At 41.5% G+C, this 144,179-nt stretch overlaps 1 protein-coding gene across 1 annotated transcript; it reads left to right on the top strand.

The window, feature by feature from the left end:
* The first annotated feature begins 97,982 nt into the window (after nt 1-97,982).
* Nucleotides 97,983-99,660, top strand: LOC148026417 (uncharacterized). Its single transcript, XM_087690300.1, has one exon. It carries the CDS (start codon nt 97,984-97,986, stop codon nt 99,658-99,660), a length of 1,677 nt encoding a protein of 558 aa, XP_087546426.1. The 5' UTR covers nt 97,983.
* The last annotated feature ends 44,519 nt before the right edge of the window (nt 99,661-144,179 follow it).

The following is a 144,179-nucleotide window of genomic DNA, read 5'->3' as shown; positions in this document are numbered from 1 at the left end:
ATGAATTTGACACTCTTAGGATCCAACTTAGTACGCTTGTCTTTGGGCACATGGAAAAATGTCTCACATCCAAAGACATGTAGATGTGCATAAGACGGAGGTTTCCCAATCCATACCTCCTCTGCAACCTGGAAATCCAAACCACTAGAAGGTGATTTATTTATGACATGCACAGCTGTACTGACTGCCTCAGCCCAAAAGCTCTGTGGTAAGCCTACATGGGTAAGCATACTGTGTACACGCTCCTTGATGGTTCTATTCATCCACTCAGCCAAACCATTTTGGGGTGGGGTATAGGGGACGATCAACTGGTGCTTAATAACCCTCTCGTCACATAGTTGCTCAAAAGCATGTGACACATATTCTCCCCTATTGTTAGTCTTAGGGCATTTGAGCCTATGCCTAGTTTGGTTTTCAACAAATGCAAGCCACCTCTGAAATACAGCCAATACATTTGAATTAAGCTTAATGAGATAAGCCCAGACTTTACACAAAAAATCATCAATGAACATCACAAAATACTTGGCACCACCCATAGATTGACAGAGCATGGGTCCATAGACATCCAAATGTACCAATGCCAGGGGCTCACTCATGCGTGTCCTACTAGACTTCTTATCTGTATTTTTAGTTTATCTACCATAAAGACAATGTTCACATGAATCAAAACATGCGTAGTCAAGGGGTGGTAAGTACTACAAACCAGAAAACATTTTCATCCCCTTCAAGGACATATAGCCTAAACGGGCATGCCAAAGAGATACATGTGGGATGGAACCCATTGACAAAACATGGTCAATAGAGGACCCATCATCTACAAGAGGATAGAGACTGCCAGCTTTGGCACCTCTAACAAGCACAAGTCTGCCACACAGGTGATCTTCCAGGCAGAATCCCCAAATGAAACATGAAACCCAGCATCATCAAGCTGCCTTATAGACATGAGACTGCGTGTAAGTGCAAGTACATGATGTACATCCTGTAACAGAAAAGTACTACCAGTAGAGAACTGCAACCGCACATCCCCAATGCCAACAATAGCAAGTAACCTATCATCACCCAAGGGAACTAAACCAGAGACAGTGCAGTAGAGAATCCACGTCTGACTGTGCAGTTAGGGACTCAAAGGCATCTATTAGAAGGCTTAAATTTACAATCCAAGACCCCGAAGATGAAGACATAATACCACCTGCTTATCTTAGGGTCAAACTCACCGCAAAAAGAGAGCATAGTGTTGATGCTCTCATTGATGAAGGAGCAGATTTCAATATCTTGACTTACAAAGCATGGACTCTACTAGGTCAACTAGAGCTCAAACCGACTGATGCAACTCTTAATCCTTTTGGGGAACACCCACAAGCACTTCTAGGGAAGTGCAGAATCCTTGTAACTATTGAGACAGAAAGTTTGCCACTCCTATTCTATGTTCCTCCCAATAGCAAGAATTGTGGAAAGGAAATCCTCCTAGGAAGGTCCTTAAAAAAGGCAACGAAGTGTGAAGCTGATTATATAGCATAGAGGATACACCTAACACTACCAGATGTGAGGATAATCACGACTTTTAGCAAGGGTGACCTCACCAAACCTTGAGGGAAGGGCAAGGAGCATTCTAACATACCAAGAAAGCCTGGTAATGAGAGCAAGGACTTGTTGGAAGAGTTAATACAAGCACAGGTCCAACAACGAGAACCAGTGAGTGAGGCCATGCCGGAAACAAGAAGGTCAAGAGATAATGCCAAGGGCGGCCTTTGGACTTATAAATATCATAGAAGACCCAAAAGAAGCCCAAGCCTTATAGACGAAGGCATCGATGGAGAGTCAACATAATGCCGCGATGGATATCCAAAGCGTTGCTATGTGCTCAAGGGTTTTATGCAGGCAACCGATGGATTTGGGTACCAAAATCCCCTGTTAAACCTCCTTTGTCGACTGAAGGCTAGGACGTATCAAGAGCAAAGAAGCGTAGGAGAAGATCTAAACGAAAAACCGTCCCAAGTCAAAAACAGTGGAGTGACCGAGCCCCTCATGGTCGAAATCAAGAAACCAAACATGGCCTATCAAAAAGTGGATCCCTAGTCTAGCGTACTTAGCAAGCAGATATCAGAGGTAACCGTCAAGCGTGCACAAGGTCCACTAGTGCCCAGGGAGCCGTTGACTTCCCAAGAGGATAATGAGCACCACAGGCACAACATTGCTCAGGATGAGGCTGATTGCTCAACAAAGCTAATGACAGAATCATATAGCAATCACGAGCAAATTCTCCAGTCAGTGCCAAGCCCACCTAGGAGTCCCAAATCTCCTACATCCTCTTCACCTAAATGGATACGGGAAGCACGGCAGTAGTAGCCTCGTGCCGTTGCTCAACCTAAACAAGTGAATGTGCAAAGGGCAACAAAAGGCACGACCACTTCTGATCTGCCTACGGACTTGACACCGCAGTCTACCAATGGTAGCCAGTCCACTGAACTAGCCACCACTACTTCCAATCAGGGACCACAATAGTCACAATCTTTAGACATGACAACACCCCTTGTGGAACGTGTCCTTAGTGGTTTACCTGTGGAGGAGGTGTCGCAACCAACTTCCTTGACAACTCCAGCACTTTCAAAGTGCCTAAAGCCTAGGCTAGAGGAGTTAAACTCAAGGGAGTTGGCTGAAGAGCTAGACTCTTCGAAAAGGGAGGTAGTTGTGCTCTCACAACCTAGCAAGGCTATTCAGCAGGCCACGGCCATGTCCCATAGGGACACACTAGAGAAAGAGAATGCTGAGGCCCAACCAAGCACATCAACGGTTGACCTAGCCCAGGGTCCTAAGTCGTTGAGAGATGCACCTTCACTGACCAGGAAAAAGAGGAGAAAACAATGAAGATAACAGCAATCATAGGTGGTTGTGGACCCCAAGAATGTTGAGACCAAGAGCACTGGAGAGCTAGGGAATAAAGGGTCAAGTCCATCCACCAGTGAATCCATTGATGTCTCTCCTAATAGCAGTGAAACCTCAGACACATCTGTGTGCTCTGAAAAATCAAAGCAGCTCTTGCCATCAACAGTTGCTTTCAACACTCAATCCATCGACAATAGAACTCACATCGACCAATCAAGAGTGGATACAATACTGTCACGATGGGATGACGAATTCACACCAGTCACACCCAAGGAGAACCATGACGCAATAACGAAGCCTCAAGAGAAACATGGAAACCCCAAGAGCATGAGCAATCCTAGCATTGACCAATCTTGCTCATATAGGCATGAACCCCCAGCTATGCTAAAACTCCTAGAACCTTGCATGAGATGGCCACCAAGCAAGCCCTCGTTGAACATAGAAGTATCACAGAATGCTTAGCTAAGTTGGATGCTAAGCTCAACGTGTTCGCACGAGTCTACATCCTTGCTGACGTGGGCACAATCCCTAAGGAGCAGCTCAGAGATTACTTGCCCTTTCCTCTATCCTGGGAAGAGCAATAACATCTTAACGAGCACTACGACAAGCTCCTGCATGAACGCATGCGACTCATCTCTGACGAGGAAGCCGACGAACTACGCTTAACTGTCATGTTCAATGATGTGCCCTGCCAACCAAATCTCTTAGAGATAGAGCAACTAAAGCGACTAACAAAGGGCCGAAGTCAATTTGAACAGCGTTGGTGTGAGAACCGCATTGCAATGGCCAAACTAGGGGCTCAGATCATGACAGTCTTTGAGGAATAATTGGCCAAATGGTGGTCCCAAAGAGACCCAACCTATGTGGCACCAACTTCCCTCCGAGTGCTGACTACTAACTTGGTCGATTGGGACCTATTCTTTAGTGTATGCCAAAAATTAGTAAGCTAGACTCACAAGACTGTCAACTAGAGCTCCAAAAGCAAAAAAGGGCTGAGCAAGCTAGATGACGGGCCGAGATAAACAGAAGATGCCCTCCGCGACGGAGTGGCCCAATACCTTTGCAAGGGCACCCTAGCTCAATGCATAGTCCGTTAGGGGGAGGAAGCTCTAGTTCTCCCCCCCAGTCAGTCCCTCCACTTTGAGTGGAGCTATAGTTCCGATTGCTTGAACCCTTATAGTGAACTCGGTTGTTACCATGGCGGCACAACTTATTGCTATACCTATTAGAATGGCAGATTTGCTAGCTTTGGGATTCCCTTTACCTATCTTTAATGGGTTAGCGGAAGAAGATGTGGAACTACACATAAACAAATTCTAGAAGTTGATGTTTAATTGTCGCATCCAAGATGAAGGACATTTAATGGCGTTCTTTAACATGACTCTCAAAGGAAGAGCTGTCATATGGTACCACAGCCTAGAAGCTGTAACCATAACCACTATTGATTTATTTTTCAAAGCCTTCTAAAGGGAGTTTGCCCTTGAAAGGAGTGGTCAATATTGGCTACGTGTACTAAATTTGACATGTTAAGAGCCACATGAGGATATCCGAGCATATGCCAAGAAGTTAAAAGAGGTATTTCTCAAATTGTGAGCCTCTATTCCTATCCCACTAGCTACCCAACTGTATTCAAGTACAATTGAGTAGTGTCACTTTGCCGGATGTAGATACTTCTATTAGACAAGCACAAGAAGTAGAATCTCGACTAGAAGCGGCCTATGCCTCTCGAACTAATCTTAATATGGGTCTAGTTTCCAGAAATAATTTGGCATTGACCAATGGCAATGGAAGTCAAGGGATAGCTATGATTAACCCGAATGTGAGAGGAAGCATGGTCCAAAATGTGCATTTATTGTTAGCTCCTCCCAATGTGACTATGCCTATGTCTAGTCAGATGGCTCCACCAAATGTTGGAGGTCAAGCATCTAACCCCAATGTTGTTCATGTGAGTTAGCAACAACCAATTCCCAATCAAATTGTTAGGCCAATGGAATGAATAATAGACGATCATGGCTATGATTCAAGTGCATCGAATGTCCTTAGCGAATTTAAGGATATGATGAAGCACTACATTGACATGATTTCCAAACAATATTGGCAAATAGCTATTGATGTTAATTTTCTTAAAAAACAAAAGAATCTGATAAGAAGTTGATGCCCTGAAGAGGGTGCACCCTCAAGATTTAGTTGCAAATGGTGTGGTGGCCAGCACTACCCTCGAAATTGTCCAAATGTCAAATGTGATATTTGTGGGAAGTCCAACCATTTGGTTGCCACCTGTTGGAGCAAGATTAGCTCTCTCCAACAAGGTAGTAGACAACCAGGTCATGTTAACCATCATATGCAAGGGAACAACCTTCAATGAGATGATGGGCCGAAACAAATACTTCAAAGTGGTAAGGCTACTATAGAGGAGCTACCTAGTGGCAGTGGAGTTAGCCTTATTGAGGTTATACGGGTTAATGGCACTGAAGCTTCTAATCTGCGGGCCATTGCAAGAGGTCAAAAGGGTAGAAAAGGAGACAAAGGTAATGTGAAACCTGTCTCGATGGAAGCCCTAAGCAAGACGACAAAGGGATGCAAGTCCTTAAACTCAACATGAAAGGGGGACCTTTAAAACCCATAGAGAGTAAGGCTAATGCCAAGAAGGATAAAGATTTACCAAGGAGAAAGGAAAAAGCGAAGAAGGAAGCACCAAAGCCAGTTCAACGAATCGAAAGAGAGAATGGTCTAGCGACGAGAGAAGAGAGCTCTAGTGAATTATCATGAATTTGATTTTGCAAGCTCTCTTTGTGAAGTTAAACCAGATGTAAATCTCTTGCAAATGATTAAGCTGTCTCTAGGAGTACGCAAGGAATTTAAAAAGATCCTGCGTACTAGGTATATCGTGGAACCTTTGGGTATAGTGCGAGTAGGAGATGACTGGTGGGAGAATGCTGAAATACATTGCCCAAGGGTTGCAGCATATGTTGATGGAATACTAGAGGATCATGCTATTGTAAATACAGGATCATCTGTTAAAATCATGAGTTCATAATTGATGGAGAGGCTGGGTCTAGCAATCCAAAAAGACACCTCCACAATTCTTCGAATGGTTAATAATAGTTTAAGACAACCTGCAAGTTTTATTACGAAAGTCCTTATGACCGTGGAAAGTGTGGATTGCACTGTGGACTTTAGGGTTACTAGGTTCGTAGGACGGCCAAAGCTATTAAGTATTGTCAAGAAGGCCATGGATCTTGCGATCTGACTGTCATTGGATGATGCTGAAGTAGTGAAGGATGTAAATCAGGCTGTGAGAGTGCCTCAGTGGCAAAGAAAAAGTGTTAGCTGCCTCTTGTCTATGAGATACGTGCCTCAAAATCACGGTTTCTATACGTAAGTAAGCTGTTCTTTTCTTTTATGGAAAATGATTGAAGAAAGTGCTTGATTTTGTTTGTTCTTTATTTCCCATGTTGCATTCTCTCTAAAATATGAATGAAAATCAGAAAATATGATGGTATAATAATTTTTCGCAAAACACGTAAAACCCGCAACTTGCGATTTTCATTAAAAAAATGAAATTTGGGGTTTTTGTTGAGTGGTTTGGGGTCATATGGGATAGAAATGGATATTGAAATGATGCTCAATGTCCTTGATCAGTAAGAACTCATATTTTTGAAATATCTCATTTTTATGAAGAAATAAATGGAGAAAAATAGGAAAAGTAAGGGAATTTTAGTTTCTTCACCTAGAAAATTACAGAAAAATACAATTCATGTTCTTTAGCATATAGTAAGGATGGAGCATGAGGATCAAGCCTCATTCAAGCCTTGTTTTTATGTTAGAGTGTGTTTTTTTTATTTTTATACGAAAAAGTACATTAAAATGAACCTAACACCTACCCAACAAATGCAAAACCTAAATGGTAGGGGAAAAGGGTTTGTGAAAGTGGTTAGTTGCTGAAAATAATTCAAATTTTGATCTATTCATGTATACATAACATATGGGATGGACTATCAGTTGAATTAAGGAGACTACTAGAACGAAGAAATTCGGTGCTAGTCTCTATCAATGCGGCACGTATGATTAGCTTGAAAATCATTGAAGGGTTGTTTTTGCACTTCACCTAGCTAGTTTCTAATGATAAAATGCTTGAGCACAATGGTTTTCCACACTTGCATTAAGCATTACATGGTATCAAACTTGGATGCACTGCAATGTTTTTCCAAACATTGACCTACGTGGAGTGTGTAAGAGCTATAGGGTAGACGAATGGTTTCTTGGGGCAAGCTTGGTAAGGAAATATCAAATCTCCTGGATCATTCAAAGTATACAAGAGTGGAGACTGTTCGTATGTTCTTTATGTTAGAGCAGCACATGGAGGGGCCAATCCTCTTAGTGTAGGAGAGCTGCAGCCAGTGGGGCCATGCAATTTAGCCAACAAAGGGATTGCTCCCTATGTTTGTGCTACATGGTATGTTATACCAAGATATGTGGGATCTCCCTCTGAGGAGTAAGGAAGAGAAATATTTAGACTACATCCTATTACAAACGCAATCTCTTTACTAGCAATTAGGGTAGTGTGCCCCTTACACACTCCTAGTCACGAGGCTGTGTGGGGTTGTCTTGTGAGTGTTATAGAGGCCCGATAGCCAATGTCAGGCTTGTTTATGTTCCTGACATAAACAACCTCAAACTTCATCAATCATTACTCCATGCTTCTGTAATAAAGCATAAATGCTTAGCATAAATGCCTTAGTATAGGGTAAGTATAAAAGGTGGAGGTGTAACATGTGTAGCATTTCTTTTGCCATTTACAAACATTTCTTGTGTGAGGTCTCAACCTCCCACCATCTAAGAGGATGAATACTCTTGGCTACCATAGCTTGGGGTGCATACATTACTGTAGCCTTTCATCAATTGATTCTCAACCAATATTGGTAATACCGTTTCTTGCCAAGCTACCTTGGCTATGGATTCTTGGCATTTTATGTCAATTTCTTGTATTTTTAGTTTAAAAGCTTGCTGTGGAATTCAGCTTTATTACGTTGGTATCTGAGCCTTGCTTTGATCCATGAGCAAGGTCAATTTCATGTCACTATCCAGTTTCTGACATTAAAGACAAGGAACTACAGTTAAAGATTTAGTTACAAGGTTTGGTTGCACCATAACTGTGACTAAATAGGTTCTTCTTCAGCAAACCATGGTTATTTTGAAGCATTTTATCAAGATCCAGGGCAAAATGGTGGAGATCTTTCAAGTTTAGCAGTTCGTGACCATTTGGCAGGGTATTTTGGAGGTCCTTGGTTCAAAAATGGGCTACATGGAATTGGAAGAGACTAAAAGTTTCACTACTTTTTGAAGAGACAAGGTCTTCTCTCTCTTCCAAAGCTTCCATTGAGCTTCCACCTCAAACTCCCATGGCCTTTCACTCATATCTCCTTCCACGTCTATCAGGGACCTAAAGCACCACTTGGATGAGTTTCTTGGAGTCTTTAGCTACATGTCTTATACCATTTTGATAGGGTTTAATGCCACATATGATGCTGTCCAGACAGAGCATTTTGCATTGAATTTCAACATTTCTTACTCCACAAAATCAAGTTGAAGCTCATCCCTTGAGCTATGGAGTCTTTCACTCAATCATTTGGAGCATTATCTTGAAGATCTTGGCCTCAAACATCTTCTTCTTCACTCACATTTGAGTTCTTGAAGCTTACATGAAACCCTAGCTATGGAGCTTGTGGACAGCATGAAGACTCTTTCAAATTCTTGAAGAATTAGCTTCTTGTTGATACCTTTTAGCTTCCAAAGGTCAAAGGCAAGCATCTACAATTGATATTAAAGCATTTTGAAGAGATTTGAAGCATTCTTCTTCTCTTTATGAAGGGGAAAACAGGGCAGTCATGTATCTCATGAAATTTTTGGTCAAATGAAGCTTGATTCATGGGGCTTTTGATCTTTCTTGCTTCTTGAAGCTTCCCTACACTTCAAGGACCCGACATTGAGAAGGCTTTTGTCAAGATTGGAGAAAATCGTCTTCTCAAATTTGGGGAAAAACAGGGCAGCCACTCAATTCTTCAAAATTTTTTGTCTTACAAGGCTCAAATCATGGGGCTTTGGTATTCTTCAGCTTCAAGAAAGTCTCATTAAATCTACTACATCAAAGGAGGGCCAACATTAGAGCAATCTATCAAGAATTGAAGGCATATTCTCTTCATGAAGGCAAGAAGGTCTTGAATTCTCATAAATTCTTGATTCTAATCAAGAATTGAGGCTTCTTCAAGGTTCTTGGATTATCTACAACCCTTTCTTGAAGACATTCAATCAATGATGGCATTCCCATAATCAATTGGAGCTTCTTGATTGCTTGGAGTTGGAGCAAGCATTATGAAGTTAATCTTCTCTTGAAATTGAGCCTATACCTTTCAATTTGGATCAATTTGATGGTGGATTTTATAGAGTATTGACCAATTATGATTCATTACCATTCTTCAACAACAATCAAGAGGTAATTCTTGTTCCCTACTCTTAATTTTCCCTATTAATCCACTTGTTCAAGTTTTCCAATTGCTAAAAGGAAAGAAATTAAGAGTAAATCATTGATGTCATGATCATATAGTACCTTACCTAGGGTTGATTGATGTTGTTTACTGATTTCCAGCTTTGTCCATTCATAAATTGATGCCCAAATGATTGCATAGATTGATTCATTACTCCTTGCTTGTTGATTGATCAACCCATATTACAAATTCATGCAAATTCCTTTCATTGATGCTTAAAATTTGCTTAATCTCTAACTTTGGGGTTTTTGTGATTCAATCCATTGAGAATATCCAATAAATTGTAAAAGGTGAGCATAGTAAATTAGCGAGTCACTGATTACTATTGGTAAGCCCTTCTCATCCTCAGTTTTCATACATTTTACCTTCCAATTCTTGCATACCATGAAATGACAAAATCGTGATTTAGCCATGCATTGCATTTCTTGATTTTTAGAACACTAGCTCTTCCATGTATATTCCGACTGAGAAAAAAGGTCGAAGCTGGACGAGATAGCAAGACAAAAGAGATAGCTCTTCCATGTATATTCCGATTGAGGAAAAAGGTCGAAGCCGTACGAGATAGCAAGACAAAAGAGAGGTGACCCTCCCATGCTATTTAAGACTCCGTAGGGGTGCACAACCTAGCCCGGAAGGAACTTTGCACACCTTCAAGAGTTTCAGAGCCCATGTAGGTGCCTTTCCTACCATTTTATCACTCACCATAGGTGGTGGACCATGGAAGACCACTTGGGAAAGAGTGGATGAAGATTTGAAGACTTGGGGTATTGAACAAGGCAGTTTGTGACATCCTTGGACATATGTACAAGTCTTTTCACACAGATACCTATTAGTTGCAAGGTTTTAGGTTCCTTAAATCCTATCACAAGTCTACTAATTTCTTGGAAGGTCTACAAGTACTATAGGATTCGTTTCAGGGTCAAACAGGGTCCCCACAAGGTGTTAATAGGTTGCAGGAATTCTCTGGATAGGTATACAATTCTTATTATAGAAAATGTTTTCCTAATCCAAACTAAAATCTTGATAGCTCCATTCAAAGAGGAATCCTAAGCTCCGATTTGAATAAAAAAATTTGTTGATACGACATTGGGAGAAAAAGTTATGGTCAATTTACTGACAAGGGGTCTAGTGGACTGCACCTAAACAGGCTGTCTGGAATACACTGTTTGAGTTCAATCGACCTATATACACTATTTCAAGTTGAGATATTATTAAATTTGGTATATTCCCATATAATAAGATTTCCATAGAGCTATTAAGAATTGGGATTGGTGCCATATTCAGAGAGAAACAAGTGGTTTAGTGATAAACTATCTACTATTACAGCAATGTTTCCTAATGGCTAGGAATAAGAAGAAAGACCCTATTACCGAGGCATTGAATGATGGTGTCAAAGACTTCCAAGAGGATCAAAATCACACAACTGAAGCCCATAATGTTGATCAAGTAGATGAAGAATTAAGTATTGGTATTTCTCATAGCACACATCAAAGACAGCAGGACATACATGAAGAGCATGCAAGGAATGATTATCTCCTACTATCAAAAGAGCTAGCAGATGTCAATAAAGGCCTTTCTAAGGATTTGAAGGCTTTGAATGAAGGTTTAACCCATATGAATCAAGGTTTGTTGCAAGGGATGGCTCAAGTACACCAAGAAATCTCTGAATTGTAGCAAAGCAATAAATTCTTATTCCAAGAGCTCATCTGAGCCATAAAGGAAATCGGAAGCAAACCACAAAGTGATCCTCAAAATATTGAAGACTCCCATGCAATTCCCTTTGTTGGTAATCCTTCCCATCCAAACAAAGAAAAGTCTCGGCCAGTAATGCACACCTTTGAAAAGGGAGAGCCATCTAGTGTCAAGGGCAACCATCATCCTTCACAAATTCATGGTATTCATATCCCAAGGCCTCAGTTTAGTAGTCCAAAGGATAATCATAGACTAGAAGGGAAACATGACAACACTCGATGGGACAGTGATTATCATGGATGTGACCCCTTCTACAAGAATTTTTATTATCAGCCCTGAAATGCACAAAAAGGAAATGCAGTCAACAATCAAGTTCATGAAGGTAGAAGGCATGATGAGCAAAGATCAGCCCATGACATCCCAAAACAAGAGTGTGTTTCAAATGGACAACCCTCATCTCATGGTTTTGGGCCACCTACTTTTAGACAAAATTCATGGAATAAAGATTCATGGAGACAACAATCTCATGGGCAGCCATCTTACAATGAAATAGAATATAAAGAGAAGATCAATAACACTAATTTCAAAGGAGATAATGCATCACCTTCAGAATGGGAGGAGTGGATTAATAAGCTTGATTTATACTTCACCCTTTACCCTAGAAGTGAAGAGGCCAAAATTTATTTCGCGGCTCTTCATCTTGAAGGTTATGCCCATACTTGGTGGCATTACATGCAAAAGATTGGGCAAATTTTTTACTCTTGGAAGGAGTTCAAGCAAGCGATGATTGATATCTTTGTGTCTCCTTTGGAAAAAGAAAGACTTCAAAGGGTAATCATGATTCTCATGTTTCCTTGTATACCATCTCACATGATGCATGGACCAGTTGCAAAGGGAAAAATACACTTAGACTCAAAGGTTTCATTAATGGCAAGGTTGCACATATTCTAGTGGATACGGGCAGCACTCATAGCTTCGTCAACACCAAATCTTTGAATGGGCTGAAGTTGCTACCCATTGATATGGATTCTTCCTTGTGGATACAAATTACCAATGGTGCATATGAGTCTAGTAAAGAAGTGTGTCCATGTACCTCAATTGAGTTATCGCCCTCTTGCACAATAAAAGTGGATTTGATCACTTTGGATATGGGGCCTATTGACATTGTCATTGGTTGTAATTGGCTGAAAACACTTGGCAATTTTACCTTGTACTTGGAACAAATGCTAATGGAATTTAATTGGCAAGGACAGCACATAGAGTTGAAAGGCATAGGCCACAAACAAATAGAACACATTTCCATGAAGAAGTTGCGAAAAGAAATCAATGCAAAATCATGCATCTTCACTCTTTTGCTTGCGAAAGTAGATGAAGGTCAATCAACAAATCAGCCATCTTCTCCTTCAAAGGAAAGGGATCCAAGATTAGAAGATTTATTGGAGGAGTACAAGGATTTATTTCAACCACCATCATTCTTACCTCCAAAGCAAGAGGTTGACCATCCTATTGACTTTTTGCCCAATTTAAAACCCATCAACAAACCTCCCTATCGCTTGTCCAAGTTTGAAAGGGAAGAAGTAGAACGTCAAGTCAAGGAATTGCTGCAAATGGGTTTAATTCAACAAAGTCAATCACCATTTTCCTTTCCTGCGCCCTTAGTCAAAAAGAAGGATGGATCATTTCGCATGTGTATTGATTATCAAGATTTGAAAAAGTCAATGGTTAAGAAGAGGTATCCTATTCCCCGAATTGATGATCTTCTGGATGAGCTTAAAGATGCAAAGGTCTTCATCAAAATAGATATTCGATCGGGTTATCATAAAATCCAAATGAAGAAAAGAGATGAGTTCAAAATAGCCTTTAGAACTGAAAGAGGTTTATATCACTTCACCATTTGGACTTTCCAATGCACATGCTACTTTCCAAGCCCTTATGAATAAAATATTCCAGCCCTTCTTGTTCAAAATAGTTCTTGTTTTCTTTGATGATATCCTAATGTATAGTAAATCCAAGGATAAGCATTTGAAGCATATGAGAGAGGTCTTTGACACTTTACAAAGACACACACTCTTTGCCAAGATAACGAAGTGTTCTTTCATGGAAGATAAAGTTGAATACTTAGGTCATGTTGTGGGAGAACAAGGAATTAAAGTGGGCCCATAAGGTAAAATGTGTCAAAGAATGTCCTACTCCTACGAATGCAACCTTTTTGAGAGGATTCCTTCGATTGTCATCCTTCTATAGAAGGTTCATCAAGAATTATGCTCATGTGGCGGCTCCATTGATGGATAGGCTCAAAAAGGAAGCTTTCTTTTGGGGCTCCATCACCGATCAAAGTTTCAGTGAGCTGAAATCTCTTCTAATTTCAGCACCCATCCTTGTATGTCCAGATTTCTCAAAGGAATTTATCATATGTGTGGATGCTAGTGGAAGAGGAATTGGGACTGTTTTATGTCAAGATCATGGAGTCATAGCTTATGAGAGACAAAATCTTGATGACAAGGAGCGTCAGTTACATGTTTATGAGCAAGAGATGTTAGCAATATTACATGCTATCAAAAAGTGGCATCATTACATTTATGGCAGCCATTTCAAGATCAAAAGCGATCATCGTGCGCTTAAATATTTTCTTTCACAACCAAATTTATCTCCCAAGCAACAAAGATGGTTAGCTACTCTTCAAGGATATGACTTCGAAATATCTTATATGGCTGGAAAAGACAATGTGGTGGCAGATGCCTTATCAAGAATGTGGGCATGTTCCATTTCTGCCATTTCAACCGTGCATAAGGATTGGATCCATGATATCCAAGAGGAGTATTTGCTTGATGAGCGAGCATAAAAGATAATGAATGAATTTTAGCAAGGCAAAGGAGAAGAGTATCCAAATTTCAAATGGCACAATGGTCTTTTATGGTATCGTGGTAGAATATTCTTGACACCACAATCTTCTTTCAAAGACCGTATCTTGCATGAGATGCACTCTTCACCCTTAGCAGGACACCATGGGTTGTTCAAAACATTTGACAATATCCATAAGAGTTTCTATTGGAAGGGATTTTGGAGGGATGTTAAGGATTATGTTATGCAATGTCTTCCGTGTCAACAAAATTAAGATTCCTCTCTTCTACTCGGTGGATTACTTCAGCCACTTCCTATTCCTCAATGCAAGTGGACTGATATTACAATGGATTTTATTGTGGGCTTACCTACAACAAAGCATGGGTGGAATAGTATTTATGTGGTGGTGGACCGGTTGACTAAATCAGCTCATTTTATCCCTACCAGGCTCAATTTACAGCAAAGCAAGTGGCTAAACAATTCACGGAATGTGTTTTTAAGCTTTATGGTATGTCGCTGAAGATAGTATCTGATCATGATACTAAGTTCATGGGAAGATTTTGGAGGAGTTTATTCACTTCTATGGGAACAATTTTGACTCCTAGCACGGCATATCATCCCCAAACCGATGGCCAAACGGAGCATGTCAATAAATGGTTGGAAGTCTATCTTCATCATTTTTGCCATGACACTCAAGCTTTGTGGGATCATTGGTTACATCTTGCTGAATTCGATTATAATACTCATCATATGAGCATGGCATGTCACCATTTGAAGCACTTTATGGATACAAAGTACAAATACCTTCATACCTTTTTCATGAAGACATGAATCCACAAGCCAAGGCTGAAGTTGAAAAAATGGAAGCTCTTTTGCATCAATGCAAGGAAAACATTTGAAAGGCACAAGATGTTATGAAGGCTTATGCTGATGAAAAGCGGAGACCTTTGGAGTTTGAAGAAGGGGATTGGGTATTCCTCAAAGTGCCTAAATCTAGGTATGCTTCTCTCAAAGGTGGTCATAATAAGTTGGCTCATCGTTACTATGGGCCTTATCAAATCCTCAAGCGAGTTGGTGAGCTTGCACACAAGCTTGATTTGCCTTCTTCAACAAGGATCTATTCTACCTTCCATGTTTCCCAACTTAAGAGATATGTGGGTCCATCCATAAAGGTTTTAGAGGAGTTACCTCCCATGGATGAAGATGGTCTTATCATTTATGAGCCTGAAAAGGTTATTAGAAAAAGAGAAAAGATTTTAAGGAACCATTCACTATTGGAGTACCTTATTAAATGGAGAGGTTTTCCCATGGAGGAGTCTACTTGGAAACAATCATCATACCTTGATTCTTTTCCATGGATTTTGCAGGAAGCAGAGTAATATCTAAACAGGACAGTTTGCTGTATTAAATTTTTGTCATAAAAATAATTTCTCTATGGTCATCAAAATTGGATTTTATGGCATGGCTGGATACTAGGGATTGTCCTCTGCATTTCTATAGCTCAACCATGATGATTGGACATTACTTATTCAAGTTATGGCCATTCTTGTGCAACAACCTGTTTTGGACAGTTTCCAGTAGTATATTCAAATTTCATACCTCTACTTCATTGATATATGAGATCTTCTTCAGCTTGGAGTTTCATTCAGCATGGATTCATCAATTACAAGCTATTCTTGTAATCTTTTTTTATCAATTGTCCCAATTCCATCTTTGAGAACATAGCTCTTTTAGGTCGGGATGCCTTGTAATAAAGCATAAATGCTTAGCATAAATGCCTTAGTCTAGGGTAAGTATAAAAGGTGGAGGTGTAACATGTGTGGCATCTCTGTTTCCATTTACAAACATTTCTTGTTTGATGTCTCAACCGCCCACCATCTAAGAGAGTGAATACTCTTGGCCACCATAGCTTGGGGTGCATACCTTGCTGCAGTCTTTCATCAATTGATTCTAAACCAATATTGGTAATACCATTTCTTGCCAAGCTACCTTGGCTATGGCTTCCTGGAATTTTATGTCAATTTCTTGTATTTTTAGTTTTAAAGCTTGATGTGGAATTTAGCTTTACTACAGCTTCATACAGAAGATAAATAGAACAAAATAGAAGCTAAAAAGAAGTTACCAGAACCTATCAAAACATCATAGAGCCTCATATCTCTATTGAAAAACATCATGAGCTTCCAAAACATAATCAATATCATCCAAAACACTCTCAAAAACTTCCAAAACTACTAAAAATCATTCAAAATCCATCAAAAAGTAACTATTCAAGGTCCCTCAAAAACAACAAAAATCAACCAAAAAACGAGTCATTTTAGCATTCAACATATTTCCACACTTAATAAGGGAGCATCCTTGCGACCTAGGAAAAAGGGAATACAAGTTCATCAAAGAGCTATTCATTAACATCTTTAATAAATGACCCAACCATGACCCTAACTTATAACATGTATCTAATAAAGAATACAATGAAAGGAAAACCGTTTATCCATTAACATATCTTATAACCAACAGCAAATCATGACAAATTTGTAAATGATATAAGAGGTTCTACATCTTCGCTTCTCAAGCTTTCCATCCACCATCACCATCACTACAAATCTTGAAAAATATAGCTCTTGAACAAATCCAATATTCAACCACCACTAACTCATCACGTATAGAAATTAACACAACACAAACACTAAACAACCATCTAAATGGCACCTCCAAAGGAGAGATATATCATTATGAATCATGAAAGATACATCCAGAGGTATTAGTGAAGATGATCCCTCTTAAAGGCTTGATGATTACGAAAACGATCCATGGATAAGGATTCATCTATAAAAGTTTTTGGAGGATTCTCAAAAAATCGAAGGCAACACATCCTTTCTGGCAAGACAATGTATTTGTTAGGTAGACAAAGGGCATGAAAATACAGTACATCTAGTTGTTGGGAGTCAATGTTCACATTGACATTCATGCATAACTTTGGAATGACCTTTGGATCATTATGTGAATGCCTATGCATATATGTTAGGTACCAAGCAAAGTGAGCCATCAATCTCACTGAAGGATCTGTAGATTGTGAATATTGTTGAGCAAAATGGAGATAATTTTGATACGCTTGACTGAAAATCATCCACTCTCCTGGAATTAATGGCCAATTAATCTGTAGTCCAATAAGAGAATCAGTTGAGCTCCATCCTCTTCGTAGACTAGAAATCTTCTGATCAAACCTTGCATATCCACTAACCAACTAAGGGGGCTAAGAAATAGAAGTGGTAGAAGATGGAAGAGGAATGGGTAAAAAGAGGATGAAGAGATGGGTAGGAAAAATCATAAAATGAGGAATGAGCTAAAGAGGGATTAGCTGAGAATTTAGGTGAATCGGTTAAGAAAGGTGTTAATTGATAGGCATGAAAAGTAGAAGGAATATGTATAGATGGTGAAGGACAAGACGGAGAAGGGGAAACAATACAATCTTCAAAGAAAGAACAATAAGTAAAAATTAGAATTTAAGGGGCACCTTGAGGTTGAAAAAGGAGAGGTAAAATGGCTGTTGAGTTGGATTTATAAAGGAAAAAATAAGCATCATATCGATGGGCCATCTGTTGATAATAAGATAAGCTAGGAACGGATGGACCTAAAGTAGATTGTCAATGGTAAGAATCAAAGAAAGATGAATCAAAGGGATGTTGTTTGGAAAGATAGGCTAAAGGATCCATCCTCAGTTGGTTAATGTTCTGCACATAAATAGAGACTTTATTCTATCTTTGGTCTAGGATCACAGAATCAACTGTTATATGCCATGAAGTGTTAGGGTAATTGGCCACTTTGGAGGAATAACACTGAAACATTTCATCTATTAGCAACTCCAAATGTTTGACGTACAAGGCAGCTTGTAAGACCACATCCCCAACATACCAAGCTAGATCTTCATCATTTGGAATCAACAGATCACCTCTCAAATACATATAAGACATTAGCATTGTATTTGAAGTCATAGAGTCTTCAAAAACCAGTCAAAACTACATCAATCAATAAGTCAGAAGACTAGGCTTCACTCCATCCATCCTCTGGAAGACGTAGATCCATCATTGAGGGGTTAATATAGACGACTAACTTTTGTTAGCTACAGTGCACAAAGAATGAGTGATTTGGAGGAACATACTCTTGGAACTGCTCAAATGAAGGCCATAATAAGTCTATCCTGAGCTAAAGCCTTTCCACTTTAGCCTATAACAAAGGGCATAATGTGGCTTGTCATTGAAGAACTGCCAAGTCCGTAGCAGGGGACAAAGAAAGAATTGGATATACAATAGGACTCTGTGAAGAATAATGTGACTGAACCAACTGATCGTTAAGTTGTTGAATTTTGATGTTGCTCTGTTCTAGCATGGTATTTGCTAATTTAAGCTCCTCTTTCTAGGTAGCTATCAAAGGTTGAAGCTCTTGAGATTTCTTCAACAATCTATCCCTCTCCTCAGTCACATTAACCACTTGGGTTTTAGTGTCAGCCAACTAAGTGTGCAAACTAGAAATCATTTTCTAAGCATCAATGATCTTAGTTTGCTACTCCATCTGAGTACAAAGATAAAAAAAGCATTCATGAGCAGAAGTTAGCTTCTCATTTTCTTTATTTAGCTATTCTTTGTTCCGTTGAAATTTTTCATAGCAAGAGGAATAGAGCTACTGGATATAGGCAGTCACCGAGATCTCAATAGATCTCTGGATGTCTTGACATAGGAAGGAAATTGCATCTCTAGCTACTAAGTGTTGTACTGAAGAAATGGAAATCTCCAGAGTACCATTACGATGTGCTATGAAAAGATTCGGTGTTGTGAGAAAAGCTAGTAGTTTGATTGCTAGATTGAATAGGAATGGAGATTGGAGGAACTGGGGCTGATTCAGCCACTCGTTTAAGGTGCTTCCTTTGAACTACCATAGGGGGGATAGGATCAAGATCCTCAATGATAGCATTAGTTTGTTCAGTAGTAGGAGGAGGAGCTTCTGGTGGATCAACTATCAAGGTAGAAACTTTGTTTCGGAGGGGCAGCATATACCAAGAAGGCAGAAAGATAGGAACCAAATGTAACATTAGTTACATTACCCCTTGTGTCTTTGACAAAGTGTTGATCCATCTTTGACAAAAATTAGGAACTCCAATCAATAGTTATGCCTTTCAACACCATTTTGGAAGCTGTAAACAACTCCTTTGAAAGGTAATTAGAGGGTGTCTTGATAGACATAAACCTGTCCTGAAGAAATTGGCATAGTTGCCTCTACACAAGATTAGAGATCATGGAGACACTTATGTCGGGAGGTAGTGAAAACCTTCTTAGGGACCACCACATCTTGTGTTTGCTTCTGCAAAGCTTAAGGATATCCTCATTCGAGAATAATTGTTGAGCTGTAGGTAAAGAGTCTCCTTGATAGGGTAAAGATAGAGCCTTGCCCCAGCTTTTAGGAGTTAGTTGGATAATTGTTCCTCTTAAGGGCCATACCTCTTACTATAAGAGGCTAGAAACTGATTACAAGTATTAGTATTCTCCAGAATAAGTGGCAATGAAAGTGCTACAAACTTGGCTAAATCCGCCTTGCTGATAAGATCTGAATCTAGTAATAAAAAATAATCACGAGACACAACAGAACGTACTGAATTGGAGGAGCAGTACAAGGCACCATTCACATGGATTATACACACATCACCACACACACAGACAATCACAATGAATGCTTGTAAAACAATAAGATATGAATCTAAATGAACTGACACAAACTTGACCAATTAACTAACCACCCTAGGCAATCCACATCCTAGAAAAAATTTGGCATGACCTCTACACATGTGTGACCGAAAGCTTCATGGGATGCAATATAATCAGGTACCTTGAATCCCTGTATTAGGTAGAAAAGAAAAATAACAAGACATACCGTATCTGTGACATGTCCATATTGTTGAGATGGCAAGCTCAACACGTGCGGACATTGATGATGGACTGCCTGGGTAGATGGGTCCGCGCGTCTACACTTAGCATGTTGGTGGTCATTATGATACTCACATGGCCACTAACTTATCACTTATTATATTTAGTTTGTTACACCTACCTACAGCTGGCAAAGATATAGTACCAATCAATTGCTATAGTCTATTATGCACTATTTGACTTAGTAGGCCACTTTCTTTTATGTTGTATCTTATCTATACTTTGTGTGCATTGTATAGTGTGTGGAAGAATAAGTAGAAATCAGCAAGAAAACGTTTTTGGCCTCCATCTCTCTTCTTGTGTTCTTGATTGAGCTTCCTCTTGTGTATACAGTGTGTATTCGGCACAACAGCTCAAGCAAGTCCCCCCACCACATGATTCTTGACATGGTATCAAAGCCTCGCCACCACTGAGAGAGGTTGATTTGGAAGGCTAAAGTGAAGGAGAAAAATCAAGGTTTGAGTAAGCAAGCAACATGTAAGGAGCTCTCCCATTCATCCACTCTCTCTATTGAATAGTGCCTGTGAAGGTACCAGAAGTAGGGTGGAGTGAAAATCTCAGATTGCTATGAGATTTGGTATGCAAGCAAAGCATTGCATATTTTGTAGATTGGCCTTTTAGGGCTCTCCGCAGTTCGTTTTGGCATTTGAGGCCGTTTCAGGCCTTGTTTTAGAGCTGCAAGGTTGCTGATATCAGTTTCAAGGTACACTGTGATTTCGATTGTATTGACTGAAAGTGGATGCACAGGTTACAAATTTTGAATCTATAATTTTTGAGGTGTTTTTCAGGAAGAAAACATAAGGTTCATTTGCAAATAGATTGTAGATTACATGTACTATTGAGCAATTAGTGAAAAAGGTTGCTTGGTGTATTGCTATGCACTAGTTGTGAAAGGCTGCAGAAGACTAGCTTGCTATGTTGTATCATTTTTTGTGATAATGGCAAAGAACATTGGAAATCTCATTATTGAGAAGCTCGAAAAGAACAACTACCCTTCATGGAAGTTCGGTGTGACGAACTTCCTCATTGGAAAGGGCCTTTATGAGTTTATTTTAGGTGAAGAAAAGGAGCCAGAGCTGGGTATCCCTCCGACTGTAGATGAATTAAAAGCATGGAAAGAATGGAATATGTGGAAGCTCTCGCTCAACCACCAAGACCCACGGACCACTTATTGTTTCAAGCATTCCAAGCCGAGCACTAATGGCTACCTCTCACATAGCCGACGCGCCATCCATATATATGGGTATAGTGAGCTTACCTCCATGCCGAGTTACCTCCTCTCTCGCGCACTCCGGTAGCTCCACGATCCAAGTGCAAGCTTCAAGCAAGCTCCATCCCCAAGCTCCACACTCCAAGATCTATTGCCGTAAGCAAGAGAAGAGAAGAGAAGAGAAGAGAAGAGAAGAAGAGAGGAGAAGATGGAGAGCTTCTCCTCCCCAGTCCCTCACCCTCACACACTCACTCCCTCACACTCTCACATTCCCTCTCTCAAGCACAAGCTCAAGCAAGCAAGAACAAGAAAAAGAAGAAGAAGAGGAGAGCTACTTTTGGCCACACATAAGAATGAGCTTCTCATTCACTTTTCAACTTTATATACAAAACCCTAAATCCCTTTTGGGCGGTCATCCCCTTTTCCCCTTTTTTACATGGCCGGCCATAGCCTACAGCCATAGCCTAGGCCCTTTTTCCCATTGTCCTTCTATCTTCCTAGCTTCCTTTCCACCGCCTGTCTACATTTACAAATTGCAGGGTGAGAGCCCGACGCTCTTTTACAAGATTTCAAGGTGCGCATTTTTATTTTAAAATGCACATTTCCCCTTTTGGATTTGCCTTGAACTTTTAAGGTTGCCCTTGCGCTTTTGGCCTTTTCTCCTATTCTTTCTTCAGTCGGGCTACCTTTTTTCTGCCTTTGTCCTGTGTCTTTTTTATTTCCTTTTTCTTTCTTCGTGTTGGGGTTAACATTACCCCCGTCCTAGACGAGTGCCAATCCCATGGCACTCACCGTCGTAGGTAGCATGCGGAGCTTGCACTGAAGACGTGGGTGGAAGGGACTATTGTGGCTTGCCTTGGAGGAGTTTTGATGTTGGTGCGGATGAAGGTCATTGGTGGCACTTTGCTGTTCTGATTGGCTAGTGATATGACTGTTGTAGGTGGCGATAGGGCTACTCTTTGTTGGGAATGGTCACTCATAGCTGGCACAGGTGTTGGTGTTCTTGGGATGCTCATGGTGGATTCTGCTCGTAAGGATTTTTTGGTGGTCTTGCATGATGAAGTAAAGGACAAGAGTTCAGAGTTGAGTGTTGATGTAGAGGTGACGACGCTTTCGTTGGAGTCTTTAATACCTGCAATTGGAAAACCTCTCATGTGGTCTCTCCCTAAGGGGTAGTGCTACTCTTCTTATCATGCATAAGACATATTTTGATTAGCTTGGGAGACAGGTCGAACTCTAAGCAAGCCTGGAGTATTGTCCTGCACTTGAGGAGACCCAAACCGTGTATATACTTTGGTGCAGATATTATGTGAGTGCTTGTGCATATTTAGGTATTACTTAGTTAGAGGACTGTCGGCCTGGTTCCTTGTATAGCAATGGGTTAGTGAAGCAAGGGGCTAAGTTGATGGAAAAATTTGTCGATGAAGATGGGGAGTACACTTGAATATTGCTTGAGACATCATTATGGTCTTGTCAAGGCAATGTAGCATAATTGAGCTTCTTGATGTCTTAGCTTTTGGTAGCTAGTGGCTACTTGTAGTACTTGAAAAGTATGGTGTACTTTTCCATTGTCTCTCATGCCTTGCTTACCACTATTGATTGTAATGGCATTGAGATGGAGTGCAAAAGAATTGTGCAGGTGGTTCAGGGTGACAGGTCTAACCGAGGCGAGCTCCCTAGGTATGTCCTGCCCTTAATGTGCCCTGAACAATTGTGGGGGATGTACAAAGGGCTAGGGGATTAGGGACGGAGCCAGCCGACCAAGGTCACTGGACGTACCTAATTTGAGGACCCCTAGGTGCGGTGCTGTGATCGTGTGTGCTTTTTTTTTTCTTTTTTTTCCTTTTCTTTTCTTTTCTTTTCTTTCTTTCTTTATTTCTTTCTCTTTTTTTTGTTGGAAAAAAATGAATACAATAAATTCCATACATTGAGGCTATTAGCCTTTCATTTGGATTGAGAAATGTTGGGATCCAAAGGCTATGAAGAATGGATATTACAGAGATGATTGTGTCACCAGCCTTGATGCTAGAGGAATGTTGTTGAGATGAAGAGATACACTTGAGATTTTGCAAACCTCTTCGCATATAAGACATTGAACAATTGAGGCAGCACTTGGAGTGAGCTGTGCATGGACAAGGGTAGAGCATCTTGCGAATTGAATCCTGGATGATGAAGAGACGTTCGCCCTTGTTGAGAGTGTGGCTCCTGCTCAAACATAGAGTTGGGGCCAAGAAGGAGAAGGTAATCGATGATTATGCTTTGGCCATGCTCAATTGCAATATGTGCTTTCTGCAGAGGTGTCCTTGGGTTCTCATCCAGTGGCATTTCTGTCATGGCTTTTGTTTCTTAGTATTCCTGTCACTTCCTCCATAATGGTTCTTTGTGGGGTTGGTGGTCTTGTGGTGACTTGGATATTAAACGCTTCTAGACCTTGACCTATGTCATTCTACATATCCACTTGTCACTTCGTGAGAGTATATGCTAACTTGCATTAAGTACATCGAAACAATTTTAAGAAATAATTTTTCAAAATGCTATGATGCCTATCCTATTACTTGTTAAGATCGCATACATTAACGGTAGGTGAAGGAAGTTATGGCATGATGACTTGTCAAGCTACTTGTACATCATAGGGGCTTAGTCAATAGGTACTAAGCGGGGTAAGTCCATTTGGCTAGCCGATTGGGCCGGTGCTGTGTGGGGCTCCCGTGAGGTTGGGCAGGAAACATGTTGGCTGGGACATGAATGGTGTAGTCCACGGCCGCGACCATTTCCAAAATGTCTTTAAACAGTTCGTTAAATTCTTCCATGTCTTGGGCCGCCTTTTCTCTTTGTTGGCACTTGGAGCCTGAGCATATGTTGGGGGTTTGTGCAACTGGCGTTGCCACCTGCTGTGCGTTTCTTTGAGTCTCGATTCTCTTGGCCCAGGGATTCTTCGGCCTTCTTTCGGGTCGGTGTTGCTTAGGTCCTTGCTTCTTTGCATATTTCTTGAGAGTGGGTACATAGCGTATCGAGGGAGGGACGTGTGCCGCGTGCTCCCATTGTTTGCAAAGAGCGTCTCTGCACGCCAGATGTCCGTGGTTCTCCATGCGTTCCTTCTGGAAGCATGACTAGAAGAGAAGGCACGGAACGTGTTGTACTCGTTGTAATGGTGTCCCTCTGGCCTCTAACTACGAGTAGTTCTTGACTCACGCCAAGTTACATCGGTTGGTGGTCCTACATTTGGAGGGCTCATCCTCGAAAGGATAGGCCCAGAAGGGAAAAGTGTGTAGAGAGGGACTGCGCCCTGCTTACATCGTGAGGGACTTTGGTCACGGTTTTCCATGGTGGCAATGCAGGTGCATGCCCTTTGCCCAAAGGCGGACATGATTTGGTGAAAGGGGGATCGGCCTAGCGTAGCCTGTTGGCCCCAATTCTTATGTATGCGCTTGGGTTTTTATTGCTTGTGTGTGTTGATGATGTTTATACAGGGTTACAAAAGTCATTGTTTATTTATATACATATCCATGAGTCCATGTCACTTTATGAGGATAAAAACCAATTGTAGAACTCGGGATTGTACTAGAGTGTGGAACATGCATCCAGCACTCATGGCAGCTTACTCAGTAAAAATAGATATTTTGCCACATCGAGCAGTAGGGACCCTTGTCCGAGTCTACTGGCAACATGTAACTCCTCAGTGAGAACCTTATCAAGCAGAGGGTTTTCTTGTCCGAGTCTATTGGCAACATGTAACTCCTCCTCAGTGAGAACCTTATCAAGCAGAGGGTTTTCTTGGCTTGGTTCAGCCAAGTCCTTGCCCTGAATGAAAACTGCCACTTGTAGGCAGGTCCCAAACACACCTTTTGGAAGGGGCATCCATGACCAAAGAAATATTATTATGAGTAATTATTGAGTATTGTAGTAAGAAGATGATGTACTATTGAGAGAGAGAGAGAGAGAGAGAGAGAGAGAGAGAGAAAGAAAGAAAGAAAGTTATATTAACGTCTTCTAAAGACCAAAACTGGCTTATGAGACAAACTGTGATACAACTGATGAGGTCCAGCTATCCAAAATAAAAGTGCTGAATGAAAAGCTAAAAACTGAAAACTGAAAATACGGTGCTGTGAGTGTGATAAGTGTCGTGTATATGTATGTGCGTATGTAGCTCTGGTACTCCAGATAATGGCTACAAAAGGGGAACAAATGTCGGCTGTGATAAGGGAACAATTGTTGGCTATGATAAAGTGGTGCGATGTGTATATGTAACAGATGCAGGGAGATATACTATCATGTGATGTAGTAGCAGTCGTCGAAGTTGCTAATAGCAGGTGATCCCTCCTGGATGCAGGATGTGGTACATCGGCGGTGGAGAAAGAGCAAACTGGAGATCCGAGATCCAATGTGTCGACTGTCGTCGGATCTCAGTCTGCTGTCGATGTAGATCAAGAATCCTCCGGATCTCCTGTCGGTGTGGCTGTGGGGTCCGAAACCCACGGATCCTTGTGCGAGTGATGGGACCTAAAATGGACCGGCACTGGCTATGGCACTAGCCGGACCTCATGCCTCAGATAACCCCACCACACGGCCTCGCAGGCCAGGAGTGTCTAAAACTCACTTTGCACTAAATGCTTAAGACGATTTTGCGTTTGTATCCAATATGTAGTCCAACATTCACCTTCCCTTCTCCTTAGAGGGAGATCCTATAACAATTAGGCATAATGCCTCATAATACATACATAGGGAAGCACCTCTCGGCTGATTGCCGCGGCTCCACTGCGACTCTCCTATACCTCAGGGATTGGCCCCAAGATGCATCTCTCCAACATATAAAACATAATGCACAAACTCCACTCTTTCATAATTCAATGTTCTAGGAGATTTTGATTTGCCTCAAAAAACTTTCCCCAACGGAAGTATCCGTCTAAACCTATAGCTTAGGTTTCCTTCTTTTATCAGAGGCCACGTGATCTCTGAAACTTGGGCACTTGAGCCTAGGCCTTCATCTTGTGGTGGGCTCAAAGCACCCAACTCGTCATGTCTACATTATTGTTCTATTAACATGTGTGTTGCTAGCGCAATGTCCTCTTCAATTATTCCTCTTTTTCAGCTACTTTCCTCCTTCTTTCTTCTTTGGCTCTTCTTGACACTTCTTTCAATCTGTCTGACTCTTCTTTTTATTTTTTCTTCCTTTCTTCCTCGTCTTTCTTAGACTCTTTTTGAGCCTTTTTCAGATCTGCTTTCTCCTTTCTTCTTCTTGCTTCTCCTATGTGGCCTTCTTCTTTGATTTCTTAGCCCCTCCATGGCTAGATTGGGTTTCTTGTTCCTCCTCTTTGTCACTTACAGTTCTTTCACTAGATCACTCTCGTTCATGGTGGGGAGATGACTCATTCGGCGTTTCATCGACTCCTTCTTCTTCTTCATTTTGTACCTTTTTCACTGCCTCTTGGATAACAGCAGTCAATACACCATTGTATCCAATGAATGAGGCTTTTGATTATGGTTTCTTTCTTTCTGCTCCTGCCTTTGACGCTAGGGATTCCCCACCAGTTGGTTTTCTCCCTAGGGCTAGTGCCTTGGTTGATTGGTCGATCGCCTTTCTCACATACCCAATCCAATCAACCTCATCCAATGAATGGGCTTTCAAGCTCTCCAACATGGGAACGTTGATTCTAAGCATAAGAAAATTATACCTTTGGCTAAAGAATAAGGAGTGAAGGACTTTTGCCTAAATCCTTACTTCTGGATCCGGGATGTCTTGGATGTTGATGCCATCATTGGTCAGAACTTGGTCCTTCTTCATGTTCAACATGGCATAGACATCCCTTTTGGGCCGCCTTTCCACTTTGTGGGTGCTCTAGACCTAGTGCCTTCTCCACCAAGGCTTTACTCAACTGGACTTGCACCTGCTTGGCTCCTTCTCCTCTTCCAAAAACTTTCACAGTGCAACATTCTTTGTGGGATTGTAAGTTCTCAAGAACTCTATGCACTTAATGTGGTCAGTCTCCTGCCCAGATTTCTCAACATATTTAGCAAGATTGAACTGTTCCACAACTCTTTTGGCAGCCTCCTCCTTGGCCACGACTTCTTCAATGTTGTGGATAGTTCTAAACTTTAGCTGGTTGTAGGTATGACTCTTGAGGAAGATGCGGTACTACGATTTCTTCTTCCGTGAATGGAAGATGATGAGCCCGATCCTACTGTGCTGCCATTTTGAGTTCGTGCCATGATACCATAGTTCACCATTAGTACCCTTAAGATAATTTCTTGCCAAAAGTTAAGCAGGAATTGATTATGCTTTTATGGAAAGAATAAAATGCTTAAGTAAAAAAAGAGAATTTTCCTTCAAGTAGTCCTTTCATTCCAAAAAATTTATGACACTTTTCCTCAATCACAAGTTGATGTTCATCCATTCTTTTCCTCTTTTGGACATTGTTTGAGGCTTTTTTCCTTACATGTTTCATTCACATTACATATTTGACTCACCTTACCCCCCCCTTTGGAATTGAGAAGAATCCTTCCTAGGATTAAGAGCTTAGAGGTCAATGGCATTCAACACATGCTCTCTGTGTTTTACTTTTGCATGAGCCAAGCATAGAAGTTCGAATTGTATTCCAAATTAGCATAGCGGTCCATGTCGAAAGGACGAATGCCTACTTGAGTGATGTAGGTGAGAACATCCACGAGGATGTCCTCAGAGTCTATTCAACTAGCAATGTGTAACTCTCCTCAGTCAAAATTCAATCTAAATATAGGTGGGTCAGGAGGCGCTCTTCTAGGGGTCAGTTATACAAATGGTGGTCAACACCCTACAGGAGGTTGGAGTCATGATTTGTAGTCTTCTATCTCCCATTGAAGTTGGAGATCATACCATTTCCTCAAGAAAGAGGAGTCGTTGTTAGCAAGCCGTTTCAATCCCTCCATTTCCTAGTCGGTGGCAAGGATTGTACTCTTGTTATAAGACGTAATGAGGTGTTTTTTTGTGCGTGTTCTTGGGATATCTCCGTGGCAATTATTTCCTTGACTGCCTGGGGAGCCTTAACAAATATGAATTCTGATTCCTCCCATGAGCAAGGCAGCATACGTACCTCCGTTGCTAAAGGCTCGTCCAAAAGACCTAAGTCTAGCCTCTCCTAGCTTTTAACAAGTGTTGTAAAGGTGGCATTTAAGCATCTTAGGCAATCAACCAAGTCATTTCCCTTATTTTTAGCAAAGTTCGCGGCCAAGATTAGAATTGATCTCCACTCAAGAAGGTCTAAGGCCTGTAGGTGGTTGGGGTTTGATGGAACTAGAGTTGATGGTTGTGCCTTTGGTTGTTCTTGATGGCGCGGTTGAGTCATTAATATACTCGGATTGGATTGTGATGTGGATGTTGCACTACTAGACACTGGTGTGGTTTTAGGGACACTAGTAGGACTAGGTTGAGGCAGTGTGTGAGTAGCAAGTTGTGGCTTTGGTTGATAGAATTGTTTAGTTTGTAAGATAACTTATGCGTCTGAGGCTCTATGGGCTTTGCAGCCTAAGTTGTTTGTGGCATTGGGGCATTTTTTGTCATGTGGCTTTGTGTGGTCAAGGTTGCGGGTGGCATTTGAGAAGTGCCCTTCGCTATCTTGGTTTTAGTACCCATATCTAGGCATTACCCTCATAATAGCCTTGCACTTGCAACAATAGGATCTTGGGGACCCATTGCTACTTGATTATTTGTCGATGCCTATAGTTCCTTCTTTAGCTCTTAGGTTTCGAATACGAGTTCCTAGCCTTGCGAGGTCGTGATTGTGTGCTTTTAGGTGGCGGCCCTTGATGTTTAGGCATCCATTTGAACTGTGGTGCATGGGTCTTAGCTTTGATTTCAGCAATTTGTTGGCTTTGAGGTTTGGCCAGTTGTTGACGAGTTACAACCCCCCTCCTTAGGCTTGGTGGTGGGTTGCTCTACCAGTGGATTTGCAGGCTTTGATGGAGTCATGCTACCCTCGTGAAAGCCGTGAATATATGTGCATCATCGATAGTAGCTAGATGAATGTGTTGTGATTGGTAGTCCACATTACAAAGTGTCTGCTTTTTAAACATACGTCCTAACAGTGATCTCGTACCCGCATCCTTCGCATTCGGCAACACATAAAAGATCATTGGTATGCTTTCAGACTCAATAGAGACTGCAACCTTGCACTTTCCCAAAAGTGCATATGGTCAATCCCCAAATATTCTAAGTTTGGCTTTAGTGGGATGTGATTGTAGTCTGCCAATTTGAATCCAATGATCATGAGTCAAGATATTAAGGCCAGCTCCCTCATTAATCAATGCATCAAATTTATGTGTATTTTGGGCAATAATAGTCATGAGCAAGTAAGTCGGAGCTACGACTTCCTCATCTTCATCTTTAATTTCCATGATAGTGGCCACTTGTACATTGAAATGGGACTCTAGCATTGGAGGCAAATGTAGTGGGTGCATGGGCAGGTAGTACTTTTTTATGCGATTGCCATTGAAAAAGCCTATGCCCTCACCCTCTAGGGTTTCTAGTTCCACATTACCGGTTCGGATGATAGTGTGAACTCTAAAAGGTCCTAGCCCTCTAAACTTCATCTTCTTTTTATGACCTTTGACTGTGTGTACAACAATACTAAGTCTCCCTGTTTTAAATCTCGCTGCTTGACATGCTTTTCAAACCCACTCTTTTCTCGATCCTTTTCACAAATCAGTGCACGGGTGGCTAGAAGTTGAGTCTCTAATAAGCGTTCTAGCTTGATTAGGTGCTCCATCCATGCCTCCCTTTTGTCTCATCTCTCTTGATGAAGAGCTACTCTCAAGATCGAGACAAAGAGCTCAACAGGTAGAATTGCTTCAATTTTGTATGTCAACCTGAAGGGAGTCTGTTCTACAATTGTTTTATAGGTTGTCCGATGGGCCCATAAGGCTGCCATTAGGTTGTTATCCCAGTCCTGCGCACGGAGCAGAGATTACTTTGGTCAAGATGTTCACTAAGATTTTATTAGTAGAATCGGCCTGGCCATTCGCGTGAGGGTAGTATGGCGAGGATTTTCGATGGATGATCAGGAAGGTGGACAAGAGGTGAGCAATCACTTCATTGATGAAGTACGTGCCTTTTGATCACTAACTAGTTCAATGGAGCAGCTGAATCATGAGATCACGTGCTCCCATAGGAACTTAGCTGTGGTCCTAGCATCATTTTTCTTCAAGCCTCATTCTTCCCTCCATTTCGTGAGATAATCGGTGTGGTAACAATGATGTACTTGGCGTGCGAGTATTGTGCTGCATGACTAATAGGTCCAATGAAGTTAATCCCCCACTTCTCGAATGGTTGTCTTGCAATGATTGGACTTAACTCAATTTTGTCCTTTTGCGAATAGGTACCTTGGTTCGTTGGCACTCGTCCCAATGCTTGACAAATCGTATTGTGTCTCAAAAAAGAGTAGGCCACCACATTTGAGACTACACCACCTTGCGGGCTGTCATGTCTTTGCTAAAATGTTCTCATGCAATCTCGTTGTGTGCCTCTATAAGTACGTCATGCATTTCTTGCTCACACACACAGCTTTGTAGCAACCCATCTTGCCCTAGCCTATAAGTTGGCTTGTTATCAATTGATAGGGTTGTATTTTAAGGATGAGTCACCTAAGTCGGGATTTTTCAATGGGTCTTTTAGACACTCCGTGCTCAAGCACTTGGACTATACTGCCCAGCATGGCATTAAGTCAGCTCTAAACAAATCTCTCTCGTGCTAGATAGGTTAAACAAATGCGCATCTGGTAATTTTTCTGCAATGCCCCCTTCCATAGCAGCTTCTCCAGTGGATATGCGAGACATTTGATCAGTCATATAATGTTGCTTTCCTTTTTGTACAACCATAGAGAAGTGGAATTCTAAAAGTAAAAGTAGCCATCAAGCAATACGTCCTGTAATGCAAGGTATATTAACTAGATAAAGCAAGGCTTGATGGTGGTCAACAAAGAATGTAAAAGACGTAGCCAAAAGATAATGCTAAAATTTCTTTATAGTGAAAGGGAGCGACGAATCGAAGGTTGGACTTGAGAGCTATGGCGAGAGAACAAGAGCAAGAAAGAGAGAGATAAGAAATGGAAACTCCAATAGTCACAATGTGTGACTGGGACTTCCTTTATTCAAACTATCTCTAAAAGAATAAAGAATAAAGTGATGGTGACGGGTGCCCGCCACCTGCAGTGTGCAGTGGTGGTGACTGTCAGTGTAGTAATACACGGGCGGCTAGGCAGAGGCACCTTTACCCCCAACAACCTCCCACTTAAAGGCGAATCTGTCCCAGTGAAGAGTGAAAAGAAAAGGAAAAAGACAGTACAACATGTACACATGTACAACAAGATGAGGAAAGACATCATCTCATCCCACGCCCATCAACCTCCTGAGGAAGGCAAAGCGCTCTGTAGAGAGGCTTTTTGTGAGCAGATCTGCAGGATTCTGGTCAATTGAGATATTGACAAGATCAACAGACTTGTCCTCAATGACTCCACGTATGAAGTGATACCTCACCTCAATGTGTTTCGTCTTCGCATGGAAGTCCGGATTATTGACTAACTGAATAGCACTGATAGAATCTGAATGCAGTGTAGGGATAGCATCAATATCAAGGTCAGCAACTAAACGACCCAACCAAATGGCCTCCTTGCAAGCCTCAGTGGTTGCAACATATTCGGCCTCTGTGTAGTAGAAAGGGCCGTGCATTTCTTCACCCTGGACATCCAAGAAAAAGCATCTCCAGCATAGGTGAATACATAGCCGGAAGTGGACTTCCTACTATCTGCATGTCTTGTATAATCAGAGTCACTGTACCCCACGACTCCTGTATCCTAGCTACCATAGCATATGCACATATCTGTAGTGCCCTTCAGGTACTTCATGATACCCTTCACGGCATCCCAATGCTTCTTTCAAGGTGTAGCCATATAGTGTGCCACAACACCAGCTGCAAAGGCAATATCTGGACTAGTGGCTATCATGGCATACATAAGACTGCCCACTGCGGATGCATACGGAATCTTGGCCATCTCGGCCCTTTGCTCATCTGTCTGTGGACAATTAGCCTGTGATACCTTCACATAAGAAGGCAATGGACAGCCAATAGGCTTTACGTCCTGCATGCGGAAGTGCTCAAGGACTTTATGAATGTACTCCCTCTGTGACAAGTAAAGGAGTCCCTGATGCCTGTCGCGTCTAATGCACATACCAAGTATGTGAGCGGCCTGTCTCAGATCTTTCATCTCAAATCTCTTCTTGAGCTGAGCCTTAAGAGCATCTAGCTCATCATGAGCTTTCCCTACTATCAGCATATCATCCACATAGAGTACCAAAATCAATAAAGAACCATCACGGGCTTTCTTCGTGTAAAGACACGGATCCATAGCACTCCTGCTATAGCCCTGTGATTGCATAAAGGCATCAAAATTATGATACCACTCCCTAGGTGCCTGTTTCAATCCATAAAGACTTTTCTTCAATTTGCACACTAGGTGCTACCTGCCAAGTTCTGCAAAGCCCTTAGGTTGCTCCATATAAATCTCATCATGCAAGTCCCCATGTAAGAAAGCCATCTTGACATCCATCTGGTATAAATCCAAGTCAAGCTGAGCAACCAAAGCTAAGACTAAGCACAGGGTGGTCATCTTAACCACAAGAGAAAAGACATTGTCAAAGTCCACACCATGCTCCTTCTTAAAACCCTTTGCTACCAATCTAGCATTGTATGCCGGCTTGGGGTGTCCAAGGGTACTTTTTAGCTTGTACACCCACTTGCATGGCAAATCCTTCTTGCCTATAGGCAAGGAAACCAAATCCCAAGTGTCAATCCTATGCAGGGAGTCTATCTCTGACTGCATAGCCCTCTCCCAGGAGTGATTGTCACCCCTGCGCATAGCCTCATCATAAGTGAAAGGCTTTCTTGCATCTGTAACGAAGACATAATGCATCGAGGGCTAAAATCTATCAGATGGATGTCTGTCTCTAGTAGACCATCTCACGGTAGGCTCTGCTGCCTACCCAACTGCCTGTCCAATACCCTAACCATGAGCATCTGCTGCAGTTGTAGGCTATCCAGCTGGCTGTGCGAGAGCTCTCGGCTCCTCCTGAAATATGACCCTGTGGATCTCAACAACTCTCTCAGGCTACCTATGCATTTTGTCTTCATGGAAGACTACATCATGACTATGGATGACTTTCTGCGCCTACGGATCCCAGAGATGATAACCCATCTCGCCTGCATCCCCATAACCAAGGAAAATGCATTTGACACTCTTGGGATCCAGCTTACTTCTCTTGTTCCTCGGCACATGGCAAAATGCCTCACATCCAAAGACACGAAGATGCACATAAGAGAGAGGTTTTCCAGTCCATACCTCCTCTGCAACTTGGAAATCCAAACCACTAGAGGGTGATTTGTTTATGATATGCACACTTGTACTAACTGCCTCAGCCCAAAAGCTCTGTGGTAGGCCTACATGGCTAAGCATACTGCGTGCACACTCCTGGATGGTTCTATTCATCCGCTCAGCCAAACCATTATGGGGGGGTGTAGGGGGCGGTCGACTGACGCTTAATACCCCTCTCATCACATAACTGCTCAAAAACACGTGAGACATACTTACCCCCATTATCTGTCATTAGGCATTTTAGCCTATACCCAGACTGGTTCTCAACCAATGTAAGCCATCTCTCTGAAACACAGCCAAGACATCGAATTTCAGCTTAATGGGATAAGCCCAAACTTTTTGTGAAAAATCATCTATGAACATAACAAAATGCTTTACACCACCCATAGACTGACAAGGCATGGGCCCACAGACATCTGAATGTACCAATGCCAAGGGCTCACTCATGCGTGGCCTACCAGACTTCTTATGCGTAGACCTAGTCTGCCAGCCATAAAGACAATGCTCACATGAATCAAAACATGCATAATCAAGGGGCGGTAAGTACTGCAAACTAGAAAGCATTTTCATTCCCTTAAAAGACATATAATGAACCTGTTCTTCCTCAAAGACATTATAGTGAACCTGTTCTGTGAGAGATAATACAATAGTGGACTTGCATAACTCATCAAGCTCAAGCCATTTCTCATTTGGCATAGTTGCAAGCGGATGCCCGCTTAACCTCAAAGGTTTGATCTGTGATTTCTGCACCAACACCTTTCAAATTTGGCTCTTCCAATAAGAGTATTTCGTACCATCAAGCTTAGTGATGTTGAAAATAGCATGATCAGTGGGGACGAACTCGCCATAATGCAGGCTGGAAGACTGTAGATAGTTCAAAACTGCTTGCTGTTTACTGCTGAAAATGACAAAAAAATCACCAAAATCGAGGAAAAATGGCGAAGAAAGTGGAACCAAAGCTACTGCCCACCAAGTACTAGTGAAAGTACATCATTTCAGAGTGTTTCACCATGAAAAATCCATGTCAATCCATACAGATATGCTTGTTGTAATAAATTTCAGATTTCAGTAAGAGAGCTAACAGTGCCAAAATCAGATCCCAAGGCAATCAGATACTGCCAAGGCCAAAGCCAGCATCATGCGGGCATAGCATAAGGATATGACAATCGATAAGAATGAATCCAGCACCCAAGTATGTCATACAAACATTTGCCAGTGAGTAGGCACACCCCCCAAGCAACGGGGCAAAGTGTTCTTGCCACTACCAAAACTTGACTTAAGTAGGTGTCAGTTCACAGAGATACAGATCCAAAACTAAGACTTAGCTCATAAGCATACAATGAACCAAGACATATGATGTATCATCCCAAAAGGTAAGAAGTCCCAAAGTCTCAAGTGTGTGTAACTGCTCAATAGCATGTAATGGCTCAATGCATAAAAGTACCACCTGCTCAATGTCTAATAAGCATTCAAGAATGCTCCCACTAGCACAAAAGCCGTATGTAAAGCTCAAGAGCTCAAGCCAAGGCAAGACACAGTGCCAATGACATAAGTCCAAGATAATACATCAATAGTACATCCCGAACATGTAGGTGGTAGAGCATCCATATGTAGCATCCATAAGCATGTAAGACATCAAGTACATCCCATGATACAACTCTGGAAAGCCAATAAATAGCTCGAGCAAGCTCCAAGAATCCAAGGTCAAGACAAAGCTCCAGTAGAAATAGGCTCCAAACAATGTAACTAGCATGTAGTAATGGCATAGGCTAAGCATGTCAAGACCGGTCAAACATAAGCAACATAGATGCCATAAGTACATCCAAGACGGAGCATCCAAATGCTTTGCAAGCGAGCTCAAGCTCAACCAACGATCCCAAATCAAAACCAACCTCTATGTCGAGCCCCAAGTGTCAATACATCACCATATATGTCCGAAACATAGCCCGAGAAGCATAGACATAAGTATATATGAGTAAAATGACTTCAGCCCAATTGTGTAAAGTAGTGATTTACTATTCAAAACTAAGAATTTCAGCACCAAAATTAGGGTTTCCAAACAATAGGCATACATTCTGCTAACATTCGGGCATCAAACGGGACCAACCGGGCATCAAATGACAATGCCAAACAAGCTCTAGCATCAAATGTCAATGTAACACTGTCATAAATTGCCTATGGACTGTTATGACATTCCCAAAACAGTGTTAAATCAGTCCAAATGCTATGCCAACACATCAACCATCAAAATCAAGCATCAAAGCATGTTCATATGCCCGAAATGGAGCCTTTCCAAGTGCCAATGGAGGGGGAGAGTTGTTGTTGTGACTGTCAATGCTGAAGACACATATGGGAGGGCTGCGTGATTTTGCCAACTGTAAATGCTGGTCCTGGGGTTGCAAAAAATAGTGGCCAAGCTTCGGAGGGGTCCGATTAAAGCCAAGGAAGGCCTCAAACAAACTCCAGCAAGTCTTGTTCAAAGGCAAGTGAGATATGAAGCAAGGGAGCTAGCTTCAATGGTGGCTTCCCCAATCTTGTTCTGTGAGACATGAGAACTAAAGTAAACCATGAAGAAAATGATCAAATACGTTTGATGTAATCCCCTGAAGGTAACCAACAATGTCGGGAAGGTGCTCGGGAAGCCGGGGAGTGATGGGCACTCGAAGGAGTCGGATATGGCTCCTGCCGGGAAGGAGACCCAATGCGAGTGGGGAGTCGATGGGAAGCTAACAGTGCCACAAACCAAGATCAAGAGTTGACAAGCCGAGCTTTGATACCAGTTGAAAGGGAGTGATGGATCGAAGGTTGGACTCGAGAGCTATGGCGGGAAAGCAAGAGTAAGAAAGAGAGAGACAAGAAATGGGAACTCCAACAGTCACAATGTGTGACCGGGCCTTTCTTTATTCAAGCTTTCACTAAAAGAATAAAGAATAAAGTGACGTTGATGGGCGCCCACCACCTGTAGTGTGCAGTGGTGGTGACTATCAGTGTAGTAATACACGAGCGACTAGGCAGAGGCGCCTTTACTCCCAACATACAGCAAACACCATGGCTAAACCCTCTCTCTCTATCTTCGATTAGCTCATTTTTGTATCCATGAGTTGTTTGCTAGCAAAGCTCATTGGATAGTCTAGATTGTGTTCACCAGGCTGGCACAACACAACTCCCACAGTAAACTTGGAAGAGTCAATGAGAGCGTGGAAGGTTATGGTCCAATCAGGGGCTCGTAGGATTAGTGCCGTGGTTAGAGTCTTCTTCAATTCCTCGTATGTGTGCTAGCATTCCTCGGTCCATTCCTCAGTCCATTCAAATATTATCAGCAACTTGTATAGAGGTCTAGCAATCAATGCATAGTTTAGCACAAATCTCTAATAATACCCCATATGGCCTAAGAAGCACTAAACTCCCTTGTAATCAGATGGTGGTGGTAGATTGACAATAACCCTGACTTTCAAAAGTCTATGGCAATGCCGTTCTTTGACACCACGTGCCCTAGGATGCATCCATGTTTTACCCAAAACTAGCACTTCAAGGGGTTCAACAAGATACAATAGACATCATTCAAAGATCGGTCTAGGTGTTCCTTCCACAATTAGAGTGAACACGCAAATCATCAACAATGAATAATAACTCTTTTCTAAGCATGTCTTTGAGTATGGCACACAGGAGCCTTTGGAATGTGGCTGGTGCATTTGTCAACGTAAAGGGCATGACTATGGAGGCAAAGATCCCCCACTCACTAGTGAATGCAGTCTTGTGCCTATTGTCAGGATGCACTTGCACCTGATTGTACTTTGAGAAGCCGTCTAGAAAAGTGCAAGCCTCTTTACTAGCTACTCGCTCGAGCATATGCTCAGTGTACGACAATGGATAATTGTCTCTCTTGGTAGCAACATTGACTTTCTTGTAGTTGACACACACTCTGATCTTTCCATTTTTCTTCAATATGATCACTATGGGTGAGACCCAGTCCATGTGCTCAATCTTGTAAATGAATCTTTCTCTCAATAGTTTATCGATTTGTTCTCTAACAACATGAGCGTGCTTGGGATTCATAGGATACATCAAGGGAACAAACAAAGACATCTATATACTCTCGTAAGAGAGCAATGAGACTGGCTTCCTCCTCCTCGGTCAAGTCATTGGCTATAAAGATAGGTTGAGGCATCTCCCCTTCCTTAGCTAGATTAACCTCCTTAAAATTGGCCCTTCTATTGGTTCACTCGCTTGCCATTGTCGTTTGGCTCCTATCAAGATCACTATCCTATCGCCTTTCCTAAACTTTGGGAATCGTTTTGGGAGGTCTTGTGGCTTTCTTTTCTCCTTAGCTTTTGCAATTTCTTAAGTTGTCTTTCGTTTTTCCTTCAACCTTTGGGGCCTTAGGTGGACTAGTAAGTCTCCTTTGGTGCATCTAGTCTTACGCAGTCGAGAGGTATTTTAGGATCACTATCTAAGCTTACTTTCGACTCAAAATCAAACTCTCTGCCTTCGCTAAAAGAGGGGGTCTCTCTTGGTGGACATAGCTCAGAGGGTGAATCTGTCCTGAATAATGGTGCGGCACTCAGTTGGATCAGGCCTACTTGCTCATAGCCAATTGCTCCTATATGCTCCAACCATGTGCGATCACAATCCATGCGCATGATTCCTCTCTTGATTCTAAAAGTGTTTTTCTTTTGAGGTTTGGAGTCTACCCATATTTTCTCGATTACATGTCTCTCAGTGTCATATTCTATTGTATCGATCTCTCCTTTACTCTCATCTCATTGAAGGAGTAGTAGTCCTCGTATTCATTGTTAGAACTATCCTCATCTGACTACTTATCATCTCCTAAGTCTTGATAGGGCATTTCCTTTTCATTGGTGACTAAGGCCCAATTATACATTAAGTTCAAGTTGTGTACCCTAGTCCACCACCACTTAGGTTCATCCAAGAGATCCTTGAGTGGCTTGAGATTGACTGTTGGGTTGGTAGCTAGCTTTTTTATTAGATGCTCTAAGATCTCAAGGAGTTCTCGCTTGTTTTTTGGTATGTAGAATATAATAAGGTCGATTTGTCTATGCGAGCTCCTAGCCATCATGTAGACAGGTACTCAGGGTGTGTCACTAGGCTTACCAATTGCCTTAGTGGCTTGCTCGTACTCCTCGTTATCCGAGAATGGCAAATTGATCATGGCTAGCATGTGCATCCAATCTCGCTAATCCTCAGGACAAGGGATATACTTAGTGAGAGCGTCCCATATGATTTTCTAACTTACGCATCACCCTTCAACATGGTTGAGATGGCATCTAAGTCGACTAGCGTAGTCTTCCAAGTATCCATCTCTACCCTTACTACTTTTGTTTTATTGCCTAGGAAGATCAGACCATTGCCCCAGTCTTCTATGACTTGTGTGCATTGCGCATCCAAGGTCAGTCTAACAGGATTTCATAGTCCACTTCTTTCATATGAAGTCTACGGAGAACTAGACTCCCGCGATCTTCAATGGCCAATTCTTTAATACTCCAAATGTCTTTACTTTCATTCTATTAGCCAATGTGATATTAAATCTAGCATTTTCAATAAGCGGGTAACCCCAAGTCTGGTGGAGCCCCACAAAAAGGACACCAAGGAAATAGGGTTTCTACTGCAAGGAAATCTATCTTGTATCATCAACCACCATCTTTTTCATCTTTTATATGATTTCAACAAAGAAAACAACACCAAGAACAAGAAATCTTCACGCAGCTTCATATAAACAATTCTCCCACTACTTTAACTTTAACAAAATCCATCATTCTCTTCATATTCTTCATAGAATTCATTGATAGACATAAAAAACACAAAACAATACTCCACTTTGAATGGAAAAATATAACATATGATTCATCTTCAAAGATATCATGGCTTTCTCTCACAATCTCTCATAAATAGATACATTATTTTGCATTCAATTGGCTATCTTCCTCTCTCTCTCTCTCTCTCTCTCTCTCTCTCTCTCTCTCTCTCTCTCTCTCTCTCTCAAGAAATCAATAGTACATCTCCTTACTAAAATACTCAATAATTACTCATAATAATCCTTCTTTGGTCGTTGATGCCCCTTTCAAAAGGTGTGTCTAATATGAAAGCTCACCAAAGCCACTGCAGTGACTCTTCATAGCTTATCATTGTCACTTCACTCCAATCTTCTTTTGAGTCTTCAACAGTTGCTTCTTCCACTTCCTTGAGCTCTTTTGAAATTACATTCACCTATTTCCAAGGCTAGAAAATTTTTCCAAAGTCTCACATACATTCCAGGAACACTTACAGAGGTATACAAAACATAATAGAACATGAACACAGGCTCTACAGAAACTCAACAGAGGGTTACAGAAGGCCAACAGAAAACATCAAAACCACATAGCTCATACTAAAATCATTCCAAACTATCAAAAATCATTCAATGATCTTTCAAACAACCTCAAACTTCATCAATCATTACTCTATGCTTCATATAGAAGATAAACAGAACAAAATAGAAGCTATCAGAACCAATCGGAACCTCAACAGAACCTATCAAAACATCACATAGCCTCATATCTCTACTGGAAAATATCATAAGCTTACAAAACATAATCAACCTCATCCAAAACACTCTTAAACGCTTCAAAGCTCCTAAACATCATTCAAAATCCATCAAAAATCAACTATTCAGCCCTCAAAAACCTGTATCTAATAAAAAATATTACAAAAGGAAAACCCTTTATCCAATAACATGTCTTATAAACATAAGCAAATCATGACAAATTCGTAAAGGATATAAGAGGTGATGCATATTCACTTCTTAAGCTTTCCATCCACCATCACCATCATTGAAAATCTCTGAAAATATATCTCTCAAACGAATCCAATATTCAGCCACCACTAACTCATCACATATAGAAATTAACACAACACAAACACAAAACAACCATCTGAATGGCACCTCCAAAAGAGAGATATATCATTATGAATCATGAAAGATACATCCAGAGATATCAATGAAGATGATCCCTCTTGAAGGCTTGATGATTATGAAAACGATCCATGGATAAGGATTCATCTACAAAAGTTTTTGGAGGATTCTAGAAAAATTGAAGACAACACATCCTTTCTAGCAAGACAAGGTATCTGCTAGGTAGACAAAGGGTATGAAAATATAGTACATCCAATTATTGGGAATCAATGTTCACATTGACATTCATGCATAAATTTGGAATGGCCTTTGGATCATTATGTGAATGCCTATGCATATATGCTAGGTACCAAGCAAAGTGAACCGTCAATCTCACTGAAGGATCTGTAGATTGTGAATATTATTGAGCAAAAAGGAGATAATTTTGATACGCTTGACTGGCAGTCATTCACTCCCTTGGAATTAATGGATAATTAATCTGCAGTCTTGTAAGAGAATCAGTTAAGCTCCATCCTCTTTGTCTAGGAATCTTCTGATCAAACCCTGCATATCCACTAACCAACTGAGGGGACTAAGAAATAGAAGTGGTAGGAGATGGAAAAGGAATGGGTAAAAGAGGATGAAGATATGGGTAGGAAAATTTATAAAATGAGGAATGAGATAAAGAGGGATTAGCTGAGAATTTAGGCGAATCGATTAAGAAATGTGTTAATTGATAGGCAGGAAAAGTAGAAGGAATATGTATAGATGGTGAAGGACAAGATGGAGAAGGGAAAAAGACATGATTCAATGAAAGAAAAATAAGTAAAAAACAAAATTTAAGGGGCACCCTGAGGTTGAAAAAGGAGAGGTAAAATTATTGTTGAGTTGGACTTATAAAGGGAAAAATAAGCATCATATCGATGGGCCATTTGTTGATAATAAGATAAGCTAGGACCAGATGGACCTAAAGTAGATCATCGATGGTAAGCATCAAAGAAAGATGAATCAAATGGATGTTGTTTGGAAAGATAGGCTAAAAGATCCACCCTCTGTTGGTTAATGTTCTGCACATGAATAGAGGCTTTATTCTGTCTTTGGTTCAAGATCACAAAATCAATCATTGTATGCCATGAAGTGTCAGGGCAATCATCCACTTTGAAGAAATAACACTGAAACATTTCATCTATTAGCAACTCCAAATGTTTGACGTATAAGGCAACTTGTAAGACTCCATCCCCAACATAGCAAGCTAGATCTTCATCATTTGGAATCAACAGATCACCTCATAAATACATATAAGATATCAGCATTGTATCCGAAGTCACAAAGTCTTCAAAAACCATTTGGACTACTTCAGTCTCAATAAGTCAAAATACCAAGCTCCACTCCATCCATCCTCTAGAAGAGCTAGATCCATCGTTGAGAGCTTAATATAGAAGGCTAACTTTTGTAGCTAATAGTGCACAAAGAATGAGTGATCTGGAGGAACATACTCCCAGAATTGCTCAAATGAAGACCATAATAAGTCCATCCTGGATTGAAGCCTTTTCACTTTACCAAGGAACAAAGGGCATAATGTGGCTTGTCACTCGTTGAAGAATTGCCGAGTCTGTAGGGGACAAAGAAGGAATTGGAAGTACAATAGGACTCTATGAAGAAGAACATGACTGAACCAACTGATCGTTAAGTTGCTGAATTTTGATGCTGCTCTATTCTAGGGTGGTATTTGCTAATTTAATCTCCTTTGTCTAGGTAGCTATCAAAGCTTTAAGCTCTTGAGATCCCTTCAATAATCTATCCCTCTCCTCATTCACATTAATCACTCTGTAAAAGCACAGGTTCCCCATTCTGTTGTGAAGGTCATTTTGGATTGATCTTCTTCTGCAAGTTAGACTTAATTGTATCTGTTGAATCCATCCAAGAGGGAATAGAGCTCATGGCCTGCCACCACTGTGTCCAATAGTTGGTCTGTGAAAGGGATAGGGAAACGATCCTTCTTCATCTTGGAATTTAGCTTTCGAAAGTCCACACATATTTACAGTCTTCTGTTCTTCTTGGGTATTGCCACAATGGGTGAAACCCATTCACTATTAGCCACTAGATAAATAAACTCAACTTCAAGGAGGTTTAATAATTCGGCCTTCACTAGGGCAGAATAATTCGGGCTTCACTAGATTAGAGATCCTCAATGGAATTGGATGCGCTAGAGGGGCCTTCTAGAGTGCGACTTCATCAAGTGATGAATCAAGAGAGGAGTCTACTAAGGAAGATGTTCACCAGGTAACTGTAAATGAGCCTATAGAAGATCAATATTGAATCAAATATATGAATTTGATAGAAATAGACCTTGGTTCGCGTAGGATCTCTACTCAACATGGAAGAAAGGAAGGACTATGTGTCCTTAATCCAAGAATTCCATGATATATTCACCTAGAGTTATGATAAATTGAGGGATATTCCCCCCAATTTAGCCATGCATACTATTTTTCTAAAAGAGAAAAGTCGACCTCTCAGTGCAAAAAGTGAGGTGCATCCCTTTTGAGTTAAGGCATGGGTTATTCGAAGAGTTATAAAAATTACGTGAGGCTAGCTTGATATTTCCCATACAACACACAGAGTGGTGTACATTGGTGGTTATTTTAGGAAGAATAATAATAATTAAATCCCACTTTGTGTTGATTTCAGAGAGCTCACAAACAAGTAGTTAAGGATTATTATCCATTTCCATTAATTGATTAAATCTTAAATCAACTAGGAATTAGGGATATATACTCCTTTTTGGATTGTTTTTCTAGCTATAATCAAATAGCCATCAATCACAGAGGAGGATAAGTTAAGACGGTGTTTATAATTATGTTTGAAGCCTTTACATATCATGTTATAGCCCTCGAATTATGTAATGAATTGGGTTCTTGGCAACGCACGATCGAAAAAACCTTTGATGGCATTTTCCTAGAAGAGCTAAAAGTTTTTAGTGATGATTTGGGGCAACTACCACTAGGGATAGATAGTTCATAATTTTGAGAAAATGATTTGAGCTCTACAAGTAGTTTTGCATTGCTCTAAATCAAAGGAAATGTGCATTTTGGAGTGCCCTATGGATTACTATTGGACTATGTAGTTAGCTCAACCGGAATGATGACTGGTCCAGAAAATATAAAGTCATTGTTATTATGAGTCCATTGCAAAACCCTAAGGAAGTGCATAGTTTCCTATTTTCAATCGGATATTACTGATGATTCATTAATGCACTAGCTAAAAGGAAATTATCATTGATAAATTTATTATCATTCAACTTTTTTTTTTGGAGTGATACATGCAAAATATCTTTCAAGGATGTAAATCAAGAATTGGCTAAATCGCTAGTCTTGACAGCATCTAAAAGAGGTAAGATGTTCTATGTGTTTTCAGTAGCCATAATGTATAGTATCAACTATTTCTTAGCTCAAATATGGGATGAGAAATGGTACCATCTCATTGTGTTGACCACTCGCACAAATTGGGTGTGTCCAAAATTAATTACACATATATGAAAAAATTGTGCCTCAGGATAATCTTTGCCACAAATAAATTTAGACACTATATGTTGTACAAGAAGAAGGTAGTATTTTATACAAAGGTAGAAGGGTTGAGATTATTATTGAACAAGTTGCAATTTCTCAATTTCCTAGAAAAGTGGTTAATCACTTTGTAAGAATTCAATTACTAGATTTTAAGAGTAAACCATCAAGGTTACAAGACATTGTAGAATGTTTTACAGACTTTAGGGAGCCAATTGGCTAAAGTTAACAATCTTGAGGGTTTGTTTAAAATAGACACAACCTCCATTCCATCCTAGTGTGCTATGATAATGCATTATTTATCCACAAGAGAGATTGGAGCCTCTTTATCTAAGGCCAAGAAAAGGAAAACTAAACGCCAAACCTTAAAGTTTGACTTAATTGCATGAACTCTATATTGGCAAAGGGTAGATGATATTTATCATCGATGTACTATACCTGATGAAGTTCCTTTCATCTTGGAAGAGTGTCATGACTCCTCTTGTGGAGGGCACTTTGCTGCATAGAAAGCCTTAAGAGCCCAATATTGATGGCCATCCATCTTCCAAGATGCATTTGCATGTGTAAAGAGATGCAATATTTGTTAGAGACATGATAGTGAAGAGAATTGAAAGTACCCATTGACTCCTATTATTGCTTTATTACCATTCGGAAAGTGGGGCATTGACTTTGTAGATCCAATTATTCCATCGTCCTCTACACAAAAGAGGTATATCATAGTAGCGAGATGGACTATTTTACAAAATGGTTAAAAGCATGAGCGACGAGGAAGAATGATGCAAATGAGACTAATAGCTTTCTTCATGAATAGATAATCCATCGGTTTGGTCTGTCAAAAGAGTTAGAGTTGGATTGTGGAACTCATTTCTTGAGTCAGGTGATCGAAAGATTGACTAAGGACTGATGGATTAAACCATAGATGATTTTAAGAGCTAATTTATACTTTCATGGTATAGAATATGTGGCAAAACTTGTATTTTAGACTTTCAAAAGTGTGGCAATTTGTTCTCTAAACCAAAGATATTCTATAATCACTTGGTTATTTTACTTCTATCTTATCTTCTATCTTGCTCATTCTTAAAAACCCCCACGGTTTGTGGTTAAACACACTACCCTTGATAGTGTGGGAGCCAAACTCTATGAAGAGGAGCTTGATGTTCATGTTACAACTAGCTGTCAAGATTGTGGGAGAGAAGGAAGGAGTCTCACTTGAAGCTTTCTTGCTTGCACAATGGGGGAATACACACAAGGGTGGACGCTGAAAACAGTTTTCCTCTTCTTAGTTGTGTAAGCCAAAAGAACTCTTGTAAAAAGAAATAGAAGAACCCTATAAATGGGTCTCAAACCAAACTCAACTAACTAAGGTGGCATACTAACTGAGCCACGAACTAGAGTAGATAAGGATAGCTGTCATGTAGCTATTATTCATGGGCGGTGTACCAACCGCGTCTACAACTGACAAGTCGGTGACATAAATACACAACGGTCACCCTGGCGTATCACAAGTGGAGCTCGATATCTCAACACTCCCCCGCGAGCTCAATCCCAATTCCTGCACACCAAGCAGGTCTCTGAACTTGCGCAGCTTCTCTGTGCCCAATGCCTTCGTGAATATGTCAGCTACCTGATCCTCTGTGCTGACATAAACTAGATCAATAAGACCTAGTAAAACCCTCTCCCGCACATAGTGATAATGCACCTCAATGTGCTTTGTTCTAGCATGATAGACTGGGTTATTTTCCAAGTGTATACTACTCATGTTGTCACAATAAATGACAACTGGCCCATCTGTAGGCTCATGCATATCATAAAGTAGCTTATGCAACCAAGCTACCTCACATGCAGCCATTGCTACACCCCTGTACTTAGCCTCTGTGCTCGACAAGGCAACTGTAGGCTGTTTCTTGCTGCTCCAAGTGACTGCAGCACTCCCAAAAGAGAACACATATCCACTGGTAGATCGTCTATCATAGATACTACCAGCCCAATCAGCATCAGTGTATCCATGCAACTGTATCTGAACCCCAGTCTCATAAAATAGTCCATACTGCAATGTGGACTTCACATACCTGAGTATGCGTCTAGCCGCATCTAAATGTGGTTTCCTTGGAGCCTGCATAAACTGACTTACCAATCCAACAGCATAGCTCAAATCTGGCCTGGTAATAGTCATATAAATCAAACTTCCTACTATGCATCTGTACATAGTACGGTCTTCTAGAAGCTCACCTGCATCTGTGCTCAGCTTCCCATTCTGCTCCAAAGGAACTGAATTAGGCTTACAGCCTGTCATCCCATATTTGGACAGCATGTCCAATCCATACTGCCTCTGCAAGAGCTGTATCCCACTTGGTGATCTAATCACCTCAATGCCCAACAAAATAACGCAGCTCTCCCAAATTCTTCATCTCAAACTTCTGCTTCAATAGCATTTTCACATGAAGAATATCTTCATCACTGTCACCTGTCATAATCAAATCATCAACATAAATGACAAGTAGCATAATACCTTTCTCTGTATTTCTCACATAAAGTGAGAAATCTGCCTTGGAAATCTGAAAGCCAATAGTGACAAGATACTGTCCTATCTTGTCAGACCATGCTCTAGGTGCTTGCTTCAAGCCATACAAGGCTTTCTTCAACCTGCAAACAAACTCAGGATGAATAGCATGCACATAACCTGGTGGATGCTCCATATAGACCTCTTCTTGCAAATCACCATGCAAGAAGGCATTCTTTACATCCATATGATGTAAAGACCATCCCTTTGATGCAGCCATAGCAATGACTGCTCTTACGGTTGCCATCCTTGCAACCGGACTGAATGTTTCTTCATAATCAATGCCATATGTTTGTGCATACCCCTGTCAAGATTGTGGGAGAGAAGGAAGGAGTCTCACTTGTAGCTTTCTTGCTTGCACAATGGGAGAATACACACAGAGGTGGAGGCTGAAAACAGTTTTCCTCTTCTTAGTTGTATAAGCAAAAAATAACTCTCATACAAAGAAATAGAAGAACCCTATATATGGGTCTGAAACCAAAGACAACTAACTAAGGTGGCATACTAACTGAGCCACGAACTAGAGTAGATAAGGATAGCTGTCGTCTAGCTATTATTCATGGGCGGTGTACCAACCGCATCTGCAACTGACAAGTCGATGACATAAATGCACAACGGTCACCCTGGCATATCGGGAGTGGAGCTCGATCTCTCAACACTCCCCCTCGAGCTCAATCCTAGTTCCTGCACACCAAGCAGGTCTCTAAACTTGCGTAGCTTCTCTGCACCCAATGCCTTCATAAATATGTCAGCTATCTGATCCTCTCTGCTGACATAAACTAGATCAATAAGACCTAGTAAAACCCTCTCTCGCACATAGTGATAATGCACCTCAATGTGCTTTGTTCTAGTATGATAGACTGGGTTATTTGCCAAGTGTATACTACTCATGTTGTCACAATAAATGACAACTAGCCCATCTGAAGGCTGATGCATATCATAAAGTAGCTTATGCAACCAAGCTACCTCACATGCAGCCATTGCTGCACCCCTGTACTCGGCCTCTGTGCTCGACAAGGCAACTGTAGGCTGTTTCTTGCTGCTCCAAGTGACTGCAACACTCCCAAAAGAGAACAGATATCCACTGGTAGATCGTCTATCAGAAATACTACCAACCCAATCAGCATCAGTGTATCCATGCAACTGTATCTGAACCCCAGTCTCATAAAATAGTCCATACTGCAATGTGGACTTTACATACCTGAGTATGCGTCTAGCCGCATCCAAATGTGGTTTCCTTGGAGCCTGCATAAACTGACTTACCAATCCAACAACATAGCTCAAATCTGGCCTGGTAATAGTCATATAAATCAAACTTCCTACTATGCATCTGTACATAGCAGGGTCTTCTAGAAGCTCACCTGCATCTGTGCTCAGCTTCACATTCTACTCCAAAGGAACTGAAATACGCTTACAGCCTGTCATCCCATATTTGGACAGCATGTCCAATCCATACTGCCTCTGCCAAGAGCCGTATCCCACTTGGTGATCTAATCACCTCAATGCCCAAGAAATAACGCAGCTTTCCCAAATCCTTCATCTCAAACTTCTGCTTCAATAGCATTTTCACATGAAGGATATCTTCATCACTATCACCTGTCATAATCAAATCATCAACATAAATGACAAGTAGCATAATACCTTTCTCTGTTTTTCTCACGTAAAGTGAGAAATCTGCCTTGGAAATCTGAAAGCCAATAGTGACAAGATACTGTCCTATCTTGTCAGACCATGCTCTAGGTGCTTGCTTCAAGCCATACAAGGCTTTCTTCAACCTGCAAAAAAACTCAGGATGAACAGCATGCACATAACCAGGTGGCTGCTCCATATAGATCTCTTCTTGCAAATCACCATGCAAGAAGGCATTCTTTACACCCATCTGATGTAAAGACCATCCCTTTGATGCAGCCATAGCAATGACTACTCTTACGGTTGCCATCCTTGCAACCAGACTGAATGTTTCTTCATAATCAATGCCATATGTTTGTGCATACCCCTTGACTACTAATCTTGCCTTGTATCTGTTCACAAAACCATCTGCATTGTGCTTCACCTTATAAACCCACATACAACCAATTGCATTCTTATCTTTAGGCAAAGGTACCAATTCCCATGTAGCATTTGCTTTCAAGGCATCCATTTCTTCATCCATGGCTTTCTCCCATTTTTCTTTTTCCATGGCTTGCTCAAAAGAAGTGGGTTCTGGTTCGTGTATCACTTTGACCATATAGGCATAGTGAATGACTGTAAATCCATTATATTTCAGCCTATCCATAGGATACCTAGCTCTGGTAGACTTGCACAAAGTAGGTTCACTCCCAGGTGCCCTCCAAACATCCCTGGTCTTCCTTACTCCAGGTGTAACAATAGAAGGAATACCCAACTCATCATCAATGCTCTGTTCTGAGCCACTGGATTCACCATCCGCATAAGAGTGATCTGCATTCACATCAAACATGGGATGATCTACCTTCTCTTTTCCTTTTCGTGAAACCTGCATACCACTATCTGCATTGCTTTGAGGAGATTCTCCTGATCTCAATCTAGCTGTCCATGGCGAAGAATGTGAACCACTGCTAGAGGACACTCCAGGTCCACTAATATTTTGTGACTGCTGCTGTGAATTCTATGCAGCATTACCATTTTGTACATCTACATCATCATTCACATTTACTGGTTTATACCAGCTACTCATCTCATCAAAAACAACATCTCTGCTCACTGTAAACTTATGAGTAGAAGGGTTATAGCATCTATACCCTTTCTGCAGAGAGTAACCAATAAAGATGCACTTCTCAGCTTTTGGATCCAACTTGGATCTCAACTCATCTGGCACATGAACATAGGCAATGCAACCAAAAATTTTCAAAAGAGAAATATTTAGTTTCCTACCAGTATACCTCTCCTCTGGAGTCATTCCATGTATTGCTGTAGTGGGAGTCCTGTTCATTATGTAGACTGCTGTAGCAACTGATTCAGCCCAATCTGGCAAGTCTTTTTTGTTGAGCATGGCACGAGATACCTCTCCAATATGCCTATTTTTCCTTTCTGCAATTCCATTTTGTTGTGGGGTATGACTGCATGAATATTGCTACTTTATGCCATGCTCCTGCAGAAACCTTGCAAACTCATTTGAGAGGTAGTCTCCCCCTCCATCTGACCTTAGGCATTTTATTTCCAGGTCTGTTTCTTTTTCAAACATAGCTTTAAGAGTTTTGAAATGCCCAAACACTTCACTTTTCTTTTTCATAAAATACACCCAAACTTTTCTACTATAGTCATCAATAAAAGTGAAAAAATAATGATAGCCTCCAATATATGCAGTTTTAGTAGTCCACACATCAGAGTGGATTAATTCCAATGGCTTCTTACTCTCTTGAACATGTCTAGAAAATGGTTTCCTTGCCTGTTTTCCAAATTGACAGGCTTCACATACCTTATGCATTTCTGCAACCTTGAATTTAGGCAATCTTGCAACAATATTTTGGGCTTGCATTGATTTAAGTCGCTCTACGTTAATATGACCAATGCATTTATGCCACATATCAATATCTGCAACTACTTTGGTCCCATGTGCAAACATTGCTGTACTCAATTCAGGCATGTTTGCATCCAACATAAACATTCTGCCTTTCTTATTTCCTTTTGCTATCAAGCGACCTTTATTTTTCATATCCTCAACAAAGCATCCATGAGAATTAAATCTGACCTGCAAGCCCTGCTCAACCATTTGACTAACAGAAACCGGGTTCTTGGTGATATATTCGGGACATAAAATACATCCGACAGGTATTTCTTTTTCTCATCCTGCATAGACAAATGAATTTTTCCAATCTGCACAATAGGATGTGCAGTATCATCACCAGTGTCCACAAATCTTGGTTTTTCTATTTTCCTTGCATCCTGCATCCATTCTGCATGACCTGTCATGTGGTTTGATGCACCTGAGTCAACATACCACACATCGTTGCTTTCTTCTGCACTTGTCACAGAATTGGTCATGTGCTACACCATAAACAAATGCTCATTTCTGTCATCACCCTGTCTACTAGAAGATGCATAATTCCCTTGTCGCAATTTTCCATTCATGATGTCATTCTGCTTTTTATAGCAGTCTTTAGCCATATGACCCATTTTACCACAGTAGTAGCATTCAACATTACTGTTTGCATTTTGGCCTCTTTGCCATCCACCACGACCTCTTTGGCTCCCCCTGCCTCTAGAGTTACCACGTCCTCCTCCATAGGACTGGTTTTCTTGAGTTTGCTGCATATTCTGATTTCTACCATGGCCTCCAAATCGGCCTCCTCTACCTCTGCCTCTACCTCTTCCAGCATTTGAGTAGAAGACAGCTTCTTTTGAAGTTCCTCCTGAAGAAGATGCACCACCATTTCTCTGCTCCTCAGAAATTAGAAGAGCAATCAACTCCTCAAAATCAAGAAATCTTTCATGGATGGAAATCGATGTTCGGAACTGTGCATAATTCTTTCCTAGACCATTCAAGGTCACAAAAACTAAATCATCATCTTCCACTGGCGACCCAATGGAAGTGCAATCTTCTTCGCCTTCATGTGGTAGTCATTGATGCTCATACTTTCTCTTTGCACATTGTGCAATTCTTGCTTGAGCTGCATTTTCGTGGCTTGTGTATTTGTGCTATACATTTTTGACAGAGTATCCCATGCCTCCTTTGGCGTACTTGCATCCTGAATATGCACAATCATAGAGTCTAAAATATTGATAGAAAACCAGTATATAACTTTTCTGGCTCTCTCATGCCATCCTTTAAATGCCTGCATTTCCTGTTGATTGGGAACATCAGGAAGAACTGGTTCTTCTTCATTTCCTGCAACGAATTCCCAATATCCTTTTCCCATAAAGAAATTCGTCATTCTAAACTTCCATGCTTGGAAGTTGTTCTTGTCAAGCTTTTCAGTGACAATCTGTGAAAGAGAATCAGACGCCATTATAGAACACTTTAAAAAATTCTATCACTGCAAAAAACACAGCTTCAGCCTCACAAGGGCAAATATGCAGAACTGACGAAAGTGGTATTTGACCACACAGTCACTTCCTAGTGACAATTGTGCATCAACAGGCAACAAGGATGATTCTGTTACTCCCAATGTCTCTGCGCACAGGCGTATGATGCAATTTCTATGGTAACTTTTCACCGACCTGTAGAACAGTGGTCACACAACAAAAACAAGGCATTTTCTTGAGTGCGTGTGGAAAACTTCCGTCTCCAAAATAGGCCTCGAATAAAAAAAACAAGGCGTCTCAATCTTGCTACACCGCGAAGGGCGTCTCAATCTGAGACACTGCACTCTTGCACTTTCCGGCTGTGCTACCTGCAAAGACTTGCTCCCAAACTCGAAAAATGAAAGCAACACTGGTCCTTTTACTAGAACATCGCAAATTTGGTTTGCTTTCTTGAGGTCCTTACCATGAACCAGGCTCTGATACCATGTCACGATTGTGGGAGAGAAGGAAGGATTCTCACTTGTAGCTTTCTTGCTTGCACAATGGGGAAATACACACACAGGTGGAGGCTGAAAACAGTTTTCCTCTTCTTAGTTATGTAAGCCAAAAGAACTCAAGTACAGAGAAATAGAAGAACCCTATATATGGGTCTCAAACCAAACTCAACTAACTAAGGTGGCATACTAACTGAGCCATGAACTAGAGTAGATAAGGATAGCTGTCATCTAGCTATTATTCATGGGCGGTGTACCAACCGCATCTGTAGCTAAGAAGTCGGTGACATAAATGCACAACGGTCACCCTGGCATATCACGAGTGGAGCTCGATATCTCAATAGTCTTGAGATGCTTACCCTATGCCATTACTACATGCTAGTTACATTGTTTGGAGCCTATTGCTATTGGAGCTCAGTCTTGGCTTGACCTTGGATTCCCGGATCTTACTTGAGCTATTTATTGGCTTGCCAAAGTTGTATCTTGGGATGTAATTGATATCTTATATGCTTATGGATGCTACATATGGATGCTCTACTGCCTACATGTCCGGGATGTATCATTGATGCTTGATATTGGACACTTGTCATTGGTGCTTGTACATGCTTTGTTCAAGCTTTGTTGCTTGATATTTATGGCTTTTGTGCCAGTGGGAGCGTCTTTGGATGCTTGACAGCCATTGAGCAGGCAGTCAATGCTCTTTGAGCTTTTGACACTATTTGGGATCTTTTACCCTTCAAGATGATGCATGGTTCATATGTCTTGGTTCCTCTAGTGCTTATGAGCTGACTCTTTGCTTTCGGTCCCTCTCTTTGCCATATGTTTGTGCATACCCCTTGACTACTAATCTTGCCTTGTATCTGTTCACAGAACCATCTGCATTGTGCTTCACCTTATAAACCCACTTACAGCCAATTGCATTCTTACCTTTAAACAAAGGTACCAATTCCCATGTAGCATTTTCTCCCAAGGCATCCATTTCTTCATCCATGGCTTTCTCCCATTTTTCTTTTCCCATGGCTTGCTCAAAAGAAGTGGGTTCTGGTTCTTGTATCACTTTGACCATATATGCATAGTGAATGGCTGTAAATCCATCATATTTCAGCCTATCCACAGGATACCTAGCTCTCGTAGACCTGCGCAAAGTAGGTTCACTCTCAGGTGCTCTCAAAACATCCCTGGTCTTCCTTAATCCAGGTGTAACAATAGAAGGAATACCCAACTCATCATCAATGCTCTGTTCTGAGCCACTGGATTCACCATCCGCATAAGAGTGACCTGCATTCACATCAAACATGGACTGATCAATCTTCTCTTTTCCTTTTCGTGATACCTGCATACCACTATCTGCATTGCTTTGAGAAGATTCTCCTGATCTCAATCTGCCTGTCCATGGCGAAGAATGTGAACCACTGCTAGAGGACGCTCCAGGTCCACTAATATTTTGTGACTGCTGCTGTGAATTCTGTGCAGCATTACCATTTTGTGCATCTACATCATCAATCACATTTACTGGTTTATACCAGCTACTCATCTCATCAAAAACAACATCTCTACTCACTGTAAACTTACGAGTAGAAGGGTTATAGCATCTATACCCTTTTTGCTGCAGAGAGTAACCAATAAAGATGCACTTCTCAGCTTTTGGATCCAACTTGGATCTCAACTCATCTGGCACATGTACATAGGCAATGCAACCAAAAATTTTCAAATGAGAAATATCTGGTTTCCTACCAGTATACCTCTCCTCTAGAGTCATTCCATGTATTGCTGCAGTGGGAGTCCTGTTCATTATGTAGACTGCTGTAGCAATTGCTTCAGCCCAATAAAAATCTGGCAAGTCTTTTTCATTGAGCATGGCACGAGATATCTCTCCAATATGCCTGTTTTTCCTTTCTGCAATTCCATTTTGTTGTGGTGTATGACTGCATGAATATTGCTGCTTTATGCCATGCTCCTGTAGGAACCTTGCAAACTCATTTGAGAGGTACTCTCCCCCTCCATCTGACCTTAGGCATTTTATCTGCATGCCTGTTTCTTTTTCAACCATCGCTTTAAGAGTTTTGAAATGCCCAAAAACTTCACTTTTCTTTTTCATAAAATACACCCAAACTTTTCTGCTATAGTCATCAATAAAACTGACAAAATAATGACAGCCTCCAAGAGATGCAGCTTTAGTTGTCCACACATCAGAGTTGATTAATTCCAATGGCTTCTTACTCTCTTGAACATGTCTAGGAAATGGTTTCCTTGCCTGTTTTCCAAACTGACAGGCTTCACATACCTTATGCATTTCTGCAACCTTGAATTTTGGAAAACTTGTAACAATATTTTGGGCTTGCATTGATTTAAGTCGATGTACATTAACATGACCAATGCGTTTATGCCAGATATCAATATCTGCAACTACACCGGTCCCATGTGCAAACATTGCTGCACTCAATTCAGACATGTCTGCATCCAATGTAAACATTCTGCCCTTCTTCTTTCCTTTTGCTATCAAGCGACCTTTATTTTTCATATCCTCAACAAAGCATCCATGAGGATTAAATCTGACCTGCAAGCCCTGCTCAACCATTTGACCAACATAAACCAGATTCTTGGTGATATTCGGGACATGAAATACATCGGACAGGTATTTCTTTTTCCCATCCTACATAGACAAGGGAGTTTTTCCAATCTGCACAATAGGATGTGCAGTATCATCACCAATCTCCACAAATCCTGGTTTTTCCATTTTCCTTGCATCCTCCATCCATTCTGCATGACCTATCATGTGGTTTGATGCACCTGAGTCAACATACCATACATCATTGCTTTCTTCTGCACTTGTCACAGAATTGTTCATGTGCTGCACCATAAACAAGTGCTCATTTCTGTCATCACCCTGTCTACTAGAAGATGCATAATTCCCTTGTTGCAGTTTTCCATTCATGATGTCATTCTGCTTTTTATAGCAGTCTTTAGCCATATGACCCATTTTACCACAGTAGTAGCATTCAACATTACTGTTTGCATTTTGGCCTCTTTGCCATCCACCACGACCTCTTTGGCTCCCCCTGCCTCTAGAGTTACCACGTCCTCCTCCATAGGACTGGTTTTCTTGAGTTTGCTGCGTATTCTGATTTCTACCACGGCCTCCAAATCGGCCTCCTCTACCTCTGCCTCTACCTCTTCCAGCATTTGAGTAGAAGACAGCTTCTTTTGAAGTTCCTCCTGAAGAAGATGCACCACCATTTCTCTGCTCCTCAGAAATTAGAAGAGCAATCAACTCCTCAAAATCAGGAAATCCTTCACGAACTGAAATGGATGTCTGAAACTGTGCATAATCCTTTCCTAGACCATTCAAGGTCACGGAAACTAAATCATCATCTTCCACTGGCGACCCAATGGAAGCAAGTGCATCTGCAATCTTCTTCACCTTCATGTGGTAGTCATTGATGCTCATATTTTCTCTTTGCACATTATGCAACTCTTGCTTGAGCTGCATTTTCCTCGCTTGCGTATTTGTGCTATACATTTTTGACAGAGTATCCCATGCCTCCTTTGGTGTACTTGCATCCTGAATATGCACAATCATAGAGTCTGAAATGCTGATAGACAGCCAGTACATAACTTTCCTGGCTCTCTCATGCCATGCTTTGAATGCCTGCATTTGCTGTTGATTGGGAACATCAGGAAGAACTGGTTCTTCTTCATTTCCTGCAACAAATTCCCAATATCCTTTTCCCATAAGGAAATTCGTCATTCTAAACTTCCATGCCTGGAAGTTGTTCTTGTCAAGCTTTTCAGTGACAATCTATGAAAGAGAATCAGACGCCATTACAGAATACTGCAAAAAATTCTGTCACTGCAAAAAACACAGCTTCACCCTCACAAGGGCAAATCTGCAAAATTGGCGAAAGTGGTATTTGACCACACAGTCACTTCCTAGTGATGATTTTGCATAAACAAGAACCAAGGATGATTCTGAAACTCCCAATGTCTCTACGCACAAGCATACGATGCAATTTCTACAGTAACTTTTCACCGACCTGTAGAACAGTGGTCACACAGCATAAAATAGGGTCTTTTCCTGAGTGCGTGCAGAAAACTTTTGCCTCCAAAACAGGCCCCGAAATGGCCTCAAATAAAAAAAACAAGGTCGGCAAGGGCTAACGCCCTATCCCGCAGCATATACTGCCCTCTTGCTTCACCGCGAAGGGCGTCTCAACCTGAGACAATGCACTCCTACACTTTCCGGCTGTGCTACCTGCAGAGATCTGCTCCCAAAACAGAAAATGAAAGCAACACTGCTCCTCTTACCAGAACACCGCGAGCTTGGCTTGCTTTCTTGAGCTCCTTACCACGAACAAGGCTCTGATACCATGTCAAGATTGTGGGAGATAAGGAAGGAGTCTCACTTGAAGCTTTCTTGCTTGCACAATGGGGGAATACACACAAGGGTGGAGGCTGAAAACAGTTTTCCTCTTCTTAGTTGTGTAAGACAAAAGAACTCTTGTACAAAGAAATAGAAGAACCCTATAAATGGGTCTCAAACCAAACTCAACTAACTAAGGTGGCATACTAACTGAGCCACGAACTAGAGTAGATAAGGATAGCTGTCATGTAGCTATTATTCATGGGCGGTGTACCAACCGCGTCTACAACTGACAAGTCGGTGACATAAATACACAACGGTCACCCTGGCGTATCACGAGTGGAGCTCGATATCTCAACACTAGCTAGGCAACATCTCTAGGTGCTAAAGACCTTGTGTTTACCATTCTATAGTGTAAGGTAACCTATTTCTGCCACCTTCCTTGCTGCATTTTGAGCTAGACTGCAATACACACCTATGTTTGATCCAATGGACCCTTCATACTCATTGGACGGTGCCTATGCTGTCAAAGGGATTTATGGCTTTGGTATGAAAGTGTATTGGCCGTTGTGTTTTGAGTATGTCAGTGGTCTACATATGGGATTGTGAAAGACAAGTTCTAGAAGACACTGCAATAGATTGCCCATACCAAAATTGACAAATGTTGATCATGCTATATTGGGGAAGGACTCAAGTAAGTCAAGAACTAGAGTTTTCATGCATGAGATTGGAATTAAGTGGACAAGGGAGACTTAACTAAGTCTCAATAGCCTAACTTTAGAGAAAAAAACAAGGAGTTTTATCTGAAACGCAGTAGTGTATTCAAAAGAAAAAAAAAGGACAGTACCATTGTGGGAGGAGCATGTAGTCCTAGATGTCTTGGGGAGAACCCTTTTGCGAATTGAACCTACTATGATCAATATCATACATTTCTATCATCTCATGTACATGCTGAAGACATGTTTTGCTCACCCATATGTTGAACATGTAAAAATTACACGGTGCAGCGAACAGAATCTGAGAAAGAGATAGAGATAGAGAGTACACAACAGATAAGAGAGCAACAGATAAGAGGAGAATTAGAAAATTTATTTAGCTCCAAAAAATTGATACAGAGATGGCTCTATCCACCCTTACGCTTCCACAGTGAAGCTTAGATGGTGATCTAGACAAAAGATAGGTGAAGAGCTTAAGGCTAGCTGGAACAACTTTGACTAGTTGAAAGATAGATGATCGATGGCTGTGAAGGGGTTTAGCTTTTATAGCCCGTGAAGGTGGTTAGGTCGGCATGACCGACCTACCATATGAGCCTCCACTAGTTGGCCAGGGAATATTCTAGGGAAAATTCCCTTTACTGTCAGGCCCGGGGCACTACCAGGGGCCCCTTTTAAGTCCCTTACCCCGCAACTTGATGCAATGTACCTCGAGTTGCTACCAACTTAACTACTTAGTCGTCCAACCCAAAGATTAGACCCACAATGGTTACCTTTTTACCATCCGGTCACATAGACCTCATCTGATATACAATCAGGACTCAACCAATGTCCAAGCTCACATTTGGCTTCTCCTCATAATGGGGGCCTTACAACTTTGAGCACCATGGATCATTGGTGGCACCTTATGAGGGTGGGGCATTGAGCATATCTAACAGAACATACGTATATACTTCGTGATTAAGAAAATAAAACAAAAAGAAATCTAGAAGCTTTGAGCTGGGATAGCTCATATTTCATATAAAGGGTAAACATAGACATTACATACAGATCGCAGATACTCCTAGAGATTGCATAGAGGCTTCAAAGTGAGAGCTTGTGATAGTTTACTGTTGTCTAAACTAGGTGTATAGTAGAGTATATATACTGTCCATAGGGTTTTCTAGATTGATTTATGGTCTTCAAAGACTCATTGAATAATACTAATGCTCTATGGTTGATAGATGATTTCCATAACCAAAGTACATGCTTTGGAGTGATTTTTGGGAAGAATGTGTATGTTTTAATGTTGTTGTAATGAATTTTTCTAAAAAGGATGAAATGGATTTTGAAGGTCCATAATGGGTTGATAGAGATATTGATGTTTTTTAATGGATAATAGCACTTCTGGGTAATGATATCCATCATTTACTACAGGGGTTTTGTTATATGCATGGTAGTACTCCCAGAGATTTCATAGAGGCTTCAAAGTGAGAGATTATGATAGTTTATTATTGTCTAAACTATGTATACAGTGGGGTATCCATTGTCCATAGGGTTTTCCAGATTGATTTATGGTGTTCAAAGACTCCCATTGAATGCTATTGGTGCTCTATGGTTGATAGATGATTGCCATAACCAAAGTACATGCTTTGGAGTGATTTTTGGGTAGCATACGTATGTTTTAATGCTGTTGTAATAAATCTGTTTGAAAGGGATAAAATGGATTTTGAAGGCCCATAATGGGTCAACAGACATATTGATGCTTTCTCATGGATGATAGCACTTTCGAGTGATGACACCCAACATTTACTATAGGGATTTTGTTATATGCATGGATATATGAGGCATATGTCATTGATTTTGGAGTAGAGATATTGATGAAAGTTAGAGTATATCTAAGTCATAGTCTCAGAGTGTGTTATGGGCTAGCATCCCAAGTGTCTTCATGCCTAGGATTTGGGCATATTATATGGATGTAATGACATTGTGTTGTTGAGCTACATGTGATACAAGATCTTTGGATTGTGCCTTGATTATTGTCTTTGGATTCATCTAATATTTATATTCTCTTTCTTTCATCCTATTCTAGGACTCAAAATCTCTATACCCTCTATATTTTAGCCCTGCGATAGACCTTTAACCTTACACACTCCGACAACGCTATCTAGAGTGACCTCAAACTAGGCTCAACAAACTTGTGTTTGTACAAGAAAACCATCTTCTTATGCCATGTTTTCAGACCAAGGGTCTCCTCCTACAGCCTAGCAAAACAACAACCTTCTAGGAAATAGGTTCAACACTCCAACCAATTTTGTGTTGTGTTTTTGCACTTGGCTAGTAGGCTTTTCACTAGGCACCACCTTAGCAGTTTGGGCAGCACACTTTGTGGGTGACCTATTTTTTTAGATAGATGGATTATCTTTATTTTTACATTTCACATTGGGTTAGTCTTTCCAGACCTAGGCAGCACCTCAGTAGTTTGGGCAGCCTCTCTATCATGCTAGCAATAGGACAAATTTGCATTTATTGCAAGGACTCCATTTCGAGGCACTCCTAGTTCTTGACCAACCCAGTGACATTTATAGGTTGAAGACTTGTTTCCCTCTGCATTTACTGCTCCATCTCTCTGCTTAGCATTGTATGTTTCTTTTGGCATGGGATACTCCCCATCTACCTTGCCCAAGTCAGCTTTCTTTTGTGTCATGGCCCGAAGGACTCAGATTACTCCGAGGATGCCTCTTATTGGTTGCTTTCACTCCAGTGGCAGCATCTTATTTACTTTCTTTCAAGTACTTAATTAAAGGACATAAATGGCCGATGTGTATGCTTTGGGATTGTGTGGCTCGAGATGATTCAGACCGACCACCATCCTATCGCTTTTTCCTGCTATATTCTTCAGGGGCTTCCAATCCCTGATTGGCATTTATGGCATCTTCTGAGCAAGTGCCAATCCTACCCTCTCTACCCGCATCCGACAAGTTGGATGGTATGAACTTGTGAGAGTGCGCAACACAAAGAGGAAAGTGATCATGGAGAGGAGGAGACAAAGAGAGAATGCAAAAGAGAGAAAGAACAATGTGACTACAATGGTTGAAGGTACAAGGCTACAACAATCAGCCCCAGCCCCAACACACATCTATGGGACAAGCTTCTCTCAAATGAGAGTCTTCAGGCTACGAGAAGTAAGAAGACTAGTGTAGAACACATCATATGTCAATGTTGTAGCTTCAAATCGAGAGATAATTGATGCCCAAATTTCTATATCCAAAAGAGAGATGCCAATATCTTCCCAACCTCTGTGGTGGTGCTGATACATCTAACATGCATGAGCACAAAACTTGCAAAACTCAAAAAGAGAAAGAAGCAAGCTCTGGCATTCAACCGATCCCATACAGGTGTTGAATCTACGGACACACCATCATGGGGATTTACAGTAGGTTGGGATACTGACAAAGACAATGCAAATAATGTCAAGGGTAAATAGATCATAGAATATACAAGAGAGACATTGATACAGGTTACAAAAGATATCACCATTCATGATGCAAAGAAATATGGCCTAAGCAAATTAAGTGGATTAATGACGTGGATCTTTGATATTGACATATTCCATGTGATATAAAAGTTATTTAAAATCAAAGGGGTTGTCTTGCATGTATGTATACCTTATTGGTCGATTATCTAGTGGATGCTTAACCCAGGAGGGCGATATAGGAGACTACGATGGACAGGCAGGGCTGAACTAAAGATGTTTAAAATTATTTTAATTGGGAGAGGATTATTGGTGACTGATGCATCTAGAATGGCCTTTTATACCTTGGGAAGGGACCTACAAAGTTTGGTTGGCATCTGAGTTCACATGTAGGAGATAAAAAATCGAAAAGGTCGATGTTTGGCTGTGGGACTGCATGCAGTAATGAACAATTACAGGTTGCGCATAAAATTTTAGGGGCTAAAATCTTCACAATTTGGTCCAAGTGTCTTAGAAAATTTGTGTATTGATAGTGGGGCTACATTTTTTCTTTTTAAAGCTTGGTAATCCGAGTTATGGTTCAAGAGATATGAGTAGTTTTCTGCAGGGTGGTCCTATTGGACAATTTTTTGGACAGGATAATATTGAATCAGATGGATGTAAAGTATTGCATGTGACATATGATTTGACAGAGATGTTTGAGATTGAGATGAGGGTACCAAGGATAGGAAAGAGGATCATGATATGCAGGCATTCAACTGATCCCATATAGCTGTTTAATCTATGGCCACACCATCATAGGGATTTACAGTAGGTTGGGATACTGAGAAAGACAATGCAGATAATGTCAAGGGTAAATAGATCATAGAAGATACAAGAGAGACATTGATACTGGTTACAGAGGATATCATCATTGGGGATGCAAAGAAATATGGCCTAAGAAAATTAAGTGGATTAATGACACGGATATTTGATATTGACATATTTCATGTGATATACAAGTTATTTAAAGTCAAAGGGGATGTCTTCCATGTATGTATACCTTATTGGTCGACTATCCAATGGATGTGTAACCTAGGAGGGCAATATGGCTATAGGAAACTACAATGGACAGGCATGGCTGAATTGAAGATGTTTAAAACTGTTTTAATTGGGAGAGGATTATTGGTGACCAATGCATCTGGAATGGCATCTTATACCTTGGGAAGGGCCCTACAAAGTTTAGTTGACATCTGAGTTCATATGTAGGAGATACAGAGTTGGGAAGGTCGATGTTTGGCTGGGACTACATGCTGTAATGAACAATTGCACATTGCGTAGAAAATTTTAGCGGCTGAAATCTTCACAATTTGGTCCAGGTGTCCTCAGAAAAGTTATAGATTGCCAATGGGCTACATTTTTTCTTTTTAAAGCTTAGTAATCTGAGTTATGGTTCAAGAGATATGAGCAGGTTTCTGCAAGATGGTCCTATAGGACAGTTTTTTGGACATGATAAGATTGAATTTGATGGATGTAAAGTATTGCATGTGACATGCTTTGACAGAGATGCTTGAGACTGAGATGAGGGTACCAAGGATAGAAAAGAGGATCAGGATATGTAGGTATTCAACCGATCCCATACAGCTGTTGAATCTGCAGCCACACCATCATGGGGATTTACAATAGGTTGGGATATTGACAAAGACAATGCAAATAATGTCAAGGGTAAATAGATCATAGAAAATACAAGAGAGACATTGATACTGGTTACAGAGGATATCACCATTCGGGATGCAAAGAAATACGACCTAAGAAATTAAGTGGATTAATGACATGGATATTTGATATGGACATATTTCATGTGATATACAAGTTATTTAAAGTCAAAGGGGATTTCTTCCATGTATGTATACCTTATTGGTCGACTATACAGTGGATGTTTAAGCCAGGAGGGTGATATGGCTATAGGAGACTGCAATGGACAGGCAGGGCTGAATTGAAGATGTTTAAAACTATTTTAATTGGGAGAGGATTATTGGTGACCAATGCATCTGGAATGACCTCTTATACCTTGGGAAGGGTCCTACAAAGTTTAGTTGACATCTGAGTTCATATGTAGGAGATACAGAGTCGGGAAGGTCGATGTTTGGCTAGGATTGCATGCTGTAATGAACAATTGCAAGTTGCATAGAAAATTTTAGGGGATGAAATCTTCACAATTTGGTCCATGTGTCTTCAGAAAAGTTGTAGATTGCCAGTGGGGGCTACATTTTTTCTTTTTAAATCTTGGTAATCCAAGTTATGGTTCAAGAGATACAAGAAGTTTTCTGTAGGGTAGTCTAGGATAAGATTGAATATGATGGATGTAAAGTATTGCATGTGACATATGCTTTGATAGAGATGTTTGAGACTGACATGAGGGTACCAAGGATAGGAAAGAGGATTAGGATAGGTAGGTATTCAACAGATCCCATACAACTGTTGAATCTGTAGCCACACCATCATGGGGATTTACAGTAGGTTGGGATACTAACAAAGACAATGCAAATAATGTCAAGGTTAAATAGATCATAGAAGATACAAGAGAGACATTGATACTGGTTACAGAGGATATCACCATTCGGGATGCAAAGAAATACGACCTAAGAAAATTAAGTGGATTAATGACATGGATAATGGATATTGACATATTTCATGTGATATACAAGTAATTTAAAGTCAAAGGGGATGTCTTGCATGTATGTATACCTTATTGGTTGACTATCCAGTGGATGTTTAATCCAAGAGGGCGATATGGCTATAAGAGACTGTAATGGACAGACAAGGGTGAATTGAATATGTTTAAAACTATTTTAATTGGGAGAGGATTATTGGTGATCGATGAATCTAAAATGGTCTTTTATACCTTGGGAAGGGTCCTTCAAAGTTTGGTTGACAACTAAGTTCATATGTAGGAGATATAGAGTCGAGAAGGTGGATGTCTTGCTGGGACTGCATGCTATAATGAACAATTGCACATTGCACAGAAAATTTTAGGGGCCGAAATCTTCACAATTTGGTCCACGTGTCTTTAGAAAAGTTGTAGATTGCCAATGGGCTACATTTTTTCTTTTTAAAGCTTGGTAATCCGAGTTATGGTTCAAGAGATACGAGGAGTTTTCTGCAGGGTGGTCCTATAGGACAGTTTTCTGGACATGATAAGATTGAATTTGATGGATGTAAAGTATTGCATGTGGCATATGCTTTGACAAAGATGTTTGAGACTGAGATGAGGGTACCACGGATAGGAAAGAGGATCAGGATATGCAAGAGAAGAGATGCAGAAGACGCTGTTAACCGTCAGACAAACAAGGTGGAAATTTTGGAAAAGCTAAAGCAGAAGACAAAGGCCAAGGCAAAGTGAAACGGAAGATGAAGGTACGGCAAGAGAAATCTAGAAACACAAGAAGCGCAAAAAAGTCCTAAATAAGGAAAAAAGGTGCACAAAGAAAAGCGCAAGTCAATACTTTTGTAAAAGGGCGCAAGTGCATCATGATTTAATTTGAGGAGCACCGGGCTCTCACTCGTGCAATTTGTAAATGTAGACGGGTGGTGGAAAGGAAGCTAGGAAGATAGAAGGACAATGGGAAAAAGGGCCTAGGCCAAGGCCGGCCATGTAGAAAAAGAGAGCATACTATCGATGCTCTGATTGATGAAGTAGCAGATTTTAATATCTTGACCTATAAATCATGGACCCTACCAGGCCAATCAAAGCTCACACCAACTAATGCAACTCTTAGCCCTTACAGGGGACACCCACAAGCACTCATAGGCAAGTGCAAAATCCCTGCGACAATTGAAACTGAAAGCTTGCCTATCCTATTTCATATTCCTCCAAATAGTGCTAATTACGAGAAGAAAACCCTCCTAGGAAGACCCTTCAAAAGGGCGACCAAGTGTGAGGCTGACTATGTAGCACAGAGGATACACCTGACACTACCAGGTGTGAGGATAGTCACAACCTTTAGCAAGGGTGACCTCATTGAATCTCGAGGGAAAGGCATGGAAGGTGCTGACATAACAGTCAAGCTTACTAACGAGAGCAAGGACTTGTTGGAAGAGTTGATACAAGCACAGGTTGAACAACGAGAACCAATGAGTGAGGCCATGCTTGAAACAAGAAGATCGGGAACCAATTCCAAGGACAGGCTTTGAACTTATAAATATCGTAGAAGATCCCAAAAGAAGCCTAAGCCTTATAGATGAAGGCATTGATGGAGAGCCAATACAACGCCAAGATGGATATCCAAAGCATTGCTATGTGCTCAAGGGTATTGTGCACGTAACCGATGGATTTGGGTACCAAACCCCCCTGTTAAACCACCTCTATCAGCTGAAGGCCAGATTGCATCAAAAGCAACGAAGCATAGGAGGAAATCTAAGAGAAACTCTAGGTCTCGGGGCAAGAAACCAAACATGAGTGTTTGAAAGAAAGAGCCTCGGCCTAGCATACTCAATAAGCAGATGTTAGATGTAACCATTGAGCATGCACAAAGACCACTAGTGCTCAAGGAGCTTTTGACTTCCCAAGAGGATAATGAGCACCAGAGGCACAAAGCTACTCATAAGAAGGCCGATTGCTCAACAAAGCAAATGGCACAATCCTTTAATTACCTCGAGCAAATCGTTCAGCCAGTGTCCACCTAAGATTCCCAGATCTCCTATACCCTCTTTTCCCAAACGGACACAAGAAGCACAACACCAGTCGTCAAGGGCAGCTACTCAATCCCAATCTCTATCTCCATTTAAGCTTCTAAATGTCCAAGAGGTGGGACATGGCACCACCCATAGCTCTCGGTCCAAGGGTATGCCTATGCAATCTATTGTGACTAGAACAATTGAGGCTCGATCTGCACAAGTGAATGCTCAAAGGGCAACAAAAGACGTGACCACTTTTAATCGATCTAAGAACTTGACACCGCAATCCACCAATCGTAGCCAGGCCATTGAACTAGCTACTACTACTTCCAATCAGGGATCACAGTAGTCACAGCCCTTGGCCGTGACAATGCCCCTTGCAGAACGTGTCTTTAGTAGTTCACATGTGGAGGAGGTGTCGCAACCAACTTCCTTGACAACTCTAGCACTTCCAAAGCGCCTAAAGCCTAGGCTAGAGGAGTTAAACAGAAGGGAATTGGCTGAAGACCTAGACTCTCCAAAAAGAGAGGCTGTTGTATCCTCATAACCTAGCGAGGCTATTCAGCAGGCTGCAGCTATGTCCCATGAGGAAACACTAGAGAAAAAGAATGCTAAGGCCCAACCAAGCACATCAACAGCTAACCTAGTTCAGGGTCCTAAGTCATTAAGTTATGCACCTTTTCTGACCAAGAAAAAGAGGAGAAAACAGCAAAAACAACAGCAGTTATAGGTGGTTGTGGACCCCAGGAACATTGAGATCAAGAGCACTGGAGAGCTGAGGAATAAAGCATCGAGTCCATCCACCAATGAACCCATTGACGTCTCTCCTAATAGCGGTGAAACCTCAGACACATGCATGTGCTCTGAAAAATCAAAGCGGCCGTTACCATCAATGGTTGCTTGCAACACTCAATCCACTGACAACAGAATTCGCATTGACCAATCAAGAGTGGATACAACGTTGTCACAACAGGGTGACAAATTTATGCCAGTCACATCCAAGGAGAACCATGATGCAATAACAAAGCCTCAAGAGAAACATGGAAACCCCGAGAGCATAAGCAATCCTAGTGTTGACCAATCTTGCTCATCTAGGCCTGAGCCCCCAGCTATGCTAAAGCCTAGGCAAAGTCCCAGAACCTTGCATGAATAGCAACCGAGCAAGCCCTCGTTGAACATAGAAGTGTCGCAGAATGCTTAACAGAGTTGGATGCTAAACTCAAAGTATTCACACGTGTCTACGTCCTTGTGGACATGGGTGCATTCCCCAAGAAGCAGCTTGGGGAATACTTGCCATTTCCCCTATCCTGGGAAGAGCAAGAATATCTTGACGATCATTATGACACGCTCCTGCATAAACACATGAGACTCATCTTTGATGAGGAAGCCGACGAGCTACGCTTAACTGTGACATTCAATGATGTGCTCTGCCAACCAAATCTCTTAGAGAAAGAGCAACTAAGTGACAATCAGAGAGTCAAAGTTAGTTTGAAAAATGTTGGTTTGGAAACCGTGTTGCAATGGCTGAACTAGGAGCCCAAATTATGACAGTCTCAGAGGAGCGATTGGACAAATGGCAGTCTCAAAGAGACCCAACCTATGTGGCACCAACTTCCTTTCGAGTGCTAACTGCCACTCGAGGTACAGACTTAGCTGGAACTAGCCAAGAGAACTCTCTAGCTGATAAGGTTCTCACTGAGGAGGAGTTACATCTCATGTTGCGAGTAGACTCAGACAAGGTGCCATGCTACTCGATGTTGCAAAATATCTATTGTTATTGATTAAGCTGCCACGAGTACTGAATGTGTGTGCCACATTCCAGTACAATCCAGAGTTCTACAATTGGTTTTTATCCTCGTAAAGTGACATGGATTCATAAATATATACATAAATAAACAATGAATTTTGTGACCTTCTATAGATAATATAAACACACACAAGTAATGATAGTCAAGCGCAGGGAGAAGAGTTGGGTTTGATAGGCTGAGCTCCTCAGGTCCTCCTCTCACCATACATTTAGAAGTCATGTGACCATTCTCACCTCCAGATCTGATGGTGTAGACGGGGTACTGTCCCTTTCTATACACCTTTTCCCCTTTCTGGTCTATCCTTCCGAGGAGGATGAGCCATGCCCCATTCCATGACAACTAGATGCAAGTTAGCATAAGCCAAGATCTGCTAATGGCTAGAGGAAAAATGAACATCATCATGGGGGCCATCCCTCTACAATAAACACTGCATGCCTCACCTCTCCCCTCCTCATCATTTGCGCTTGATAACCCACTGTATAATCCCTTCCATGCGAATTGTTTTATCCTGTCTCGGGGCCTAATCCTTGGTTTGCATTTTGCAGGTCCCCCAATGATAGCAGTCATGGACCACATAGTGCAGCTGGCATGCAAGGAAGCTCTCCACTGTCGAAAAGAGCATAAGGCATTAGCACCCCCACCAAAACACTACGTGCCTACACTAAAGAGGTGCATGCCAAAAAGAGGCCCCAAACTACACCGCCCAGGACGCAAGCGAAAAACCCCCCAAGCCAAGAGGACGAGGGCTCAAGGGAGCACACGGGGTGCGGCAACACCACTCGTGCAAGCTCCCACTAGACACTCGGGCACCAGGTGCTCGAAAAAGGAGAGGGCAGCTCGAGACAAGCAGGAATTTGATGCATTGTTTAAAAGCATTCTGGAAACAGTTGCGGCCTAGGGACTATACCATCCGGGTCCCTACCAACATCTTCCCCGCCCAGCCTCACAGGAGCCCCTCACCGGCATAGCCTCAATCACCCAACCACTCGAACTCGCCCCGCCTCGTGCAGACAAAGTGGTCCCTATGATATATAAGCAGCTTAACAAAGGCCATCCTGCCATAACTTTTTGTCTTTAAATGGTTAAAGGGGCAGGCTTCCCACCTATATACACTTTCCTTACCTATTGCTAATATATGCCACGTCTTTAACAAGCAACGAAATATGCATCGCAATCAGCATCATAGGATTTTGATAAAGTAATATCTTGATATGATTGCATTTGTTCATTGTACTTGATGAATGCGACTTGCATATACTCTCATGAAGTGACAACTAGATGCAGGATGACGCAGGTCTTCGTGCGAACATGTTCAATGCCCAAGTCACTGCAAGACCACCAACCTCACAAAGAGCCGCGACAAAGCCATGCCGCCGAAAGTGGAAATCACCCTTGCGAGTACCCACATCGCATGGCCCAAAGCATGATCTTAACCACTTCCTCTTTCTGGGTTACACTCTACGTCGGGCACTCATGGCAGTTGTTACCCCAATTGTACCAACATTGCATGCTCCAAAGAGGGTTGCAATATCTCAAGTGTGTCTCCCCATCTCAATGACTACTTCTCTAACAATGAGGCTAGGGCACAATCATCACTGTAATATCCATTTCTTGAGCCTTCAAAGCTTGGCATTTCCCAACCCATTGAAAGGCTGATAGCCTCAACATATTGCAATGGTTGTACTCAGGCAAATCCAAAAAAGAAAAGAAAAAAAGAAAAAAAAGAACACAAAAAAAATGAAAAAAGAAAAAAGAAAAGAAAAGAAAAGAAGAACAAAAAGATACGAAGCACCCACGATCACAACACAACACCTAGGGGTTCTCAAATTAGGTACGTCCACCAGTGACCTTGGTCGGCTGGCTCCGTCCCTAGTCCCCTAGCCCTTTAGCATCACCCACAATTGTTCAAGGCACATCAAGGGCAGGACATACCTAGGGAGCTTATCTCGCCTATGGTTAGACCTGTCACCCTGAACCATTCGCACGATTCCCTCTTGCACTCTGCCTTAATACCATTGCAATCCAATTGTGGTAAGCACCGCATGAATGGCCATGAAAAGTACACCATCCTCATCAAGAAAGTCCAATAGCTCCCACCTACAGAAATTGTGGTGTCCCTGTGTTTAATTATGCTACATCGCGCAGTCACAATGCAAAGGATATCTCATACACCTTCACGTGTACTTCTTCTCAACATGGACAACTTTGCTTCATCCACACATTGTTATGAGAAACCAGCCCGCAGTCTTCTAACTACATAATATCTAAGTATGCATGAGCACTCACATAATATCTGCACCGAAATATATACATAGTTTGGGTCCTCAAGTGTAGGACAATACTCTCAGCTTGCTTAGAGTTTGATCTGTCTCCCAAACTATTTGAACTATGTCTTGTGCACAATAGAGAAGACTAGCACTACCCCTAGGGAGAGACCATCTATGAGAGTTTTTCAATTGCAGGTATTGAAGACTCCAACAAAAGTGTCATTTCCTCTTCATCGATACCCAACTCTAAATTCTTCTCCTTTATCATCCTACAAGCCCACCAAGAATCGTCATGTGCAGAATCCCCAACAAGCCAACACTTGTGTTGGCCATCAGTGCAATCCCCAACAAATAACAACCCTACTACCAACTCCAACAACTCTACCACCAGCCACCTAGGCCACCAACATGTCCCCAATGACCTTCCTCCACATTACCACCAACACTCCTCCACGGCAACCACCGATGTCCCTTCCACCCATGTCTTCAGTGCATGCCAAAGCCTGCTACCTACGATGGTGAGTGCCATGGGACTGGCACTCGTCTAGGAGGGGGGTAATGTTAACTGTCGAACGAACAAGGTGGAAAATATGGAAAAGCTAAAGTAGAAGACAAAGGCCAAGGCAAAGTGCAACGAAAGACGAAGGCATGCCAAGAAAAATCTAGAAACACAAGAAGCGTAGAAAAGTTCTAAATAAGGGAAAAAGGCGCACAAGGAAAAGCGCAAGTTAATCCTTTTGTAAAAGAGTGCAAGCCCACCATGATTTAATTTAAGGAGCACCGGGCTCTCACCCGTGCAATTTGTAAATGTAGATGGGCGCTGGAAAGAAAGCTAGAAAGATAGAAGGATAATGGGAAAAAGGGCCTAGGCCACGGCCAGCCATGTAAAAAAGGGGATAAGGCCCAAAAGGGATTTAGGGTTTTGTATATAAAGTTGAAAAGTTAATGAGAAGCTCATTCTTGTGTGTGGCCAAAAGTGGCTCTCTTCTTCTTCTTCTTCTTCTTCTTTCTTGCTTGAGCTTGTGCTTGAGGGAGGGAGTGTGAGAGTGTGAGTGTGAGGGAGTGAGTGTGTGAGGGTGAGGGACCGAGGAGGAGAAGCTCTCCATCTTCTCTTCTCTTCTCTTCTCTTCTCTTCTCTTACTCACGACAATGGAGCTTGGAGCTTGGAGCTTAAGGATGGAGCTTGCTTGAAGCTTTCACTTGGATCATGGAGCTACCGGAGTGCGTGGGAGAGAAGGTAACTCAACTGGCATGGCAGTAAGCTCACTACACCCGTAGATATGAATGGTGCATCGACTATGTGAGAGATAGCCGTTAGTGCTTGGCTTGGAACGCTTGAAACAATAAGCGATCTGTGGGTCTTGGCAGTTGAGCGTGAGCTCCCACAGATGCCTATGTAGTGGAGAACCTAATGGATGATGAGCATGACACAGATGAAGAAGAGGAACGAGTACAAGTCGACATATGAGTTTGTGATGCCACATGATCTAAGAGGATTTACAGGGATTGGGATGCTATGGAGGATCGATGAGCTATCATTGCCAAGGTTGGATACAAAGGGATACATGTTAGTTGGGATCTCCTTCAACAACTACCCCCTAGCCTACCTTTTTCTGTCTACTACTATTTGGGCAACCTGTCCCTAACCAAAATTGGCATGTCTCCAACCATTTGTTGTCTACATTGTCTACAACAATCTACAATTTTAATTTTTGAATTATTTTATTCATGTATTTCTTATTACGTATCCTTGTACACACTCACGAAGAGCAATCCGCATCTCGCTCAGTTTCCTCCATCTCTGCACGTGGGCTTTCATCATTCTCTAAATCATCCTCCCTCTCCATAAAGTTACCACTTTCATCATTAACCTGCACATTTGATGATAAGCATAAGCATTAAGCATTAGATGAGGAGGTTGGAAAAATCAGCCTTGAGCTTGTACAATGAAATGACTAGCACAGAAACTAGGCTATCTCATGTTTGCAGATATCATTTTACTATAATAGCTTCCAACATGTCCAACAATGTGACTGCTAGCTTGTTGTATGGATCAATGTCCATATCATAAATTGTGACACGAGAAGCCATTTCTTGATGATAACGTGTACTCTTGATGCCCATTGTTGTTGCCTCTATGTTGTGAAACACCACTAATCTACAGGCAAGTGGTTTTACAATTGGGCCAAGACAAAATAGACCTAAGAATCTTAAAATCTAGAGTAAAAACCATGACTTTAGGAGGAAGCCATACTTGTCTGCACTAGCGCTCAACAATTTGAAACCACCACAAAGCAAATTTTACTGCAGTGATTGAAGCAAAATGATCATTTAATGTCTCGATGATATCAAAGTTTCTAAATTCAAAAATCAAGCGTGCTCAAAGAAGTACTCTATAAGACAAACTCTTCAATAGCACAAGACAATAAAAATATATGCCTCCAAACATTAACTCTGAAAGTGAATTAAATGACCACCATGTGTTGACAAAGGAATGACAGACTATGAATGTACAAGTCTCACAATACTTGCAAACATCATATATATGTACAAGAAGGTCTCTACTACCAAATGTGAAAAGGGGAATTTGAATGGCATTAATGTCAGCACCCATGAGGGCCACATCTCCAAATCTCAAAGTAAGAATCTATGCATCATGTGCTTCCTACCAAGTATTACCACAAGTTCCAATACAATATCACCAACCACCTATCAAATAATGATGTTAAGTAGTGTCTTCCTAGCACCTTTAATTCTAACTATGATGCTTACTGAAAAAATAAACACATTTGATCAACCATTGTTCATCTTGAAGTTTACAATCTAAAGGGACTATGGATCATATAAATGAAGATTGCCATTCCGATCACCAACTGCTAGATAATGACCATCTAAGCTAACACTTAATGAATGAAAGCCCTTACATGAGTCTGAAGGATCGCTTGACTCGTTTGAAATTGTATTTGCTTTTGGTTCAACTCGCTTGTCTGTAAAGGAATAACCATTGTTTACCTTGAAGTTTACAATTTGAAGGGACTGTAGATCATATACATGAAGATTTCCATTCTGATCACCAACTACTAGATAATGACCATCTAATCTGACACTTAACGAATGAAAACCCTTACATGAGTCTGAAGGATCACATGACTTGTTTGAAACTATCTTTGCTTTTGGTTCAACTCACTTGTCTGCAGAGAAATTATAAGAACAGACTTGAGTAAGAGCCACATAGTGAGGTCTACTACCAGACTAATTTTGTATGGTAGTCATGTTCAAGATGGCCATGGTCCTCAAAAGACATGCCACCATGGAATGGATGTGCATGTGTGTAATGACCACATTCCATATGTGCAGCAATTAAGGCGATCCATAACACTACGCCTTGACTTGCTATCCTATTGAACACATGTTGTGCTTTTGAAAGCAATCTACATTGCATGTATATATCCACAAGTGTGTTTCCCACATAAAGCTCTTTGTCCCCCAACCCTTTCTGCATACTTCAGCATGTAGATCTATGTCCACTTCCAATGCCCCTATAGTGCCACAAGATTTTATACCAAGAGCCAGTGGTCAATAGATCCATAGGGACACATTCTAATTGCATTTGTTAGAAACAATTCAACACCTCTTCATCGATCCCATTTTCAGCATATCCTTCGATCAATACAATCCAGGAAACCACATCTTGAGCTAGAAGCCCATCAAATTCTTTTCGCCCTTCAATTATGGAGCCACATCTTCCATACATGTCAATTAATGCATTGCTCATTGAGAGATTCTCCAATCCTGCCACAATCAAATTTTGGCATGTAATCACCGGCCCACTTCCAAGTCTCCAATGGTCCCACAAACTTTCAAGTAGAGAATGAAAGTGACAGTATCCTGATACACCTTCCAGCTGCATTTGATCAAAATAGCTAAGGGCTTCTTCACAATGGCCATGTTCAACATATCCTGCAAGTAGAGCTGACCACAAGACAGCATCTTTAAAATGCAATCTGTCAAATAGCTGGCGTGCTTCTTTGAGCAAGTTGCATTTGGCATACATATCCACCACCAGTGTGGTGTTGACATGGAACTCTTGCTCCAAGCCTTTTTGAATGATTTCTACGTGTAGCTCTCAGCCTATTTCCACAATCCCTATGGTTGCACAAGCTGTCAAGTAGTAAACATATGGGTGACAGCATTTGCATGCAATCATTCGAGTTGCATCTGTTTGTAAGAATCCAGTATTTCCTGATTGAGACCATGTTCAATATATCTTGCAATGAGCGTAGTCCAGGAAACCACATTTTGAAGTGCTAGGCTCTTGAAAACTTGGTGTGCTTCAGTGAGGGAGCAGCATTTCCCATACGAGTCCACCAGGGTGCCATACACATTACTTTATGTATCCAATCCATGCTAGACGATATCAGTGTGTGTTTGCCTACCCATGTCAACATCCTAGAGCCGAGAGCAGGCATTGAGCAAAGCCACATACATGAATCAACTAGGCTGTCCACAATGCAAGGGCATCTGGTGTTAGAGGTGGAAGGCATGGTGTGGCCAGCCGTAGTTGATGTAGGCAGAGATGAGGCAAGTCCAGGAGTGCTCGGTGGGGCAAGGTAGGCCATGGAGGAATACACAACAGGTATCATGCGGGTTCCCTGAGTTGGCAAGCATAGCTACCATATAGTTGCCTAGGACAGGGTGGGTTTCCAAGTGCTGGAGGTGGAGGTATGCATGCAGGCTCTAGGCTTGGACGGCATTTTTGGTACATCGGCAATGCTGTAGGAGGCAAATCTCTCTCTCTCTCTCTCTCTCAAAGTAGCATGTTTAACTTTGTAAAAAGAATTAGGGGCTTAGCCTTGCTAAAAAAAATTAAGCTTGTATGATTAGATATTTTTGCTAAAAGGTGAGAAGAATCGAAGCTTGCACTCCAGAGCTATGGCGGGAGAGCAAGAGTAAGAAAGAGAGACGCAAGAAATGGGAACTCCAACAGTCACAATGTGTTACTGGGCCTTCCTTTATTCAAACTGTCATTAAAAGAATAAATAATAAAGTGACGATGACGGGCACCCGCCACCTGCAGTGTGCAGTGGCGGTGACTGTCAGTGTAGTAATACACGGGCGGCTAGGCGAAGGCTCCTTTACCCCCAACAACCTCCCACTTAAAGACGAATCTGCTCTAGTGAGGAGTGAAAAGAAAAAGAAAAAAAAGACAGTACAACATGTACACATGTACAACAGGATGAGGAAAGATGTCATCTCATCCCACATCCATCAACCTCCTGAGGAAGGCAAAGCACTCTGTAGGGAGGCTTTTCATGAGCAGATCTGTAGGATTTTGATCAATCGAGATCTCGAATAGATCAACAGACTTGTCCTCAATGACCCCAGGTATGAAGTGATACCTCACCTCAATGTATTTCGTCTTCGCATGGAAGACCGGATTCTTGGCTAATTGAATAGCACTCATAGAATCCGAATGCAATGTAGGGATAGCATCAATACTAAGGTCAGCAACCAAACAACCCAACCAAATGGCCTCCTTGCAAGCCTTAGTGGCTGCAACATACTCGGCCTCTGTAGTAGAAAGGGCCATGCATTTCTACACCCTGTACATCCAAGAAACAACACCTCCAACATATGTGAATACATAGCCAGAAGTGGACTTCCTACTATCTGCATGTCTTGCATAATTAGAGTCAGTGTACCCCACGACTCCTGTATCTTGGCTACCACTTTAGGTACCTCATGATACCCTTCATGGCATCCCAATGCTTCTTGCTAGGTGTAGCCATATAGCATGCCACAACACCAAACTGCAAAGGCAATATCTAGACGAGTGCCTATCATGGCATACATAAGACTGCCCACTGCGGATGCATAGGGAATCTTGGCCATCTCGGCCCTCTGCTCATCTATCTGTGGACAATCAGCCTGTGATACCTTCACATAAGAAGGCAATGGACAGCCAATAGGCTTTACGTCCTGCATGCGGAAGCGCTCAAGGACTTTGTGAATGTACTCTCTCTGTGACAAGTAGAGGAGTCCCTAATGCCTGTCGCGTCTAATGTGCATACGAAGTATGTGAGCGGCCTGTCCTAGATCTTTCATCTCAAAGCTCTTCTTGAGCTGAGCCTTAAGAGCATCTAGCTCATCATGAGCTTTCCCTACTATCAGCATATCATCGGCATAGAGTACCAAAATCAATAAAGAACCATCACGAGCTTTCTTCGTGTAAAGACACAGATCCATAGCACTCCTGCTACAGCCCTGTGACTGCATAAAGGCATCAAACTTATGATACCACTCCCTAGGTGCGTGTTTCAAGCCATAAAGACTTTTCTTCAATTTGCACACTAGGTGCACCCTGCCAGGTTCTGCAAAGCCCTTAGGCTGCTCCATATAAATCTCATCATGCAAGTCCCCATGTAAGAAAGCCGTCTTGACATCCATCTGGTATAAATCCAAGTCAAGCTGAGCAACCAAAGCCAAGACTAAGCGCAGGGTGGTCATCTTAACCATAGGAGAAAAGACCTCATCAAAGTCCACACCATACTCCTGCTTAAAACCCTTTGCTACCGGCTTGGGGTGGCCAGGGGTACTTTTCAGCTCGTACACCCACTTGCATGGCAAAGCCTTCTTGCCCTTAGGCAAGGAAACCAAATCCCAAGTCTCATTCTTATGCAAGGATTCTATCTCAGACTACATAGCCCTCTCCCAGGACTGACTGTCACCCCTGCGCATAGCCTCATCATAAGTGAAAGGCTCTCCTGCATCTCTAACCAAGACATAATGCATCGAGGGCTGAAATCTATAAGGTAAACGTCTATCTCTAGTAGACTGTCTCATAGAAGGCTTTGCTGCCTGCCCAGCTGCCTGTCCAACACCCTGACCATGAGCATCTGTTGTAGCTGTAGGCTGTCCAACTGGTTTTGTGGGAGCTCTCGGCTCCTCCCGAAATATGAACCTACGGATCTCAACAACTCTCTCAGGTTGCCTATGCATCTTGTCTTCATAGAAGACTACATCATGACTGCGGATGACTTTCCGTGCCTGCGGATCCCAGAGATGGTAACCCATCTCGTCTACATCCCCATAACCAAGGAAAATGCATTTGACACTCTTAGGATCTAGCTTACTTCTCTTGTCCCTGGGCACATGGCAAAATGCCTCACATCCAAAGACACGGAGATGCGCATAAGAGGAAGTGTAGTGGGAGCTCACGCTCAACTGCCAAGACCCACGGACTGCTTATTGCTTCCAGCGTTTCAAGGAGCTCTAATGGCTATCTCTCACCTAGCCGACGCACCCTCAATCCTACGAGTGTAGTGAGCTTACCTTGATGCCGATGTGAGTAGCCTTCTCCCTCTCACACCTCGGTAGCTCCACAATTCTTGATGCTAGCTCAAGCATCCTCAAGCCTCCTCCATCTCCAAGCTCCATCCTCCATAGCCGCACGTGCGAGAGAAGAGAAGAGAAGAGAAGAGAAGAAGAGAAGAGGAGATGGTGAAGAGCTTCACCCTCTTGATCCCTCACTCCCACACACTCACTCCCTCACACTCTCACACTCCCTCTCTCAAGAGCACACACAAGCAAGAAGAAGAGAAGAAGAGAAGAAGAAGAGAGCTCTTGTTAGCCACACACCAAAAGAATGAGCTTCCATTCACTTTTTGAACTTTATATACAAACCCTAAAATCCCATGGGCACCCATCCCCTTTTTTACATGACCGGCCATTGTGGCAAGGTCTTTTTTCCATTTCCCTCTTCTAGCCTTATGCCTCTAGCCTATACCCATCTAATATTTTACAATTGGCATAGGAGGGAGCATTGCACTCTTTTACAAGAGTTTTCCAAGTTTTTTTAGGTGCCTTTCATTTAAAATTGCGCCTTTGGTCTCAGCTTAGCTTCTAGAGGTCGCCTGCATGTCTTTGCTTTTTCCATGCTTTTTTCGCTTTTTCCTTCATTTTTCGCTATTTTCCACCATCTCGACTTGGGGTTAACATTATCCTCCTCCGAGACGGGTGCCAGTCCCATGGCACTTCTGTGTTGTTGTACAGTGGTATGCACTTGGGCAATGATGGTGTGAAGGGAAGGGCCACATGTAGATTAAGGTGCATGTGGAAGTTGATGTTTGTCGGGGAAGCCGGATAGATAGCGAGTGGTTTACGGGGGCCTCCGAAGTTGTTGGTTTGCTGCTTGTGTGATGCCTGAAAGGAGAAGGTGCGGTGCTCTTCCTAAGGGGAGTGTCTACCTTACTATTGTAGTGCAGTGTGCTCGTGCTAGTGGAATGGGGAGGTGGGTCTAACCGCAAGCAAGCTTGGGTGATGTCCCACACTTGAGGACCCCATTTGTGTTAAAGGAGGTGCAGTGCAAGTGGCTTAGGGTGACAGGTCTCTAACCATAGGCGAGTGTTAGCTCCCTAGGTATGTCCTGCCCTTAATGTGCCCTAAGCATGAAGTGGGGAAGCAAAAAGGGCTAGGGGATTAGGAGCGGAGCTGGCCGACCGAAGCCACAGGGCACGCCTAACTTGAGAACCCCTAGGTGCAGTGATAGTGCTCTATGTGGTGTTTATGTGCTTCTACAAGTGAGTGCTTGTGTGCTTTTCCTTTCATGTTATTCTCTTTTTTTTTTTGTAGTTGTGGAATGATAGCCATGCCTAATTGTCTTCAACTGAATGAGGAGGGAAAGGGGGTCGGATGGATTTGCTCAAAAACTGGTAGCTCTGCATGTATCCTTTCAGATTCATGTGGACGTGGAGAGAAGTGGTGGAGAGGAAAGGGTGATTGCACCTAGTGAATTGGCTGTCATTCATATCTTCTAGGAGGGCTAGGCAAAAAGAGGGGAGGAGACTAGCCCTCATCATAAGACGAGCCATGGCGGAGCTGTCAATAGCGTTAGGGCCAAAGAAGAGGGGAGGTAGGCCGCACTCTTGTGGAGTCGGGTCCTGCTTAAGGAGTAGCTTAAGTAACCTAAGATAATTACATGTTGTTACAAAGGTGGGGTAAGGGCATGAGGAGAAATCCGCAAGAAAGCATGTCATAGAATCATCTAGGCTTTCGGAGGTAAAGAGAAGGGCATGCTCGAAGGATACTACATTAGAGTTATAAATAATAGGGAAGTCGTATCGCCCGTGGAGGGTGGCATCAAAATCCACACCTACCCTTCGAGGGTATGCCATGTAGATGGGGTTGTTCCGCTCGAATGGCAGGGTGTTACAAAACGCCATCCAGGCGAGCATGCTGATGTCGCATACTCGCCTCCTCCACAAGGGTTGGCTTTTGTAGCCCTGTACAATGTGTGGGACTGCAAAACTTTGTTATGCCAGTAATTAGCCACTTCTGTGCCCCAGGAGGTCAGGGTTTTGTCTCGCTCTTCTAGTCATCTTTGCCCCAACCGGCTACCGATCGCGATCACCTCATCCATCACCTTGAGTAGCAAGACCCTTCGTAGACTGTTGGGTAGGAGAAAACTAAAGGTAAATGGATCCTTTCCTTGTTCTTGTATCTACCACAGCACTAGTTCTGTGTGGAATCCCATGGGGATATTATCAGGGCAAGGTGGGAGGGGTGCGGATGGCAACACGGCTAGTTTGGCTCTTAGATATTTCCTGGCTTTCTCTACTAGCTTTCTGTGTCTTTCCCTAGATGCGGCTTGTCTTTCCGCAGATGGGTCCTCTTGTGATGGCTCTTGAGACTACGGCGAGGGGGGTTGTGGGACTACATCCTCCCTGAATCGGTTCATGTCGATCTCAAGTTCTACTTCCTCCCCCTGCCGTTCTCCTTGTGGTGCTTCCTCTTTGAATCTGAGGGCGTCGATTTCCTGGGGGGTTAAGCCGGCCAGCAATAGGTATTTCCATTGCTCGTCCAAGCTCAACCTAACCTATGCAGGTAGGGGTGGCATCTGCAATCCAGTATGTAAGGCTCTGCGTGTGATGCTGAGCTTTCTTTGCGTCACCTCCAACAACTCTCCTTGCGCTGAGCGGGTGGAATCCATGATGGTGTCGAGGAAGGCTTTTTGTTGGGCACCGAAGGCCACTTGGGCGGCTTCTGCCTTGCTCTCTGCAATGATTTTCTCCTTCTCTACCAGAGCAAGGCGCCGTGCTAGTGTCTTCACCCTCTTTTCATTGTGCACAGCCCACTCCTCTGCTCTTTTGTTCATTTCTTCCATGCTCTTTCCTTGGTTTAGGGTTAGTATCATGAGTTTCTGTTCTTGGTCCTCCAACTCCCTAACCAGCCTCTGTTGCTCTTCTTTTTCAGAGTTTAGTTGATCTGTTAGGTGCTCAATTTCCTCTTGTTGCTCCTCTATGTCTTGTTTTCTCTCCTCATCTCTGGCATTCAGCTAAGCCACAAGCGCATCAACCTGAGCAGATTTCGTAACAAGCTCCTGGTATTGCACTATTAGGAGCTTGTGCTCTCTTTGCATCTTCACTAGCTCTTGTGTTTCGTTTTCAAGCTGCTGTCTCCAGTGCTCCTCCTTGTCATCCTTAGCCTTCATTTCTTGTTTAAGATCTATGATCTCCCTTTGTTGCATGGCTATCATCCTCATTTTATCTCCAATTGGGAGAGTAGCTCGGCGACATACTCATCGTAGTTAGCCAATGGCGTCATCGTTGTGTGAATGGGTGAGGTTGAGGCTTCTACCTTCTGCCTTTTAGGATCTTGTTTGGATTCCGCATAAGTAGCTGGCCTCTTTTTTCATGTGGCCATGGTTCCTGTGCTCTGTCCCTGGGCCATCTCTTTGTTGATGAAGTATTGCATCCATGCTACCAAATTTGACACGTCGGCAGGGGTCGAATGCTAGGGGTGATGGCGGTGGGTTCAGTGGAAGGCACCAGGAGGGTAGGAATTGGATGAATTAGGGCCTTGCCCTTGCCCTCAGTGACTGCAGGTGGCACAATCTCTGGCACCTGTGTGCTAGACCCTGGCCTTTCTTCTCTCTGTGGGCTCCAGTTCCCCAATTCATCAGCTTGGCTTTGTTGCTCGATGGACCAGCGTGTGGCTTCAGCCAGGTCCTCTTCCTCCTTCCTTCTTAGTTCTTTCTCTTTCTCATCCGCATTTCTTCTCCTTTCCTCCTCCGCTTTTCTCTGCTCTTCCTTCTTTTTCTCTTTTTCTTCTTTTTCCTTTCTTTTCTTCTCCTCTGCTTCCTGTTTCGATGCCTTCTTTGCTTTCACTAATTCTTCTTTTTCCTTCTCTTCCTCCTGTCTCTTCTTCCTCTCTCTCTCCTTGGCCTCTTTTAGGGACTCTTTCTTTTCCCTTTCCAAGTTTTCTCTCTCCTTCTTTCTACCTTCGTCATCCTTCTTCTTTCTCTGCATTGTCTTCTTCTTGGTTGTCTTTTTGCTTGTGTGTCCTTCCCCTTCTTCCTCTGTCTCAGTTCTATCGGTGGACCTATCCTTGTCCTAGTGAGGAGGCAACCTCTCTGGCATTTCTCCTTCTCCTTCTTCTGCATCCTGTGCTTCCTTCACTGCCTCCTAGATGAGCTCAGTCAAGACACCTCCATACCTAGTGAAGGAGGCTTTGGAGGAGGCTTTCTTTCTTTCTGTAGCTTTAGAGGCTGGAGATTCTCCTCCTGCTGGCACACTTCCTAGGGCCAATGCTTTGGCTGCCTAGTCGATCGTTTTTCGCACGTGCCCGTTCCAGTCTACTTCGTCTAGGGTATGGGCTACTACACTCTCCAGCACAGGTATGCTAATTCGCTGCATCAATGAATTGTAGCGCTGGCTAGAGAAGAGCACATGTATCATCTTGGCTTGCATCCTGGCTTCTGCATCAAGGATATCCTGGATGCTTATGCCATCATTTGTGAGCACATCTTCCTTCTTCATTTTAAGCATGGCATAAACATCCCTTTTCTGTTTCCTCTCCGTCTTTGGCTCCAACCCCAAAGCCTTCTCCACCAAGGCTGGGTCTAAGTGGACCTGTACCTACTTTGCATCTTCTCCTCTGCCCACCGTCACAGTACCACATTCTTGATCTGGGTTGTACGTTCTGAGGAACTCCACGCACTTCCGGTGGTCCAGCTCCTGCGAGAACTTTTCAAGATACTTCGTGAGGTTGCATTGTTCAACCACCCTCCTGGCTGCTTCCTCCTTGGCCACCACAGCTTCTATGTTGTGAATGGTTTGAAATTTAAGCTGGCTGAAGGTGCGGTTCTCTAGATGGATGCGGTATTGCTCCCTTTCCTCGTCTGTGAATGAGAGTCGATGGGCGCGGTCTTGCTGACTGCAGCATTTTATTCTCCTGCCATAAATCGTAACTTTCATTAGTGCTTTCAACATATTAATTTGTTGATTGCTAGAAAAGAAAAACTCTATGCTTTTTGAATGAATTCATTAAGAAGCAATGTAGATTTTCCTTTTTAGACTTGGACTGTTTGCCGTTTACTTCAAAGTTTTCATGCCCATTTTCCTACCCCATCCGTTTTTTCATAATACATGTTTATGTTTTTCATTGATTTTACTTTGATTTATCCCCTTTGATTCATTTCTCATCAGATTCATTTCACCTTATCCCTTTCTCATCTGATTTATTTCACCTTACCCCCTCCCTTTCCTACTTGAGAAGAATCCTTCCTAGGATTGAGGGTCAAAAGGTCAAGGGCTTTCAGCATGGTGGTGTAGGAGTTACTTGTGAAGGAGCCAAGTATAGAATTTTGGATTGTATTCCAATTGAGATTCGCGGTCCGAATCAAAGGGTTGAATTCCCATGTGCATGGTGTATGTGAGAACATCTGTGAGGAAGTCACCAGAGTCGACACGGCTAGTAATGTGTAACTCTTCCTCGGTCAACAAGAGATCAAGGTAGGGGTGCCCTTTGATGTGTTCTTCCATGGGTCGGCCACGAAGAGTGGTTAACACTCTATAAGAGGTGGGCGCGACGTAAGTGGGATCATACTCTACTATTTTGATGGTGCAACATTGCTTAGCGTTGGTCATTATGCAACATCCTTTAACTTTCCATTGCAACCTAAGAGCGTACCACTGCCTCAAGAAGGGTGATCCAGTATCAGTGAGTTGTGATAACTCCGCGATTTCTTGGTCAGTGATAGCAGAAGTGGTTCGTGGATCATATGACGTGATAAGGCACTGTTTGATGGCTTGCTCCTTGGAGATTTCGCTGTTAAGCAACTCAGCAGCGGAGCGAGAAGCTTTTGTGAATGCGAATTCAAAGGTTTTCCAAGAGCAAGGCATATTTTGCACTTCAGTTGGTAGACCTAAGTCCAAGCGGTCATAGCTTAGCGCGAGTGACAAGAAAGTCTCATCTAGTCTTTTAATACAATCCACCACGTCATCCCCGGTGTCCTCAGCGAGGTCAACAGCTAGCGCTAAAAAGGATTTTCGTTCATAGGAGGGCGTAAGGCCGACATGTGGTTGAGGTTTGGTAGAACAAGAACTTTTGACAAGGAAGATGGGCGGTTGGGAGGGTTCGTGATTTTGTGGTTGGGCCGCTTGGATGTTGAGTGGATTAGGAGCAGCCACGACGGACAAGCTGCTGCATTCAGGTTGGAGTTGGGGAGGTGGATTGACTTCGACAGGTGATGACTCTTGTGACGGAGCCTGCGGTTCGGGCCAGTAGGCTTCTGGGACTCTCTTAGGCTTAGTCATGGATGAGGCAAATGGTTGTGGTTCAGGAGAGCACTGTGGCTTGTGATTTTGAGGGTTTAGGGAATGTGGTTTGATCAAGCTTGAGGGCAGTGTATGAATGGTGCCTTTGGCCATGTGGGCCTTAGTGATCCACAGCCAGGTATTTCCCTCGTAGTAGCCTTGCGCATGTAAGAGGGCTTTAGGGACCCATCTTTGCTTGATCATGTGGCGCTTTCTGTGACTGCATCTTGGCTTCCTATGGTTAGAGTTTTTGTTCTTATGAGGATAGAAGTGTCGACTCCTAGGGCGGCGGTTGCTGCTGCTTGGGCTTCCATTGAAATCTAGGCTGTTGAGCTTGATGCTTTGCTACTGTGGGCTGTGATTCCCAAATTCTGGGAGGTGGCAGCTGTGCACTACCCCTTCCGTAGATTTGTTCATGGAGAATTCTATCGGTGGCTTTGCAGACGGTGATGAAGTCGCGCAACCCTTGCTGAAAGCTGTGACAATGCGAACATTGCCTATTGTGAGGTGGATGTGCTGTGACTCATAATCAACATTGTAGTGAGTCTGCTTTTTGAAAGTGTGCCCTAGCAGCGACTCCGTGCCTGCGTCTTTAGCATTTGGCAATACGTAAAAAATCATTGCGATAGTCTCAGACTCAATAGAAATGGCTACTTTGCACTTGCCGAGGAGTGCGTAGGAATGGGCCCCATATGGGCTTAATTTAGCATTCGTGGGCTGAAGTGGTGGTGTGCCAAATTTGGTCCAATGATCATGAGTTAGGACATTGAAGTCTGCTCCCTCATCGATCAGAGCGTTGAAAGCGCAGGTTTGTTTTGCAGTGACCATTATATGGAGGTATGCGGGCTCTATGGCTTCCTCATCCTCGTCATCAATCTCCGTGATTGTGGCCACTCGTACTTTGACAAGCAGTTCTAACATCGGGGGCTCGTGCAAAGGATGGGTGGGAGGGTAGTATTTCTTGACACGACTGCCATTAAAGAAGCCTATTCCCTCACCATCTAAGGTTTCGAGTTCGACATTGCCTGTGCGGCTGATTACATGAACTTTGAAGGGTCCAAGGCCTCAAAATTTCATTTTCTGTTTATGTCCCTTAACGGAGTAGAGGAGCACTAAGTCGCCCTATTCAAAGTCGCGCTGCTTGACATGCTTGTCAAACCAACTCTTGCGACGGGCCTTCTCACATATAAGTGCATGGATGGCTAGAAGACGGGTCTTTGATAGGCGTTCAACCTCAACTAGGCATTGCATCCATGCCTCCTTCCCTTCCCATCGTTCTTGAAGGGCCATTCTTAGGCTAGGAACAAAGAATTCTAAGGGTAGGATTGCTTCTATTCCATAGGTCAGCCTAAACGGGGTTTGACCGACAGCCGTTTTATAAGTTGTACGGTAAGCCCACAAAGCCGTCATAAGTTTGTTGTCCCAGTCGCTACGTGAGACTGAGACTACTTTGGTCAAGACATTGACGAGAATCTTATTCGTGGATTCTGCCTGACCGTTTGCCTAAGGGTAGTATGGCGATGATTTATGATGGATAATGAGAAAGGTGGACAGGAGATGCGCTATCACTTCATTGATAAAGTGCGTGCCTTGGTCATTGACCAGTTTGATGGGGCAACTGAATCACGAGATCACTTGCTCCCATAAGAACTTGGCAGTCTTCCTAGCGTCATTTTTACGTGTGGCTCTTGCCTCTGCCCATTTCGTGAGGTAATCCGTGGCCACAATGATGTACTTGGCTTGTGAGTACTGCGCCGCAGGGCTGATGGGTCCTATGAAGTCGATTCCCCATTTTTTGAAGGGTTGTCGAGCAATAATTAGGGTCAACTCCATCTGATCCTTGCAAATCAGGACTTTTGTCTGCTGGCACTCATCACAATGCTTGACGAATCACGTGGCATCGCAGAAAAGCATGGGCCACCATAGTTGAGACTGCAGCACCTTCCGTGCTATCGTGTCTCTGCTAAAGTGTCCTCTCGCAATGCCGTTGTGTGCCTCCGAGAGTACATCGTGCATCTCATGCTCACATACGCATCTACGCAGCAATCCGTGTTGCCCCAGCTTATAGAGTTGGCCTGCAATCAGCTGATAGGGCTCAGGTGATAGGGCTCAGGTAGTCAAGCTTTTTCTATTGGTCACTCAGGTAGTCCATACTCAAGCACTTGGACTATGTCATCCACCCAATATGGCGTTAGATCAGCCTTAAATAAATCTCTCGCTGGACAGGTGGAATAGATGGGCGTCGGGTAATTCATCAACGATGCCTTGTGCTATTTTCCTTTCTACACAACCACGAAGAAATCGAATTCCAAGAGAAAAAGGAGCCATCAAGCTATGTGTCCTGTAGCACAAGGTTTGTTTACTAGATAGAGCAGGGCTTGATGGTCCACAAAAAAGATGAAGGGTGTGGGCAATAGATAATGCTGGAATTTCTTCACAGTGAACACCATGGCTAATCCCTCTGTTTCTGTTGTCGAGTAGTTCATTTCCGTCTCAGTGAGTTGTCTGCTAGCAAAGCTCACTGGATAATCTAAGTTGTGCTCACCAGGTTGGCACAACACTGCCCCCACGGCAAACTTAGAAGCATCAATGTGCACGTGGAAGGTAATGGTCCAATCTGGGGCTCGTAGGATTGGTGCTGTGGTTAGAGCATTTTTCAATTCTTCGTATGCTCATTGGAATGCCTCGGTCCACTCGAAGACAATCAGTAGCTTGTACAATGGTCTAGCGATCAACTCATAGTTCAATAGAAACCGCCGATAGTACCCCATATGGCCTAAGAAGCATTGAACTCCCTTGTAATTAATTGGGGGTGGAAGGTCAACAATAACCCTGACTTTCGAGAAGTCAGTGGCAATGCTTTTCTTCGACACTACGTGCCCTAAGATGCATCCGTGCTTTACCCAAAGCTGGCACTTTAAGGGGTTCAAGGAGAGACGATATAAGTAACACCGTTCAAAGACTGCACGGAGTTTGTCTAAGTGTTCGATCCAGGTCGAATGGACACACAGGTCGTCGACAAAGACTTCTAACTCCTTACGAAGCATGTCCTTAAAGATGGTACACATGAGGCATTGGAAAGTGGCAAGGGCATTAGTCAACCCGAAGGGCATGAGTATGTAAGCAAAGACGCCCCACTCAGTGTCGAAGGCAGTCTTGTGCCTCTCCGCAGGATGCACTTGCACCTGGTTGTACCTTGAGAAGCTGTCCAGAAAACTGTAGGCTTCCTTGCCTGCCACCCTCTCAAGCATGTGCTCGGTGTACGGCAATGGATAGTTATCCCTCTTCGTAGCAACGTTCACCTTCTTGTAATTGACACACACTTGTATTTTTCCATTCTTTTTCATCACGATGACTATGGGTGATACCCAGTCTGTGTGCTCAATTTTGTAAATGAATCCCGCTCTCATCAGCTTGTCAATTTTCTCTTTGACAGCATGAGTGTGTTTTGGATTCATAGGGTACGGTCGCTGCTTGACTGGCATTGTGTCTGGCACCATGGGTATGTTGTGAGTCACGACACTCGGATCTACCCCCTTAAGCTCTTCCAAGGACCAGGCGAATACGTCTATGTACTCTCGCAAGAGAGCGATAAGACTAATTTCTTCTTCCTCAGTCAAGTTGTCGGCAATGAAGACTGGTCGGGGTGTTTCCCCTTCCTGGGCCAGATTCACCTCCTTGACCTTGGCTGGTCCCTCGATCGGTTCGTTGGTTTGTCCTTGACGTTTGGCACCTAATAGAACTACTACCCTATCCCCTATTTTGAATTTCGTGAAGCGCTCAGGGAGGTCCTGCGGTTTTTTATGTTCTTCTGTTCACGTATCCCTGGGTTGTTTTACATTTTCCTGCCTTAATCGTCTGCGCCTCAGGTGGACGGGTAGGTCCCCCTTCGTGCATCTAGACGTGGGCGGCCTAGGGATTTCTGGATCATTGTCTGAACTAATCTCTGACTTAGAGTCGGACTCCCCATCCTCGCTAGAAGAGATAGTCTCCCCTGGTGGATGCAGTTCAGATGGTGATTCTGTCCTAAGGACCGGTGTCGTCCCTGGCTCGGCTAAGCCTACTTATTCAAGGTCTATTGCTCCTACGTGTTCCAACCAGGCATGGTCACATTCCCTGCGCATGACCCCTCGCTCTATCCTAAAGATATTTCCTTTCTGCGGCTTGGAGTCTACTCGTATTTGCTCTATTTCTTGTCCTTTAGTGTCGTATTCTACGGTATCTAGTTCACCCTCAGTTCCATCACTGAAGGATTGGGAGTATTTGTATTCGTTGTTAGAATCCCCTTCATCAGATTGCTCATCCTCTCCTGGGGCTTGGTACACCTTTTGTCGTTGGTCAGGGAGTAGGGCCCAGTTATACATGAGGTTTAAGTCATGCACTCTGGTCCATTGCCACTTGGATTCACCTAAGAGATATTGTAGTGGTTTGAAGTTTGCAGCTAAATTGCCAGCTAGCTTGTCTGTCAAGTATTCCAGCATCTCTTAGAGTTCCGTTTTGTTAGTTGGGACTTGGAAGTTGACAGGCTTAGGCTTTCCCCGAAGGGTTCCTGCCATCATGCAGACTGGTACGGAGAGTGTGTTGCTAGGCTTGCCGATCCTTTTCATGGTTTTCTCATACACCTCATGGTCTGAGAATGGCAGGTTGATTCCAGCAAGAACGTGCATCCAATCCCGCTCATCCTTTGGGCATGGGATATACTTGGTCAAGGGCCCATAGGACTCCTTGACCTGAGTGTTACCCTTGAGCATAGCAGAGATGGCATCTAGGTCGATCGGTGAGGTCTTCCAAGTATCCATCTCTATCCTTACAGCATCCATTCTATTGCCAAGGAAGATCAAGCCGTTACCCCAATCTTTGATGACTCTAGCGTTGCGCATCCAGGTTCAGCCTAATAGGATATCGTATTCCACTTCCTTCATGACCATAAAGTCAACAGAGAACTGGACGTGTGCAATCTTTAGTGACCAATTCTTAAGTACCCCGAATGGCTTTACTCTCATACTGTTTGCTAGTGTGACATTAAACCTAGCAGTTTCGACAGGCGGATTCCCCTAAGTTTAAAGCACTGCGTAGCTAAGCACACTAATCCCAGCTCCCGTGTCTACGATTTCCTTTCTTGTTGTGTTGCCTAGGGCTAGGATTGAGGGCTAGGACCGGTAAGACTGCATGCATCTCAAAACCTTCCCAGAAGGCATTGACGTGCAAGGATTTAGGCACAGAGTGCAGTGTCAAACTCGGTATTTGCGTTTCTGTGTCATGGTCTTGAGGGTCTGCCATGACCTGCTCTCGTGACCCTTCGACCCACTACTTAAGATCTTGCCATAGGATAGGATGCTGCCTAAGCAGATCTCCTAGGCTAAGTGTTACAGGGGCAGTCACTAGCGTGGTCAGGAGATCGTTGGATACTCGTCTCTCCCCTAACCTGGATTGTCCTGGACAATGGTCATGACTGATCTGCGGCTTTGTAGTATCAAGGCTTGCTCTTAGCGGCACTGCTTGTGGTGCGGTTGCTTCTACCGACTTAGGTTGAGGCGGTGATATTGGGGTGCTTACACTGGAGAGATCGTCGATCTCGTCCTCTATGATGGGCTCATCGTCCTTGAGATGCTCTTGAGCCTCCTTCACCCATTCCTTCACCTTTTCTATGGCCTCTAACTGTTGCTTCGGATGTGGGTATTCCCCTACCTTAGCGCTTCCCTTTTTGGCCGTCTTAGGGGCTGAAGTCTCTGCTTATGCGTCTGAAACTTTATTTCTAGCAGGCAGAGTCATAGCACTCTCAATTTTTAGTGCGACTTTAGCTTCCGATCTCTTCTTTTTCTGCCTATGGCTTTTTTTCCCTATCGAGGCTACGTCAAGATTGCTAGGTCCTGGCAGAGAGATGTCAGCATGCTTCATTTGGGCTTGGGTCATGACCCGTAATGGGACGGCCGGGTGTGGCCTCCCCATCGAGGTTTTCGACACCAAATAGCCCCAATGGAACAGATGGTACGTTGGTTGAGCTAGAAGATGGCTTTCGCTTTGGGCAATCTACGAAGAGATGGGTGATTCCACACTCTGCGTGCCTTTGGTCAGCCTTGTCTCTGTTTTGCTGCTCTCTTTTAGGATAGCGTGATGAGACATGACCGGGGTGACCAAAAGTCCAACAGATGATTGGATCTTGTGTCTGCCCTCCTAGGCCTCTACCTCGTCCTCTTCCTAATGCCATCACCGGCATGGATCGATAGTCCATGAGGACAGTGTTGCCCTCGTCGTCATGCGAGACGTAAGGGTATATGTAAGTTTCTTCCTCACTTGGCTCCTCCACGTAGTGGACTGGAGCATTGCTTGGTGGATGGGTCACATAAGGACCACGCGGTCTAGGGATGCCCATAGGATTTATTTCCATCCTAGGAATAGTTGGCTTCATATCATTAGGTGCGGGAAGGGCCAATGGGACTCCCCTTCCAAAGAATGGCTACGGCCTGTTCGCTAGGTAAGGCTGGCCGTAGAGTTGTGAGTACAGAAGTCTTCTTGGTAATCTACAATGCGTGACGTCATGGCCAAACCTACCGCAGTTAGCACAAGGTCTTGACCTAGGGTCTTGACACTCAGTCGGTAAGTGGTTTCTGCCACATATGCGCATTGGACGTGTGGGTGTATTGGTCGTCTCAACATGTCTTGCAACTTGGCTAATTCCATCTTGACATCAGCCAAGCCGTGGTCTGTCTCGGTGGCCTTCCCCTTATCTTGGGATGATGGGATTGATCGCTCACTAGAGGCTGACACTCTCTCTGAACCTCGCAAGTTGGTCTCCTCTACGTTCGAGCTCCTAGAGCTCCGCTCTTTCAGCTAATCATCGACTCTGATGGCTTCCTCAAACACTCTAGCTATCGCGTCTCGCTGCAAGCTTGAATTGCCTGTCAAAGCCTTATATAACTCCTCGTCTCAAATTCCGCTGATGAATACAGTCGAAACTGCTCTTTCAGTCGGTCGCTCGCCCAGAGGGATTCTCTTGAAGAGACTCCTCACATTGGTTACATAGTCGTGAATGTCCTCCTTCTCTTTCTGCTTGACGTTCATCAAGCATACTAGTAGGTTATCAGAGTATCCGGGCTCAGCAAATCTCTTGATGAAGAGATCCTTGAGGCCATTGAAGTTGGCTTGCTCTACAGCATCCAGGCTCGTATACCACGTCCTACCCTTGCCGCCTAGGCAAAGCCCAAACGCTTGCGAGCATTGAGTTAGGTCGTTGAGGTTGTTGGCTTCGCAGACTTTCTCAAACTGCTCAACAAAGCTATATGGGTCGTCATGGGGTTGGTACTTGTCGAGTTACTTGGCAATGATTGGTATTTTGGACTGGCTCTTTGAGCCTTGGTTCGCCCCTAGTCCTACGAGTAGCGATGTCGCTAGTGCCGCGGCACTTTGTTCTGCAGCCGTATTATCTAACAGTCACTTTATGAGAAGCTCGCTCAATGTCAAGTCCCCCTCTAGGGCTCTCTCGTGATCTGTTCAGTTCCTTCCTGCTAAGTTCAACACTCGCGGCACCTCATGCAACTCTGTACTTTGCCTTTGGCTTCTAGCATGCTGATCCCTATTGTATTCAGCCATGCCTTGCAATGCTTTGTGGGCTAGCTTTCTCTCCTCTTTTAGATCTGCGATGATAGCATCTGCTGTCCTACCGCAGTGCTCATACCGGGCGTGTGCATCGTAACTGCTTACTAGCTGAATAGCATTTGGGAAGACGTTCAAATCGAGTTCCTCATTAGACCAGTGGTCTGAGCTTTCCTCTACCATTGTCGAGTTGTCTTGCTCCACCAAGCTGTCGATCAGGTTCAGTAGACTCGTTAAATCCACGTCGTCAGTGCCCCTTGCTTGGTCCTAATCTGCACTTTGATGGTTTGTCTATGTCTTGGGTCCTCTCCTATTGGTGGGTTCCTTGAGTGGTTTATCTGAGTGAGTTCCTTTAGTTATTGAATATAAACCTCAATTTATGATTACTCAGTGCTACATGTGTCGTTTCTCGTGCACACATGCTCAATCAGGCTTTCAGCTTTCTTAAGTGTATTTCAAGTGCGGAAATTCAATGTGAGTGCAGCAAGAAATTCCTCGACGTCTTACACACTCTCGCTTGTTTCGGGCCTGATAGGCTTGTAGATCAATTTTCTGGCCATTTTGTCAGGGTTTAGGGTTTTTCTCATATGTCGCCTTGTTTTTTTCGGTTATCAGGTTTTGCAACTCAGCGGTTCGCGTCTAAGTCCTTGGGTCTCACAACTACCTACTTCTAGCAGCTAAGCGGCTACACGCTACGATTTTTTCCTATTACGTGTGCTAGAATCAAGTTCTGAGTGCCCGAAGGGTCTCAACAGTTTGCGCTGCTGCGTATTAGCCGGGTCAGATCAAATTTCTAAAAAATTTGATAAAAAGTTGCACTCTGACCAACCGGTCCAAATTGCAGGGTCCGAGTAGGTCACTCGGACAGGCCGAGGCACAGGGCCGAGGGCCGAATTTCAGGGTTTGACTCGGACGGTTTTGATTCGAACGATCGAATGGCAAATTCGGACAAGGTGATTCGGACGGGCCGAGGCACTTGGGCCGAGGGCCAAATGTGGAAAGTGGTCGAATGTGAAAAGTGCCCGAGGGCCGAGGACCGAATTTGAGGCCGAATGTGCCACGTGGCCAAAAGTTTGACTCGGACGGGCCGAATGGGTGGACTCGGACGGTTTGCCTCGGACCGTCCGAGGGCGAGGGCCGACTAGGGTTTGGGCTGAGTGGGCCGAGTGACAGGAACCGAGGGCCGATTCTGGGACTCTGCCCAAAAAAGGCCACTTGGACGGGCCGAGTGCGGCGTGCGTAAACAGCACGAACACAAATTTGATCGATTCACAATATGTAAGCAAGCACAATGGCCATGCACTTCCAGATCTTATCTAGGGGAGTAGAGGGAGAGATTCATATACCTGAACGGGCTGGTAAGCATGTCGGTGATGCGATCGAATCGATGCGGGCTGGAGCTCTCTCTCTAAAATGGCACAAATGAGCTCTCCCTTGTCCTCTTGGCTCTTATACCCCTTCCCAAGTGTGATATTGATGCCCCCAATCACTCACTTGCCGATCTTAGGCATCACTAGCGAGCGTTTTACCCATTTTTGCACGATTTTTACCCTGTTTTGCCCTGTTTTGAAACAGTAAACCCTATCCTTCTCCGGTTCGATTTCCTAATTCTAACCTATGCTAAATGCAACAAAAATTGAAGGCAAAAAATTGAAATAAATTCTCCATGTTTTCCAATCATCAAACAACCAAAATATCCCAAAATACTTACTTGTTTTGAAGATAAAAAACACCCAACTTCCTACCTATCTCAAGCTCCGTTTTGGGGATGAATCCCTACTTCGATGCTCGATATGAGGCACGCAAGTGCTCAAGCTTGAATCTGTTGTTCCCGACAATGAAACCAAAATGTAGTGGGAGCTCACGCTCAACCACCAAGACCCACGGACCGCTTATTGGTTCAAGCGTTTCAAGCGAGCTCTAATGGCTATCTCTCACCTAGCCGACGCGCCGTCAATCCTATGAGTGTAGTAAGCTTACCTTGATGCCGATGTGAGTAGACTTCTCCCTCGCACACCTTGGTAGCTCCACGATTCTTGATGCTAGCTCAAGCATCCTCAAGCCTCCTCCATCTCCAAGCTCCATCCTCCATAGCCGCACGCGCGAGAGAAGAGAAGAGAAGAAGAGAAGAGGAGATGGTGAAGAGCTTCACCCTCTTGATCCCTCACTCCCACACACTCACTCCCTCACACTCTCACACTCCCTCTCTCAAGAGCACACACAAGCAAGAAGAAGAGAAAAAGAGAAGAAGAAGAGAGCTCTTGTTAGCCACACACCAAAATAATGAGATTCCATTCACTTTTTGAACTTTATATACAAACCCTAAAATCCCATGGGCACCCATCCCCTTTTTTACATGACCGGCCATTGTGGCAAGCTCTTTTTTCCATTTCCCTCTTCTAGCCTTATGCCTCTAGCTTATGCCCATCTAATATTTTACAATTGGCACAGAAGGGAGCCTAACGCTCTTTTACAAGAGTTTTCCAAGTTTTTTGAGGCGCCTTTCATTTAAAATTGCGCCTTTGGTCTCGGCTTAGCTTCTAGAGGTTGCCTGCATATCTTTGCTCTTCTTCCATGCTTTTTTCACTTTTTTCTTCATTTTCTGCCATCTCGACTTGGGGTTAACAGGGAGGTTTTCCAGTCCATACCTCCTCGGTAACCTGAAAATCCAAACCACTAGAAGGTGATCTGTTTATGATATGTACAGTTGTACTAACTGCCTCAGCCCAAAATCTATGTGGTAGGCCTGCATGGCTAAGCATACTACGTACACGCTCCTGGATGGTTCTATTCATCCGCTTAGCCAAACCATTCCGGGGGGGAGTGTAGGGGGCGGTCAACTAATGCTTAATACCCCTCTCATCACATAACTGCTCAAAAGTACGTGAGACATACTCACCCCCATTATCTGTTCTTAGGCATTTTAGCCTATACCCAAACCAATGCAAGCCATCTCTAAAACACAACCAAGACATCAGATTTCAGCTTAATGGAATAAGCCCAAACTTTCCGTGAAAAATCATGTATGAAAGTAACAAAATACTTGGCACCACCCATAGACTGACAAGGCATGGACCCATAGACATCCGAATGTACCAATGCCAAGGGCTCACTCATGCGTGGCCTACCAGAATTTTTAGGCGTAGACCTAGTCTACCTGCCATAAAGACAATGCTCACATGAATCAAAACATGCATAATCAAGGGGCGGTAAGTATTGCAAACCAGAAAGCATTTTCATTCCCTTAAAAGACATATGGCCCAAATGGGCATGCCAAAGAGATACACGTGGGATAGAACCCACAGACAAAACATGATCAAGGGAAGGAGCTGATACAATTAAGGGATATAGGCTACTAGCCTTGGCACCTCTCGCAATCACAAGTCTGCCATGAGTGATCTTCCATGCAGAGTCTCCAAAACATACATGATATCCTGCGTCATCAAGTTGTCCAGCTGACATGAGACTGCGTGTCAAAGCAGGTACATGACGTACATCCTACATAACAAAACTGCTGCCAGAAGGAAACCGCAGCCTAACATCACCAATGCCCACAATATCAAGAGAACTGTCATCACCCAAGTGCACAGAACCTGAAACAATATACGGTATGAATGAAAGCACTCTCGGCAAGGTGTCACATAAAAGGACGCACCTGAGTCCAAGAGCCAACACTGTGCATACATAGAGTGTATCTCTGTCATCTGTGAAGCATTAGAAAAAGCTGCAAGAATATAATCATCATCATCAACATCCTCATGCTACATAACATTTATTTCTTCAATTTTAACACTTGATTTTGCAGGCACTATGCTACGATCAGAAGGCCTATCCTACACTTTGTCTTTCCCCTTATCTTTGCGCCTTTCATTGCGCAGTTCATGGCATTGTGGCCTAATATGGTCCTTTTTCCTACAATGGTGACAAGTAACATCTGCATTCTTGCCATGGGATTTGGTACATGACTTCCCACGAGACTTGGACCAAGATTTCTAAGAATCCCGTCCACGGCCACTACCACTGCCACTGCCATGCTTTCCATATCCATCATTCCTACCTCTAACTGTCATAGCATACGAAACACGAGAGGCATCCAAATTCTTACGGTTAACCTCTTCCTACAAAAGAGCACTCTCAACATCAGATAATTTCAAGGTAATAGTAGAGGAACATAATGCAATGCGGAATACATCCCATGACTCATTAAGAGTACCAAGCAAGAAAAGAGGAGTGACATCCTCTGCAAAAGTGATGCCCTGCGAAGTTAAGTTCTTGAGTATAGCATGGAACTGGCTCAAGTGAGCAGACATGGTCACATTCTTCTTCATGCTCAAAGCCAGCATCATGCGGACATAGCATAAGCATATGATGGTCGATAAGCATGAATCCAACACCCAAGTATGTCAGATAAACATCTGCCAGTGAGTAGGCACATCCCCCAGGCAACGGGCAAAGTGTTCCTACCACTACCAAAACTTGACATAAGTAGGTGTCAGTTCACAAAGATACGGATCCAAAACTGAGACTTAGCTCATAAGCATACAATGAACCAAGACATATGATGTATCATCCCAAAAGGTAAGAAGTCCCAAAGTCTCAAGTGTCTGTAATTGCTCAATAGCATATAATGGCTCAATGCATAAAAGTACGACCTGCTCAATGTCTGATAAGCATTCAAGAATGCTCCCACTGGCACAAAAGTCGTATGTACGAGCTCAAGAGTTCAAGCCAAGACAAGACACAGTGCCAATGAAATAAGTCCAAGACAATACATCAATAGTACATCCCAAACATGTAGGCGGTAGAGCATCCGCATGTAGCATCCATAAGCATATAAGGCATCAAGTACATCCCAAGATACAAATCTGGCAAGCCAATAAATAGCTCAAGTAAGCTCCAAGAATCCAAGGTCAAGCCAAGACCAAGCTCCAATAGCAATAGGCTCCAAACAATGTAACTAGCATGTAGTAATGGCATAGGCTAAGCATGTCAAGACCAGGTCAGACATAAGCAACATACATGCCATAAGTACATCCAAGACGGAGCATCCAGATGCTTTGCAAAGTGAAATCAATCTCAACCAATGATCCCAAATCAAAACCAAGCTCTATGTCGAGCCCCAAGTGTCAATACATCACCATATATGTCTGAAACATAGCCTGAAAAGCATATGCATAAGTATACATGAGTAAAATGACTTCAGTCCAACTATGTACAGCAATGATTTACTATCCAAAACTGAGAATTTCAGCACCAAAATCAGCTCCAAATGGTTTCCAAACAATAGGCATACATTCCCCTAACACCCGGGCATCAAACGGGACCAACCGGGCATCAAATGACAATGCCAAACAAGCTATAGCATCAAATGTCAGTGTAACACTATCATAAACTGCCTGTGGACTGTTATGAGAGTCCCAAAACAGTGTTAAATCAGTCCAAATGGTATGCCAACACATCAACCATCAGAACCAAGCATCAAAGCATGTTCATATGCCCGAAATGGAGCCTTTCCAAGTGCCAATGGAGGGGGAGAGCTGCTGTTGTGACTGTCAATGCTGAAGACACATATGGGAGGGCTGCGTGATTCTACCAATTGTAAATGCTGGTCCTATGGCTGCAAACAATGGTGTCCAAGCTTCGGAGGGGTTCGATTAAAGCGAAGGAAGGCTTCAAACAAGCTCCAGCAAGTCTTGTTCAAAGGCAAGTGAGATATGAAGCAAGGGAGATTCAATGGTGGTTGCCCCAATCTTGTTTACAGCATGTGAGACCTAAGAACTGAAGTAAACCCTAAAGAAAATGATCAAATACCTTTGATGTAATGCCCTGAAGGTACCCAACAATGCCGGGAAGGTGCTCAAGAAGCCGGGGAGTGATGGGAGCTCGAAGGAGTCAGATATGGCTGCCGAGAAGGAGACACAATGCAAGTAGGGAGTTGATGGGATGCTGAGACTGCCACGAACCAAGCTCAAGAGTCGGAAAGCAAAGCTCTGATACCAGTTGAAAGGGAGCGATGGATCGAAGGTTGGACTCGAGAGCTATGGCGGGAGAGCAAGAGCAAGAAAGGGAGAGACTAGAAATGGGAACTCCAACAGTCACAATGTGTGACCGGGTCTTCCTTTATTCAAACAGTCACTAAAAGAATAAAGAATAAAGTGATGGTGACGTGTGCCCACCACCTGCAGTGTGCAGTGGCGGTGATTGTCAGTGTAGTAATACACGGGCGGCTAGGCAAAGACGCCTTTACCCCCAACAATGGGTCTACTAGAACTCAAAGTTCTGAAATCCTCTAAAGTGTTGATCCTATGTGTCTATTAAGGTCTCCATGCCATTTGGCTGCTATCCATATAACTCTTGTATTATATCATCCATATAGCTCATAATGTGTTGGAGTTATATAATATTTCAAATATCAATCAAGAGTATCTATTGAGATTTGCATGCCATTTGTCTACCATCCATATAACAGCTATTATATAAGGCCTACGAATTCATGTAATGTATCAAGTGAGATCAAACTCAATTCATTTTAATGAGTTTTCTTTCTACAAAATTATCTGAGTATTTTTGTATTATTTTTTTCATTCTCTTGAAATGAAAGGTGTGGGGGATGAGAATCTTGCCATGGGTCCATATGAGACCATTTTAAAGCTTGTACTGGGAGTTATCACCCATTAATTGATGGTGTAATTTCTGAAACATATGGCTAAATTCTTCATTTAGCAAATAGGCCTCCTAGAGCTCCTTAGCCTAATCACTATGTGGTTTTGAGATAGATGATATGATGCATCCCCACATATATGAGAGTGAATTAGCCGCTATATTATCTTTGCCTTTGGTATGAGAGATGTAAAAATGATGATTTTTAAAGGTTTCTATCTATCTCCTCATAACCGGATCCAAAAAACATCAAAATGACTCGATATTTTTAATTTAAACTCTATATGATATGAACAGTTTAATTATTAAAAAACATTTAACAAACTCAGTTGGAAGAAAAAATTTACAATGGAAGACTGTTAAAAGACACTGTAATGACCCCTTTACGCTAAGCAGCAGTAGAGCAATTTAGAAGGAGCTAAACGACAAAATTGGACCGTGGTGTGACGGAAGCTGGGGAGGTGGAACTCGTCTACCAAGACGATCTGAAGCTCGGTCAGGACTCAGCAGTCAGCAGGCCGGCCGGGCTTGCTAGTGCTCGCCAAGGCGAACTTGAGAAGGTTCGGTCTGGAGATGCCACTGATCGTGGGCTGACTGGGCCGTGGCAAAGTCGACTCGCAGGCTTTTCTTCTGTAGTTTGACAAATTGCAATCAAAGACTTTACGTGGTGTGAGAATCGAAGGTCTTTCCTGATCAGACCTCGTCAGACAGGGAAATGCCGTCCCAACACTCGATATGATAAATGGCGGGGCGTATTCTTCTTGCATAAACATTACCAACCCGCCTGTCGTCTTACTATTAGCTTCTTTGCCTCCTCCTCCTCCTGCTGCTGCATAGGATACCATTGATGATGGCTTCCCACGTTCACCGCGTTATAATTACCTGTAGCCCTCGCAACTCTACTCCTGTCGCTTCCTTGATATTCTCGATCGCCCTCAGCATGCTCATCATACAGCACTGCGTAACCGGCACCTCGGTGGCCGCAGCTGCCTGCGTGGCGCAGGACCGGGCGGCTCTTCTGGCCGTCAAGGGGGCCGTGGCCAAGGACCCGTCTCAGAAGCTGGCGGCGTGGACGGCGTCCATGTCCGACTGCTGCTCCTGGGAGGGCGTCACCTGCGAGGCCAGCAGCGGCCGCGTGGTGCAGCTGGACCTCTCGGGGGGCAGGCTGCAGGGGGTGCTGTCGCCCCTGCTGGGCTCCCTGTCGGAGCTGCAGCTGCTCAAGCTGCAGGAGAACAGCTTCCAGGGTAGCATCCCTCCGTCTCTGGGCAAGCTCACCAAGCTCCAGCAGCTGTCGCTAGCCAACATGATGACCGACAGCGGCAGCGGGGGGGGCCTCACGGGAGCCATCCCGGAGTCCTTGGGGCAGCTCAGCGGCCTCCGGGAGCTCGACCTGTCCTACAACGCGCTCTCGGGTGGCATCCCGGAGTCCTTCGACCAGTTGACCAGCCTCCGGGTGCTCGACCTGTCCCACAACATGCTCAGCGGCCCGCTGCCCAGCGCCATCGGGGGCATGGCCAGCCTGCAGCACATCCGCATCGCCAACAACCTCATCAGCGGGTCCATCCCGCCCTCCTTCGGCCTCCTCTCCAACCTCTTCACCGCCGACCTGGCCCTCAACAACCTCTCGGGCGTGGTCCCGGCCGCCTTCACCACCAACCTCACCAACCTCTTCGTCCTGTACCTGGACCACAACGCAATCGGGGGCCTGCCCGAGGACATGAGCAACCTCCACAGCCTGCAGGTCGTGCGCCTGGACGGCAACCCGCTGGGCGACATCAGCAGCGCCTCGTCGGCGGCCATATCGGGCCTCTCCACCCTGCCCAAGCTCCGGGAGCTCCACCTCAGCTCCTGCGGCCTGTCGGGTCCCTTCCCGCAGTGGGTGGCCAACCTCAAGAAGCTTCAGGGAGCCGACGACAACTCCAACGAGGTCACTCCTCTCATCGACCTCTCACACAACGCCCTCACAGGCACCATCCCGCCCGAGCTCGGCTCCATCGCCAACCTGCAGAGCCTGAATCTCTCATACAACGCCCTAACGGGGGTCATCCCATCCGAGCTCGGCTCCCTCGCCAACCTGCAGAGCCTGGACCTCTCGTACAACAACCTCTTCGGGGCCATCCCAGCCGAGCTCGGCTCCCACGCCAACCAGCTGCAGAGCCTGGATCTCTCATACAACGCCCTAACGGGGGTCATCCCAGCCGAGCTCGGCTCCCTCGCCAACCTGCAGAGCCTGGACCTCTCCTACAACAACCTCTCCGGGGCCATCCCGACAGATCTGGCCAATCTCAGTACCTCCCTCCGCTTCCTGTCGCTGCAGGACAACCAACTGTCCGGCAACATCCCTGTCGCCTTCGCGACGCACCTCCAAGGCCTGGCCTCCTTCAACGTCTCCGACAATCAGCTGGCCGGTCGCATCCCACCGCAGCAGCCCTTCACCACCTTCCCTGTGTCCTCCTACCGCCCTGGCAATCCTGCCCTCTGCGGAACCCCGCTCCCCGCATGTACCAGGCGGCGCCTAATGCGCTAGCAGTATACAGCATAGTGTTAAAAGTACATCCTCCTTCGAAGTAAATCCATTATCCATTCCGCATTAATCCAGTACTGCACAAGATCGTGAGATGAAAGCCCATTGCCAAAACAAAACCACATCGGGCAAGATTCCATTGTCAAGCCTCTCTCTCCTAAAGCCATCCTAAAAAACTATTCCTATCGGGCCTAAAATTTGAAGGTTGCAACACCCTTCAAAGGGGGTTTTGCCCTTCTAGAGAAGGGTGATACATATATTACCCTTCAAAAGAAAGGTAAGAATTTTAGAAAAATAATTATATGCCCTTCCAAACTCTTTAAAAAGAAAAGGAGAGGTCCTCTAAGACCTTCTATTTCAACTAGGCCATTAGCATTTAGTTTGTTAATGTGTCGAAAATGTCAAAATTTCACCTCTTTATTTATTTTTTGTAATGCATGGTCATATATTACCAAAAGAGTAAAAAGTGTTTACAACATGTAAAAATGCATCGAGGCCTCGTGCTTGAGAATATAACTTTTTCCCAAAATAGTCTATAGATCCAATGTTGGAACTTCAAAGGGTAAAGAACAGATAGTAGCTCTTGTTTAAGAAGCTGGGATAGACAAGCATCTAGTTTCCAATGTATTGGGTGTGGATTGCACATCATAAGATGTGGATAAAGAGGAAGCATGGGAATACATGTGGTCAAATGTGTTTTTGGATTAAAACATTGTTTGAAGAGACATGCATTCCTTCTTAACCAGAAAAATCTCAAGGTTACATCACAAATTAGACCGAGTGATCTCCATTTAGCTTCATCAAAATTAGCTTGATCACCAAAGAAGGTAACTGCTATCCCAAAGTTATCCTACTAGCTGGTAGCTCTCACCAACAACATATAAGAGATTTTGGGAATTTTCCAAGTCCCACTTTTAATGAATGTCTTACTTTTGTGAATGAAAGAGAGCACTATGTTTATGTTTATCTCTAAAGGACACTTTGTATGTTACAAATGTGAGATCACACATCTTGAGAGCTTAAATGATGAATGTCAACTACGTGGCTATTAGGAGATTTGGATTTCACCTCTATCTTTTCTAGCATACTAACAAAAGATGATGTTGTATGGTGGTGGAAACATCAAGGAGGCTTAACTAGTATATACCTCGGAAATTTCCAAGTTTAATGTAAGAGTACAAAGGTTTGAAGGAGTGTAGAGAGAATTTAGAATACAAGAGCCTTAAACATTATATGAAAATATGTTATCATGGCTAAAATTTATAATGTTATGGATTTAAAGATATTATAATATGAGTTTTTTCTTTTAGATATAGCATAATTTAAAGTGACATGTATAAGTTTCATAAACTATGACCTTAAAAGAGTCATCACTAACTAGGTGTGGTTTAATAACTTGATCTAATACCATATAGTAATAAGTTTGGATAACCTATGATGTGATAGTTCTTTTTTATTTGTAAACCAATAGACACAAGTATGTTAAATAATTGCTCATCCCATTTGTATTTTTTGTATGTATATACATGATATATAAATATCTTTTGTTCAAAATTTCTATCTGACCAATGGTTTCTGTTTCCAAAGAAATAGACATAAATTTTATTATTAATTAATACTTATTTGTTAGCTAAGACATAAAGTACAAAATTGGACTTAAACCACTTTATAAGAAATTTCAACACAATTAGCTAACGTTATTGAAAGACTAAAAAACATTAAGTAGATTCTCTCAAAATTGGACTTAAACCACTTTATAAGAAATTTCAACACAATTAGCTAACGTTATTGAAAGACTAAAAAACATTAAGTAGATTCTCTCATTGATAGTGGTGGCTTTTAAAAACATTAAGGTAACTACATAAAACACTTTAAATTTCTAACAAGCATATATTTTATAGCCATGCAAAAGCCCTTAATGTAAGGGATATATTTACTATGGAAGTCAAAATTAGTCCATGTAGAGTCACTGCCTTGTTGCATCATGTATATTGGAAAAATGTAACTTTTGTAGATAGCTGCACTACCATTTATAAAATGTTTGTGATATCCTAACTCATGAGCAAGTTGCATTGCTTCCATATCTTTCAAAGTAGAGATTAAAGGAGTCTGTTTCAAACTTGTATAATTGTGAGTTGTTCAATGTAAGTGACAGACGACTTGAGGCATTTGTTGAGTATGTTCGTATAATAGACGGTCATAAAGTACAAAATAGGATTTAAACCACTTTATAAGAAATTTCAACACAATTAACTAATGTTATTGAAAGAATAAAAAACATTGAGTAGATTCTCTCATTAATATTGGTGGTGTTTAGAAACACTAAGGTAACTACATAAAACACTTTAAATTTCTAACAAGCATATATTTCTTAGCCATGCAAAAGCCTTTAATGTAAGTGATATATTTATCATGAAAGTCAAAATTATTCCATATAGAGTCACCACCTTGTTACATCATGTATATTGGAAAAATACAACTTTTGTGGATTTTGTATAAAACGTTTAGTTGGACTACCATTTATGAAATGCTTGTGATATCCTAACTCATGAGCAAGTTGTATTGCTTCCATATCTTTCAATGTAGAGACTAAAGGAGTATGCTTCAACATGGATAATTGTGAGTTGTTCAATGTAAGAGACGGATGACATGAGGCATTCTCAACAGGATTTAGATATCCTTTGTAAGGACTATCATCTATGAGAATAGTCTTGGTATGCTGACAAACATCTCCATATTGATCCCATACATACTTCAGAGGCTTGAACATTGCTTCTACTCCTATATTATCTAGCCTATATATGATTTTGAGTCGATGTCTATGATATTGTTATTGGCCCCAAATCATGAAGAAAGGATACTTCCTTTTTGCATGGATCTCCAAGCACTTAATAATTACCGTGAAATTCTTATGTAAAGCTGTTAACCAAACTCCCACTTGGAATCGTGCAAATAAGGCTTCAAGAAACTCCATACATCATGGTCGAAGAACAAGCCATTGCTTTCCCATTTGAAAGCTTTGAAACCTTTTAGACTTAGCAAAGCATTGTTGTAAAAGAAGACCATTGAGATCAAGTATTACACATAATTGTGTTGCATTTCTTATCAAGGACACATCAATCACATCATCGTGCTCTATTGTTGTTGAATCACTTAGATATCCAACCATAGATATCTTAGTTGAAGTTACAAAGAAGAAAAAGATGCACATTAGATTCATTTACTTCCTCATCATTCTACTTAATAGTTGAGCTATAAACTGGCATAGAACACTAAAGCAATTTAACTTCACATTGACAAATACATACATAGGTACTACTTAATAAATGATGTCTTAAGAAAAGAGACATTTGACCATGTGGACAAATCTAACCAAATGTAATATCATAAGGTGGAAAAAATATATATGATGATTTCTTTGAAGTAAAATCTATTCTAATAAAGTTATTTTTTCATACCCACTTTTTATCGCTAATTATAAGTATACTTGAGATACTAACAATAGATTCTTGTAATTAGTTGCAAAAATTATCTTATCATTATAATATTAAGCATACTCAGTTTCTAAAAAGGCCTTCAAAATGGCATGTACAAAGAAGGTGTTTATTAGTCATAATTATTAAAAGAAAATTTAAACACGATACTTTTGACCATGTGACCAAAACTATGTCGCATATAAGTGACACATGATAATTTAATTGAGATAAGTTATACTCTACTTGGATAAGTTTTTATGGTTTCTTCTTAAGGACTAACCATTTTATTTTTGAACTAGTTATATTCCATAGATATTTAAACTCATGAATTGTAACAAGAATTTTACCTTAATATTCCATATACACATCTCAAAAGATACATTGGAGTGAAATCTTTGTTGCAATATTTGATACTTAGGTAAAACTCCTTTGGGAGGTGCAATGAATCTTTTTTGGGGTGTGCAATATATTGTTGGCTCTCTTATCCTAAGGTACATGCATAAACATACACTAGTGATGTAGTAAAAGAGGCTATAAGAGATAAGAGATTCGACCATGTGGACAAATCTAACCAAAACTAACATGACAAGATCATTACACAACACATATAAGAGTTTAATTGAAGTAAGATCTAAAATAGACTTAAATAAATTTTTCATAGCTAGCTCAAACTTTTCATTATGATAAGTATTCTTACACACTAGATCATTACAATTAAACAGTTATCCTTACAAAGGATGATAAATTTTAATGAGCTCTTTAATACTATTTTAGCAAAATATTTACTTAAATAGATTTTGTAAACCAAACATGCTCGGTACCTTTTGTAAAAAATTTAAAAACTAAAGATATAGTTTCTTTAAGTAATATCACCAAAGAAAGAAAATCTTGCAAATGCTAATGGAAGTAAATTCTCAAGAAAAAAATCAAAATTACATCAATCTGTCTTCCTTGATGAAAGGAGAAGGAATGGAGTTTAAACACCTGAAGTAGCATTTAATTTCTCTTTCATAATTAGACTTGCTATATCTTGGCTTGATTCTTCTATGCCCTCGAGTGGTACTTCAAGAACTTGAACTTCAGTAGGAGGAACCTCTTAGGAGTTTGAATTTTATTTGGCACTCTCATGGACCCTCCACAATTGTGCTTCAACCTCTCTTTGCTCTTGAGTGTTGCAAACCACTGCAATAGTCTTTATATAATTTACCAATGCCACCATAGATACAAGTCCACTTGCGTATACATCAAATACAACAACCCCATGTGCTGCATCTAGAACAACAACCCCAATGGTAATTGGATCTCTGTAAACATTATGTATAAGATCAAAGGTTTCTAGATTGCATCCAACAACATATACATGCCAAGGGAAAGTAGTGGAGGATTGAAGAGGATTTTGCTTTTTTCCAATCACGAAGTTCACAATATATTCTGCTCCATTTGGTAGGGACCCTGCATCAACTCCACGTGTGAGCTTCTTTGATACCCAATCATTGCAAATACCTAAAATATTTGTGTAGACTTCATCATTGATATCATAATCATCAACAAGCTCTTCCCAAGTCTTCATCACAGCACTACTTTCTGGAACTGAAGCATTGAAAAGAGTGACAAATTCCTCCTTTAGGACCCTATCTTGCTTGATTTGCTTAGCCCTTGTTTCCATGTCAATCATATCTTCCTTATCCCATTTGTTTCTAAGAAAAATAATATGACCTTCATTAATCTTCTCTTTTAGTGTAAGGATGTCTCCATCCTTTAAACCCATAAGGCAACGAAATGCAGCAGGAGAAGGTTGCCTTCCCTTTTTTCTCGAACTCTCCTCTTGGGATATAAGCTCACCTCTAGAGTATCTCTTCATGATTTTGATCCAACTATCAAATATTTCTTGGGAGCTAACAATCATATGGCAATCTCTAGATGCACAATTTTCTCCAATGTATGCCACAAATCTCTACAAAAAAAAGATAAAAATAGTGAGCATAGAACAAAAGAAAGAGCATCACACTAATCTTCACAAAAAGAGAATGTAAGCTTATATGTGATTACTTGCCATGGTACTCTTTGAGAGCTTGTCTTAGAAAGCCCTTGTTGGGTTTTGGTGGAGAACCAAATGCTAGTCACTGATCTCTTAATTGTTGAAGTTGCTCAACATAAGGGGCATTTTTCATAACATTATGTGATTCCATATTTGTCATTCGTGAAATCTCAATGCACATTATTCTAGCATTTCTTGTGGTGTATAAATGCTTGGTTGCCAGACAACATGTAGTATTACTATGAATATATATCTTTGTTGCATGAATTGAGTGAAGCCTTGATATAATCCAATAACTATAAGTGTACAACTTATTAGCATCCACCTCATCACGATGCATGGGTCTCTTCTCATTGTTGTCTTGTACAAAAGACATAATATATGCTACTGTTGCTGGATTCATGAGATTCTTTATGAAAGACGTGGTTAGCTTCTCTACATAATCCCAACACTAATCCCAACACAGTGACCTATAAGTATACAAAGGAGGTGCATCATAATACCTATCAATGAGAATAGGAAATTGTGTTGTTGGACCAAATGGAAAGAATTTTTCAAACATGTAAAATCTTGATTCTTCATTCTTTCCCTTCTTCTTAACTATCTTAGGAAAATCAAATGTTCTTTCTACTCCCTTGACCTCAAGAGAAATTATTGGCTTTGCAGGTGTAACTTCTAGCATGGAAGGTAAAGTGGCATCATTCTCAGTAGTGTTAGCAGCCATAATAACAATAAGAGCTTGTGATAAGGAACTTTGTTGAGGTGATTTTGACTTTGAGCTTGTGGGATTCGGTGAATTATTTTCTTCTTGAGGAGAAGGTGAAGATCTCAAGTCTATTTGTTTATCTTGGAGCTTCATTCTTTTGTTGGGGCGATCACCTTTTCTTGAAAAGGAAAGTAGCTCACTATTTTGGACAGCTTAGAATGCTAATATAATGTCTTCTGTGTCCTTTACCTCCTCAAATAAGGTCTGTCCCATTGTTTTCAAAGATTATTCTTCGTCCTCTTTAATACGGGCAAAGTGAAATGACAAAGGTTCAACTTTTTATACTACATTTTTCCCCTTGATCTTGACAAGATTACATGGTATTCCCTCTTTCCCAGCACATCCATTTGTTATCTTCTCTATGACACAATCAGACATAATAACCTTCGGCCGAGCAAGTAGCCCAAGACGTCCATTAATTAGTGTGTCCCGGACAAGGGCAAGAAGTGCCAAGGTTCGAAGCTCAGGGGATACCCTCAGATTTCTTACTAAATTGGGCAGGACTTGTCTATTTGGGAACACCGATTGGGTGCACCATGAAAACAGGCCCTAGAGACCCAATTAGAAGGTGGAAAGAGGGTATATTTGGTTGGGAGGTAAGTAAGATACACAAGAAATCTTTTTCTCTCTCACATTTGGTATCAGAGCGTGTAGGTTTCCAAAAAAAAGATTTGGGTTTTTTTTTTACAACACACAGGTGAGATCGTGCGGTAGTCGTGAGAGCGCACATGAGTAGGCAACGGGAAGACAACACGCCACAGAAGACAACGCAACGTCTCTTTCTGGCGGCACCCACCACAAGGCCCAGTGGCAACCCAAAATCACACCAGTAGCACCACCAAGGCTAAGGCACACTTCATCACACAAGAGAGCTCTCTCTCTTTTACTTGAAAGAATGACTATTTCCCTTTCACCTTTTATCCTTAGTAAATTCCTTGTGGCACTCTACATGTGGGATAGAATCCCATTTTTACCAAGCTTGTGAGCCCTCCATCCCCTTGTAACAAAAAAAAAGGGTGTTTCTCTCCTCTTTCTGAGCACATTTTCTGAGATCTATAACTTCTTGGTACGACATCCAAATTGCAAACCGATTTCATGAGCTTCGAGAATGATTTGAAGACAAGATTTTTAAGTATTTTCATTGCCAATTGAGCTTGGGAGCACTTCGGAAATTTCACACCAAAGTGACCTCTTGAGATGGGCAAAAATTGGGATTTTTGGGCTCCAACGGACACCGATTCAAGTGCTTGTCAGTTCTTGTGGTTTTCTTGCATCGAATTTCAGCATATTTGACTTCTGGTTTTGATTGGCGAGGACATTTCAAATTGCTTTTGTGGTGCCCAGATACACATTATCTCTACCTTTTGGAGCTTAAAATTCATTACTTTGAGTGCGCCTATGTATGCTTGAGAGTGTGGATTCTGTGCATTTGGATGTTTAAGCATGGTTTCAAAGAGGATTTTGTGACTTATTCAGCTTTGCACTTTTTTTCGAAATGTACAAAGAGGATTGCTTTTGACATGCATGCTTCTTGTGGATAGTACTTGTGCGGAAACATAACAGTTTTTTGAAAGTACATTGTATTTACGCTTGCCTTACTTTTGTTGGTTTGAATTATTAATTTTTTATTAAAAAAACATCAATTAATCAATCATGTCAGGCACTGAAGATATGCCTTTGAATGACATTGATGTAGAGGAAGAACCTCTTATGCATGATGACGAGTTGCCCTCTTCATCTAATGATGTGCGTAATCGTCTTTCTAGTTTGGAAGGCACTATGCAAGTTTTGCTTGAACAAATGAAAATTCTAACTCAAAATGCTTTGGATAAAGGCAAGAGAGCTTTAGATGAGAGTTTACCTGATGCATGTATGCCTAGCACACAAGTTGTACATGAATCCTCTGTAGTCGTTCCTCCTTTGCAAGAAGCTAAGTGGCAGCTCAAAGACCTTAAGCCGCCTAAGTTCAATGGCATGCCAGCACAAAGGACTGCATATGTGGTGGAACAATGGCTCTCTAAATGGGAGCAGTGTTTTAAGTTATGCCATATTCATGAGGATGCTTTAAAGATACAGCAAGCTACATATAATCTCATGGATGCCGCTCATCGTTGGTGGCAGAAAATTGAGCACGATCATGTAGAGCCGTCTACTTGGATTGCATTATTGTTTTATAATAATTTTGTCCCTTCTCCAGATGAGCGGACAAGGGCTCTAGATGCGCGGTTCTTCATAGCTCAGAAGAGCTACTCTGTCCAGGAATATGTAGACAAGTATAGAGAGATTCTGTTAAAGGTCCCTAAACATATTCGTGACTTTTTGCAAGTGCATAAATTTATCATGGGCCTTAAGGCCACTTGTCAGGAAGGAGAGATGTAAAACCTTAAATGAGGAAATGGAGCTTGCATTAGTCCTTGAAGATGGAAAGGCCCAGAGATTTCCTTGGACTAGAGGTGCACACCCTGTCTTTACTCTTGCAGTTGCACCTAGTGCTCCTCGTGTGAAGGACACTAGAGAAGTGCATATGATCAAGACAGTGACATGTATCAAGAGGAAGGTATCTACTATGGCTGAGAGAGCCTACAATAAATCTATGCTCACTCCATAGCAAAGGGAGAAAGTAATGAGAGAAGGAATCTATTAGAAATGCCTGGGGCAGCATAAATTTAAGGCTTGTCCCAAGGAGGCAAGAGTCAGTGCTCAAATGGTGCTTAATCCAATGCAAGATGTGGATAAGGCGAGAGATGACCTATATGAGTCACCTCCACATGACTCTGGTTATCATGAACGGATCCTAGCCGTCACAATAACAAAGAAAGTACCAACTATGCCAGATGCAGTGTTATCGCCTGAGGCACAAAAGGGGTACCAATTTGCTAACACTGAGCTCATTGTAATGAAAGGCATAGTGGCAGGATGCCCTAGGCGTATTTTATTTGATACGGACTCTTCACATAATGTTATTAGCTCTAATCTCGTCAAGAAGCTGAAGCTCAAGACTACCCCTTCAGAATATATTTATTCGGTAGAGCTAGCTTATGGGATGGGTACAGAGACATGGGATTAGCGAGTTGTTGACCTCCCTGTATATATCCAGTACTATGAGGACATATTGGATTTTGAAATCACACGGCTTGCAAGATTTGACCTAATGTTGAGCAAGCATTGGCATGCAAAGAATAGACCTATCACTGACTTCTCTTCTCATATTTATCAATTTGAGCATGGGGGCCGACGATTATTGATTCGCGGAGACCTAGCTTTTCACCCTTTGCAGCTTCTATTTTACTTGTAAAAAAGAAAGATGGTTCTTTTCGAATGTGTGTAGACTACAAGGCTTTAAATAAAATAAATGTCAAGCATAGATATCCTATGCCTCGTATTGACGATCTCTTGGATGCTCTAGGTGGTGCTTCTATCTTTAGTAAGATTGATTTAAAAAGTGGTTATCACCATATTAGAGTAACAGATGAATATATTTCTAAAACTGCTTTTAGAACAAGATTTGGTCAATATGCGTATTTGATTATGCCTTTTGGTTTAACAAATGCTCCTACTACTTTTATGATGTTAATGAATGATTTACTAAGACCATACATGGGCAAGTTCATTGCAGATTTTATTGACGATGTGCTTGTGTATAGTAAGAGTATCCATGAACATGAGTCACATTTGGTGACAATTTTTGAAACTTTGCAGGAAGCAAAACTCTATGCTAACCCAGACAAGACGATACTATGTTTAGCAGAGATAGAGTATTTTAGGTCATATTGTATATGCCGATGGGATCAAGATGGACCTTAAGAAGGTTGTTGTGATACTTAGTTGGCCGACACCCCAAAATGAAACAGCTCTTCGTTCCTTTTTGGGATTGTCAGGATTCTGTAGGAGATTTATATACGCATACTCGCATATAGCTGCTCCTATGACAGATTTATTCCAAGATATGGTGCCCTATGTGGACATCAGTGCAACAAGAAAGTTTTGAGGCTATAAAACAAGCAGTTTCTACTGCCCCTGTTCTCAAGATAGTTGATCCTAAGAAACCATTTGTTTTAGAAACAGATGTAAGTAGCATCGCGATAGGTGCAGTCCTTAGCCAAGAAGGCAGGCCTATAGCTTTTGAAAGCAAGAAGCGGCAATAGAATTGGCCAATTCATGAACAAGACCTTTATGCTATTGTTCATTGCCTTAAAGTTTGGTGGCACTATTTATATGGTGTAGATTTTAAAGTTCAAGTATTTTTGTAGTCAACCAGATCTTCGAGGGCACCAAGCTCGATGGACTGAAATGATGCAAGAATTTCATATGGAAATTCTATACAAGAAGGGTAAGGATAATGTTGTTACTGATGCATTATCTCGTATAATGTATCAAATGAGCTTTACAATTTTAGAAAGCTCATTGCTTCAAGAAATAAAGGAAGCACAGTTAGAGGACTCTTATATGGCAAAAAGTTATTAGGCCATAGAACAAGACTCTTTGATTAGGGATGGACCAGATACTTCTGTTTCATTACCTACTATTATTTCTGATAAGGCAAGTTCATTTAAGAACTTTTCAATTGAGAATGGGTTTCTTAAACAAAAAGGCAAGATCTGTGTTCCTAGTGCACGAGAACTATGAAAGAAAGTTTTGTTTGATAACCATGATGTGCCTTGTGCAGGACATCTTGGTATTGATAAGACCATATAGCTTGTTAGAAGGACATTTTGGTGGCCAAAGTTGGCCAAGGATGTTTGCCAATATGTCCAACAATGCGTTCAATGTCAAGTTAATAAAGCAGAAAGGGTGAAGCCACCAAGTCTGCTAATGCCATTACAAATTCCAGAATCTGATTGGAAAAGTATTTCCATGGACTTCATTGTCGGCTTACCTAGAACCTAGAGACAAAAAGACACTATCCTAGTGATAGTGGACCTCTTTAGTAAAATGGCTCATTTTATAGCCACTCGCGAAAGTGTGGAAGCTCCACAAGTCGCAGATTTGTTTATTGATCATGTGTTTAGGTTGCATGGTCTACCTACGTTCATTGTGTCTGATAGGGATGTCAGGTTTACTGGTCATTTTGGGCATCGTGTCTTTGGTCGTTTAAAAGTGTCTTTAAACATGTCAAGTGGTGATCACCTAGAAACAGATGGTCAAATAGAAAGACTCAATCAGATACTAGAAGACATGCTGAGAGCATATGTATCTAATAAACAAACAGATTGGGATACACATTTGTCATTGTTAGAATTTGCGTATAACAAAAAACCTCATAAGGCGATAGGTCTGTCTCCTTTTGAAATAAATTATGGAATGAATCCAAGTTTTCCTAGTACATTAAGGTTAGATGAGAAATGCCTAGCTGTGGTAGAAATTCTTTATTGACATACAGGCTAATATTAAAATTGCTCAAGCCAAGCTACAGCAAGTTGCTGATAGGGCTAAGAATTTTGCAAATAAGAAAAGGGTCAAGTAGGCTCTTTGAATTAGGAGAAAAAAAATTTCTCCAAGTACCAGCCAAGTCGTCTAGTTTATCGACTAGCAAAATGTCCAAAGTTATCTTCAAGATATTGTGGACCGTGGAAAATTATTCAGAAGCTAAGTGATGTAGCTTACCGATTGGAACTTCCTCCTGGTTGCCGTGTTCATCCAGTGTTTCATGTTAGCAAATTAAGAAAGTATATCTCACGTGATGATAATCTAATTGATGGTACGGTACCTTTGCAGGAACAGGATTCAGTTGTTGACCATGGACCAGATAAGATACTAGATCGGAGAGAGAAATGGTTGTGTAATTGTACTCTCCATGAGTATCTAGTTGCCTAGAAGGGTCTACCAGTTACTGATGCTATATGGGAATCAGAAGCTTTGATTCGACGACACTTTCCATCACTAATCATTGAGGACAATGATTTTTGAAAGGGGGAGAGAACGTTAGACATAATAACCTTCAACCGGGCAAGTAGCCCAAGACAGCAATTAATTAGTGTGTCTCGGACAAGGGAAAGAAGTGCCAAGGTCCGAAGCTTAGGGGATATCCTCAGATTTCTTACTAAATTGGGCAGGATTTGCCTATTTGGGAACACTGCTCGGGTGCACCATGAAAACAGGCCCTAGAGACCCAATTAGAAGGTGGAAAGAGGGTATATTTGGTTGGGAGGTGAGTAAGACACACAAGACATATTCTTCTCTCTCACAAACACCATCTTGTTGAAAAAATGCAATATCACTCTTTAACGTAAATAAGAGAACATTGTCAGCTATTTTTCCTTGACTATCATAAACATCCACATACCATGGATACACAAAATCACCACTAGCTCCATCAATGGTTTGGGTCTCCTTTTTGGATGTGCTATCTTTCTTTGCCATTGAATAGTTCTACAAAGAGAAAAAGTTGTCAGACAAAAGTGGATTTAAAAATATTCAAAATTCACAAAACCCAAATAAATGTATAAGATTTCTAGGTTGAAAATTGAAAACACAACACAAGATTTTATGAAATACAAGACAAATGTACTCCAAAGGGACTCTTCCATAAAATGAAATATTGAAATTTGAGATTAAGTATGATATGAGATATCCAACCATAAATATACGTGCTCATGTATCAAATCTCATGGATTATTCAGGCCCTAAGTTAGCATTAATTTTGTTTCTCTTGCAAGAATCATATAGTAAAAACTTTGCCATGGACTTCGATGAGAAGATCAAATTCTATTAATAGTGAGACTTGACCATGGACTTAACCAAATGGTCAAGTGATAATGAAATGTTGAGTGTGAGTGTGGTATGAGATATAGTGAAATATCATTGTGATTATGTAGAAAATGTCATGGATGATTTTTGTCCCTAAGTTAACATTGGATTTCTTCTCCATGTAAATTTCCTATGCAAGGATCATACTCTAGAAACTTTGCTAAGATTTTTTGCTATGTAGTCAAATCCTATTTAATCAAAGAATGAGATTTATTCCAATATGAGATCCACCCATATATCAATGTGGTTATGTAGCAATCTCACGATTCCATTTGGCCCAAAGTTAACATTTTAATTAGTGCACATATAAGTTTCCCTTAAGGAGCTATATTGTAAAAACATTGTCATTGGTTTTAGCCATGTGGTCAAATTCTATTTAGTCATAAGACTTATATATAAGATTAGAAACTTTGCCATGGTTTTTTACCATATGGTTTTTGAAGGCTAGTTAAAGAGAGGATGCAGTTTATTGTGATATGAGATTCACATATAAACAAATATGGCTATGTAGCAAATCCCATAGGTATCAATATAAGGTAATGTGAAAAACACTTGAAAGGTGGAGATTTGACCTCATAGTGAAACCTACAAGATAAGATGATTTCTATAAACTGGTTTTAACCATATGGCCAGTTTCATAACCATATGAAGAAAGGGATTCATTTGTTGCAACATGTTGTGAAATTGGATTTGACTATATAGCCAAATATTATTTTATAGTGGAATGAAAAATTGGTCTCATAGTTTGCAAGAGATATGAGATTAGATTTGATCATATGGCCGAACAAAACAAGAATGGGGGATTTTTGGATGCTAGCATTCATAACAAAATGAAAGATTTGACCATTGTACTGGAATGGAAAAAGTGGCTAATTTGTGGCAAAATGATATGATATTTACATATGAAAATGTAGATAGGAAGTTATAAAAATCTGAAATGAAAGAAATGGTTTATGGAAACAAAGTGGTTTGTTTGTTGCACGACAAGTTTTGACCACAAGGTGAAACTTCCTATAAATATAGTAGGTAATCAAGGAGTTCCAAGTAAAACATGGTCTTTCTTTTTGGAGATAATATAGAAGATGTTTTTCTTAGAAGACTTTTCCATACAGCCAAATCTAGCATACCCAAAATTTGTGTGATTGAAAACCCACCATAGATTTAGTCTTAAATTTTTATTATCAATTTCCAAAAAAGTGGTTTGTTTGTTGCAAGACAAGATTTGACCACATGGCCAAATTATAGAAAGTAAGGAATTCTAAGTAGAAACTAGCATTTCCTTTTGGAAGTAAGAGTTGATAATATAAGAAAGTATTTGACCAAATGGAAAAATGTCATTCTTGTAGTACAATGAACAAAGTGGTTGATTTGTTGCAAGATATTGTGATACTACAAGAGTCCTTATTTTGGCCAAGAGATAGCTTAAGGAAAAGATTTTGCCGCATGGTGAAATCTCATAGTATATTGGGAAAAATAACATAAATTACATCTTATATTATAAGAAAAGATTTGACCTCATGGCCAAATCTCAGATTGTATTGAATAAAATAACAAAAAGTACTTATATTGTAAGAAAGTTTTTGACCATATGGTCTAATCTACATATTGATGAAAGATCATGATATGTGTTGTTAGAATATCAAAATACATCCTATAGCAAAATCATATTGAGTATTGGTAAGTATTGTATAGCCATATGCTTACTGCAAAATTATAAAGAATGTAACTATAATATCTGATGGTAATGCTTTTACTATGAAAATACAATATAATGGAAAGTTCTATATAGTAAAGTATAATATGATGTATAAGAACTTGATAAAATGCTCTAATATTACTGAAGGATACAAGAAATATAAGGCTAGATTTAGCCTTGAGGCGAAACCTTAAGGTATATAGCATCACAAAATATAAAGAAAGGTTAGTATTTTGAAAGCACTCATTGATAAAAGCATTGCACGAACCATTTATTCCATATTCACATCTAAGAGAGTTTTTTCAACATTACACAAATCATATATTTCATATTCACAACAAAAACAGTATTTTCAACAGTGCAAGAAATCATGTTTTTCATATTCATAGCAAAGAAGCTATCATTTGCAAGGTAGTGAACAACAAAAAAGACAGCCACTCCAGGAGATCAATCAAGCAATCGAGAAGAAGAAGAAGACATTCAATTCTCAAGAGTGAGTGCCTAATCTCATTGCTACATAAATAAAGATTGCATTTAATTTTTATACATGATTCTTATTTAGAAAATGCTTTTGGCGTTTGATCTTAACATTATTCAATACTAATCATATAAAAGAGTAGTAGTGTGATTTGTAGTAATTGTATGGATTGAAATGATCAAAATCAATGTAGTTTAACTCAAAATCAGAAATGAAGTAGGGAAGAGTTGAAAACATGTTGTAATTAGTAGAAGTCAGTAATGTGTGTCAACGTAACAAAAATCACCCGTGAAGTAAAGCAGACACATTGTGGAGTGGCGATCATTCATTGCCCTATTGAATTGCTGAAGCCTTGGAGCAAGATTTCTGATTTGAAGACGTAGGTAGTTTTGGTCATAATACCCTGATTTGAACCAGAATTTCCACTGCAAAATCTATTTTAGTTTGAGAAAATGAAATAGTGGAGAGTAGTCAAAGAAGAGCAGGGGGATAGAACCACCAAAGATGAGAGCCGAAAAACCTGCAATAAGAGAGGGGTGATAGGAGTAGAGATAAAAACGCAGAGGATCAGAAATGCAAAACCTGCAACTGTAAAAATGCAACAGAGAAAACACTCACATTAGAGAGTTGCATGGAAGAGAGAGGGAGGGGAATAGAAACTCATTTTGAAAAACATCATGATTATTGTAAAGATTGACCTCATAAAAGGGATCATTTAATGTATCACGCTATTCGAATAACCATAACTTGTTACGGAATATGAGTAGATTTAGATCTTATTTTTGTATCTATTTTTAATTTTATTAAATATTTCAAGTCACAAATTTTTCAAAAATCATGTAATGGGTATACCGTCACCTTCTGAGGTCTATCAGTAGCCCTCGGGCCCCGTCATTGGGGGCGTTGCTCCCAAACCCCCATCGGGGGTGTTGCCCATAGACCCCCACTATGGGCATTGCCCCCAAATCCCCACCAAGGGGCGCTGCTCCTTTGACGCCCTGTTGGGGACGTTGCCCCCAAACCCCCATCAGGGGCACTACCCCCAACCCCCTACTAGGGGTGTTGCCCGCAAACCCACACCAAGGGGCACTACCCCTCGAAACCCCCATTGGGAGCATTGCCCCCAAATCCTTACAAGGGGTGCTACCCCTCAAAACCCCCATTGAGAGCATTGCCTCCAAATCCTTACAAGGGGCGCTATCCCTAAACCCCGACTGGGGGCATTGCTCCCAAACCTCCACCGAGGAGGACGTTGCCCTCAAACTCTCACCAGGGGCATTTCTCCTAGACCCGCTCCTTCCCCCTCACCCCTCCTTAAGAACCTACCATTGGGATATTGCCCCTATTTCCATAGCTAGAGATTTTGTCTACATACTCTCTATCCTACCCTACTAGAGATTCTACTCTCGAACTATCAAGGTGGCTTCAAAATCCTCAATGATATTACACATTACATATTAGATACATTAAATATACATAATCTTACAAAATATAATTTAATATAATTTAATTATATTTATTAGTTATTACTAAATTATATATATATATATATATATATATATATAATACCATATTTCATAATATGCACATAGTACGATATACTAATATAACATGATTTAGACTAAAATAGTATAATTTAAAAATAAAATGTAATATGATACGTTTTACTATTATCAACAAGTAGGTAGTATAAGATTTATAAATATTTAACCATGATAAAAAATTATATCATTCCTTCTCAAATAGCTTCTAATTGATGCTGAAATTTTCTCAATCTTTATAACTTTGTGTCACAGGGAATGAATTCTCCTATTCTTTAGAGGTGATTGTGGTTTCAACATTTAAGCACGAGATCAAAGTTTCTTATAAAATATATTTATCCTTGTTGTCATGTGGAATATATGAAATAAACATTTTGATCATTTGATCAAATATTTTCTAATGGAGATCACAGAGATTATTTATCATTGTTGACATACGATAAAGGCTTTGACCATTTGGCTAAATCTTGTTCTATGGACTTCACAAACAATTATTATCCTTGCTATCATCTAGGTTACATACAATACATGTTTTGACCATATGGCTAAATCTTTTCTTGTGGACATCACAAAGAATTTTAATCCTAAGTCTTGTTTAAAATAGTTGCAATAGAGGTTTTAACCATCTGGCTAAATCTTTTTTCATAAAGATCACAATGAACTTTTATTCTTATTGTATGTATTTTGCTTGAGGTTTTGACCATCTAGCTGAATATTTTTCTATGGAGACCACAATGAACTTTTATCCTTTTTATCATGTGAAATACATACAACAAAGGTTTCAATCATTTGACTATGTTTTCTCCTATAATGGGGATCACAAATCATTTTTATATTTGCTATGGTATGGAATACATACAATAGATTTTTTCCCAAGTGGCTAAATCTTTTCCTATACACATTATAAATAATTTTAATCATTGTTCTCATGTTAAATAGATATAGTACAAGTTTTGAACATCTGTTATATCTTTTCCCAATGAGAACACACAAAGAAGTTTTTGCTTACTCAAAGAGTAGCTAATAAAATAAAGTAAAACCAAGGGCAACTAAAAATAATAGAAGAAACTTTTCTTATTTACTTTAGGTCATAGTTCATAAGAAAGTTTGTTTTTGGCCATATGGTCAAATCTATCCCCTTTCTTTATGATGTTTCCATTAATACTGTAATATTCTGATCTTCCAAAAACACGTGGGAACCGCCTCTATAAGTCATGAGGAAATTCATTAATGGAATTTTTTTAAAATAATCCCTCTCTCCTCCAGTCGACTGTCGTGCTGGAGGAGAAGGGTTTAGCAAGAGCCACTAAGCTCCTTGATAGAGCTTGCAGGGGGGAGAACCCATGGGTATTGACGCATGGGGGAGGGAGGATCCCCCTCCCCTCACCTATATAAATGGTATGGGGCATAACCAGGGGGTAGAGTGGCTGCCGTAGAACAAGAGGAAGACGCTGTCAGACTGCCGAGGGAGAGAATTGATGTTGTCGTTGAAGCATTGCAGTCATGAAGGAAGGAGAGACTGCTGACACCGCCGTGAGAGGGAGAGGAGGAGTGGAGACGTTGACGTTGCCGCCGATCAAGTTTCATTCGGGCTCCTTCCACGTGGGATTCTAGAAGCTCCAGAAGCTTTAGAAGCTTCTTGGAAGCTTCCAAGGGTGGGCCTCCTAAGCCCCCTTTCATACCCTTTCCTTTTCCCCCCACACAAAAATTCCCTCCTAAGGGCTCTTTAAGCCCCTTTTCCCCCCACCACAAAATCCCCTTCAAAGGTCTTATACACTCTTTTTCCCTCCACTCTTTTCCATCAAGAGTTTTTTTTCCCCCTCGGGATCCAAAGCCCTTTTCATGAGCCTTCTTATTGCACTCTCAAGTGGGGTTTAAAAGCCCAGTTCCCCGTTGAAATCAAGCCCTTTTGCCCACTTTAGGTCGGGGTTTAAAAACCCTTTCCGTGGGGAAATCCCCACTCAAATTCATATGTACTTGTGGGCTCTTAAAATCCCTTCCTATTGCCCTTCTCAAGCAGTCTCTTATATCCTCAAATTTGAGAACTTTTCCTTAGCATTTCCACAAACGTCATTCTTGATGGTTGTAAGGTCCTAATCGTGAAATCCCTACTTCAAGGAGGAAACCTTCTAAAAACCGTTTCCGAAAGACGGTGCAAGCTGTCACAAAGGGGAGCTACGCGTGCAAAGGAGACGGCCAAGGTCATAAATCTGCATCCAAGACGGAAAGGCCACATTCGCAATGGCTCCTAAGAAAACACAAGGCACGGCCGTAGGAGGATCGTCTCCTAACATCCACGTGGACATCTCACCACAAGTCCAGGTTTTTCTTCCTAATTTTTATTTACGTCATTATAATTCAATCATGCGTGGATGATTTTTGGAGATAGGATGCATTTTTTGTCTTAAATACTTTGGTTAATCTAAAAGAAATAGCTCACGGCGGAAGAGTTGAGTCATTAGTATATTTTTCAATAAAACAAACAAAATAAAGAAAGCATTAGATTTCTATGCATTTCTAGCAAGTGGCTTTATGCATTAATTAGATTGATTAATGCCCATCTTTACCAAACGGAATTAAGATAGTGCACTTCGATTAGGCCTGGGAGTATAAATTGCATGTCTCATTATTAAGACATATCTTCTTCACAATGAGTCATTATAGAAAGTGCTAATAATCCGTAGGAAATTGCAAGGCATGAAATGATTCTTGAGTTGCATAACTCTAGTCAATTAGTATAAATATCATTTTCAACTACGTAATTCTTAGAAAAGGTTGCATGGTTCAAACACAAAAACCCTAAAATTTAGAAGCATGAATGCATGTTATAAAGAGATCAAATAGAATTATGCTATAACTTATCATATGTTTTGATTTTAATTCAAAAAGTTAGGATTGTAATTCAACTTATACGTAGGCAATGAATCATGTGGTTACGAAAATAGTAGCGTAATTATCTTCAAGAATAGACAAGCTAACACCTTAAAAAAACCGCGAAGGGAATCGTTTAGAAAGAGTTAATTCAATGCAACATATTCCAAAGAACTAACTAGGATTTCACACGTGACCTAGTCGCTCGTATTGCCAAAGCTGAAACTCCTATACCCTAAAGACTTGCCCACATTTACGGAATGTAGGGACATTAGAACATACTTGCGAGAAGTGATCTAGGGTTTTTCCCTAAGAATATCTCGCTAAAGAAATGGAACTTGGAACCCTAGGACTGACAATGTCAGCCTAATGTAATCAGGAACAGATTATTTCGTGACTCCATTCGATGGGTAAATAGTCCCATAGCTTGATGCAACACTTGTGCAACAAGTAGTAGAGTCACACGATCTTGTGAATTGATCACAAGGAAATGGCCAATTCCTTGGAATGAGATTGATAGATTCTTATGCAAGTTATCTTGCAAGAGGATGAATAATTGTCCTGATATAGTACCTTTCTTAGGTAAAGATAATTGCTTGGAAGCAAAAGACCAATCAATAAATCGGGATAAAAGTTAGGTTAATAGGGTATGCCCTAGCCCAGGATATAGGGGATCTTGCTAAGTCACAATTGATCCCGGATCGAGTGTTGGATGCATTCGGAAAGAAGGATTCACTCCTTAGCAGTTGGCCAAAAATAACGACCAATGGAATTTTTTGTGCTTGTAACAATTTTAAGAGCACTGTTTTGCTTTGTTTGCTCAAGGAATTAAAGGATAAATGGATATCTAATGCTTCAGGTTGAAGGCCTGAAGGGAGGGGCAGCTTCAGTTACCCCCGACTACTTGCCTGACCCTAACCAAGGGGGTTGTTAACCACGCCGGGAAGGTGGACCAAACCCGCCGTGAGAGGTCTCTCCATTGAGCGCTACTTGGAGCACGAGGACACTTGGGTGCCAAAGGGGGCTCTGGCCGTAAATCCCTCGCCTTTCGGGCCCTACACAAGAGGCCAATGTGACTCGAGATTGGATCTCAAGTCCCACATACTAGTTTACAGGTAGAATCTTGGATTAGTAATCCCTGTGGATTGCTGGATAGCCTTCGGCGGATTATGGATGTATTTCAAAAGATAAATATGATAACCTGTTGAAAAGGAACTTGTTTGACATTGCTTTTCTATGTCAAGTGCTATGATTACGTAAAGGAACCAGTGCCTAACGGGTTAATTAAGGAAGTTGATTAATACATGTTCAACTAAATGTGTTAGTAATTAAATAACTAAAAAAACCTGAGAAAAGTGCGGTGGATGTGGCCATAGGTCCGTCCTATGGATGGGTGGTCCCGGTTTGCCGGGAACTTTTCTCAAATCACGATGGACAGCAGGAGGATCGTTCAAAGGACACGAACAGCAAGAGCGTTGACCTAGAGTCTAATTTATAAATGATCCCAATTTATGCTATTTTAGGGGAACGGAATGGGACTATGCCTTATGGCAGAGAGGTTGAGCTTTGCATCCCTCTCGTTTCCCATTCTCCTTGAACCAAGTGCAGCATGAATCCGCTTTGGACCTGGCGTTTCTGTGTAAAGTAGTTTGCTCGGGTTCGATAATAGTTGTCGTTAGGAAATGACCAATAGGGAAAACCCTAATTTAGGTCGGTCCTAAGTGGGAATGGCCAAAATACTTCCACTACGTGGCAGATGCGGAAAGTCCTAGATCGCAAACCCCGTAACATTCCATGGGAGTGCCGGGCGGAGCTTTCTAGACATCCTTTTCGGTGGACTGCTAAGACGTGTCTTGAAGATAATATGTCGCACGTTACAAATACTTTCTATTATGGAAGTTGGACTCATTCTATTTAATGTTTAAGTGCTTTTTTCATTTCAATGAAATTTGATACTTCATTGTATTTACCAATTTCATTACTATTTTCCTCTTTCTGAGAGGTGACAACATGCAAATGATAAAATCTCCATTTTCTCACTTGTACAGGTATCATGAATAACAAATTCTATTTTGGAGAAACTATGAATTTGCTAGTTGATCATGAGATTGTTGCACTTGGTAGAGTGCATGCAATACTACATCCAAATGAGACATGCCATGGAGAAACACTTGAAGATGGAAATATTTCAGTGGCTATTGATAAATGTTTAAATGTAGCAGCATATTTGCCATTCCCAACAATTGACACAATGAAGGTGTAAAATATTATATGGCACAGCGAACAGAATCTGAGAAAGAGATAGAGAGTGCACAACAGATAAGAGGAGAATCAGTAAACTCTTTAACTCCAAATAACTGATATAAAGATCAGACTTCAATCCCCAAACAATAGTGTAGCAAGCCCAAGTCTGTCATTTCAAACTCAGATGTCAAAGCCTTTCGAGTTTGGTTGATCATATCTTCATAGTCACCTGTAATAAGAAGGTCGTCCACATATAGGACAATCACTACAACCTTTTTACCATCCCTGTAAACATACAAGTTAGCATCTGAGGCACATCTTTTGAAGTTTAGGTTTAAAAAGAACCTATCTATCTGCTGGTACCATGCTCTGGGGGCTTGTTTCAGCCCATACAATGCCTTCTTTAGCTTACACACTTTGTTCTCAGAATGGGGGGCCTCAAACCCTGGTGGCTGAGCCACGTACACCTCCTCCTTGAGGTCACCATTTAGGAACGCTGACTTAACATCCATTTGGTACACTGGCCACTTCTTGTAGGCAGCCACTGCAAGTACCGTGCGAATAGTGGTCATTTTGGCAGTTGGGGAAAATGACTCTTGAAAATCAAACCCTTCAACTTGTGAAAATCCTTGGGCAACCAATCTAGCTTTGTACTTTTCTAAGGTACCATCAGCCTTGTACTTTACGTTCCAGATCCACTTGGTGCCAATAACCTTTCGCTTTGCTGGTCAATCCACTAGCTCCCAAGTGTCATTCTTCATTATGATGTCATACTCTGCCTGCATAGCAGCCTTCCATGATGGATCTGCAAGTGCTTCTTCTAAGTCAGTTGGCTCCTTTACTTCTCTCATAATCTCAACCATCAAGGCCATATTGACTATGTGAGCAGAAGCCTCCTTTGCTCCTCTATTCTTTGAGACCTCCTTGATCCGTCTGCCTTCTCCTCAACAGATGCAGGCATAGGATTATTGTGGTCATAGAGCTGCTTCACCCAGCGCAGCAATGGCTTTTCCGATTGGGTGATGTCAGGTTGGTGAACTTTTTCCTCATCATCTAAAGATGATGCTTCCTCCTCCTTAAGGATAGGGATAGCTCTCGGGACAGGTTCATAGTGGACTACTTCTTCGCTTGATGATAAAGTGGAAGAACTTGCCTTCTCCTCCTCCACTGTATGCGGCTCCTCCTTGAACACCACATCACGGCTCGCGATGATCTTCTTTGCCTCTTAGTCATATAATTTGTAAGCCTTCTGCTCATCACTATAACCCAAGAAGATACATTTTCTGCTTTTTCGTTTTAACTTGTTTCTCTTCTCATCTGGAACATGTGCATAACATTCACATCCAAAAATTCTGAAATGTGAGACAGATGGTTTCTTACCAGTGTAAGCCTCATGAGGTGTTTTTCCCTTGAGAGCCTTTGTGTAGCTCCAATTTAGAATGTAGACTGCAGTATTAACAGCTTCAGCCCAAAAATGGTTAGGCAGTCCCTTGCCCTTTAGCATGCATCTTGCCATCTCCCCAATGGTGCGATTCCTGCGTTCCACAACACCGTTCTGCTGAGGTGTGTGAGGCGTCGCCAATTGACGCTTGATCCCTTTGCTCTTGAAAAAGCCTTCAAACTCCTTTGAGTTGAACTCACCACCACCATCTGTTCTAAATTTCTTCACACTTTTCCCTATTTCATTCTCAACAAGTTTTAGCCATTCTTTAAACTTACCAAAAGCTTGAGCCTTATCACGAAGGAAGTACATCCACATCTTCCTGCTGTAGTCGTTGACAATCAACATAAAATAAGAAGATCCCCCCAAGGCCTATGTAGGCATCTTACCACACAAGTCAGCATGCACCAACTCTAGAGGAGCCTGTGCTCTATTCTCGCTTTCTTGTGGAAATTCCTTTCTTTGTTGCTTGCCCATCATACAAGCTTCACATGGTTCCTTCAATTCAGTTATTATAGGTAGGTGAGCAACCATACCTTGCTTTTGCATCTCCTTCAATACTGCGAATCCGATGTGTCCAAACCTTTCATGCCAAAGCTTACTTGTGCCCACTCCAGTGGTGGCTGTAAGAGCACTTAGCTCATATAGGTTGTTCCTTCTTTCTCCTTTGCCAACAATTGTGCCAGCACTATCAATAATTTCTGAACCTGTCTTCTTGAACCTCACTTCATGACCAAGATCAGTTTTGGCAGCAACTGATAATAGATTTCTCCTGATTTCGGGAACATACAACACATTTGAAAGCTTTTTTACTTCACCATTTGCAGCAACAAAAGAAATAGTACATGTACCCGCAGCAGGGCATTTAGCATCATTTCCAACCGTCATAATGATGGATTCTTGTAGAGGCTGCATAGAACTGTATAGACCTTTCTTGTTGGTCATGTGACGGGAGGTCCCACTATCCAACACCCATGAGTCAGTGGTAGATTCTTCTTGCGCCGAGGAGCACACTTCCTCAATGGTCGCCATGAATAATTCCAGTTCTGCTTTAGCCGTATTGGCTGTCTCTTTTCCTTTACTTTTAAGGGTATCATTCTTTTCATCTACCTTCTTGACACGACAATCTGCAATTGCATGTCCTTTCTTCTTGCAGTAGAAGCACTCTCCTTGAAACTTCTTCTTTCCGCCCTTCTTCTTTTTGTCACCATCATTTTTGGTCGAGGAACCACCTTTGCCTTTTGCATTGGCAGAGAATGTAGTATCTCCATTGTTGCTTCCTTCTCGGGCTTTCAGCCTCAACTCCTTCTCCATTAATAATGCACAAAACTCCGCAAAAGTCAAAGCTTGAGGTCTCACCTGAGTATTAAGGGCAGTTACTAGTCCATCAAACATTTGTGGACAAATTTGAAGACACCTCTGAGCTAGCTCTTCGCTAATCTTTTGTATCCCAACGCCAGCCATCTAGGTGTGTAGATTCTTAATCCGAGTGATGAATGCTTCAACCGTCTCTCCTTCAGCAAACTTCTCCGCTGCTAGTTGATTCTCCAAGTTTTGAATCCTCGTTTGGTTTCATGTTTCATACTGACTCCTTAGTACATTCCAAGCCTTTGACGCTTTGCTTGTATGCTGAATCAAAGTCAGAATACTGTCAGAACAGCTTGTAACTAAGGCACAGAATGCATCTGCATTCCTTCGTTTCCAAGCTCGTAGAAGATCTGCATTCGGAGGAATCATCACACTAGGATTTGATAGGCCAGGGGTAGGCTATGGTTCTGCGTCAGTCCCTAGCACAGTCTCCAAAAGCTCATAAGAATCAAGGATAGTTGTAATTTTGAACTTCCACAAGGTGTAGTTTGTACCATCTAACTTGCCTTTGCTGAAGGTTGGTGGACAAATCCTCAGTGTTTGAATAGCCGGTACAGCAACACCACCTCCTGCACCGCTTCCTAATGCACTAGAACCGCTTCTAGAAGTCGACATAGTTTCTCTTTGCTGTTGAAGCCTTTGCCTCTTGGACACTCTCCGATCTCTAGAGCCCCCTGGGCTCTGATACCATGTAAAATATTACACGGCGCAGCGAACAGAATCTGAGAAAAAGCTAGAGAGTACACAACAGATAAGAGGAGAATCGGTAAAATCTTTAACTCCAAACAACTCATACAAAGATGGCTCTGTCCACCCGTGCGCTTCCACTGTGTGAAGCTTAGATGGCGATCTAGACAGAAGATAGGTGAAGAGCTTAAGGCTAGGTGGAACAACAACTCTGACTGGGTAAAAGATGAGTGAGAGATGGCTACGAAAGGGTTTAGCTTTTATAGCCTGCAAAGGTCGTTAGGTCGGCCTGCTCACCGACCTACTATATGAGCCTCCACTAGTCGGCCAAGGAATAGGGGCCCCTTTTAACTCCCTTACACCACAACTTGATGCAATGCGCCTCGAGTTGCTACCAGCTTAACCACTCCGTCTAACCCAAAGATTAGACCCACAACGGTCACCTTTTTGCCATTCGGTCACATAGACCTCATCTGATATACAAGTCAGGACTCAACCAATGTCCGAGCTCACATTTGGCTTCTCCTCATAATGGGGGCCTTACAACTTTGAGCACCATGGATCATTGGTAGCACCTAATGAGGGTAGGGCATTGATCATATCTAACAAATATTCACAACCAATGTCCGAGCTCACATTTGGCTTCTCCTCATAATGGGGGCCTTACAACTTTGAGCACCATGGATCATTGGTAGCACCTAATGAGGGTAGGGCATTGATCATATCTAACAAATATTCACATCCAAAAATTTTGAAATGTGAGACAGATGGTTTCTTACCAGTGTAAGCCTCATGGGGTGTTTTTCCCTTGAGAGCCTTTGTGTAGCTCCGATTTAGAATGTAGACTGCAGTATTAACAGCTTCAGCCCAAAAATGGTTTGGCAATCCCTTGCCATTAAACATGCATCTTGCCATCTCCACAATGGTGTGATTCCTACGTTCCACAACACCGTTCTGCTGAGGTGTGTGAGGCATCGTCAATTGATGCTTGATCCCTTTGCTCTTGCAAAAGCCTTCAAACTCCTTTGAGTTGAACTCACCACCACCATCTGTTCTAAATTTCTTCACACTCTTCCTTGTTTCATTCTCAACAAGTTTTAGCCATTCTTTAAACTTACCAAAAGCTTGAGCCTTATCACGAGGGAAGTACACCCACATCTTCCTACTGTAGTCGTCGACAATCAACATAAAATAAAAAGATCCCCCCAAGGCCTGTGTAGGCATCTTACCACACAAGTCAGCATGCACCAACTCTAGAGGAGCCTGTGCTCTATTCTTGCTTTCTTGTGAAAATGCCTTTCTCTGTTGCTTGCCCATCATACAAGCTTCACATGGTTCCTTCAATTCAGTTATTGTAGGTAGGTGAGCAACCATACCTTGCTTTTGCATCTCCTTCAACACTGCAAATCCGATATGTCCAAACCTTTCATGCCAAAGCTTACTTGTGCCTACTCCAGCGGTGGCTATAAGAGCACTTAGCTCATATAGGTTGCTCCTTCTTTCTCCTTTGCCAACAATTTTGCCAGCACTATCAATAATTTCTGCACCTGTCTTCTTGAACCTCACTTCATGACCAAGATCAGTTATGGCAACAATTGATAAGAGATTTCTCCTGATTTCGGGAACATACAACACATTTGAAAGTTTTTTGACTTCACCATTTGCAGCAACAAAAGAAATAGTACCTGTGCTCGCAGCAGGGCATTTAGCATCATTTCCAACCGTCACAGTGATGGATTCTTGTAGAGGCTGCATAGAACTGTATAGACCTTTCTTGTTGGTCATGTGATGGGAGGCCCCACTATCCAACACCCATGAGTCAGTGGTAGATTCTTCTTGTGCCGAGGAGCACACTTCCTCAATGGTTGCCATGAATAATTCCAACTCTGCTTCAGCCGTATTGGCTGTCTCTTTCCCTTTACTTTTAAGGATACCATTCTTTTCATCTGCCTTGTTGACACAACAATCTGCAATTGCATGTCCTTTCTTCTTGCAGTAGAAGCACTCTCATTGAAACTTCTTCTTGCCTCCCTTCTTCTTTTTGTCACCATCATTTTTTGTGGAGGAAACACCCTTGCCTTTTGCATTGGTAGAGAATGCAGCATCTCCATTGTTGCTTCCTTCTCGGGCTTTCAGCCTCAACTTCTCCTCCATTAATAATGCACAAAACTCCTCAAAAGTCAAAGCTTGAGGTCTCACCTGAGTAGTAAGGGCAGTTACTAGTCCATCAAACTTTTGTGGACAAAGACACCTCTGAGCTAGCTCTTTGCTAGTCTTTTGTATCCCAGCACCAGCCATCTGGTCGTGCAGATTCTTAATCTGAGTGATGAATGCTTCAATCGTCTCTCCTTCAGCAAACTTCTCCGCTGCTAGTTGATTCTCCAAGTTTTGAATCCTTGTTTGGTTTTGTGTTTCATACTAACTCCTTAGTATATTCCAAGCCTCTGATGCTTTGGTTGTATGCTGAATCAAAGTCAAAACACTGTCAGGACAGCTTGTAACTAAGGCACACAATGCATTTGCATTCCTTCATTTCCAAGCTCGTAGAAGATCTGCATTCAGAGGAATCATCACACTAGGATTTGATGGGTCGGGGGTAGGCTGTGGTTCTGCGTCAGTCCCCAACACAGTCTCCAGAAGCTCATAAGAATCAAGGATAGTTGTAATTTTGAACTTCCACAAGGTGTAGTTTGTACCATCTAACTTGCCTTCGCTGAAGGTTGGTGGACGAATCCTCAGTGTTTGAATAGCCGGTACAGCAGCACCACCTCCTGCACCACTTCCTGATGCGCCCGAACCGCTTCTGGAAGTCGACATAGTTTCTCTTTACTGTTGAAGCCTTTGCCTCTTGCACACTCTCCGATCTCTAGAGGCCCTTGGGCTCTCATACCATGTAAAATATTATATGGTGCAGCAAGAATAGAATCTGAGAAAGAGATAGAGAGTACATAACAGATAAGAGGAGAATCAGTAAAATCTTTAACTCCAAACAACTGATACAAAGATGGCTCTGTCCACCCGTGCGCTTCCACTGTGTGAAGCTTAGATGGCGATCTAGACAGAATATAGGTGAAGAGCTTAAGGCTAGCTGGAACAACTCTGACTAGGTGAAAGATGAGTGATGGATGGCTGTGAAGGGGTTTAACTTTAATATCCCGCGAAGGCTACTAGGTCGACCTGACTGACCTACCATATGAGCCTCCACTAGTCAGCCAGGTATTATTCCAGGGAATATTCCCTTTACCATCGGGCCGGGGGTGTTGTCCTCGAACCCCTGCTAGGGGGGGAGCTGGGCCCCCCTGGGACCCCCCAACAGGGCCGCTTTCGTGGCCCCCAGACCCCACAATAGGGACCCCTTTTAACTCCCTTACCCCGCAACTCGATGCAATATGCCTCGAGTTGCTACCAGCTTAACCACTCCGTCTAACCCAAAGATTAGACCCACAATGGTCACCTTTTTGCCATCCAGTCACATAGACCTCATCTGATATACAAGTCAGGACTCAACCAATGTCCGAGCTCACATTTGGCTTCTCCTCATAATGGGGGCCTTACAACTTTGAGCACCATGGATCATTGGTGGCACCTAATGAGGGTGGGGCATTGATCATATCTAACAAAAGGTTCATGAAGCTGTAGGTGGTTTTGCAAAATGGGGAAAGAAAGATGTGGTGGTTGTTTCAAACTCAATAACAATTCATGACGACGGAGGAGATGATTATGAATCAAACCATGTCCTACCTTCTAAGGATATTGATGTGCTTAGCATTCATGAAAGGTGGAGAGAATGTAGAGTGATGTTATGGACAGAAGGCAACACTCTATGTGTTGGGACATGGGTTATATTATTGGCTTTTCCATATGGTGTGATAAACTTTGAATTGCTAGGAGAAGAGGATGTTGTTGTGGTGGTAGATAAAGCCCTTGATCAAACCACAGGAACATACATAGATGACAACTTCCACTGTGTCACTTTGGAAAGATGGCCTATTAAACAAGTCACCTTTGATGATGGAACATTGCTGCCACAACAACAATCATACATGCAATTTATCTCTACAAATGCTTGTGCCAAAAACATGGAAGATACCAATGAAGATTATGTTTCTACGAAAAAATTAATTTTTGTTTAGAAGAGATTATATTGTATGGTCAATACAAAGCCTCGAATTATTGCCCCTAAAGGTGCAAACTTGAGGACTTTTATGAACTCCATTTCACAAGTTTCCATGATTGATTGTTGCCAAGAAAAGTGTTTCCAGTTTGCCAATAGAGAAGAAATGCAACAATTACATAAATACTTTTGGGGATTGCAATTTGAAGACCGCACAAACTATGTTTATGACAAGTTTGAATCATCATGCAGGATTGATTACTTAGGAACAAGGAAGTACAACTTCATCTTCAATGGACAAGTGGTATGTGTAAGGGCATGGTATGAGATTCATGGAATCCCAAAGACATCTTTTTACAGGTATAAAATACAATTTGAGCATGGCATGAGGAGGGCAATGCATGGAAACAAGGGGGTGATAAGAGCAACTTGGGATCACACAAAGATGGGAAGAGCCATCCTTAAAGACTTTGTTAAGAAGAATGCAGATCAAATGCCACACAAGAGCAAAACAATGCAAGATGGATCAAGGGAGACACAATTGGTCATCCCAGATGCTTACAGGCAGGTAGATATATGGGCAGAAGTAAATACAACATTGAGTGGTATTGGATGTAAGAAAATGTCCTTGTCCACCTTCAATCATATTTGGAACACAGAGTTCAAGCATGTAACCTTAGCAAAGACAAGTGAGTTCTCCAAATGTAGTATTTGCTCAGAGATCAAAGAGCAACTTGCAGCAACAAAGTTTCTTCAAGAGTGAAATGTGCTTCTAAAGAAGCGTCAATGTCACATGCTACAACAACAAAGTTGTCAGAACATATGCTATAGTTGGCGGTTGGCCTCATCATTAGATCCATATAAAAACTTATGCATCATACATGATAATATGGACCAGCAAAAGACAGCTATCCCTAGGTTAAGGCTTCGATCAAAAGAGACTGAAATATCTACTCAACTACCTGTTTTTTAATAGGCATGATTACACATGGACATGGAGAAGGTAGATATGGGCATTTCTCACTTGGTCTATGGCCTCACGATCCTAACTTCACAATTGGCTCATTGTCATTGTGCTTTAGGAACTTGGAGCGACTACATAGGCGTGCAAATGGTGATCTACAAGTAGATGGAATGTCGAGATCAACCTCTGTGCTACTAAATGCCCTCAACTCGAAAAAAGCACTAAATCACCATCAAGGTGTTGCACAAAATAAATCATGCATGGAAGATAATACACCGCAGGATGGCCATCATCATTTCAAATGATTGCGAGAGAACTTACTACTTCAACTTGATAATTGTGGATCAAAAAATAAAAATCGCTATCTCTTTGCATATCGATCATTGCTTGTTGCATGAGGAACATTCAAGATGATCTAGCTTGGGTTTCTCATGGTGGGTCATACACATGAAGACATCAATGCAATGTTCAGCAAATTTTCAGAGAAGCTAAGGACAAGTATGACCTTCACTTTTCCTCATCTTATGCAACATTTTCAATCATGCCAGATGACAAGTCCTACACCTTTCTCATTGACACATGTGCATGACTTTAAGAGATACATTGAGGGATACTTATGTGATTCTAAAATATACTTGTTGGTCACTCAAAACCTCTTCAATTTTGGTTTTATATGCAAGGAGATACAGCTATCATGCAATACAAGATGCATCCAAAGTCCCCAGACTGGTTATCAAGAGAAGGTGGCATTGAATTATGGAAGAGAGACCTTGCAGGAAAGCCTACTCTTCCGAAGGTTGTTCCAATGTTGCTGCCCATGTTTGAGTACATTAAGAATCATCAAGAAGTATTAAGTGGATTTAAAGATTATTTGAAGTATTGGGAAAGATGGTCAAATGTACAAGGACCTAAAGTAGAGTTCACAAAGTTTATAACACCAGTGATTGATTATTGGAAACATATGATCTACGCTCTTTAAACTCCAAATGTCTTTATTTTTCATAGATTTTTGGCCAAGAACACAAAGTGATGTAACCAATATAGATGTAGATAATGCAGATGAATTTATTGGATTGGAAGAGTTGAATGATCACTATTGTGGTCCTCTTAGCAAACAACCCAAACATGCATTTGAACCAATGCTTGATGTTAAGAAAGATGACTTTGTGCTTGTTAGACCTTCAGATCGAATATATCCAATATGGCTTGGTGTTGCACAAAGTGAGGTCAATACAAATAGAAATTCCAAAAACTTCAACAAGGTACATATACAATATTGGGCACCAGTTTATAGTCGTCAAAATGCTACAGATGCAAAAGGTGTATTTTAATTGTTGGGATAAATATTGGATGTGCAACAAAAAAGATCTTGAACGATGGGAAACAATAGATAGCATTGTCTTCTCTTGGATGAAGAAAGGTACAAAATCTCCCAAAATTTTCAAAATTCCCCTAAAGGTCGTATTGAAGGCCAAAGAAAGTCTATAAGAATCCATCGACTGAAGATTTTCCTTGAATATTTTCAAGGAGATTAAATCTAAGGTGTTTATTAACACCACCTTTTTGAGTTTTTTTCAACCTCTTGGAAACAACCATAAGCAATAATATGTTCAATTGCACCAAATTCCAAATTAATGAAATTCCAAAAATTCATGAAATCCATTTTGATTTGGTTTTCCCATATTGATGGGAAACTCCCAAAATCCCGAATATGGAGTTCCATCTCTTGATGCTTCAATAATAAAGCCATTCATTCTCCAATAATGAACATCTTAGTACATAGACTAAAGGGGCTAGTAGTTGAACAATTAAGAAACAATGGCTTCATCTCATGATTTGTAGCAAGAGACTATGCTTTCTCCCTCAACACAGGATCATGAGATGAAAGCGCATTGCCAAAACAAATTTTCACCTTTGCAATTATCATTTAGTTAGTCAATTGGTCAAATTTTAAATTCATATACATAAAACAATTTACCTTTTTATTGTAGATAGTCAAAGGTGATTTAAAATCACACACTCTCCAATAATAATACAGGGGTTTGAATCCATGCCCATGCACAGTCCACAATGATGTAATTAGTTGAGAAAAAATGCATTCGATATATCAATGGTTATAGTATAGAATACTAATGCTAATAATGATGTTTGTTATAGGAAAAAAACAAGTGGTGATAGGGCTTTACAACTTTGCCACCCTTCTAGCAACATTGGACTAACAACCAAGTCTCCCCATGATTATAGTTGAGTGTCCCAATTACTAAAATTCTAGAGACTACATTACTCAACACATTGCAAACACTTGAATAAAAGAAAATACAAGACTTGTTGATAGAAATTTGTACAATGTGTACATGTCGACCATTGTCAATAGCAAAAAATGTATGTATAATCATATTGTAGATAATGGGTAGATCAACCATAAGACACACACAAAATAAACATTAGTCAACATACAATATATAAGCCACATACAATGAACATCATTATCATCATCTCATAAGTGATGATGACCCAAAAAGAAACAACAGCATAAACATAAGGCCTCACATTATGGAGGGGAGAGGATAGAACACGATGAAAAAAATAAGGGAGTGCATGAGGTAGTCACACTCCAAAAATATCTAGCAAGGGAATGCGAGGCGGCTCATTGTAATGCAACAACTCCTCAAAAGGGTTTTGATAACACAATCAATCATTAATGCAAAGTTATACGTAATGTAGTGAAAAATATACATTTGCTAGACTATCAAAACAGGCATTTCCTATCGATGCACCACACACATCAAACTTATCAATGAGAGTGGTCATACCATGCTACATTTCCTAATATGTTTTTTCAAGCCTACTGGATTGCCAATCTATAATGGAATATTGCACCAAAGAACATTTTAAAACAATATTAGAACCACATCAATACTATAAAGCAATATGGAAAAGAGTGAATATCCAATAATAAAATAACTTGAGATTACAAAATCTTTCAAATAGATAGACCAACCACTAATGCTAATGTGATGCACAATTCTACCCTCCAATTAATCCTCTGTCTTATTAATTGTGCATCACCTTAGCAGTAGAAACCTAGTGGAACAATCCTAATAATATAAGCCTTATTGAATCCAAGAGTGTATGATGAAGTATATATATAAATACCCTATGTAGAAAGTGTATCCTCATGACTGTGACCTATAAATGGTCGAGCAAATCTAGGCATACTAGGGAAGGTATTTCTTATCGGCATGGACAATGTAGATAACCCTAAAACATTCTATCAACGAGAAGAGGTCATAACACCTATGTCCTCGTAGTATACCAAGGTAGAACATGATGATGTTGAAAATGATAAAGAAGTGAGCACTCTCTCTTTGAAACAAACCACTTGATTCGAAGACATATATGCAAAAATGTCATTAAACTCCTCATCTATACTATCAACTCATGATGCCCCCACAATCAAGTGTGATGACTTGCACAAACAACAGAAATGTTAGTTAGTCCAATGTGTTGGAAAATAGAAGCATAATAAAAAGCATTACATACATATATATATATATATATATATATATATGTGCAAAAGATAAAAACATGTAATGTAATGAAGTACCAACATGGGTGATAAACGAGGACTGTAACAAGACACTCTCGTGAACAAAAACTCATATAGGGCTCTATAAATTCATCTTGGTATAGCTCTCAATATATACCGAAGGATCTATGCAAAGGTTTCCACAAGAAGAGGAGTTTACTTCATTCTTCTCAAAGAATTTTTGCATGCCTATCTCCTCCACTTGTTATGCTAGATGTCCTAAACCTATCTCATGCACTTGTTGCAATCCCTTATTGCCCTTCACTTCTTGCATACCTTTCTTCTCTACTTGTTGCATACCCTCTTCCTCCATGCAGCGAACAATTCTTCCCTCATATAATCAAGTTGTCCAAGTTACTACATAGACAACATACAATTATAGAGGTTGTTGTAGGTTACAATAAAAGATTACCCGTGTTGTGCGATAGTCAAGAATCAATCGTCATCAAACAATATTTGTAATCTTCATAGCTATTTTTGAAAAAAGGACTCCCACTTCCTCGCAATGTTTCAACAAGACAAACATGTCTCACACATCATTCCACTTCTTCTCAAATCCATCTCCATGAATCTAGATGGCCCTTAAGAAACAATGGTCCCCACTACTTTCAAAACAAATTTGAACCGTTGAATATTAGATATGATGGTGAAAAACTTGCGATAGTCCACTAAAAGATTCCATCTCTACCACTTTGAATCTATGGCTTAGCATTAAGTTTCTTATTTAGACTGTGCCATGACGCCACAACTCTATACTATGGATTCAAGACAAAGCCAGTTATCACTCATTGATGAAGAAAATAAGGATATAAGTGCATGCTTACCTTTCAAATATATCCCATAAAGAACTCCCACTCCTCTTGTGTCACTATCTCACCTTCATGTGACACTTCAATTAATGGTTTATGTAGCAGCCTCACAGCATGAACCATGGGAGTTCCTCTTCTAGGACATCAAAGTATTAAATAGACCATTGATGTGTACTATGTCAAAACTCTAACCTTGTTACCTCTTATTTAATTGTACCAGTCTTGTATCTAGTGAGCCACTTCTCCATGGATGCATGGTGCAACATGCAAAAATGATTTACATCTTGCTTTATACTTTTATCCATCCTCTTCTTTATTCCATTTTCAATTGTCTTGCCTCCACTTACTTGATCATCTTCTTTGAGAGTAGATAGCAATCTATTATATGTGTCCACCATCATGAGCTACTCAAAAATATATATAAGGATTTGTGATACTAGGTAGTGAAGGGAGTGAGCCTAGAGTGGAAGCATGTGAGTGGAAGCAAGAGCAATGGTGGAAAGAGCAAGAGCAAGAGAGAGACACACACACACAAGATGTGGGAACTCCAACTGTCACAATGTGTAATGGCCTTTCCTTTATTCAAATATCACCGAAAGAATAAAAAATGAAGTGATAATAATGGGCATCTACCATTTGCAGTGTACACGTGTCTGAGTACTGTCAATGTAGTAATACATGGGTGGCTAGGCACAGGTGCCTTTACCCCCAACAACCTCCCACTTAAAGGAAAATGTACCCCTATTGAGGAGAGAACAAGAAAAAAGTGATAAAGTATAAATGTGAATAAGTACAACATGATGAGAAAAGATATCATCTCATCCAATGCACATCAACTTCCTAAGGAAGGCAAAATGCTATTCTAAGAGATTTTTCATGAGCAGATCTGCATGATTTTGGTTAGTTAATATGTGGTTGAGATCTTAACAAGGTCAGCAAACCTATCCTCAACAACCTCTCTAATGAAGTGATAGCATACCTCAATGTGTTTCATCTTTGCATGGAAGACCGAATTCTTGGCTAGTTGGATAGCACTCATAGAATCCGAATCCAATGTAGAGACCACATCAATAATACCAAGGTCGGCCTAACCAGAGAGCCTTCTTGTAAGCCTCAATGGTTACAACATACTCGACCTCAATAAAAAAGAGGGCAATGTATTTCTACACCTTAAACATCCAGGAAACAACACTTCTAGCAAAGGTGAAGACATAGCTATATGTGGACTTCCTAATGTCTACATGTCCTTTATATTCAAAGTCAATGTACCCCACGAATCCTATATAGTGGACACAATAACATATTCACATAGTTGTTGTGCCCTTCAGGTATCTCATGATACCCTTGATGCCATCTAATGCCATTTACTAGGTGTAGCCATATAGCAGGCTATAACTCCCACTGTAAATGCTATGTCAAGATGAGTGGTAATCGTGGTATATATCAAACTGCCCACGATGGGGGTATAAGGGATCTTGGCCATCTCAGCCTTCTACTTATCAAACAGTGAAAAATCCTAACTAACCTTCATATGAGAAGGTAGAGGATAGCCAATAGGCTTACTGTCTTGCATACGACATCGCTCAATGAATTTTTGGATATACTCCTTCTGTGATAGGATAAAGGAGCCCCTTAGAGTGATTGTGTGTAATGTACATCCCAAGAAAATTCAAGGCATATCCCATATCCTTCATCTCAAATCTCTTCTTGACCTAAGTTTTCAAGGCATCTAGCTCATCATGAGCTCTCCCAGCATTGAGCATATCATCCACATAGAGTACCAAAAACATAAGGCTGCCATCATGAGCCTTCTTTGTGTATAAACATGGATCCATAGCATTGTGCCTATATCCTTGTGAATGCATAAAAGTATCAAACTTGTAGTACCATTCCCTAGGTGCTTATTTAAGGCCATAAAGGCTCTTTCTCAACCATGTGATATTACACTTTTGAACTATCGTCTATCATTGATTCATCAAATCATCTCTCTCTCTCTCTCTCTCTCTCTCTCTCTCTCTCATATGTAGCCATATGAATAAGAACAAGGAGAAGAGAGAAATAGGAGAGAGAAAGAGAAAAATTGAATACTTTTATTCGTGACATCATTTCTCATACATTCTGGTGCATTGGAGAGTGAAGATTTGAGAGATTTCATGCCTCAAGATGGTGGACTAATGCGAAGATGCATGATTTTTTTTAAATTAAAAAAGTAAGGGGTGCAAAAAAAAACAACCCTCCCCATCTCGATATATTTTTGATCTTTTGCTCTCTTTTAATCATGTTTACACTTAAACCATTAAATTATCTAATTCAAATTCACATCTTCACATTTGTTTGCAAGTGGTTCTAGCCTGAACAAAGGGGAAACAACCTCAAAATCACTATTCGACTGAATGGCAGCTTTTTGGCATTGAAATCTATCACCTTGGCCTTTGTCATGTGCTTTCCAACTTCTGGATCTAGTAGCTACTTCATAACGCTAAACCTTGCACCCATTAAATGGAGGTCAAATGGGCTCTGATCAAGAACAGACACTTACATTAGATTCTTGGCATCAAAATGCATCTAGAAAAACTCTAGCTCCTTAGGTCCATGCTCGTTCTATTTTGCACCAAAAATGTCTCTTTTATGGGTCTTGAGCTATCTTTGCACTTGGATTTCAACTTTAAAATCAACTCTCATTGGTGACCACGAGATAGGGCAACTCAGTCTGTCAAACCCACAAACTGATTTTCATATATAGAAACCATAAAGAGCATCAAGTTGCTACAAAAAAAAATACACACCAGAGCACAAACATAGCTTTCATCCTATCCCTTGACAAAATTAAGGCATGAATTCCACAAGGGATAGGCCAAGCATAGCCTGACATAGATCTAGGGTTAGTCGCTAATATCCAACTGCTCCAACATAGAATGGCTTTAAAAAGCTATCAAAGGAGTCATCCTAAGTAGTGGTCTAACCTGCCTACCTAACCTAGGACAACTAGACTAGGAACTCCTACTAGGCGAGGACTCCTATGAAAAGTCACAGATTTTTCATTTTACCACATTTTTCCTTCAATAATTTATACTCGAACATGGTAAAAAGAAGGGAGCTGAGTGTATTTGACCCAAGGAGAACAGGACATTAATCTTAGGTCTTATCTTGGTACCCAAGAACCTACCAAGATCTCGCTCTAGCAATACCAAATCTTTTTTCTTCTGCTCACTTTTGTTTTTACTCCAACCATCCTTATTTTTTAAAGAATAAATGCCACCTCTAGGAAGACAAGGCATTGGCACTAACATGGAATCCTAGAAATTGCTACCTAGTAAGCTAATAGAATAGGGTCACTAGGACTACCCTCAAAACAACTCTTAGAGTGCTCGACAATGTCTTTACAAGAGGCGGAAAAATACTCAAATCTCCCCAAACACATCTAATCTAACCTTAGGACTTCATGCCTTGAATATCAGTGCCCCATAAAAGAAAAATAACCCACATATGTAAGCACATACATCACAAAGGAAAATAACTCGTAAAGGAAAGACATCACCCGGACTTGGCCACAAAAAGCTTCAACATAGCAAGAGGCTTTCTGTAGGTGCTCTGACGATTTTTTTAAATGCATTACTTTTAAAATAAATCATTAATCACATCTGAACCAAACAAACAAATGGCTCTCTTAGCTTAACAATATAAACCATTTCACTACAAAATAAAGGGCCCTCTTAGCCTAACAAAATCAAATAATTCTCTGCACAAACAAAGGGCCCTCTTGGCTTAACAAAAGCAATCTATTGCTGCTAAAAAAAAAAACCCTTGATATCCACATAAACTATACTGAAGCACAAAACTAGACCAAGGAGATGGCCATCTAGGCCCTACACTAAATGCATCAAATTATTAGCTAACCCCCTGCATAAATGGTAAGGGGTATCCAACAAATATACCATTGAACAAAATAGAAAGATAGTTAATCGCGCTATCTGACTCGTACCCATACTAACCAATCGATAGCCAAAATAGGACATGTCAGCAAGCAATCCCCACAATAGTCCTAGACTAATATTAGGAGGCAATTGTAAAGGCCTTTCAAGATCATAGTTAAGAAAGACATCTTCAACAAAGGCAAAATTGGTTAGGGAGTCTGCAAAGAAATTCCATTGTCAAGGGTGTCCAAGGTTGCATGATGGTACATCCTTAGAATGGGATCCCTCACACTATAGGTTCCATTCAATTGGTTGATCACTAATTGTGAGTCACCTTTCACCAATAGCCGGCAAATACCACCATGTCCGATTCAACCCCATCAGCAAGGCCTTGTATTCCACCATGTTATTCATAAAATCAATGTCTAAACACTCTCCCATTTTTAGAACCACTCAACGATGGGGGTCTTTAATGACAACCCCAATGCTCTCATGCTTAGCAGATCCTCGAGAAGCTCCATCAAAATATAATGTATAAACCATGGCTTCATTGGTATAGCCTACCATGGCAATCACTGTACTCATACTTATGATAATCAAAGTCTAATCAAGAGAGGGGATATAAGACAAGGACAATCCCTCCTTCTTCATTAAACTCAATAGGGATGCTAGTCAGTGTTGAGAATCAAGCCCATGATCAGTATCACCGACATGAACAACCTTATCTAGATAGGTGTCATCTTAGCTATCACTCTCCATGTGTGTTGTAATAACTCAGTCGATCAAACTCAACCACAGTTAGTGGTATGGCCAGTTAGTGACCTAGTGTGTTTTTTAGTTATGTGTGACTGGACTTAAGTAAGCATTATGGAATAATGAGAAGAAGATAACAATGGGAGTTCACGACTCTCTATCACCTCCATTTCTTTGTCTCTCTCTCCCTCTGAATCTTGAACATGGTATCAAAGCTTGAAGCTTGAGGGATTGACAATGGCATTGGCATCAACATTGCAAGAGCTAGAGCTTGAAGTCAGGAGCTACACTATGACCTGCAAAAGTTTATGTGTTGGCAGCCCATTGGATCAGTTGGAAGGTATGTTTCTTATGGTTTATCAATTTACAGCCTATTGAGGCTTCCTAGAGGGGTTCTCTGCCGCTTGAATGATCTCTGTTGCATGAGCATTGAGGGAAAAAACAATAGCAAGGTAAAAACGTGACATGCATAGATTGTGCTAGTTTGTTGGTCATCTTCTCCTACTCCAACTTAGACATTAATAGCCATAAACACACTCTACTATTGATAAACAACTTGTTAGGGATTGAAGAAATATTCATAGCATTGGTACCTTGGTTCTCAACTTATTTGTGGGATGTTCAAATCAAACATTGGTTGGAAAATAGAGCATGTCTACTATTAATTATACAAGGACAACATACATCTACCTCATTGGGAGCTATATTAACCTCTACTGATGTCTACTAATGCTTGGCAATGTATATGCCTTTAGCCTCATGCATTTTGGCATGGATTTGAAGAGTTCAACACTCAAATTTAAATGGTAATATCAAGCTAAAATCTATCTTAAATGCAAGTTGAAATATGTCTTGGAATTTCCAATACTAAAACAGGGCATTGTTTGATCAAGAAAGGCTTAAGAATGATCCAGACAATCATCTTGGATGCTTGGCAAGTGGTATAGCAACACTTCTGTATACATGGTCATAATATTGGAGTATTAAATGCTCAGTTTTGGAGCTTATTTGCAGACTAGAAATAGTGAACTGGTTACTATCCTAAATTTTGAAACAATATACCTACAGGGCTGAAGTATCTATGACACTTATTTACTACTGACAAATGATTGGATCATACCACTTTAGTAGATGCTTTTCGGGATATTGTGAGTGCTGAAAGCCTAAAGTTTGGATTTATTTGTTGTTGGTTATACCATGGTATTGACTAGTTATTGTTTGTAGGAAGGATACCTATCATCTTTACTTGACATACATGCAATCTATTTTGACCAGTTAGACATGTATTAACTCTTGCATAGAGTGGCAACTATATGAGATGTTTTGGGGTTGTTTTGAGGTTTGAATACTCTTTTTTTAATAGAGAAAACACTGTTGGTTATACACAAATTGTTGTCTATCATTGATTGTCATGAACACCTACATGTCTACAATGCAGACATATGCTGTCTATTTGAAATGCCACTACATCTAGATGTTTTGCCACTACCATAGAATGTTTTGAACTGATTTGAGCTTGGTTTATGCATAATTGACTGTGTTTTTTTCATTGTTGGAATATACTTTACAACACGATATATTTATTGCTAAATGTGATGATGTTTAGGAGTTGATTAACACTTAAAAAGTGAAAGTCTATTCAAGCAGGTTGTCAAGAAACGATACCTGAAGAACTACATGAAACTAGTCTTGCACTACATGAAATTGTTCTTGAATTGCAGGAAGATTGTTCTTGAACTGCAGAAAGTCCATTCCTGGATTGCAGGGAGTCAAGCATTTTTACATATTGCATATGGCATTGAAAAGCTTAATTGCAAATATGGCAAATGCTCAAGGCGCTGACAATATCACTCAAATTGTGGGAGAACCTTGATAACAAAAACTTTGCTCTATGGAAGTTCATGATGAATTTTTTTTTTATTGGTAGAGGCTGTTGGGATTTATGTACGAGGGCTGAAGCTAAACCTCATCGACAGTGGTTGGAAAGAGCTAGTAAAGTACTGCATTGGTTTTCTTTGTGCATTTCTGATACGATGGCTATGTAGATTACCAATTTGCCATTCCTCGAAGGATGCTTGGGATGCACTCATGAAGAATTATGGTAATGTCACACATGCAAGGAAGATACAGTTGAAGCAGCAATTCAACATCATGTCTTGGAATGGCAGGAGAATTCAAGCATACACGATGGAAATAAAGACCATAGCTGACCAACTGGCTACTATTGGATCTCCTGTTTCATATGATGATATGATTGTAGTGACAATGAATGGGTTAGGCGAGTATAAGGCATTTGATATGTCCATTTATGTGAGAGTAGAACCCCTTAATTGGAATGAGTTACTTGCACTGCTGCTACATGAAGAAGCGAAGCTTGGCTTAAATACAGATTTAAGCACATCTCAAGGCAAAGACACTGTCTTTTACTCCAATCAATGAGCTAGAGGTGGTAAAGCTTACGGAGCTTTTCAGGGTTGAGGAGACACTCAAAATACACATGGAAATAAGTAGCAAAATGCTTGGCACGGCTCAAATACGCAAGGACAACGAGGATCTAGAGCCTTTAGAGGCAAGGGGGAGATCACCTAGAGGCAGAGGTTGCTCCTAGTAGTTACATGAGCAGTCTAATAGGGATAAAGACTATCATTATTGCAGAAGATATGGGCATATCATGAAGGATCACCATAAAAAGCAAGCTAATATGAAGTCAAAAGGTAGGAAACATGGACATTATGCATCTTCCAGTGGTACTCATGATGGCCAAGGAGATAGACTGTTTGCTATGCAGCATATATCAAAGAATATGCCTAAGTAAGGCAAAGAAGAGAATGGTACATAGACTCAGGAGTATCCACTCATATGACTCCTCATGGTGAATGGTTTGATGATTTAGTAGCAGGGTCTCATGGATTTGTATGTACTAGTGATGTTACATAGCATGATATTTAGTTTACAGGTGTGGTTTCGTTACTCATGCTTGATGGCAGAAAGAAGAGCCTACATGATGTACTACATGTACCTTCTATTACCAAGAATTTACTGTCAGTTGGACAAATGGCAGAACAAAATTTGCAAGTCAGATTCAACAAGAATGGTTGTTTTATTGAAGAGTATGGCAATGGCTATAGATTGTTTGCCAAAGGCAAGAGATATGAAGAAATGTTTACCTTGGATGCATCTATCCCGGAATTGAAGGCAGTCATGTTTTCCCATGATAATGGAGTAGTTTTTGAGATGTAGAAATCTGGCACAAATGCATTGGTCACATTAATGTACAGAAGCTAAAAAATATGCACTAGAAAGAGGTTATACTTCGCTTACTGAAGTTCAAGTACAATGATCTTGGACATGTATGCTCTTCCCATTCATGAGACATGTCAAACACAGTTCTTGGCCTTTGCAATTGATACATTCAAATGTATGGGGTCCTGCCCATAATGTGTCTTTTGGTGGTGCTAGGTATTATGTATCCTTCATTGGTGATTTCAACAATACACATGGCTATACATTCTAAAGCATAAGGATGAGGTTCTCGATGTCTTTAAGGAATTTAAGAAGCATGTTGAAAATGAACTTGGCTATTATTTCTCATGTCTGAGATCTGATGGAGGTGGAGAATATGTATCTAGAGAGTTTGACATGTACCTTGCTAAATATTGCATAAAAAGGCAGTTCACATGGAGTTACACACCTCAGCAAAACCATGTGGCAAAGAGAAAAAATCGGGTGCTTATGAAAGCTACTAGGGCAATGCTTAATGAAAAGAATTTGCTAAATGCTTATTGGGCTGAAGTAGTGGTTACTGCAGTTTATGTGCTAAACCAAACACCTACAGCTGGGGTTTATGATTTGACTCCGTATGAGAAACTGTATGGACACAAGCTCGACATTAGCCACCTAAAAGTATTTGATTGCATTGCCTACATACATGTGACTGATGAAAAGAGAAAGAGGTTAGACCCAAAAGCTATCAAAAGTGTTTTTCTTGGCTATGCACAGGAGAGAAAGGCTTACAAATGCTATGATCCGTCCACTCGAGAAACCCTAATCCAGCAACAAGGATGTAGTTTTTTATGAGCTAGCCTCATGGTATGGTAATCCAAATGTAGTGGTCTTTGATGGACCAGCCAGCCCTACTTATGCTGAGAATTATCCTTTAGCTAGTACATCTATGAGTGGACCGACACATGATGGTCCATCTACTTTTAGTCCTTGGGCAGGACGACTCCATACTCGTGCTACTACATCCACTGATAGGGATATGTCAGTGAGGGGGAGATTGGATAAAGGCAAAGAAAAGATGTTTGAAGATGTGACTGGCACACTTATAGCTGGATATGAGTCACCTGGCAACAAGTGACAGTCTTGACAATGAATTGGGCATACCATCAATTATGATGCTTGGTGCAAGGCAAAGCATATATGTGCTACCTCATGAGAGGTAAGCCCAGAGTGCACAGTGGAGGTCTGAAAGGGTAAGAAAACTAGTTGATAGGCTAACACACATTGGGTATTCAACTAGATATTATGCATATATAACTAAAGTGTCAAGCTACAGAGAGCATACGAAGTTTGGTGAGGCAATTACATATGAGAATTGGTGTGCCGCCACCATGGATGACGAATACGCAACATTGGCTGAAAATGAGACATGGGAATTGGTCCATCTACCTAAATGCAAAGTACCCATTGGCTGCAAATGGGTTTACAAAGTGAAATACAAGTCAAATGGTTCGTTGGAAAGGTATAAAGCTCGGCTGGTTACAAAGGGATATGCATAGTAGTATGGCCTAGATTATGAGGAAACTTTTAGCCCGGTTGCCAAGATGGAAACGGTGAAAATAGTCATTGCATTAGCGACTTCTAAGGGTGTCAAAAATGCACTCTTGAATGGTGACTTTCTTGAAGAGGTGTATATGGAGCAGCCTGAGGGTTATGTATACCCTGACTATCTAACAAATGTGTGTAAGCTGAAAAAGGCATTGTATGGGATGAAACAGGCACCGAGAGCATGGAATACTCGCAT

The sequence above is a fragment of the Lygodium microphyllum genome, chromosome 13 (genome assembly GCF_053477565.2).
Source record: "Lygodium microphyllum isolate KBCC chromosome 13, Lygodium_microphyllum_v1.1.10, whole genome shotgun sequence".
Lineage (NCBI taxonomy): Eukaryota > Viridiplantae > Streptophyta > Polypodiopsida > Schizaeales > Lygodiaceae > Lygodium > Lygodium microphyllum.
Note: the sequence above shows the minus strand (reverse complement) of the source record. Positions and strands in the feature narration are given on the sequence as shown.

What these genes read in the sequence shown, in the direction of transcription:
- LOC148026417 (XM_087690300.1), top strand. Translation starts at nt 97,984, where the DNA reads ATGGCTTCCCACGTTCACCGCGTTATAATTACCTGTAGCCCTCGCAAC.